The 144179-nt window shown below is 33.2% G+C and overlaps 3 protein-coding genes and 2 long non-coding RNA genes across 11 annotated transcripts in view; all 5 read left to right on the top strand.

Moving 5' to 3' along the window:
- The first annotated feature begins 19376 nt into the window (after positions 1–19376).
- LOC143239377 (adult-specific rigid cuticular protein 11.9-like) lies at positions 19377–29090 on the top strand. Its single transcript, XM_076480382.1, has 2 exons — positions 19377–20269; positions 28278–29090. Exons 1-2 carry the CDS (start codon positions 20261–20263, stop codon positions 28737–28739), a joined length of 471 nt encoding a protein of 156 aa, XP_076336497.1. The 5' UTR covers positions 19377–20260; the 3' UTR covers positions 28740–29090.
- Positions 29091–52962: 23872 nt separating this feature from the next.
- SrpRbeta (signal recognition particle receptor beta) lies at positions 52963–94992 on the top strand. 4 transcript variants are annotated; one of them, XM_076480948.1, is made up of 8 exons: positions 52963–53219; positions 65601–65695; positions 67139–67213; positions 68580–68659; positions 75480–75539; positions 82608–82684; positions 84543–84597; positions 93193–94992. In XM_076480948.1, the coding sequence occupies exons 1-8, from the start codon at positions 53120–53122 to the stop codon at positions 93401–93403; spliced, it is 753 nt and encodes a 250-aa protein (XP_076337063.1). In that variant the 5' UTR covers positions 52963–53119; the 3' UTR covers positions 93404–94992. The 4 variants fall into 4 exon arrangements, with proteins under 4 accessions (XP_076337063.1, XP_076337064.1, XP_076337066.1 ...); XM_076480949.1 differs by lacking the exon at positions 75480–75539 and having other exon boundaries at positions 52979–53219; XM_076480950.1 differs by lacking the exon at positions 67139–67213 and having other exon boundaries at positions 52980–53219.
- Positions 94993–98465: 3473 nt separating this feature from the next.
- On the top strand, positions 98466–102705 carry Abcd3 (ATP binding cassette subfamily D member Pmp70). The gene is made up of 2 exons (XM_076480947.1): positions 98466–100701; positions 101982–102705. Exons 1-2 carry the CDS (start codon positions 98836–98838, stop codon positions 101994–101996), a joined length of 1881 nt encoding a protein of 626 aa, XP_076337062.1. The 5' UTR covers positions 98466–98835; the 3' UTR covers positions 101997–102705.
- A 14665-nt stretch (positions 102706–117370) lies between these two features.
- Positions 117371–133905, top strand: LOC143238580 (uncharacterized). Of its 3 annotated transcripts, none has more exons than XR_013020652.1 (3): positions 117371–118074; positions 127378–127625; positions 131345–133905. It is a non-coding gene; the product is annotated as an uncharacterized LOC143238580 (long non-coding RNA). The 3 variants fall into 3 exon arrangements; XR_013020654.1 differs by lacking the exon at positions 117371–118074 and adding an exon at positions 120006–120477 and having other exon boundaries at positions 131345–131472; XR_013020653.1 differs by lacking the exons at positions 117371–118074; positions 127378–127625 and adding an exon at positions 120011–120477.
- A 6324-nt stretch (positions 133906–140229) lies between these two features.
- Positions 140230–144179, top strand: part of LOC143237892 (uncharacterized) — a 6983-nt gene continuing 3033 nt past the window's right edge. The window contains exons 1-3 of one of the 2 annotated variants that reach the window (XR_013020315.1): positions 140230–140646; positions 142432–142534; positions 143097–143224. This is a non-coding gene — a long non-coding RNA (uncharacterized LOC143237892). The remainder of the gene's footprint in view (positions 140647–142431; positions 142535–143096; positions 143225–144179) is intronic. The other variant, XR_013020314.1, reaches the window with a different exon arrangement.

The raw sequence follows: 144179 nt of genomic DNA, 5'->3' as shown, positions 1-144179 counted from the left end.
ATTAATAAAAAAGAAAATGTAACATTAATACATCATCATGTATTGATAAAGCGTCATGCTGACCATATAATACGTAAAAAGTCACTTTTTCTATTGTAAAAACTTTGCTGTGAAGATATTACTCAACTAGGTGAAAAGTAGTGTAATATATACTAATTTTAAGTATGATACTCTGTATAACAAGAATATCGTTGTTTATTAGTTGCTGTTTGGTTTGTTACATTATGATACTTTATGACCGAGAACATTCTTAGTGATACAAACTTATTTTATTTGGTTTCAAGCAGCAGCTATTAGAAATTCACATCTAGACATTTTATAGGAATGGGCAATTTTTTAAAAAATATTTCCAGGTTGATCAATATCTCAGCATATATTAGTATAAACACCAATAACAACTGGTAACTATTACAAATTTTAATAAATTTAATGGCATTGGTGTACTTGTAGTTCTCTCCTTTCAGATGCTGAATAATTAACATAATGGATATGCCTTAAGAAGAAACTTCCAATATTATTACTAAAAACTTCAAGAAACGAAGATGTGCCAGCTTAAAGAATAATGTCATACTATAGGTCAGAGTAAGACAAAACGCTGACCCCTGCTAACTAGCCTGGCATCCAGAGTGTAGTACATGCAGGAATAATTAGGTAAAATGTTAATGGGGATCTTAACAAGATAGTAATTTGGCAATACAAAGTTTATACATACATAAACACATAGAGTTATGTCAGAGTAGTGATTTTCAACGACAGGAGGTCCATGTATATTAACATAAAAACAACAACACAAAAATGAACCTGCCTGTGTGTAAATTGAAGCTGAGAAACAAACAGCAATCTCTATGGATACAAAAAAAAACGTTATCCAAAGTAACCAAATAATAACATGCACTTACAGATTGTTATGTCTGTATTGTTTATCAGAAAAAAAAATCTCCGCGAAATTCACACGCATGAGAAAATGATTTGTTCGCTGCTCAACAACGACAGGATGAGCATCGAGTTGTGGTGTACATTTGACTATTGCAGATGTAGTATGACACACAGACCAGCAAAAAGGTATCTTCTAGTAACTTATATAATAAATACGAAAATATTAAATCATCTGAATGAAGAAATGTATAACAATAAAAAGGAGCTTTTCCTACTAAATATTTGCCGAGATACAAGTCCTTAGTAGTGAATCGTATTAATACAGGAAAGGAGAGAAACGCAAGCCCACAAAGTTTAGAACCACTAGGGTGATGATACACATACCCAGAACGTGTCCTACATAGCTGTAAACAGCCAAATCAAATTGTGTGATGCTACAAGGATTAAAAATAAACATACTAATTACATTTTGAAGGTTACATTTAACCATTCATAAACAAAAATAATTCATATTAGTTTCCCTTAGTCTTATCAAGACACACAATAGTGTGCTGTGGAGCAGAAACAGCCAGCATGACAAACTAACGGGAACGATAGTTTAATAATTTTTCCACTTTCTGTATCTCGAACTGTGGTAATCCAACTTATCCAATATTCTAAATTGAGGTGCTCTACTGGATTCTTGTTTCATACATCAGGTTAAGGCAATCTATTAAGAGAAACATGAGATATAAAATTTCAAATTCCGATTAAATTTCTTCCTTTTGCTTGCACTGATCGCAACGAAAAAATTTGATAGACAAAGATACTTTGATCAGCTTTCTTCAAATTTGGTGCACTGATAAATGTTTATAGCCTAGAACTAGGTGTCAAATCTGGTCTCAATATAAGCCACATCTGCAACATTATTCAAAACGCTCAATTTTGAATAAAATATTTGTGCACACACACGAGTAAAGTAACTTGAATTATCGTCCTGAAATGTTTACCACAGTTTCACCTAATGTTAAGAGTGAACTGTTTTTGGTTTTTGTCGTTCTGATTAAAGCGGTTGATCTACAGTACAAAGTCTGTGACTGGATAAAAGGTAGTTCAAATGTTAGTTAAGCCAAGCAAATTAGATTAGTAGTTTCTAGTTCAATTTATAGAAATAATCATACTGCTGAGCAGTTATTGTTCATTATCCACTGCTAACTTTTACTCACGAATTTGCCAAGTTTTATGAAATTCTCTTAATTAAGGAGTGTTTACCGTCACGTGATATTAAACACGTTAATTTACACCAGATACACTTCTTTCGTAAATAATGTAAAGGCTCAGCAACTGTAATTTGTAGCAAATTTTGGAAAGAACTTGTTGTACCAGGCACACATACCTAAAAATGTGTTTACATCTTTGCAGTAGCTTACAACTGAGAAGTCTCATAGCTTTTACTTTGTGTATATTCCGTCAAAAGAGAGTATAACTTCTTCATATGACACTTCTAATTAACAAAATGTGCTATTAAAAACTTTTACAGTAAGATTAGTTGTACATACCTCTTAGAAAACTAAGTCAATATCTTTTAAATGTTGTTCAGGTGTGGGTGAAAACAATAAATCATCATCAATTGTAGACTTGGAGAACTCACTTTTTCCTGCTAAAGACTTAGCCACAAGTCCTTGGAAAGTTACAGGTGCATTTTTAAGACCTAAAGGCATCACGTTAAATTAATAAAGTCTATTATCAGTAACAAAGACAGTTTTTATGTAGATCCTTCGTCTTAACAGGTATTTGCTAACGTACACTGTATAAGTAATGTAATGATACAAAATGCTTCCCAAAAAGCATTCAAAATATCACTTATATGAGGAAGTAGATAGCAGACAGATTTTGAGACTTAATTTAACTTCTTGTAGTTAACACAGATTCTAAAATCAGTTTTCTTCTTGATAACAGCTACTAAAGAAGCCATAGAAGAAATTTAGGATTAAATTAAGCCATCATAAAGGAATTCGTCCACTTGTAGAATAATGGTAGAATTGGCTTTTCTGTTATAGTTACAAGTATTTTGTTTAGACCTATTGTAAGGCCAGGTATACTTCAAAACTAGTTGCTTTAATTGTTCACAGTATTTATTCTGTGAACATTGTACTTCTTCTATCAGTTTTTTTTCAGTCTAACAGATGACACATTTAATTAAAGAACATTTGTTAAGAAGTTAAGGGTTGCTTCGTTTTTCTGAATTAAGTAATATCAATAAGATAAGATACAGCTAAACCTTTGACGACAACAAAACAATGGTCCATAGTGATATTTGTTACTAATAGTTTTGCTTCAAAATATTCTAATGGTTGACATTTTATTGTTTTTTCTGCAAGACACATGTTACCAAATAATCCGACGCAGTATCTATACGACCTACTACTTTCATCACCATTAATTTTTAGGGTGAGATGTGGCAGAACCTTTTTAATTCTTTGATCCCTGTCCCCTGTGCTCATTTTTAATCACTTCACCATTAAAATTTTATTATTCTGTTTATGCTCGTATTGTTTAGTAAATTTAAATATATCAGAAGCAGATACAATGTGACACACCAAGTATTCTCGTGAAGAAACATGCAATTATGGTATTATACCCTACAAAACTACTTTTTCTGCAGCTTCAGAGTTCCATAATTTATAAATTTTCAGTTTTCCAAACAAATGTCTCAACCAATTCACATGTATTAGCGTGTCACTTCCTACTAAAGAGCAGTAGCGAATTTGATATTATCTAACACTGCTGGATATAAATTACTCAATGATTCCTAAAATCTCCTCCAATGTTGGAGAGCCATTTATGGTCCGAAGGCTATTCATTATTTTAGCATTCCTTTCATGAAGCCATAGTTTTCACCCCTTTATGCTCAGGTACTTAATGTATATACATATATAAAAAGTATTTAACTTTTAAGAAACACCAATATATTAAAATACGACTTACCATCGAATTTCAACAGACAGTGGCAATTGGTAAACGACGGCGACGCAAATAGATGAATTTTTCACAGATCTTAGGGTAGAATAGATTTTTGACATTTGTGGTTGAGGTTAATGGGACAGAGACTTTACTTACTAGTAGATAAATCAACCATGCGTGTTAGCATTTCCACCTGTTCTTTCAACACCGACACAGATTTCTTCTGGCTGCCATAGACTCACTAACTTCCATAGTAACACAGATATTTTCAAACACTAGTTAATTTATATTTAAATCACCCAATACCCAAACGAGAAACAAACAGCAAACAAAGTATCCAAAATTACAATTCAACTTTTATGAAAAGGTTCAGGGACCAATGTAACAATCTAAAATAAACATGCCGCTACAGTTAAGGTTTAACAACATAAACACAGTTTATTCACAATGACAACACTTAGAAATAAATTCAAAGGAGTTTGTAAACAAATGCTTAGCTCAAACTTTTCACCAATATTATTTATAAATTATAATTTGTTGTGATATATCAATAATAGTAGAACCAAGAAAAACAACCAGAAAGAAATAAAACAGTTAAAAAAAACAGTTTCAATATTGGTAGCAATATCGCGTGGCAAGCAGCAGTAGCTATACCCTTTAACCCTTAAACAGCGGCCATCATCAATTGATGCTGCTACCTACAACATTCATATTGTTTAAGGATTAATAACTATCTTATAACTTTCTTTGTCTCTTAATAAAGCTTATGGCAGGACATCTATTCACAGAATAGGTCACGAAAGTACAACCTCATATGGCTATAAATGTACATATTCTCCTGCTATATTAGCATCTGTACATCACTACTAGTGAAGCTGGTGTCAGTTTCATCATACATACATTATAATTATTCAAATATAAGTGATTATGTAGAAGGTAAGTTGGCGTTTTAATGCAACTACAAATTCATAGATAAACTAATTGATAAGATGAAATAATAAATGAACGTTAAAAACAACTAGTGGCACAGCGGTACGTCTGTGGACTCACACCGCTAAAAACCAAGTTTTGATACCCGTGGTGACCAGCGCACAGATGGTTAATTTTGTAGTTTTTGCTTAATTTCAAATAAGTAAACAAAAACATAATAATAAAAAAAAGAGTATGCTATCTCACAATCTGAATAATTTGATTTTTATGTGATAGTTTTTATTCAAATCTATAATGATTGAACTTACAACTGTTATGTGTAAAAGATATTGAAAGTTAGCAAAACTTGCAAAGAAAATACGTACGCGTATATGAATTGAAATTTGTTGATTGCTTAAGTATTCAGCATCCTAAGTCAGTACTTGGTTGAAGCACCTTTGGCATTAATTACTGCTATGAGTCTTTTGGATAGCTCTCTACCAGATTTGAACAATAGGATGATGTAAATTTTTCTCATTATTCCTGGCAAAATTACTCCAATTCTAACAAGTTCGTTAGAGAGCATTGGTGGACTGCAATCTTCAAGTTTTACCATAAATTTTTCCATTCGATTCAAATGAGGAGTTTGGCTGGACCACTCCAGGATATTCTCTTTAATTTTTTGAAACCACTCAAGTATAGCTTTGGCCTTGTGCTTCTGGTACTTTGCCTGCTGAAATGTGTATTTTCAATCCCACTCAAACAGATTTTCCTCCAGCATTCGCCTGCACTTTTCACCATCAATCCAAACTAGCTTCCCAGTCCCAACTAATAGAAAGTACCTACATAACATGATACTTCCACCACTATGCTTGACAGCTGGAATGTTTGTTGACTGGGTGATGTGCTGTGCTGGGCTTTCGCAACACGTAATGATTTGATTGTAGACCTCTACTTTTGCCTCGTCTGATCACATATTTGCAGTATCATTTATATGCTTTGTCGCAAACTCCATACAAGATTCAAGATGATTCATTTCCAATAATGTTTTTTTTCCTGCCACTCGCCCATACAGACCAGCTTTGTGTAGGCACCAAGATATTGTCAATGCATGAGCACTGACTCCCATCTCAAACATGGAACTTTACAAATCTTTCAAAGTCACTGTTGACTTCAAGATAATATCCCTAACTAGTTTCCAATTTGCCCATCTGATTAGTTTGAAAGAGCAGCCTGATGTGGGCAGTGACTGGTGGTATGAAGCCCATTCACTTCTTATTGAAGGACTTCACCATATTCAAAGGGACAATCAGCGACATTAAAATTTTCTTTTAACCTTCTTCAAATCAGTGTTTCTCAACCACTTTATCCCAAACTTATATGTAAATCTCCTCGGTCTTTATTGTTGATTTGTCGTTTCACTATGTTGAGGTATAGCTTAAACAGGTGTATCCACTCTGAAGTCAAGTTAAACTATTTTTATTACACACAAGCAGAGGCCATTACTTCAATTTTCTTATCTTTCAAATTCATCTTTTGTATCTAAACCGTAGAAAAGTGGTTGAATATCTATGCAGTTGAGAATATTCTAGTTTTCTTTGAAGATCCAACTTACTTATATGAAATTATTGTTTTTTTAGCTTTCTCAGTTTGTAGTAGATTGTTAGATTTTAAATATAAACTTTCATTTGAAAGTTTCATGATTGTAAGCACAGACGGCAACAAAATGTAAATGTTTGTAGTTTTTGAGTCCAGTTTAATTATTATTTTTTTATTTAATGGATCTTCATGAGCTTTAGACACATTTTATACAAATACATACTAACGTCCTGAAAAAGTATCGGCTACGATAACTTTACTACTGTTTCAGTTAGATTTTATAAACCTTGTCTTTCTTCATTTAAAAGTAGTGAATCTACTCATGATTGTGTCACAATGGAATCACTCATGTGTGGATGTGTTCGTGGACGTGTTCCAATATTAACATTTACGTGTGAATGTATCATAAAATAATAATTTACGTACGGAAGTATCAAAACATAACCAATGATAGTCAGAATAGATCATTCATAAAATATGGATATGTCAAAATAAAATCATTAATCTATAAATACATTAGCTTAAAATTAAATGTGCGTTAATGTACCAAAATGAAACTACTCATGTATGGACGTGTCTCAATAGAATAACTTCTTATGGTTGCGTCATAACATAAACACTTATATAGTTATATGATAATAAAACATTCATTTATGGATGTGTCGAAATAGAACAAGTCATGTGTACATGTACCAAAATAAAAACACTCATGTAGATATGTCAGAACAGGTTTGCTCACGTATGGATGTGCCACAATAGAGTCACATAATGATGTTTGAAAGTGCCTCAATTATGTATGAGTTTACTACATTAGAACCCCTCGTGTATTGATATACCACAACAAAAACCTTTTTGTATATTTGTATAAAAATAGAAGCGTTCACGCATGTTTGCATCAAATAGAACTATTTTTGTATGAATGCGTTACAAATGAGCCACTGACATATGGTTTGTCATAACATACAACATTTGTGTGATCATGTATATCAACATAATCGTTTATTTGAGAACATATAAACATCGAAACACTCATATGTGAAGATGTGTGTGTGTGTTTGCTTATAGCAAAGCCACCGAGGGGAATGGAACCCCTGATTTTAGCGCTGTAAATCCGTAGACTTACCGCTGTACTAGCGGGAAGCTATGTGAAGATTTGTCATAAGATATCACCGATTACGGATGTGTCACAATAAAACAGTTATGTATGCTTGTATCATAATAGAATTACGTATGCACGAGTATAATCACATTTATTTCATATAATGTGTCACAACAGAAAGAAAATCGTATGTATGAATGTATCACAACAAAGCAACTTACGCGTATTTGTTCCATTTGATATATTTTTACTTTTGTAATACAACTAAGCTGAACAAAAATAAAGCATGTTTTTCATTATACTGTAGTGAAGTACAAACATAGTAGTGCAGTACAGAAGGTCTACTTAAAAATTACTTCTATTCAATGCTGTCCATTTGTCATTAACAAACATTTAATAAAATTGTAATCTTCTTCCCGTTTACTAAGAAACCAACGAGAAAATTTGTACGCTTATCAAAACCCTCATCTGCAAGTTTTTAAACAACCTGGATTTTGTATGGCCATAGCCCATAGGTAGAAGATTCTCATGGAGTGTACGCCTTAAACTTGCTCTGTTGAAAGGCGATGGGTCGACTTCTTAAAACTTCGTGCAATTGCTGCAGGTATTGCAGCAATGTTTTTTTCGCTTCTCACACCTGTGAGAGTGGATGGACAAACACTTCCCTCTTCACGATTTTTTTTTTTACTAAAGAGAGAATGGTGTTAAGACAACGAGCATTTCTGGGTCTAAATTCTCAAAGCTCTCTGATTTGCAATAACAAAGGTGTAGTTAAAGTTGAGAACCACAAATTTAATTCGTGTTGGCATTATTGAAATCTTCAGGGGTCACAGACAAAAAACCATTATTCAAAGTTGTAGTTGCTTAGAATTATCAACAATCAGGTATAAATGGATCACCCTGTAGAATCATTCGTATATAAAAGTGTTACAGCATAAAATCATTTTAAGTGTGTTATAATGAATTTTCTCACGTATGCATCTGTCACTATGGAAGTATTCATGTATAAATGTGTCAGAATAGAAACATTTATGTGTAGACATTCCTCAATAGAATTGAATAGCTAAGAATAAGAACACTCAAGTTCTATGTGTCTAAATAGATGTTCTCAGCAATGATTGTGTCACAACAGAGTCACACCTTGATGTATCACAAATGAATTACTCATGTGTGGTTGTGTAAGAATTGGATCATTGCTAAAAATTAGATAACTTAATCAAAATTGTCTTCTTATAGAATCATCTCAATGACTTTTTCTGGTTTTGATATTAGCATATGGTTCTTGCTTTTACGACGAAGAGTGAGTAAGAAAGATTTAATATATGAAAAACATCCAAAAACATTAATATGATATTCACAAAAACATCAATAAACAAAATGGCATGCTTAAAACTTCATTAATACTGTTGTTAGTCGTCAGCGTTATTATCCTCCCTGCTATTACTAGTAAGCTTGAACACCTGAAGCTTCAACATTGACAGCATGCAGGAGAACATTTTAGGGTTTGTTGGATGTTTTGGCACATCTAACAATACTATACTCTGTAGAACAGTTACATAGAATTGTGTGTAACAGAACGTCAGGCACTGGAGGCTTGTTCGTTATAATGAGAAGAAGATTACTGCCACTTATCCTTTATCCACAGTTTAACACACTCAAGTGGGACATAACTATTTCTTGCTGTACTTGACAGTACACCTGCATACTTTGACAACTTGCTGTTGTGGACATAGGGGGATAAGATCTGTGGTTAGGTATGCAATTTATTTTCTACCACCTTTCATAAACTCGTTTGTAGTGCAAGAAATCAACATTGTCATCATATAAGCCATTATAAAGGCATGAAAATGCTATTTCTTCTGCAATTACAACCTAGTCTGTAGTCGACTTGGGTTTACTGAACTGTTGTGCTTGATATCGAAAGCAAATTTTTTAAGTGACATTCTTCTTTATAGTCCATATAAATGGTAAGCCATGTCCCATTCTAAAATTGCATGGATTAGAAGGTTTTCACATAGATAATGGTCAAGTTGGTGCTTAATGGCCTTCATGTTCCATATACTGTTCTTCTTTGTTTCACTCGACATGAATAACTGCATAAAATGATAGAAAGGCGATGAGATCCGAATTATCTCTTACCAAAAAGGTGTTTATGGTGATTGCAGATTGTACTGCTGTCTGCATAATCAACAAATCAACATTTCCTTGAGCATGTCGAGTCTAAAACGTACTTTGCTGCAAGTAATGGATTAGAATCTTGATGGATTTTTTTATTATTTACGTTTGCAGGAAATAATCCTTGTTTGTCATCATCTTTCTGTCATCAGTGAAAGTAGCTTCAGTTCTTTCTTTGCCTACTGCTCGCTACCAATGCGTTAGGTGAATAGATGATAATATTTAGAAAATACAATTGAATGATTACTAGACCAAACTTCTATTTCAGATAATCCCAATATAATATACATAATTGTCTATACGTATGGAATATACGTAGTCATGGGATGTAAATTATGCAGGTAAATGATTGCATAATTCCAAAAGAAACATCATTTACGTTTCATCAGATGACTTCTCTGCAATTATTAGATGCTGGAAAAGGAACTTTTAGTCAACTTGAACCTGATAAACACCAATTCTTATTGATGATTTTTAATCCAGTGTGATGGATTAGTCACTAAATTTAAACGTGTAGTGACCAACTGGTTCGATTGTCATATAATCAATGATATTCTTTCGAATGGCTTTGGCAATATTTATATCAACATTGCTACTTGCATTCACTTCGGCCATGATATTTCTGAGAGATAGGCTATTTTAAGTAGATTCATTTTAGATAGAGCAAGGAGGAAAGTGTGTGTAACTTTCAACTTGTGATGCTATCTCAGTGTAATTACTTCCTTTCTCTGTTTATCTGCGCTATGCTTGTTCACAGTAATTTCTTGTAAATTATCATGGACATAACCCATATTAATCTTTGCTATTCAGTCAGCACCTTCCCACTATCAAACCTCATTGGTTTCCATGCTTCTCATAAGAACCTATTAAACCACTAGGTCTACGGACAAGTCTACCCAAGGACAACTACTTCGCATGACAAAATAAAACCATTTTATAAAGTTATTATGTTCATCATGATTATCATTCTTCATGTTGAACGTAGACTGCAAGTAAATTCTGGGTGACTTTGCATAAAGAGATGGCCTGAGACAGCCAAACGAGGTAATATCTCTGATATGGCTTCATGAAGAAAAAATTCCCAACCACTGTGTTTTGGTAAAGCTCCAGAGAATTTACACTATATCTATGTGCTGTAACCATAATTGTGCTGTTCAATTACTTGATAGAGACCATATATGTGTAAAAAGAAGAAATTCGACTTTTTTAAAAAAAACATCTTTATATTACACACTCTATCTGCTGATGAGATTATCCTCAACTAAAATCCTGATGTTGACACTCGTAACACTAAATTGAGAAATTTAGGGTTCGTGACAATATAAGCCTCTTCAAATCTACATTCAGCATAAAATGCACGTGCATAGCCCTTAAAATAACCTACTCTGTAAGAATATGCACCACTGTTTTTGTTGCAACAAGAGCTCTAACAACGCTTTCAGGCAAGATCCAGTATTACGATGACTTATGCTACAAAAAAAGTTCATCTGCTTGTGAAAATAACCTAATCATGATATTAGTTGTCGCAATAGACTTTTCTTAGCTTGGGATAGAATAATTGATAATTCACTGCACAGCAATTTGTTTTGAAAAGTTTTGCTTCCTGAAAAGTTTTTGCTGATTGTGACAGGTACCTGGTGGGTATGCACAAATATTGCTTTTGTTCTGCTTCATCACGTAGGAACTCTGAGAAATAGACTGTTAACTGTTTACCGGCAATAACGTATTTAATTGCGTTTATGTTTTTAACACGCTATTAAGTTCAACATAATTAAAAGTGTTTTGCTCCTGATTTTCGTTTGTATTCGATGTCCGGTGCATCACATTTCAGTGTCCAATAGTAGTCAGCAAGCATTGACAGATTCCAGTTGCACTGATATTGTTTTTCTATTGTAGCAATGTCCTGGTAAAACCTTTCACTGTGTTCGTCACTGACAGCACCGAGATTTGCGGGAAAGAAGTCCAAGTGTAAGTGGAGAAAATGAATCTTGAGTGACATGTTGCACTTCATTGTTTTGTATGCTTTGAGAAGTTTGTCTACCAGCTGAATGTAATGTTGGGCTCTGTAATTGTCAGCAACATCTTTGAAGGCTTTCCAGGCAATCTTTTCCGGCCCAACTAACAGATCTTCGAACCGCTTGTCACTCATAACATGTCTGATCTGAGGGCCAACAAAAATGCTTTTTTTTTTATCTTGGCCTCAGTTATTCTTGGGAACATCTGTCTTAAATAACGGAAACCTTTGCCTTCTTTGTTCATTACTTTCACGAAATTCTTCATAAGTCCCAATTTTACGTGAAGAGGAGGCAAAAAAATCTTTGCCGGGTCAACAAGCGGTTCATGCGCCACATTTTTCTGACGTGGAACTAACTTTTTATGGAGTAGCCAGCTCTGTCTAGAATAATGTGACTCTTTAACACGACTGTCCCATTCACAGATGAAACAACAGTACTTTGTATAGCCGAGCTGCAGTCCCAGTAACACTTTCAGATCTCCACAGATATTCCAGTTGTACTGGATGCGCTTCAGCAACATTTCCCTGTTCTCGTAGGTTTCTTTTATTGTGCTGTATAGCCAACAAGTATTGAAGGGTGAACGTTGTCATTGTGTAACTGAACAGCTTTGAGATTTAACATTGATGAATCAATAAAGAGACGCCACTCTTGCGGGTCATGGTCACAACCCAAAGCAGAGAACAATCCTTCGATGTCAATACAGAAACAGATACTGTCAACTTGTGCAAATAATTTGGTTATATCATCTTGGCGACTTCGAAAAACAGAAATTTTCGTACCTGGTGACAGCAAACATCATTCCTGCAGTCTCGAACCCAACAATTTGGCTTTTGCTTTTGACAGACCCAAATCTCTAACCACATCGTTTAATTCTGATTGTGTTATGAGATGTGGATCGCCTGAGAAGCACGGTTCAAAATCCGAATCAATGTCACTGCCAGTTCCCTGCATTGCAGTTTCTTCATCTGGTTCGTCTAAGATCCATTTCTCTGGTGGTTTCGGAATTGGAAGACTGTCGTCATGTGACACGGGTCTCATTGCTGAAGGCAGATTAGAGTATTCAATTGACTTCTTGTTTTTGGCAGAGAAACCAGACACATTAGACAAACAGAAGTAACAGTCCGTCACACGGTCTTTCTGTTCTCGCCATATCATCGGGACAGCAAACGGCATTGTCTTTCGAGTGCCTCTGAGCCAAGCTCTCAGATAAACAGCACATGTCGCACAACAAATGTGAGGCGCCCATTCCTGGTCTTGATCACCAATTTTACAGCCGAAGTACAGATGATATGCTTTCTTCACAAGAGCAGTCATTGAACGTTTCTGATGAACAAGCGTATACTCGACACAAATATAGCAGAATGTATCGCGGCTGTTACGACATTGACAAGACAACCAACACCAATCGTCCTGTAAAACGTCTATAACATCTAACTTACTTGTTACAGTGATAATGAGGCAATGCTATATTCTGAAACAATACGTACACACTATAAGGTCTATATTAATCCAATGAGCAGCATCTGTGTATGCGAGCTACTTTTATAGCCTGCTGAGACAGTATCAAGCTGGCTCCGGCCTGCCCAGACATGCCCGGGCTGCAAACTTCCACAGAATAGCTTCCAACCTGGTCTGATTTCATGCCTGGACATGCCCAGACTGCACAAAACATTGTTCATAGGTCTCTTACAGAAACGAAAATTTTTGGACACAAATGTAAGAAAAAACATGACAAAACTGAAGATTTGGATGAAACTGTACGTGATGAGCAAGTTTGGATGTGATTTTCGTGATCAGCAGCCAAAAATCTATAAGGAACACCCAACAGTGTTCAATAAGCAAAAACTTTGTTGTGCAGTGTAATGTCTTCTCCTATAACGCTGATCAAAGATTATCACTAACCTTCATCTGGAAACTTTTTCCTGCTGATTTAGTTTCAAGACCTGCTTATAGTTAATTCGATGGCCCTGAAATCTGAAATGGCCTCCTTTTTTCTCTATCAGTTCTGAGTATTTCACAAATTATATTTACAAAATTCACTAGCATAGTAAATTTCCATCGTACCTGAATGGATGATGACTGATTACCACAGCTACAAACCGGTTAGAATATATGATTAAAATATGAAGAAATAAAGGTGAATATTTCTAAATGAAACCAAGTACAAAAAAATCTATCGACAATTTTAAAAATCTGTAATAAAATAAAAAGAACTTTATTGAAGTACTGAAAAATTTCAAGAAAACTAAAAAAGTTGAATTTCATATTAATAACGAAAATTATATTATATTGTTCATAGATGAACACCGAGATAATTAGAGTGTATATTTTCTCCTCTTAAATCTACGTGCGTAAAATGTTTTAGGGTTATCTTTTTGCAGACACCAGCGGCAATCTGCCATCATGTTGATGTTCCACCGCCATTGATATCGCTTCTCTATCGTTCTTATGTCTTGATGGAATATTTCACCCTATTTCTCTGAGACGACACTGAGATTTTCCGGAAATATTCCATATGACTATGCAGAAAATGGACTTTAACACTCATGTTACAGCCTACTTACTTAAAAGCGTTAAATAATTCCTCAACTAGACCTCTGTAGTTGTCAAATTTGAAGTTTCCTAAAAGTTCTTCATGACATTAACAAATGCTAACCATGCTCTTTTTGAATAGGATTCATTGACTCAATAAATCTTTAACAAACTTTTTTATTTGAGGACTGTCAAATATACCAACTTTAAGTTTCTCGTTGCTCAGTGTTGGAAATTTATTGCAGACATATTGAAAGCATGCACCATCTGTAGATAAGCCCTTCAGAAACTGCTTCATCAAACCTAATTTTATGTAAAGTGGCGGAAGCAATATTTTAAAAAGTTGTACTAGTGGTTCGTTTGTGACATTTTTTTCTCAAATAACAAATTTTTCTTATACTGGCAAGTTTTCTCTTATCCAATGTTCACTCCCGACCCCACTGTCCCATAAGCACAAGAAACAAGGGAATCTGATGTATTCAGACTGTTGACCTAGCGGTATAGAAAAAAACTTTTAGATTTCCACAGATTATCCATATGTGTTCTCCATTGCTTATTGTATTTAGAATCATTTCAGGTTTTCGTGACTCTATTCCTATCTTGTTACTATTATAAGGCAAAACGCATTTCAAACTAGTTTGTGAGCTATCAATAAATAGACTTCACTCAGTTTGCCTATATGGACAACCCATATGCTCAATCAAGCCCGGGATATATTAGAAAAATACGGAGCCGTCATGCATTTCAAAGCATTTCAACAAAGCACGTTCTTTGCACCTGTAAAACGAAAATTTTGTACCTGGATCTAGCAAGTTTTGTTTTTTTCTTAGTCTAGATCCCAGAAGTTCTGCAGATTATTTTATTATATCTAAGTCACAAACAAGTTCATTCAATTTTGCTTGTGTAAATAACTTGGGTGCCTTTGGATCAGCCGAAACATCTGGTGCAAAGTCAAGATCCTTTCCTGAGTCTTGTGGGTTGGGGTCAGTTGATTCTATGCATTCTGTGCAAATCATTGCACCTATTTGTATGAGCTGCAGAACAAACGATTACGAATAGAGTCCATAAAAAATCGCGAAGCAAAATAATGATGTAATTGTATTACTAATGCAATATGGAGTGGGCATAAAGGATCTAAGGTTTTGATGCCTGCATTATTACCTATCCAGTAGATGTTATTTTTATGCCGTCACTTTTTCCTACCAGAATCTTTTCTAGGAGTCTTTTCAGGTTAGTAAGAAGATAATTAATGCATTCTTCCATTGACTCACGTTAACTTAATGCTCGATGTGATTCATATGTTGTTTTACCTGTCTTAATGTGTTCTCATATTATAATACAGTGGATGGACAAAAGTGCTCCACATGAAAAAATCGTTAATTTGTTATATCTTTTATTAGCTAACAAAAAAATATGTAAAACTATATGTTTTTAAAACGCACTCAACGAGATCTGTTCAAATTTGACCTCAAATCCAAATTTCCTCATTTTGTAGACTAACTGGAATGAGAAGATATAAGAAACTTCAGCAGGTGCACAACACTTGTTATGAGAAAATGTAACTAAAATCATGAAAAGTTCAGGTATTTGCAAAAGCTACTGTTAACATTAGAATGTTATATTATATTTTAACATATCTCATCAAGTGCGTTCTGAAAGCATATAGTTTTATATATTTTTCTATTGTTAAATAAAGGATTAACAAATTGACATTTTCAAGGCTACCTTTCTGTCTAACCCCTGTGTGCTTTATTTACTCCTCTAGATCATTAGATTAACAGAAGAACACTTTTGGTAGTTTGTGGCATAGTTATCACATTTAATTTGCCATTTATTATAGTAATGATATCTTGTTTACCAAAGTGTTCCTTCAGTTCTATTTTCATATATTTTTATGAATATGGCTCAGCGTCAGATCCAGTCTGGTACTCAGCCATCTTCTCTATAAAACCTGAGAGGATTGTTAGCTCATCGTCATTATTTTGCAGAACTGTCTCAACTTTCTTATTACAAACAGAACTAGATAATGTTGATGTGCTTGGTTTCTCAATTGTCTCTTTTTTTTCTGGACAGTCACATAGTACACAAACAACTGAAGATCTTTTTGTCAGTACGGTTGTAGTGGATGCATCTTTGACAATATAATACATCAGTTGCAGACAAGTTATCAAAAGAAAGCAACCAAGTCTGGAGTGGATCCATTCAAGCATTTGTCTCGTATGGAATTGGAATTGTTTCTTTACTTTCTTTTAAGGTCACTGGGTACACTTCTCCTTATTTTCCTTTTTAGCAAAATCTACTTTTGTTTCACAAAAAAGGGAATGAATATGGTAGTTCCAGTTATGTTTTGCTGACTGCAGAAAAGAACTTCATGATATCAGAATACAGGATCATAATGTCTGTAATGTATTTCGTTATTCTGATCCGACTGAAGTATGTGCGACTTCTTGTTCAGGAACTATTTTTAAGGAATCTACACGTCGATTATAAGCATTGTAAATACTTTGGTTACCTCTATTTTGAAGACAAAGTGTTGCATTACCCTTGCTGAGAGACTTACGAAAAAGAACACAGGAACTTATCTTCGACATTTTGTACACTACAACGGGGCATCTGAAACGAAGTTAAACAAACACTAAAAGAACAAATTAACATGAACTTTATATCTACGTACAAAGACTAAAAAATTGTGGAGAATGAATTTAGAGGTATCACAAGAATTAAACTCCCTCACGATGGAGGGCCACTTTTCTTGTCATGAATATAAATGAAAAGTTTAATCATTGCATGGAAATTATGTTACAACAACAATGATATCAATCTACTATAATTCATTAACTACATGTGGAAGACGTGACTGTATTAAATTGATGTATAATCGTGTAAATTAAAATTGCTGAGCCAGCTATATTGAAAGTTTGGGATGTATGTGTGACTGCCACAAGGTGATGCGTTATTAAAATAAGTTTTACGGGCTTCAATAAATTCATAATTCGATTCAAGTACCAAGTTTTAGTTCTTATGAGATTGGTAAGATAACTATAATGAAAGTTTACAAAAATATTATTTATGCATCAGACGCCAATGCTGTTAACATGTTATTAATTGACACACTTTTATTCCACGATTTAAGTCATTTTTCCACTTTTTACAGCTTTATATTTTTAATATATTTAAAAAAAACACTTCAGTGTACCTAAAACAGTTGAAGTTGTTCCTCTTGCACTTTTTCCTCGTCAAATCATATACGTCCTCATTTGTGGATGTGTGACAACAGAAACGGTAGGGTCATACGTATGTATAGATGTATCGTATTTGAAATAGTCACGTGTTAATGTGCAGAAATATAACCACTTTTTGTGGAAACTTTACAGCATAAAACAATAGATAAGAAAATATCGGATTCACGATATCGGACGTGTTTTAAAACATATGGGCAAATAGACATAACATTCTCTATAAAAGGCAGCTTTTGTAGCTTTTAGAAGAAAACCATTCCTTAATTTACTCTAATTAAACATTTCTCTCTTTTAGTTTTATACTGAAACGATAACGTTGTAACGCCCTGCTTTTTGTGTTGAATTATGACTGTAACATTGGTAAGAAATCGTGACTGCAAAGAGAATTAAATATTTTCTCTTATTAACGTGACCATATGTCTCTTTATTGTTTGTCTTGTACCAGTTTAGTGAAAAGAAAGAGATAACTGAGATTTTTTTCTCTTAACAATTTCACAGAAGGGTGTGACCTTCCTATCAAGGAATCCATAAACAGGTTCTGCGTCAGACACGGATGTCATTGCACAAGTGAGCCTACTATAGTCATTATTATATTTTAAATGCAAAGAACAGAATAGTGAACATTATATTTGTAAAACGGCTCGTTTGGGTTGAGAAAAATTTTTACGTAGAGGAGCGAACAACGTTTCGACCTTCTTCGGTCATCGTCAAGTTCACAAAGAGAACAGTGAACATTATTAATATTACCTTATGTGGTGATTACACTGGTTTATCATAACAGTTACCAACACTGAATAAGTAAATTATAAAGATAAATCATCTCATATTTGTCATTAAAGCCCAACTTTTATAAATCTTGTCCGTTTTGGTTACAACACCGATTTTACAAACTTTATTACCGGACTAGCCTTATGGTTACAGTACTGATCCCGAATACTATTATAAGCCTAATCTTACAGCGACAGTACTGATTCCAAACATTGTATTAACAGCCTATCTTTATGATTACACTACTGATTTCAAACACTGTGTTACAACCTAAGCCCTATGTGTACAACACCAATCCTAATATACTATTACAAGACTAGACTTATTGTTCCAGTATTGATTTCAAACACTGCGTTATAAGCTAGCCTGTTTGTTACAATATCGATTCCAAACACTGTGTTATAAGTCTAGTTGTTTTTTGTGTTTTTTTTACAATACTGAAATGAAACATTGTTTTATAAGCCTAGCACTGTCCTACAGTTACGCTATAGGATCATGAAGAAACGTTGGAATCATACATGTGTTAATGTGCCACAACATAACCAACTATAAGTCATATCACCATTCTGATCCAGTTGAAGTATGTGCGACAGCATTCCTGATGAACTTCTTGTTCAAAAATGAACAAACTGAACAAAGTTTCACATAAAAATAAACTTAATACTTGAACAATATTTCTGTTAATGGGGATTAACGTAGAATTCAGATTAATTGACATACATCATTGTTTACTCAAAGTCATTTGTTATTAAATGGAAGTGTTCATTTAGAAGTTTTAGATATAAGCCATACTCATGCACACATGACGTCTGATTATATAACCTATGATGTACACGTTTAATTAAGGCATATGTTTTCTGGTTTGTAACTTTAGATGTACGTGTTTATTTAAGACTCGTGATTTCTGTTTTATAACATTTTAATGAATACGTTTGCTTATGTCACACGATGTCTAGTTTAATAACCTGTGTTGTAAACGTTTACTTAAGATAAAGCTATCAACTAGAAGGCTTATCGTGTAACTGGGTTAAAAAGGTGTTTATCAGATACATTACAGAAGATAAAAAAATTAGCTACCTCATATGTGTTAGTCATTAGCCAATTTATAATTCTATGTAAATAATTAGATAATCTTTGATAATTTACTAAACATTTATCATGTTTAACATCGTGATTGCACATTTAAACGCATGTTATCTGTGATACGATATGTGTAATAAATCAACTTGGTCTGAAACGAGCGTAGATCCTATACAAGACTTTTCAGTTGAAAACCGATGTTTTTATTTTTTGAATCGATTATCATCCATCACTCATAAATTTAAAAAAAAACCTGCAAATCACTAAGTGACAACTAGCACCGATACGCGATGAATTAAATCTAGAAAATATTTTTTAAGTTTTACTTTTCAGTACAAAAACCTTAAATTCAAGCAGGTGTATTTATTCTTTTAAAGACCTGTGTTCATTCCTTATATGGTAAAATAAATAGATTGGGCCGTGGGTGCTTTTGAAATCTGGCGGATATTCGTAAAGCTCACTATACATTTGTATATTAGTTTATGGATAAAATTTGAATTCTTTTTATCCTTAAGCACTATACTTTGGGTGGAGTGCCGTTGTCCTTTGGTCTTGGTGGACATTCAAAGTTAACTGCTTCACACCCTTTTTTTCTTTATCAGCTACCGATACGATCTATCAATAACAACCCACACTCCAATCACTCTTTACAATATCTCGGTTTACGTAGGCTTTGGCGCTTAGTGTTTTCTTTATCAACAAAGATCACCGTAAACGTCGAAATCCATGAGCATTAGTTAGGTTCTTAACCCCAGAAAATGAATAGGGTGTGATCCAGAAAGTACGCCCGTTGTCACGAAAGCTTCTGACACCGCTGGAATACTGATGTTACACTAATTACAAGTCCTCATGTTGTATTTAAAGCCGCCTCATCTTCTAGCCTTTGGTCATATCATTTTGCATATAAAGAAGTATACGTCAACACTGCCTGAGACAAACGAATTCTGAAAGGTGTATCAATCATAACGAGAGATTTAAGAACTATTTGTAGAAGCTACTTTGTTTCTTCGATTAAAACGTCTATAATGCAGTTGGTAAGTTTTGTCATTGTATTTATTTTGATATAGGAATATTGCAGTTTTAAGGAACACATAACAGTTCCAAGAGTTTTTTTTATTGCAATAAGAAATACCATTGCATCCCATTGTGTGATATCAATCAAGAAAAAACGACAAAACAATTGAATACGTTCCATAATAAATTAGTTATAGTTGGTTTTAGTACTTTATTGAATTTAGCAAACACTAAAAAATGTAATACTTTTCATGATCTACCTATAAATCGGTAATTACTAAAATAATAAAATCAGGGTCCCATGAAATTAATAATTTAAAAACTTTCTAAAGAGAGTTAATCTCTCAACTAAGAAACTCTGCTCTAAATAATTGCAATTGTATTAAGTCTTTATTTATATGTGTGTGTAACAATACAATAATACCTTTAAGATAGATATCACACTTTAAAACGTGGGAAAATTTATATCACATTGAAAGAGAGAATAATGTGCATCGGATTCAAAATGGAAGAGAAATAGATGGTACTTTTGAAATGTTTAAGGACAGATATCGTAGTTCAAAACATGGGAAAATAGTTTTCTTAGCTCAAACAATGGAGAATAAGTTTCAATTTTAAAACCTAGTCAAAATAAGTAACACACTCGAAATAAAAACTCAAAACATGCGAAAAATAAGTAACATGCTCGAAATGAATGAAAATAGGTATCGCATTCAAAGTGAATGAATTATAGGTATCACAATACCAGTGGGAATAAGATACAGTTTCCACTCTTATTAACATCAAACAAACAAAAAGGGCTCTTAGCGAAACGAATATTGGCCTTGTCACATTATAAGCCAAAACCATGTTTAATTTCGCGCATTACTTAGTTAAATAATAAGTTTTTTTGATATTCTTAACGTTAACAACTTATACACAACAAATTTGCAGTATACTTGTGCAAAACAGTGTACACTGAACTGGAATGTAAAAAGACGTACGATATGATACGATTTTTTAATTTTGGTTTTAAACACACACATGTATGTAAATAACCCTTACTCGACCATTAATAAAATAAATATCTCCTACTTTCTTTAGATCTAGAATTCAAGGTTCGCGTCACATTACTGCAAACGCTTTTGAATATAGAAGTGACGGTAAAATCTCATTATTCAAAGAGAAAAAAATTTATTCCAAGATTTACCGATAAACATATCTGTCTTTGTCTGTCATTTCAAAAACAGTCATATGTGAAGTTTTATGAGAGAACTTTAAAGATATCTCTTACATCTTTGTACGTACAGATCATTCATTTAAACAATGCTTAAAGATGTGTGTGTGTGTGTTTTAGCAGAGCCACATCTGGCTAGCTACTACTACTGAAGGGAATTAAGCCCTTGATTTTAGCGTTGTAAATCCGAAGACTTACCGCTGTCCCAAGCAAGGGACAATATTTAAAGGACTAATATAGAAATGGCCTTTTCGTCTACACATTGTTTAAAAGACTAATACAGAAATAGCCTGCTTACTTAGACACTGTTGAAAATATTTATATATACACAAATAATTGATTTTAGACACTTATTAAAGAACTAATACAGAAGTGAAGCATATGTTTAGACTGTATTAAATGAACAGAGAAACAGTCCATTCATTTAGATATATCTGATATAAACAATTTATATATATATATATATAAATGAACCGTTATTTAACACTGCTTAAGAACTAATACATGAACCATTTTTATTTATCATTATAATCGAAAATTTTTTGTCATACGTATTACATTTTGTGAAACAAACCCTTTGATTTTGTCGTAAGATAAATATTTCTTACAGTCATCTATGCTTATGTATTTTCACATGAGTGGCTACAGGATTTTTTTAAGAAAAAGGATCCAACTCTTAGTGCAAAATATAAGCTCAATGATATATAAGCATAGCTGTAGTGATATGTGCAATTCATTAATGATAAGATAAATGAGTTGATGGTTAAAGCAACGCACTGGCAGTCCTCGAATAGCAGGATTGAAACCGGTCACTGAACATGCTTATCTTTCAGCCAGTGGGAGCATTGTAATAATACGATGAATCACACTATTTGTTGGTAAAAGACTAGCTCAAGTCTTGGCGATGAGTGATGTTTACTATCTGCCTTTCTTCTAGTCTACCAATTACAATTAACGCGGATAGCAATCGAATACCTTTCTGCGGATTTTAACAAACGAACAATCAACTGGAATAGAATGATTTCTGCTTGTTTTGAGGATTCATAAACTGATTAGCAAAGTTTCTATACTTGCTTTATTTATAATGGAAAAAGAAAAAAGAATCCTGAACATCCTGGGCCCTTTCTTATATGCGTCCTTTTTTTCATTTAGTATCCAATAACACTACACAACAACGTTTTTGCTTCTTGAACACTGTTGGGTGTTTCTTATAGATTTTTGATTGCTTATCAAAATCACATCCAAATTTATCCATCACGTACCGTTTCATCGAAATCTTGGTTTCGCCAGGACATTGCTACAATGGAAAATCCCAATCTAAATAAAAACGTAGTGAATTAATCGAAAGGGTTTAGATGAGGATTACTAGTAGATTTTGTGAATTGGTTAATTATTTGAGCATAAGTGGCGGAACATATTTGAATACAAGAGGGAGAAAACGATTGGAGGCATCTTATTTGCTATGTTAACCATAACCATTGAATTTAAAATTGAAACAGCGGCTTTCCATGACAGTTATATGTATCAGTCCCTATTCCCCATTCAAAGAAGAACTTTTCTACGACGTTAAAATTGATTCCGCTTTTAGGAACAGGTTAAGTTTTTTTTTATTTTGGGGAACGGAACGTTAGATATCGTCTTAGTGGAATTTGGAAAATTGTTCTACCGATTGATAAGATAAATATCTCTAATTTATTTGTGTTGTGTTATGAAGATATGGTACGAGAGTACACAGTTTAAAATTTGAAAAAAAAAAGACTAGGCTTCATTTAATACAGTTTTATTATTATAACAATGTGATTGACTTGTGAAATAAATTTCTCTGGGCAGTAAGAAGAGGTTAGTGCTTTACAGTAGTTTGAGAAATGAATTGATGATTTTATGAAAAGAAAGAGTATATGTGTAGAAACAGTCTTGAAATATGTCAAATAGTCTCTTGTTCTCTAAAGTTAGTTATGTTAGATTTAAAACGACAGCTAACAGTATTATCGTGGAATGTTCAGCGAATCTTTTTTTATAATATGAACCCTGAAGAAAGTCGTTTAAAGTCCAGCTGTAGTGGATTAAATTGTAGTTCTGAAACATACCTAATTTGAACAAATTTGCCAATAAAACATTTATTAAGGTATGTGTTCTGCTGAAATAACTGTATATTGATATATATATATATATATTTTAAAATAATACAAGGATTTTCAAACTGTAGAGAACTTTACCTGCACATGACTAAACATATAAGCAAATTTTATATACTTGACTTGTGTTAAAAATGTTCTCCAGATTGTTACATGTAAATATATAATATTCTGTTTTGTTTGTTTTGAATTTCGCGCAAAGCTACTCGAGGGTTATTTGCGCTAGCCGTCCCTAATTTAGCAGTGTAAGACTAGAGGGAAGGCAGCTAGTCATCACCACCCACCGCGAACTCTTGGGCTACTCTTTTACCAACGAATAGTGGGATTGACCGTAACATTATAACGCTCTCACTGCTAAAAGGGCGAGCATGTTTGGGACGATGGGGATGCGAACCCGCAACCCTCGGATTACGAGTCGCACGCCTTAACCCACCTGGCCATGCCGGGCCTATAATATTCTGTGTGGTGAAGCACGCCGACACTTTGCTGTCATATGTAACTGTCTTTTTCTCTTCGTAGTGAGCTTCTGTGTTGAAACTAGTTTCCGTATAATCATTGGCTTTTGTTGCAGCGTAGGAAGCTCCAGTAATTTTTTATGTTGCAACTCAAAGAGATTACGTGCTACAAGACCGTGTGTTCGTAAACATGTATTCTCAAGGCGGATGGTATGGGTATTAAAACAATAATGAAAATAAGGTACAAAACAACGTTTTGACCTTCTTAGGCCATCTTCAGGTTAATAAAGAGAGTTTACATCTGACGGTTGCTGGGCACACGACTAAGGAACGAGAGTATAAACGGATACGGGATTGTAGGGGAAGTGGTAGTTAGATGTTATCAATTAGTATAGGTACAAAGGTGTTCCTTCATATTGGTTTAATTTTGGCTTTAGTTATTGTATAAGTAGGACTTCTATGATTTTATCTTTGTTTATATTTGTTTCCCTACTTAGTATCTGGATGTTTTTCTATGGCTGTGTTGTGTTTATTTGATTTGCAGTATTCAAAAACGTGTGAAGGCGATTTTTTGCGTTCTTTGAATCTGGTTTCCAGTGTAAGGTTTTGTAGTTTGTTGTTTCTTAGAATTTATTATTGTTTTGTTTTTTTGCTGTTGTTGATCAGGTGTGTGCGTATAACATTCTTGGAGGAAGTTTGTTGATATTGATGAATTGTTGTTTTAATTTGTTCATTTCATCGTTAATTTTTTGGGGTGAACATAGTTTTGTGGCTGTATTTATTTGGCTTCTTAATATATTGAGTTTTCTTGTTTTCTTTCATGTGCTGGGTTCCAGAGAACGTATAGTCCACTATGGGTGATTTTTTCTGTTGATTTTATTTTGAATTGTGTATCGGTTCTTGTCATCTTGAGGTTGAGAAATGCAATGTGGTTATTTTTTTCCTATTCACAGGTGAACTTAATGTTGGGGTATATGGAGTTAACGTGGTTGGAAAAAAAACTCAAATGCTATTCAAGCACAAATTCGTAGAAACCACCTGCTATTAACCGATTAGGTGACAAGAAAAGACAGCCTGCCATCTTAAAACATCTGGGGTGAAGAAGGACCAGCTTATAACCTGCAAGAGAAAACACCTAATAGCCAATTAGTGGATTTAAATATCATGTGCACAGAGATAAGGAACATTGAGTTAGCTGCTTGAGCAAATCTTTGCATTCAAACTGTTTGTTTACTTTTGAATTTTGAGCAAAACTACACGAGGGCTACCTGCGCCAATCTTCCCTAATTTAGCACTGCGAGACTAGAGGGAAGGCTGCTAGTCATCACCACCCGCCGTCATCTTGAAGACTCTTTTAGCTTTAAATCTGTTCTTAATCACCAAATCATAAAGCCTAATGGCCAGTTTTATTACAATCGCTCTCTTTACAGAAGTTCCAACTACCAAATAGATAGCAAGATAGCTTTAGATCTTTATATCCAAGACCCCTGGATTAGATTTTTTGAATTTATCTGACCAACAAACTACGCGACAGAAGTAACTAGCCAAATAATATGAGATGATTCAGAATATCTTGAATTATGTATGATAATCATTCCGGAATTTACAACTGAAACATAAACACAAACTCCACATCAATACAATAGTCAGTTCATACCAATAAAAGTTCACGATGCTGATAATGACAATAATTACCATCATTATCATCATGTATCAGCACTGGCACAAATAGCCGTCCGCTGGTAAAAATGTTCAGACTGTGCTCTTTAGACTGTGCAATTAGTAAATTGCATCAAAATGATTCACTGTACAAAATTAAAAACTTTCAAAAATGTGATTATATGAACTATACCATTTTTACATATTAGAAGTGTACCGTTTATTGAAATAATTATATTCTTGAAAAACTCTAGTTTTTCAATGGTGCATTTAAAAATTACATCAGTAAAGACATAATCAAACCCTCACTTACACTCCTAGTGAAAGTCGTGTTCTTGTTGTGAGGAAAATACTTGTACTTAAAATTGTGTTTTGTTTTGTAAAGTACTGGTTTTTGCACACACCGTAGTTATTTTGTTAATTCTCTGAATGTTAAATACCCAAGTGAGTAATTTTGTTCACTCAATAGATAGTTTTTATTAGCTACGTCTATTATAGTAAGATTATCTTCGTCGTTATTATTACTAGTGTTACTGCCTTCACTCTATTACTATACCATTTTTACATATTAGAAGTGTACCGTTTATTGAAATAATTATATTCTTGAAAAACTCTAGTTTTTCAATGGTGCATTTAAAAATTACATCAGTAAAGACATAATCAAACCCTCACTTACACTCCTAGTGAAAGTCGTGTTCTTGTTGTGAGGAAAATACTTGTACTTAAAATTGTGTTTTGTTTTGTAAAGTACTGGTTTTTGCACACACCGTAGTTATTTTGTTAATTCTCTGAATGTTAAATACCCAAGTGAGTAATTTTGTTCACTCAATAGATAGTTTTTATTAGCTACGTCTATTATAGTAAGATTATCTTCGTCGTTATTATTACTAGTGTTACTGCCTTCACTCTATTACGTTATTACGACGGTTTTGCAAAATTGATAAATATTTCATATTCTGGGACTCTTATAAATTTTGTACTAAAGTGTTGTCTCCCGCTGGTGCAGCGGCAGGTTTACGGATTTACAACGCTAAGATCAAGGGTTCGATTACCTTCGGTGGACTTAGCAGATAGCTCAATGTGGCTTTGCTATAAGAAAGCACAAGCACGCACGCACATTTACTAAAGTGTAATTTCTGGATATCTTATTTAAGTTTCTGTTTAGAAGCACAACTATCGAGATGATCCAATTTAGATAGTACTAGTCAGTGCATTAAATTCGCGTGTGACGTATTCATGACGTCATATCTGCACCATGAGAATGGAGAAAAATAATGTTCTCCCTGACGGGAAACGGAAAAATCGTGATTATTATTGCAAATCTACATTCACACAAGATAAAAATGTTGCGAAGTTGGGGATTGCAAAAATACAAAAATACAAAAGTTTTTCGAGTGCCATATAACGTTTGTTTTGTTTGTTTTTGAATTTCGCGCAAAGCTACTCGAAGGCTATCTGCGCTAGCTGTCCCTAATTTTGCAGCGTAAGACTAGAGGGAAGGCAGCTAGTCATCACCATCCACCGCCGACTCTTGGGCTACTCTTTTACCAACGAATAGTGGGATTGACCATCACGTTATAACGCCCGCACGGCTGAAAGGGCGAGCATATTTGGCGCGACCCTCAGATTACGAGTCGCACGCCTTAACCTACCTGGCCATGCCGGGCCGTCATATAACGAAGAGTTTCATCATTGTATGATGTTTAATCATTTCTCTTTCAAACAAATAACCTTTCGTTACCAGATCTTTCAGTCTAGATGTTTTCCTTTCGTTTCAATGAATAAAATGAACGACTGATAAATTGAACTAATTGTTGATTTATCTAATCAAAGTCGGCAACTTCATGTAATATTAAGTTAGTTAATCAGAACCAACAATTTTCAACTAACATTAATTTATCTAACTGAAAAATTGCAGTTGGTTTTCGTTGAAGCTAATATAACATTGATCATTAATATAGTTATAAATAACATTGTGCAAATCATGGTTACTTAATATATTTCACCTTACAGCGGCGCTAATTACGGCCACTTAATAAAACTGTGATAATCATGATCTGTTAATAAAGTTGAGGCTACAACTGTGTTAATTACTATTAATTAAGAGATGTGGTTAGAACTGTGGAAATTACGGTTAATTAATAAAAAGTTGTGAGTACAACTCTGTTAATAATAATACAGTCGATGTTACAACTGTGATAATTACTTTCGGTTAATAGAGTTGTGGCTATGGCTATGATAATAACAATTTACTAAAGTTTTGATTGGAATTGCATCAAAACTGGTACTTTATGGAGTTGTGGTTAGTACAGTGCTAATTACGTTTCTTTAGAAGAGTTGTGGTTCAAATTGTGCTAATCATGGTTAATTAAATCAATATATTTGTGGTTGTAATTGTTCTAATCTCGGTTAATTAGCAGAGTTGTGGTTAAAATTATGTTGATTAATTTAAAAAGCACTAATTGTATTAAAATATAGAAATTATTCGTTAGTTTTATACGATAAATACAGTTAAACTGTATAATCAAGCAACACTGTTTTATCTTTTCATTTTCTTTTTTAGTTGTTGTTGGTTCTCTTGGCTCCCATTGCTACCGCATTGTTCAGATTTCAGTCACCAAGTGGCTACCAATTTCGATACGACACAAGGGACAGTGGTGGCCCTGCAAAGATTTTCCGAGAAGAGAAGAGAGGGATGGATGGTACTGTAATCGGAAAGTATGGCTATGAAGATCCTTATGGTATTTTACAAGTAGTAAATTACCGAGTTGGGGAAGCAGGATATGAAATTATTAACCCAGCAGACGCTGATCAGGAGTTAGCAGTTAGGTCTGGCCAGTCGCCTGAAGACCAAAGCGTTATTGACTTCCCTGGACCTCGTTTCGGTCCAAATAGTCCTCTTCTATATCAGTCTCTTCCAGTCACCTATTTGACCTATCACCACCCAACACCAGCGAAATCATCTCTAATTTATCTTCCACCACATCATCCATTCTTCTTCTATAGAAAGCGTTATCATGTGTAAAAGGTTCACTCTGATTTTTTACCACTATACATACAAAAACGAGTTAATTTACTGAATAGTGTTTAACAAGTAATAATATATATTATTCATCTAATTAATTCTAACAAAGTCTAATTATTTATATTAAAAAAGGAATTTTTTATAAATTTTTCGGAAAGATCAATAAATCATCTATGAATGAATGTTGTTTCATGACAATGCCATATTATGTTTTCAGAAATATCGTGAATCTTCTTTTTTATGTTTTAATTCTGTTTTTAGCTGTTGTAATCAAATATCTTCTCATTTGTTTCACGATAAATATATTCTATGCTTGGGAACTTCACAATAAAGATATTTGTGTCTTTAAAAGTTTTGTTTTTTCTGTTTGTCGTGTTTTGTGAGTCACAATATTGAATTTAAGTATTTCCATGCTTACAGGTGAATAGCATTCAAACTTCATATCACCTATCCTATTATTTAAGTTTTCTCTGTTACTTATTTACATGAATTGCAAGTACACAGAAAAAGACATAAGTGATTCGAGAATGCTTTGCGAATAATACAAAATAAACAAACAACCTTTTAAAACAGTACATCAAAGTATTCCGCGCATAACTTTTGTAAGCTTAAATAAATAAAACTGAATAATAGATAATATGCACTGTGTTCACCACGTGGATTAAATCTCATATTTTAATTTTATACAAGTCTAAAGCAGTTATCTAAATTTTTGGTGTAGAAAAAATATACACAAGGAGTTCAAATTACGTCAATCACAATGACAAATCCGACGAGCAAGTGATTACAGACTGAGCTTGAAGTTACATATAATGCTGTTTTAATGTGCGTGTCGAAATGACGAAATTGGAATTTGTACTTTTAATGCTAAACATATATTTTAGTGGAGCGTAAGGAGAAACAAAGAAAGATTCACATTTTGGACCCTACCTCTTGGGCGATTCTCATTATAACGATTGAATAAAATTCCTGCCTAATTAGTCGATTTTGTATCTATCATTTACTTTAATATATATACTTTACAATGTTAGAGGTATTCCTTTGGTCAAAAGTTCAAATAAATGCTAAAAAAAGATTTATAAAGTTGTAACAAAATCCTATTTATTTTTCATTATGGTACCACAGGGCTGCCTGAATATGGTTAAATAAACTATAAGTATCCGAAGTCTGACATATTACTGAAATGTAATAAGTTTATGAACAGTTGTTGACATTCACATCATTTGTTTTTTGGTATATATATATATATATATTTGAATAAAATTAAGAGTGAAGACGATTGTTTGCTTTGCAGATCCAGAAAACACGTTAATTACGTCATGAACAGTTATTCTCTAAGTTGTGTGCAAGAAAGAAATATCTTATTTTTATATTTTTTTCATTTGTACTCACTTTATTTATTCCGACACACTACGATTGAACCAATCAAATTATAACTATGTTTTTGAATTATTTATAGTGTAACGAATTCACCATTATACGCTTATTTTAATACCTACCTTTGTTTCAGTATAGTTTTCTTTTTTGCATATGATGTTTATTCTTGACAGCGTATTGCTCAAGTCCCACCTGTCCTCGAATTTTGTAGGAGACTCTTAGGAGTAAGAATCAAGAATATTTATTTTTAAGAAAATGCGCTACAACAATGTTGAAACTTTCAAGAAATTTGGGTAGTGCTATATAAAACGGACGTGCCAGAAAAAAATTATTATTCTTATTATTAGTCAGCTAGTCAGTGTGTTATAGCCCTTGGAAGCTATAATTGTGAATAAAACCTATTACTTGGAATTCTACAAAACTTGACCAGGCATGTTTGTAAATTTCGAACATTACAAACCGTTCAACTTCATTGAATTAATTCGGACGTTATTATTTTACGAGGACATTAAATGTCTTCGCAGGGAATACAAGGGCTGTTCAAAAAATACGTGGACTGTTTGAATTGCGCGGCTCCAGTTAGTTCCAGGGGAATCCGCTTGGTGTCGCTAGGTTTGCACAGGTCAGCTGATTACGACGCCATTTTCCGATTGCAGATATCTTCATTTGTGTATTAGCTACGCGGTTTTACGTGAAGTACGATTTTTTCGTTTGGCGGATTTCAGAATGAATGACCTGAAGAAGCAATTTTGTGTTAAACTTGGAAAATCTGCGACTGAAACTTTTGCTATGCTTAACACGGCTTACGGTGATGTTGCTATGAAGCGTACGGCATGTTACAAGTGGCATGAACGTTTTAAGGATGGTCGATAGTCCATTGAGAATGATGAGCGTCCTGGACGTCCTTCCACGTCAACTGACGACCCACACGTCGACAAAATCAACACCCTGGTGCGGGCAAATCGACGTCTGACTGTCAGGGAGCTTGTTGAAGAGTGTGGGATATCAGTTGGATCTTGTTACGAGATTTTGACCGAAAAAACTGAAAATGCATCGCGTTGCTGCGAAATTCAGCTCTCAGAACTCGTGAGTTTTTGGCCAAACACTCGATCACTGTTCTTCCCCACCCCCTCTACTCACCTGACCTTGCTCCTTGCGATTTTTTTCTTCTTCCCCAAACTCAAAAGACCCTTGAAAGGAAAAAGATTTGAGACGATTCCCGAGATTAAGGCAAATGCGACGAAGGAGCTGGAGGACATTACAAAAGAAGCTTACCATGACTGTTTCAACAAGTGGAAACACCGTTGGGATAAGTGTGTGCGTTGGGGAGGAGAGTACTTTGAAGGGGTCCCAGACCTGTAACTTCTAAATAAAGTACATTTTGTTTTATGACATCAGTCCGCGTATTTTTTGAACAGACCTCGTAGTCAACTTGTAATGGTGCGAGGCTAAATATGAATAGAGCTAGCTAGCATTCCCGTCAAGTAAAGTATACCTGTTTCAACATAAATGTAATTTTCGCCTCGCTGATCTGTATCGTCAATAAAATATAAAGTTCTTTATCAGATATAAGACTCAGTATTGTTTGTAATTTTATTAAACTTTTGCAAATAAACCATCTTTTGTATAAATTTTACTTTTTTGTATATGAAATTATATTTGTTTTAAACAAGAAAACAGTGTGAATCAATATCGTTAGCAAATATCATAAACTGGATACATATTAACATTTAATTAACTTCTAAATTAAAATTAAAAGTTTAGACTCTTTGAAATATTAATACGTAACATAATAAATCGGAGTTTCGTCAGAAATAAATTATAATACGCAACAATAGTTACTTAAAAAAAAAGACTTTGGAAGCCAAACCAAATAGAAAATTCATATTTATAGGGTATACTAAATACAACATTTTTTATATTTTATTAGATATATTAAAATATTATAGGGTGTGTCAATGGGTCAGAAAATAAAAATTCAGTTAATGTACTTTCGCTAATAGAAATTGTTCTCTCGCAGCAAGATAATGTCAGCTTCTGTAATTAAGAAGTTCGTTACGACTATCATTCTGCGTCCGTTAAGTAGTTTTGATTTATCATCCGTCTTCATGGACAGTTTCTCGAAACAAGTGATACTGTTAAAGCAGCTCTGTGCTATTGGATTCTTAACGTTTACCAGGAGATCATTAAACAATATAATTTAGTTCAGGGAACAATATTCAGAAGTACTGTATGAATACTCAACATAGTGTGTGCTTTTTGTTGTAAAACGAGATGGTTAACCTCTGCAATCTCGGTTGTAAAAACGACATTTTTTCATAATGAACAATTCGTATTTATTTACAAATAACACTTGGTGGCCCAATTCAAATGCATAAATTATAACTTTTTAAAGTTTAAGAGGAAATACTTCTGGTTAAAAAATAAATCATGAGCCAAAAGTCAATTTTAATAATAACTCATACAAAATATAAGTAGTTAGTATGACAGATTACGAATCTGTGCATCTTGTGTTCATGTCCTTTAACCGCCAGAAAAAATCGTGCTTTGCAGAGTCGGGCTGTGAGCGGTGGGTGCTGATGACTAACTACCTTCCTTCTAATCTATAAATTCAAAGTTAGTGACGACTATCGCAAATAATCCTCGAGCAGATTTATGCAAGTATCAGATCTAGAATGCACTTTTTGTCTTACGTGTTTTTTTTTTTTTTGGATAGTTAAGTAAATTAGTGGCCTGGCATGGCCAAGCGCGTAAGGCGTGCGACTCATAATCCGAGGGTCGCGGGTTCGCGCCCGCGTCGCGCTAAATATGCTCGCCCTCCCATCCGTGGGGGTGTATAATGTTACCATCAATCCCCCTATTCGTTGGTAAAAGAGTAGCCCAAGAGTTGGCGGTGGGTGGTGATGACTAACTGCCTTCCCTCTAGTCTTACACTGCTAAATTAGGGACGGCTAGCACAGATAGCCCTCGAGTAGCTTTATGCGAAATTCCAAAACAAGTAAATTAGAGTCTTGGCTTTTCTTAAGTTAATTTTTGCTGGAGTTGTAAAAAGAGAATTTTGAATTTAAATAAGTAAAACGTTTGTCTACAAAATTTTGGAAAGAAAAAAGGCAGAGAGAAAGAAGAAAATACTATGAAAACAAAATCAAGAAGTCTCCCGCTGGTACAGTGGTAAGTCTAAGCAGTTACAACACTAAAATCAAGAGTTCAATTTCCTTAGGTGAACTCAACAGATAGTCTGATGTGGCTTTGCTATAAGGAAACACACAAACACACAAAATCAAGAAATACGGAATTCCACCTTGCATAACTCCGTGTACTGGTGATGTAAGGCGCAACTCCCAACAAGTGCGTTAACATTGCCTTTATGAACAAGTAACAGGACTTATTTCCTGACTAAATTTTTACTGCGTCAAGTAATTAAAGTTTTGACTTTACGAGTTTTTTAGCAACAAGCATCCTTTTATGAATAGTACAGAAATTGTTTTTGTTATATAAAAACAGATAATATTTTAGTCGAAGAAAGCAAACTGGTCCTAAATCGCAGAAATTATATTTTTATTGATACGTCATTTATTACGATTAAGTGGTTTAAAAAAATTGTAAGAATATTATTTTATAATAATTACTTGTTAATTTGTTTTCAAATCAGAAGATGCTTTTTCTAGAATCCAGTCTGTATTATGGAAAATATACTTTTGCTTTTCAGTTATGTAACGGTTTGTGCAAACTGGAAACAATATACATATGACAAATAGTAAAGTTAGATAAACGAAATTTACAACTATTTTAATTTACCGTTTTACATTTCAATAAGTTATTGTTATGCATCCGAAAATGTTTTAATACCTTACAAATTAAAATCATTATTTGAATAAGGTATGTCAAGTATTACACTTTTTAGAAACAATTTGCAGTTTTCCACTTCTTTCAGTTAATGCACTGCCCCATCAAATGATAGTCACTTTAAACCACTCGCAGGTTCTTTCTTTTAATTCATTTACTATACACTGTTTTCTACGAGATTGTATAATTAGGCCTATTTTTTCAAAATGTTGTGTATGTGTGTGTATGAAGTAATGAATATCTGCTATCTTCCATGACCTTTCTGGCTCACAATGGTCTCAAGACTTTTTTGGCACCATTTATTCTGTCAACAAGGTCTGGATTGTCTTATGTCACATATATTTATGTCAAGTTTCTTGTGAAGTAAGTTATTTGTTATACCTCTCTATTGTGAATTTTTATTTCAACGTCAGAGATAACAGAAACACATTTTTTTCTAACACAGGGATTACTTTAAGTTTTTGATTCTATACATTTGAGTTTTTATAGTACATATATATTATACTGCACAATTTCTCTAAAAAGACACTCCATATTTGTAATTAAATATTCCAAGAATTGGTATATTTTTAATTATTTCTCATCCATTCATGTACCACAGATCTACTAAATTAATGTAGATCCGTTTTACAACCACGCAATCTTCTCGACAATTTATTCAAATATTCTAACTAGTGCTAAATCCTGAACTATTTATGGTTTTAATCGTTTGTTGGGCCTGGCATGGCCAAGCGCGTAAGGCGTGCGACTCGTAATCCGAGGGTCGCGGGTTCGCGCCCGCGTCGCGCTAAATATGCTCGCCCTCCCAGCCGTGGGGGCGTATAATGTGACGGTCAATCCCCCCTATTCGTTGGTAAAAGAGTAGCCCAAGAGTTGGCGGTGGGTGGTGATGACTAGCTGCCTTCCCTCTAGTCTTACACTGCTAAATTAGGGACGGCTAGCACAGATAGCCCTTGAGTAGCTTTGTGCGAAATTCCAAAAACAAACAAACAAACAAACAATCGTTTGTTGATAGTTGTACTTCATGTGTCTTTTAGCTTGTATAATTTTATTGAATGCTATTCATTTATACACTCTCTGTTCATTTCTACTCATTTGATGTTGTTTTTCTACGTACACGCTGAACCACTATATATTGAAAGGGTAAATTAATTCTAATTATCGGCATAAAAGACATATTCTAATAACCTGTATTAAAGTTCTGTATATTTTAGCATTTGAATTAATTAGAATGTGATTCATTTCTTTTCTTCTTTTTTTTTTTCCAGGACCCAAATGAGCATCCAACGTAGATGAAGCAGTGGTAAGATATTCCTATATCTATCTATACTGATATTTTGAATTATAAGTTTTTATTTTTTTTCATATTTACTTATTATGTTTTCTTCATTTTGCAGGCATCTAATAAACATTCTCACTGTAATATTTTTAATGTTACGAAACGTTTGACATAATACGTAAAAATTATAATGCATTTTGACTTTCTATAGCCCCCCAGTGCACAGTGGTATGTCTGCGGACTTACACACTAAAAACCGGGTTTCGATACCCGTGGTGGGCAGAGCACCGATAGCCCATTGTGTAGCTTTGTGCTTAATTCAAAACAAACAAACAGACTTTCTATAATATCATGTTTAAAAGACCCATGTTGACAGCCTCTCATGAATATTCTGAATTCTGCTACCAGTAATTTAGAGGATATACTGAACGAGACTACTTCCCACCTAAAATCTTAAAACCTACTGATAGAGTTTGAGCATGTGTATTTATTCGGATACCTTAAACAAACCAGCTAGTACATGTTTACTTAACCTGATTATGTTTTTACCTGACATGATCTTGTAAAATACTGAAAACTTTAATTAAAGTGGAAAAAAAAACAAATTAGAACATTAAATGATTCATTCAAAATTGAGGTCACTGCTTTAGAAATGCCCGGAAATAGTAGTTGATGTAAGATCACAAATATTAATGTTCATCATTTAAAAAAAATTATTGGTTATATCTATAAAAAATAACAAAGATGACCTCTATTGTGCTAAAGCTATAGTTGTGGCCTTAGTGCATCTTAGAAATTATTCAGCTTATAAGAGTATTTAGAATGAGTAAAGACAATTACTTACACAACTGGTCAAAGGCTTCGTGCTTTATCTATTGTTTCCGAGGGATCTTATGGAATTAAATAAATAGCGAGATTTGAACGACATCTAAACGTTTAAATCAACATCATTTCTTCAATTAGTTTCAATAGAGGTCCTTCCCCACCCAAAAATATATTATTCTGGTTACACAATAGCTATTTGGAAGTTGTCATGTTAAGGAAGAGTTTCCTCGGGGCATCATATTACTGTTCTGTTTTGGATAAAAAAAAATTACGAATTTTAAATAAGTATCATTGTGCGAGTTACAGTAATTTTTGTTACAATAATAAATGCATAAACCATTAACCTCTGTTTTTTCCTGATTGTAAAAGATATTGTAAATCTGTCGACTGTTGCATATATGTGTACAAATCAACTAGTGTCAAACAGAAGATTTCTTCTTGTAACAATTTCTTTCAATGCCAAAAGTGTTTCATTATTATCAACAGAAAAAACAACAACATTGTTCTGATTTTCATAAATGTATCGAAGTACGCTGTTTAGGATGTAAATAATTTGTCATACCCTCTACACATCCATTCTAAAAAAATATATTTGTTTTTGAATTTTGAGACTTACCATAGAACAAGAATTCATGAAGTGACTTATTATGTGGTAAACGATTTTAACGGTAAATCAAGATTTACATGTATTTATACCAAAGTTATACCAAAATGTTTAGAAGTGAGTAGTTTTTCGAGATTTGCGACTGTAATGTAAATTACTTTCACGTATCAGTTCCCAAATATAGTCTCTCATCATGTTTTCGTTATACGCTACTTGGTTCAAAGTCCAGTATATCTTGGTGGAAGCGTTCACCTTGCTCCTCTGAGTACGCTCCCATGATCTTGAATTTATCAAGATGAGCGTCAAGGATAAGGACTTTCGGGGACATCCTGCAGCCAATCTTGCCGTAGTTCTTCACCAGAGCCTTAACCAGTTCCACATAATTTTCGGCCTTATGATTGCCTAAGACGTCCCGAACCACTGCGACAAAGCTGCCCCAAGCTTTTTTTTTTGCCTTCCTACTTACCTTCTTGTGGAATTCTGTGCACTCCAGGATCTTCTTTATTTGTGGTTCAACGGAGACACCGGCTTTGACCTTTACCTTAGACAACTTGAGGAAGAAGTCACGAAGGTACTTGAAGGCTGCAGACTCCTTATCAAGAGCTATGACAAATTGTTTCACAAGACACAACTTTATGTGCAATGGTGGGAACAACACCTTCTGGAGGTCCACTAATGGCGCACACTTGACATTATGTCTCTCCACAGTGAACTCGGTCCATTGTGGCCAGTGCTTCCTTTTGTAGTGCGCTGCAGTATCCCTGCTGTCCCAAACGCAAAGATAACAGAGAAACTTGGTAAAGCCTCCTTGGAAACCCATCAGGAATGCCACCATTTTGAAGTCTCCGATAACCTCCCAGCCATACTCATCATACTTCATACCTGTATATATATTACTATGGAAAGTTCTAGAAAATTCTTAAAAGTTTTCATAAGTTCTAAAACATTCTAAAAAATTCTTGTAAGCTCTACAACATTCTAGAAAGTTTTTGAAAATTCTTTATCAGCTACTCAGCACCAAATTTACCTGGAATGTTTTGGAAAATGGGTAAACTTGAAAATTTCATTATACAGGTCACAAAAGCAAAGTTTGAAGAGAAAAATTGGTCTTTTTAATTTACTTTAGGCAAAAACAATTGAGAAATGACATTTTCTGCCCAGGAACAAGAAAAAGTAAAACTTTTGTTACATAGTGTTATTGTACATATTTTAGTTCTATCTCTTTAGATGCTACCATTCAGATGTCGACATACTTTGCTTGTGCTGTCCACAGTTCGGGGAGAAATTTCTCAGAACTTGTGACATTGACCCTTTCAGATATACAGAGGTACAGTAAGTTTATGCTACCATGGTATATGGTTCTTGTACCTAATCACGGATACTTTACAATTAATAACCAGTCAGATAAGTACACAGTGGTTAGACTACCTGCAGGATATGAAGAAGTTAATACTCAACATGCCCTTAACGGTGGTGAAGTGTTAATAGCTTCTGTAAGGAGCACAACCTTATATATATATTTTACTATCACGAGTGTAAGTTATGTTGCAATTCTGTCACAGTGAATTTTGTTTTAAATAGACCTATGTGATACGTTAGTAAGCATATATTAGACAGACAGTACAAAGTAGAAGTTCTGGGATATATAGTCATTTGAATCTGGGAACATGATTTTAACTGTATAAAATTTATCGATACTAATTTAATTAGTTTTCTTAAGGACCATACAGTGGTACCTCATATTCATACATGGAATAGTTTCTATGGTGGTAGAGTCAATACTACAATACTTTTATATGATTTTAAGAAACGTGAAACGATTAAGTATGCTAACTTTATGTCTCTTGTATCATGGATAAATAAGCAGTGTGAGAATCCAATTGGTCATCCTATTATCATTACAACAATTTTTTTTCAAATGTATATAATTATTATAGTTTCATTAACTGCTAAACTATAGCTCTGAGGAACCTCTATTATCCTGTTCTACCTCTGATAAATAACATTTAATTAATTAAATGTATGTATGTTAATTTAAGAACATTGCCGCTATGTACTAGAGACGTTACGTTCATCAGTTTTGTACTATAATACTGATATCGTTTTTTACACTTTAGATGAAACTAACGATCCCTCTCAAAGCGATTATTTCAGAGAATTTACAGACAAGCTTTATGGACATTACATCACATTATAGTCAGTGGTGGTCTCAATTTTATCAATCATGAGAAGTTAACTTCTTGTCAACGAAGAGCAAGCCCCTCAGTGACACAGCACTATATCTTCAGACTTACAATGTAGAAACTGGGTTTCGATACCCACGGTGAGCAAAGTACACATAGCCCATTGTGTAGCTTTGTACTTAATTTCAAACAAACAGTAAAGAGCAAAATCCTAGATATTTTAAATTCTTCTCAGCATGCTATTACAATAATGAATGAAAAAAATGTGTTTGGATATGTTTGTGTGGAATTAAACACACAGCTACACAACAGGATATCTATGCTCTGGAGTATTGAAACTAGAAATCTGGTTTCTAGTGGTGGGAGGCCGGAGACATACCGCTTTGCCACTCGGGAGCTTATTGGAATATGAAAATGTTATCTATGATTAACAAATCAAGTTGTAAAAAAATACTACCATATTTACACCAAGACACATTTCATCAGATTTTAACATACTGGCATGTAAATATTAAACTTATTAATTTATTTTACTTAGTGAGAGGCTAATCTTGCGTATATAAAAAAAATTCATATTATGTGTAATATTATTGTAGTTTAAGATGGACTATATTTTACAACACACTTTTATTTGCATAGCGTCAGATCCAACTGAAAGTGGTAAAACTCACATAAGTATACATAACTCGTGTGGCTTTTCCAGTCTTGTGTAGTATTTCTTGATAATATTGAGTACAATTAAATGGGAGAAGTCGATGGATTTTCCACTGTCATTAGAGTTCGTGGATTTTTACCTGCTGCAATACACTTTTCTTATATGGCTGAGCTGAGACTTGTTCTAGGTTTCCTTTTGAATGGTCTTGGTATCTCAAGTTGATCTAGATTCTATTATTTTTGTTTGCTACGAAATTAAATGTAGCGTAACACTGAATTTGAGAGAGTGGTATGGAGAATACAAGACCGCTGTGTTTATGAAATGTTATTATCCAATATACAACAGAAAGGAGTTAAACAAAAAGAGAGTAATAAAGAAGATATTAGGATGTGTGAGAAAGTTAAAAGGAAGAGAATAATATTTTGCCAGTAAAAAAACAACAAAAACCTATTTTTAAGTCTATGTTGTTATTGATTACCTGAGATAAACAGCAGTTTGCATGTTTACAATGCTATGAGTCTGTTCCTAAGAGGAATAATTAGAACCCAAATAAATTTGATAGAAATAAGAAAGGAATGTGAAGTACGAGTGTTACACGACCATAACAGCTTCTCACGACATGTAGTCCAAGCGATTCCCCATCTAGGAAAATATACATCCTCGATCTGAATACATCTTCATGCTGTATACATATGAATATTTTGAGTTGGAATTGGATGTTACATATCCTTCTCAAAAGCAATTAATTTTCTGTAATATCATACCACTGTAGTTACTTGCAACGTAATAATTGTAGGCAAAGCATTTAATATTGGAAGCAACAAGGTTATTTATTGGATATAAACATCGAAAGCTTTGCTGAAAAGCCAGTTCTTATTTTATGTTACCATCTTGAGCTCAATTATTTGATTGTCTGTGCATTTCATATTTGTAAATGACACCCTATGACATAACCGTTAAGCTTGCAGAATCTAGTGAAGTCTCATTTTCCACGGCCCAGCTTGGTTAGGTGGTTAAGGCGCTCGATTTGTAAACTGAGGGTCGCGGGTACGAATCCCATTCACACCAAACATGCTTATCCTTTCAGTCGTGGGGGCGTTATAATGTTACAGTCAACCTCGCTATTTGTTGGTAAAAGAGTAGCTCTAGAATTGGCGGTGGGTGGTGATGACTAGCTGCCTCCCCTCTAGTCTTACACTGCTTAATTAGGGACGGCTAGCGCAGATAGCCCTTGTGTAGCTTTAGGCGAAATTCAAAAACAAACAAACAAATGCTCATTTGCATATAGAAAATGTTATGTATTCAAACTTCTGTATACTATGCTTTAGAATCAGACAAATAATGTTCAGTGTATAAGGTATGTTATTAGTAACGATGCGCAGTTCTTTCATGAATCTTATTTCGTCTGCTGCCCGTTTCAAGATTGATTTAGTTAATAAAATTTAACATATAAAGTAGGTTAAATAAGATCGAAGTTATAAACTAATTTTGATATAATACTTTGATTTTTTAAGTAGAATCGATGTATGAAATTTAAGAGAGAAATCTTAAGCCACTAATGTACTTCAGTTTTTGTTCATCATTGTAAAGATAATAATTTCCTATGAAACCCACATATGCCTCGAAATACCCATGTATTGTATTAGCTAGACAACAGACTCTTTCAGACATTTGGAACTGTCAAAAATAATTACTCGAAATTATCAATTTTGAAAGGGATATCTTTTCACATGAAGTTTTAGCACACATGATAGAACAAGAATGTGAAAGTTAGTAATAAAGAAATTTGTATATTTTACGTATTTTTTTATTATTACTTTATACAACAATTACTTTTTCGTTACGAAGAGGCAGCGAGGTGCGGTGGCTTGCGCTTGAGTTTTTCAATCAGAAAATACGGTACAGCAGATATAAGAAACGTGTATGTTAATAAACAATTGCATTTGTACATTAAATTTTTCAAATATTCTTATCTGTATCTTTTCCACTGGAGACAGAAAAAGAAAACTGATAGAGAATTTCACGTCAAATTTCGTTTATTTTATCAAAACTTACCAAACTTTAACATACGAATGCAATATCTGAAACCAATTAGTCCATTATCTCTGTCACTCATCGTTTTAATGAGTTCACAACTTAACTCTCTGCAGTGGAAAACGTGAATGCATCTCTACTTCCTGTGGCTATTACTCAACTTGTAGATAAACATTTGAAGTTGACTAGCGTTGAGGAATCAGAGTTTGTAGCTTTAAAACAAAAGCAAAAGCTACACTGCATCAGTGATTTAACATCACAGAAACTAAATCTGGTGAAACACCTTTGACGACTGCCACATATCTCGATAACGGTTTCAAAATCATTATTTATAAGAATCAACTTCCCTGAACTTTCCAAACGCAGTCACTGAAACGTAATAAATCCGACAATCGCTATCAGCATACCTGCTGAACAAAACGCCAAAGTCAAGGAACTGTTACACACTTTTTCTAGTGTCGCTTCAATGGTACTGGGGAGAAGAGTTTCAACAACCTCAGACCATGTCAATAGAGGATGAAATTTATTTTTATTTACATCGAACGGGTGAACCAATGATATTAAATTCCCTAGAGTGGTGAAGAATTCTGGTAAAAGAATTTCTAAAACATGTCTACCTTAGAAGGTAACTGAGATTTCCTCCTACCAGTATATCACCAGAGAATGTCTTCTTTAGTGCGAAAAATGACATTCATTGCCAAGCCAATAATTTTCACACTAACAGAAGTGGTCAGTTTCTAAAATCACAGCATTGAGCCTTTGAGACTCAAGAAGAAGGCACGATTGTAGAGCCTCGTTTTTTGTAAATTGGTTAATCTGAAATTAAACAACTGGTTAAAATGAGTAAAGAAATATGCATAGTAACATCTATCCCTGTCTGTCACCCAACAGAAGAACAAAGAGAGGCTGCTGACAAATGACTACTGAATATTGATCAGTTTATGAACAATTAAAAATATATCAACAATTTTATTTCATAGAGTTTTATTTATTTGGATTGTTTTGCAATTAACTAACTTATGTCCGTGTTAAAGAATGTTTGTTGTTCATTCACTGATTTATAAATTTATTTTTTATTTTTACGTCAGATTAGCTTATACTGTAATAATTTATTAATGTTTATAGTTAGTACGAGCACACTTTATCTGCTCAACAATGTTTTTATTTAACCTGAAACATAATATACAGTTTATAAGTGTTTTTTCTATTGCAATACAGTTTTATATACTTTTCTTTGTTAATCCAATAAAATAATGTTTTCAGTATAACTTCTGTTGTATATCACTCACCACATTTTATTTATTCGTTTATTTTTATTTAAATAAGGGATACTTATTTATTTATTTTTTTGGCAAGAAACTATAGCAGCGTAATAATTGAAGACAAAATATTCAATATTGGAAGCCACAAGGTTATTTATTGGATATAAACATCGAAAACTTTGCTGAAAAGCCAGTTCATGTTTTTTTTAATCGCAAGTTACTTTCTTGAACTCAATTATTTAATTGTCTGTGCCTTTTGTATTTGTAAATGACACCCTATGACATAACCGTTAAGCTTGCAGAATCTAGTGAAGTCTCATTTTCCACGGCCCAACTTGTCTAGGTGGTTAAGGCGCTCGATTTGTAAACTGAGGGTCGCGGGTACGAATCCCATTCACACCAAACATGCTCGCCCTTTCAGTCGTGGGGACGTTATAATGTGACGATCAATTTCACTATTCGTTGGTAAAAGAGTAGTCCAAGAGTTGGCGGTGGGTGGTGTTGGCTCGCTGCCTTTTCTCTAGTCTTACACTACTAAATTAGGGACGGCTAACGCAGATAGCTCTCGAGTAGATTTACGCGACATTCGAAACAAACCAAACCAAACTCATTTTCCAAACGAGGGTTAATCATTTGAATTCTGTTGTTCATTCTCTGAACTATTGAACAGAATGTATGTGGACAAGCTAAGTAATAACTGATACCTGAGTATTATTTATCCGACTGTTATATGAACTATTATTAATAATGCAAATCATAACCTATGAGAGATAACACGGAATGGTTAAAAACATTAATTACTAACAATTTGTTTTTCATCAAAATTTGGTAGTTGTATTGGTAAAGTTGAATGTAACTAACTATTTCCAGATTATGTTTATTAAATTCTGTACTTGAAAACTTTATTTTGTACTCATTTTGCTTACTAAAATTGTTGTAGTTCAGGGGTGTGCAACAGGCGGCCCGCGGGCCACAACCCGGCCCGCCAAGCCATTTAGTGTGGCCCTAGTTGTTGTAATCTAACCATGTGGCCTGATCTGTAATCCAACGCAAATGGAATATTTTTAAAAGCATCGATCCTACGGGATTCCCAGGCTTCGACTCGACAAACTTCTAAAATTATCTTTGCTAGAGAGGAGCAGGCCGAATTCTATTGGTCGGCCTCCTTAGGGCATGAATAGGTGACGTGCACTAGCACTATTGTCTACGACTCAACGTCATGTCCTGAGCCTCGCCTTCGCCCGCTGGCGACAATTTTCCCTAACCTCTGCTGTCCGTCATTCATTATTGGTGAAAATTTTATTACCTTTTACAGTTACTACAAGAGATTGAAGGTAAATTGATTATTATTTAGCATATTGTTGTGACTTTACTGAATTTATTAAAATTTTTGCTTTCAGATGCATCTGATTCTATGTACAGTGTGACCTCGTTATTCGCGGGGGTTACTTTCTTTACCCTCCCGCGAATAGCGAAAAACCGCGAATATTGGACGCAGTTTTAAAACGTATATGTATGCGATTATATACTATATGAAATGCTTCCCAAACACTAATGATACTTATACTCATTGATGCAGTAATAATGTAGCAATATTGCATACTGTTATGTATTTCACTAAATTGTACCGTGCGTTACCGGGCTGTGCTTTGCCGTTTGCGTTGTTGGGGAAGCTGAGGCAGTCAGCCAATAGCAGTCAATCTTGTTTGGTGAAGACGACAATTGATAAAACGGCTTGATTGAGTAAATACAACAGAAATCTCCTCGAAAAGCCCTTTCAGTCTCTGTGACCTACAAAACGCAGTTCGCGCATAACCCGCGAATATGCGGGGCCGCGAATGGCGAACCGCGAATAGGCGAGGTCACACTGTATTTTGCTATTCTCAATTAATTTAAGTACCGGAAGGCTATGATCGGGATGCCAATTTAAAAACATGTGTTTCTGTCCATAAGAGGTTCCATGTGTAAATAAATTCTATGTTTTTTTCTACTTTGCTATTTTCGTGAGAATAATTTTTGTTTTGATTTCAGGGCTAGTAAAATGTCAGCAGTTAAGAAACGAAAATTGATTATGAGGGAAGGTTATTCAACAGTGAATGGTGCACAAAATATCTTGTTGTCCCACATAATCAAGGTGTTGTCTGCCTCGTCTGTCAAACTACAATTGCAGTCATGAAAGAGTACAATATTAAGCGACATTACGCAACTAAGCACTCCTCCCACTTTGATGAAATTGTTGGTCAGGCACGAAAGGACAAAATTGAACATTTAAAACATCCATTGAAAAGCAACAAGGTGTTTTACCACTTTCAAGAAAAATTCAGAACTGGTGACAAAACTGAGTTTTAAGCTTTGTGAATGTATGGCAGAAAAGGGAAAGCCTTTCAGTGATGGAGAATTTATTAAAATTGTTTAACAATATTCACAGAATATGCATGTCCAGAGAAAAAATATTTGGTGGAGCAAACTAGCCTTTCCCGCTTTACTGTCTCACGCAGGACAAAAGATCTTTCAGAGGACATCAAAGAAACTTTGAAAGAGAGATTGAATTCGTGTGAAGCTTTCAGTCTGGCTTTGGATGAAAGCACTGATATCAATGACACATCCCAACTTGTCATTTTCATCAGAGCTGTTACTGCAGGCTTTGATGTTTTCGAAGAGTTTTTAGACATGGCAAGCCTTTCCTCCACAACCACAGGACAGGATATTTGTGAACAAGTGCTTAAGATTGTAGAAAAGTTTGAACTGAATCCTTATAAATTATGTGGTGTTACAACAGATGGTGCTCCTTCCATGACAGGTAAGACAAATGGATTCACCAAGAAATTTCTAACTGCAATTGGAGCACAAGACGTAGTTGTAAGCCATTGCATTATTCACCAAGAGAGCTTGTGCACCAAAGTTCTGGATTTTGCAGAAGTCATGAAAAATGTCGTCCAATGCGTAAATTATATTCGAACACGAGGATTAAATCATCGACAATTTAAAACTTTTTTAGATGAGCTGGACAGTGAGTATTCAGATGTTTTGTACTTCTCTGCTGTACGTTGGCTTAGTAGAGCTGCTACTTTGAAGAGATTCTGGAATCTGCGAGAGGAGATTAAGTTCTTCATGGAGAGCAAACGTCAGAATGTGGACTTCTTGAGCAATGAGAACTGGCTGAATGACTTAGCATTCCTCACAGACATTACACAGCATCTGTCTGATTTAAACTTAAAACTACAAGGGAAAAGTCAACTTGTGAATAAGTTGTTTGAGCATATTTGTGCTTTTGAGAAGAAATTGAAACTTTTCCAGGTTCAGTTGAGAAGAGCCATATTGACCCATTTTACATGTCTTGCAACCAGGAAACTGGAATTTCCTAATCTGGATTGCACCAAATATGGAACCAGTGTACAAAAGCTGCGTGATGAGTTTGCAAACAGATTTCCAGATTTCAGACAAACTGAAATTAGATTGAAATTGTTCGCTCAACCTTTTGATTTGGCAGTGGAAGACAGTCCTGGTGATTGCCAAATGGAACTCATTGAACTGCAGGCTGACATGGACACTAAAAGGAAATTCTCTGAAAACAGTTTGCTAGACTTTTACAAACTCTGTGTACGTGAAAAGTTTCCCAATTTGTCCCGTCATGCACAAAGAATTGCCTCCCTTTTTGGTAGCACCTACTGCTGTGAGCAATTTTTCTCCAAAATGAAGCTCATCAAAACCAAATGTAGAAGTCAGCTGACTGATGAACATTTGACCAGTCAGTTAAGAGTGGCAACCACTTCTGTCAAAGCTGATATTGACAAGCTCTGCAAGGACTCTAAATTTCAAGTGTCGCACTAAAATGATCACTCATGCAAAAATATAAAATATTATTGCTTGCATTTTGAGAATTTTTTTTAATTTATTGTGCATGAACACGAATAAGCTTGTTTTTTAAGTGGCCCCGCTTGATTGATGAAGTTGGTTATATGGTCCACCGACGAAAAATGTTGCACACCCCTGTTGTAGTTGATATACCTTTATGTTAGAAATATTACTTCATTGCTTTTTATTAAAACATAATTTCAATTAATTATTGAGTTAATTAATTGTGAGTTGTCGTTTCTGTAATAGACTGATCTGTAATAGACCAGCTAATTTCACAATTGGCTGGTTTGCTACTGACTACAGCTTCTGCAATGAAGTTTCGAGAAAGTTTATATGGCATTAATAAAATCAATGAAATTACTGCATGTAGTGAAGTAGCTATGTACAAAAGTATAAGTCGTATGTTTTATTAATAAATATAATTGAATACCCATCAATTCTCACTCATACTAGTGTCTGAGCGTGAGGTAGATATTAGTGTTTTGGATTACAGATTGAAACTTCAGTTGCAGTTGTGTTATAAAAGTGATTGGTAATTCCATTATTCAGTTCAAAGACCTGAGAAGAATCCTTGCAGTGGCAGGGGCTTTTGTCTTACTATTTTCCTCCTTATTAGTAGTTTAGAACTAAGTACAGATATATCTAAGCCATAGGTAGTGCCGGATTAAGGGCAACTGATGCCTTAAGCACAGCCCAACAATGGTGCCCCCTCCGCCCCTCCGCTGCTTAACTGACAAAACATTAAGACTCAATAAGTGCTGAGAGTGAAATAAAAGTTTGTAAACTTATAACCCTTCTTCAGTTTCCTTCCAAGCCAGACCTCACAACTATATTAAATAAAAACTTTTTTAGTTTATTTATTTAACAGATAGGTCATGGATCAAAGCCAAGCAATGACTGAGGTCTCTTATTTAGAAATGATGAGGGAGATCACTTTTTTGATTAATGATAGTTAAAAAGAATTATTTTTACTGTATGTTTGTTTTCACTCTGAGTTAACAATTCTCACTTTGATGTTCACAAATTCACACTTTGATGTTAAAAACTGCGAAGTCTTTGATTAAGTCCTCAACACTAATTTGGCGTAATAAATCTGCTTCTATACTTAACAGAGACAAGGAATCCAGCCTGTCTTGTCGCATACTTGTTCTATTGGGATTTTTAATATGCTTGAGTTGAGAAATTGAACGTTCAGCTGTGCAATTTGTGACCATTAATGTTAAAAATTACGCAATGCAATGTCTACGTTTGGAAACGCACACTCAATTTTCTTTTCTGAAATTATTTTACAAAGTTCAGTTTTTAAGTTGTATTGAACTTATGGCACATATATGAGTGAAACTGCTAAAGCTCGGCAGACAGATTAGTGTCCAAGTCCTCTGGGTAAACATCAATTAGCTTTTGGAAGCACTGAGAATGCCTTTCAGTTTCAGCAGATGAAGTGATATCATTTGACACATCACTTAGGAAAGAAAATCTCTTTGCTATTTCTTTGTACACCTCTCATCTTTTTCCCATCTGGGTTTCTAGTTCGTCAACAATTGTGTAGAAGGGGGTGATACGAAATTCACCTCTGACATTCAGATCTACTTCTTGCGCATTTCCGTCATTTTAACACACTTTCATTTCCAAGATAAGCTTTAAGAATTTTCCACCGGCTGGTTGAGGCTGAAATAAATGTCTAGAGCAAATACATTGTAGAGAAAAAATTAACTGCCATTTGACAGCAGTCAACAGCACTTCAGCCTACCAGATTTAGTGAATGGGTTGCACAGAGCACATATATGGCAAACTTGGTTTATTCTAAAATATTTTGCTGCATCCCCTTACAACACCCAGACATGTAAGCAGCAGTATTGAAGTACAACACTTAACTGATCTATATGTGATAGATCTGGTGTCGAGTCAACTGACAAGGTAAAATAACCAGAAGAATTTACATGATCAACAATGAATGTATGGACCTTCTGAGCTATTGGTTCAATGAGTTCTTTACAGATGGTTTTGGACAAGTAAGAAGGATTTCCTTTTCCATAATTTCCATATTTCGAAATGTGCCCTGCTAAAAATGGATCAAACTGTCTTATGAGCTCAAGCAGCCATAAAAAATTCCCATTCTGTAGTGAAACAAATTTTTCATCTGCTTCTCAAAAAGCCAGGCCACGTTCAGCTAACGTACAAATAACAGCTATTATACGCTCCAAGACATGTTCCCAGTTATTGCACTCTATTTTAATTTGTTTTTTCAACTTTTATCGCAAGCCTAAATCTCGTGTGCGAGTTAAGTATGTTAGCATAGAATCTTGGTGAGCAGTGCTTCTTTTTATTTACAAACAAAGCTGTAAACTGACTCTGTTGATGGTAAATACAATAACCTCTCTCTCTCGCATTGTTCACCATTGGCTTTTACCCCAAAGAAAAGTTTTTGCGAACAGTATCTCGTTGGTTTGCCACTATTGTGAGTCTGGCAAAATTTGACAAATGGTCCTTTGTGGTGTTGACAGTTAGTGGGCTCACAAGCAATTCGATAAGCCACATCATCAACAGAGAAATCGAGCCACAACCCTGAATCTTTTGTCAGTTCTTTACAGTATCTTTGTATGACCACGGTGCCATAATACTAGTAGTATGGTGTAAACATAACAATGATAAGAATCGTGTTATCGTACATGTCTAAGTACTACGCAATTTGAATTAAAAGGTTGAATTATCACCTTAGACTGCTCCAATCAGTCAATTGTTTTCCCAGTTTTTCAGAAATGTAACAAAACGCATACTGATTTGAATTTATAGTCACAAAATAGTTGAATTACACCTAAATGTTTCTCGTCGTTGTCTCTGTGTTTCTGTCTCGGATTGTTCTTTCGTCTCATAAAAAAATACTACCAGAGGGCCGGGCCAGGTCGGTGTATTATGACATCATGAAAGGATCAAGGAAGAAGTAAGAAGAATATAATTGTGGTCACCATTTTTGGGTTTAGAAACGGTATATTTGTCAAAATTTTGTTGGCTATTTATGAATGGAGATAAAAATAAGGGTGCCCGGTCTTAAATCACATTTAAAACCGGGTACCCCTGCATTTATACCCTAAGTAAATATAAGCTTCAGATCTGTTTATATTATTACATAATCACAAGGGAATACATACATGCCCAAATAATCTTACACAGGGTGTTCGGAAAGTCACTATGCAGTTTTGTCTATTAATAAATATATTACTGCACAATGACTTTCCAAACACCCTGTAGTTTACATGTAATCTTAAAACGGTGGCATTGCTACAGTAGCATAATTGGCATTCCTTTCTAACTTTTTCTTTGTGTGATAAATTTCAAAACATGTACTCACACACAAAGGAGGTTTTTTCTTCACAGCAAGTTGTTTGAAACCAAAAAAATACGGCTCAGAAAAGCTTCAGTGAGAAACACATTTATAAAACTATTAAAAAATACATATGAATAATTCAATACTAACGCAAATAAAACTAAAACAAACGAGACAATAACCCAAATATAACGCACGAAAACAGAAGCCGAGAAAAGCATAACACTAGCCACGTCTCTGTACATATTTGTCACCATTTCGTGGCATTATACTTTTATTTCAGACCCGGTATGGCAGATAGTTAGGGTGTTCGAGTCTTAATCCGATGATTGCGAGTTCGAACTTCTGTCGCACCAAACATGCTCGCCCTTTCAGCTGTGGGGACGTTATAAAGTGACGGTCAATCCACTATTCGTTGGTAAAAGAGTAGCCCAAGAGTTGGCGGTGGATGGTGATGACCAGCTGCCTTCCCTCTAGTCTTTCACCGCTAAAGTAGGGACGGCTAGCGCAGAGAGCTCTCATGTGGCTTTGCGCGAAATTCGAAAACAAACAAACATACTCTTACTTTTTTGTAAGTTTGCAGATGATGTGGCAGTCTGGAAAAGTGCCGCAACACCCACGATAGCAGCCACTGACATACAATAGCAACTAAATAGAATAATTGAATACTGTCAACAATATAGAATAAAAAAAAAACCAGCAAAAACACAACTCGCAGTCTTTACGAAATTGACAAAACACAAAAAACAACAGCCAGACTTCAGACTGTCCCATCGGCAAAATTTTTAGGTCTAACCTATGATTCAAAATTAACTTGGATTAATCACGTCAACGAAATTAAAAATAAAGTCTGGCGAAGAACTAACTATGCTAGGAGTCCAACTGGCAAAAACAGTGAAGCATCTACAGACAACATACAAAAAACTACAAAACATACATTAGACCAGTAATAGATTATGCAGCTCCAGCATGGATAACAGTAAGCAATAAAATAATTAAAAAACAAACTACAAACAATCCAAAACACACTCCTCACAACAGCATACAGAGTTCCAAGAACTACATCATCTCAATTCATACACACATATTCGAACATACCAACCGTACCAGATAGATTCCTACATAATACAATAATGTACTTCGGTAAGAATTGGATGAAAAACGAATTACTATACGAACTAAATAGGTACCTCATACATGATGATGCTAGCCCTAAATATCTCTTCCCAGTTAATTTATATTTTAAACATAAAAATAAATAAATACATAATAATAATAATAATAAATATTAAATAATAATAATAATAAAAGTGCCACCAACAAACTTAACATTCTGCTGATGGAGTAAAATAATAATTATATATGTGCCACAATACATGGACATTACCCTGAAAAGGATCAGAATAATATACAGTTCAACAAGTACAAATACCAATCCAGCAAGACCATAAGTACGGGGATGAGGAAGAGGTCATAGAGAACCTGACCCTCCAGGGTATCAACATTTCTTACCCAAACACCGAGAGAGAAGCAAACGACTTTTTTGTAGATGTGACTGAATAAAGCAGTAAAAGATAAAACAAAACAGTTTCATTGCCTATAATTTCTTATAAATAGCCACAACAAATGAAATGACCGGGAAAAATATTTCATCTTCAAGATCAGACATCATAACATATGATCATCGTTTACCTGAAGTTTTATCAACATTTTGCACTGCTCTTTACAGTAACCTTTCTCAAATCAATGACTTCTTACTTCAGATACACATACTAGTTTCTCGAAACATTAGACTCTCACCGAGCCAAATAAAACGTTTTTTTAACAATGCAGAGTAAACTCGAACACGGCAGATAAGAACAATTTAAAAAAATCGACTAAAGTTGAGTGTGGTAGTGAAAGAGTTAAGTGCATGATAGCTAGGGGAAAAACTCTGGGGTGCCCCCTTCCATTGGTGCACTAAGCACGTGTTTATTTTGCTTAATGGTTAATCCAGGGCTGGACATAGGGCTAATAACAATTTGTATCAAAGATAGAAAGAATTTGAGGCCCGCCATAGTTAGGTGGTTAATTCGCTCGACTCGTAATCTGAGGGTCGCTTTTTGTTTTTGTTTTGTTTTTTTTGGAATTTCGCACAAAGCTACTCGAGGGCTATCTGTGCTAGCCGTCCCTAATTTAGCAGTGTAAGACTAGAGGGAAGGCAGCTAGTCATCACCACCCACCGCCAACTCTTGGGCTACTCTTTTACCAACGAAAAGTGGGATTGACCGTCACATTATAACGCCCCCACGGCTGGGAGGGCGAGCATGTTTGGCACGACTCGGGCGCGAACCCGCGACCCTCAGATTACGAAGCGCACGCCTTAACGCGCTAGGCCATGCCAGGCCCTGAGGGTCGCGTGTACAAGTCTCCGTCACATCAAACATGCTCGCCCTTTTAGCTATGGGGGCATTGTAATGTTCGGTCAATCGTTGGTAAAAGAGTATCTCAAGATGCATGGTGATGACTTACTTGTCTTCTCTCTCGTCTTACTCTGCTAAATTAGGGACGGCTAGCGCAGATAACTTACGTGTTGCTTTATGTGAAAATTCAAAACAAACAATCAATGAATTTTATTAGAATTATACAAACCCATTTTAACGACTGGGTTGAACAGTTTAAAAATATTTTTAACTATTATGAATTTTTTATGGCACTACTGTGTATTAAAGACACTTAACTTTTCCCATGGTTTTTTGTGTGTTTTCTTATAGCAAAGCCACATCGGGCTATCTGCTGAGCCCACCGAGGGGAATCGAACCCCCTGATTTTAGCGTTGTAAGTCCGTAGACTTACCGCTGTACTAACGTGGGGGCATAGTTTTTAATAATTTAGAAAAAACTTTATACAGGGTTTCAGAAAATTTATCATAGAGTTAACACTGTATATTATTGAAATTGATTTCCCTTTTAAAAAAAATTAAAAGTAATTCAGTCATTGCGCTATCTATGTAGATCTTCGTTAAGCATTAGTACACCATATGGTTCATCAAACTGTGTGTAACTATCAGAAGTCTTAGCGTAGTATTTAAGTCTATTGAAAGAGTAGTTTACAAATATAAATAATATTACCAAATCGTCATAATTTAACTTAATGATGGATCTGATAGAAAGTGTTCGAAATGGATTTGAAAAGAAAGATCTTACACTCATTAGTATTGCAGTTGCTATTTTCGTTGTAATTATTACTGTAGGTACGTATTACTAGTATTAACCCGTATTACTTAGTGATTTTAAGAGATTGACAAGCATTGCAATTAACAAAATCAGCTTTCTGAGAACGTGTCAGTTTTGTGAATATATGTTATAAACTCATGATATAACACCTGTGTAAAGACTTTTTACACTAATAATATAACAATTTAAAGCAATTTTTTTTCAAGTTTCAGCCTTCCAAGGGATAAATTTCCAGGCTTCAGACAAAAGGACCATTTGACATATCTCAAACTGCACATAACATTTAATGGGCAGCAAGGGAACTGTTGGTCCACTGAGGCTGTTGTATTCAAATATGAAAAACAAGAAAAAGATATTCATCCACTATATTTGAATCAATGTACAGGGTGTTCAGAAAGTCACTGTTCACTTGTATATTTATTAACAGACAAAATTGCACAGTGATTTTCCGAACACCCTGTACTTTAAAGGCCAATTACCCTGTTACAAGCTCTTTGATAGAGATAGAGTATTAAAGAGGGGGGAGGAGTGGATTTATATTTAAAATGCAAGTTACATCCTCTTAAAGTTGAGGATTTTGAAGTTAATGGCAAAGAAATTAAATCCATTTGGGTTTCTGTTAGTGAATATAAAGGGAAAAAGATGTTTAGTGGGAATTTGTTACAGACTACCAAATGATGTTGATGAAATTAGTGAGAAACTTTATGATGAGATTAAGATTTCAGCTGTTAATGAAGTCATAATTATGGGTGATTTTAGTTTCAGGCATATAGGTTAGAAAATACAAGTCAAATCATGACTTCCAAAAACAGTTTTTGGAAACTGTTCAGGATGGCATTATAATTTAGATTTATTGTTAACCTCAAATATACAGGGTGTTTAGAAAGTCACTGTGCACTTACATATTTATTACCAGACAAAACTGCACAGTGACTTTCCAAGCATCCTGTAGAAGTGTGTGAGAGGGTGGAAGTTGGGCAACATATGGTTGCAAATAAAATGTTTGATGTTTTATAAACTCTTTGTTAACCTGAGGATGACCTATGAAGGTTGAAACGTTGTTCTGTACTTTATTTTAATTAAAGTTTTAATATCCATACCAGCCATTGTGAGAATATATTTTTACTTCAAGTGGGTTTCTAATCATCACAAATTGTGTTTGATTGTTATACTTGGTTATTAAATTCTGCTTTTTTATTTCAGTTTTACTAATGAAAAATTATGCATTATTTCATACCTTGAATGTATAATAGATTAAAAGAAGATAGAACAAGATGACTGTATTAATTGTGATCTAGTTAAGAAAAAAATTGAAAAATTTAAATTATGATAAGGCTCCTGGACCAGAAAATATTTGCTCAAGGTTTTTAAAGGAGATTAAAGATTGTATATGTGAGCCATTACTGTTTTTTGGCAGTTCTTGAATAGTGGGCAGGTATAAGAGGATTGAAAGTTGGCTAATATAATTGTTCTTTTCAAGGGAGGTGGTAAAATTGTCCCAGTATTTATAGACTCGTTAGTTTTATATCGGCTATGAGAAACATTATGGATAGTCTGTTAAAAGATGAATTGGACAGCCATTTAACAAAGTTTAGAATTTTATTGGATAGTCAACATGATATCACTAAGGGAAAACCTTGCCTTTCAAAGAATATCAAAATATTTGTAATGCAAGGTTTTCTCTTATGTAGATGAGGGTAAGGGTGTAGATTTGATGTATATGGATTTTCAGAAAACAATTTATGTAAGGTGCCACATAAAAAGTGTATAAAAGCAATTGTCTCTATAGGAATGGAGGATAAGTTAGCAAATTGGATAGAAGAGTAGCTGAGTGGAAGAGGGCAGAGGGATGTTACAAATGGATTTTAGTCAGATTGGGTTAATGTCGCAAGTGTGGTACTTCAAAACTCAGTTTTAGGGCCATTGCTGTTTTTGATTTACATCAATGACATAGATGAAGGAATAGTCAATAAATTACTTAAATTTGCAGGTGATAAGAAGATGCTGCTGATTTACAAAAGGATTTAAATGATTCAGTTAGTTGGGCAAATAAATGACACATGGATTTTACTCATAACAAATGCAAGAGAATGCATGCATAATAACATTTTTTTGAATTTGAATAATCTTAAGAGTATTATGAAAGGAAGGAATCTTGGTGTAGTAGTCGGTCAGTCTCTAAAGCCATCCAAGTAATGTGCTGTTGCTACTGGTAGGGCAAATAGGGTTTTAGGTTGTATGTACAGAAATAATGAATACAAGTGTAAAGAGGTTGTAATTTCATTGCATAGGTCACTGATTAGGCCACATTTGAAATATTGTGTTTGGTCTTGGGCTCCTTGCCATAGGAAATGCATGAAGTTGTCAGAAAGGATTCAGAGAAGGGTTACCAGAATGGTGCCTGGAATGGAGGGTTTGTCATATGAGTAGAAACTAAGATCCTTAGTATTGTGTTCCATTGAAAAAAGGAGAGATGTTGTGAGGGTCTGATTGAAGTGTTTAAGATTGTAAAGAAAATTGATAGTGTTCATGGATCATCTTTTTTTTAATTTAACTATGAGAGTAGTAGGACTAGGGAACACAAGTATAAATTTTGGCAGCTAAGACAGTTTTTACTTTATAACAGGATGGTTGGCCTTTGGAATGGGTTGCCTTCAGGTATTGTAGAAGCAGTAAATTTAAATTAGTTTGAGAAAAAGCTTGATAAGTATATGAATAATATGGGCTAGGCTTTAAGTTTTTTTATTTATTTAGTTTAGAGTGTAGAACAGCTGAGATGAACCAATAGGTCCCATGTTGTTCCAAAACATTATGTTAAAATTGGACTTGTATCCGTTTGCTCTACTATTCTCACCATTGACATGATTAAGTACAAAAAATATGATGTATCAATACTGTTAGTTCTCTTAATATTCATTAAACTTCAAACAGATGCACTCTAGCTTATTTTTCCAAGAGAAAACAGTTTCAGAGATCCTAACATTTTCATCCTAAGCGTCAACCTAGCAGCTGTCCTTTGAACCTTTCCTATAATTCCATTTCTTTCTTAAGGTAGAGACTGTAAAACTGAAGATAACAGTCCAAATGAAGCCAACCAGTAACCTATACAATAAAATAACATTTTTTTTTACTTACATTTAATATTTTTGAAGATACAACCCCAAATCTTGTTTACCTTGCATTGCTCGTATGGCTTAAGAGACTGTACATAGTGATCAGCTAAAACAACACTGTTATGGCTGTTCTCATCAAAATTATATTTATAATTTAAATTATGATAGCCCCCACATGTATCATCTTGCATTTATTATAATTAAAAGTCATCTGCCAGTTATTTTCTCAAATTAGTTCAGTATTCCAAGTGAGGCCTAATGTGTTATTTGTATTGTGATCAGTAATTATATACTATTAAGCCAAGCTAGAAAAAAATACAAAAAAATGTTAATATCTAGTTTTCAGAAAAAAAAAGGAAGGAGGAGGCTTTTTAAAAAATAATTTACAAGAAAGTTTGCATCATTTTTTTCATCATTCTTGCTTGTTTTTAAAGTGTCCATGCCAAACTTAAATCTTCTTTATTCTATTTTTCACCAAAATGACATAGAATGTATGACAAAGAAAAAGTGCAAAATGAATCAACTGTTTTCATCTAATTTTTAATTCGCAAGTCTTTTTTGGTTCTTTGTGTGTTTAAAAAATTACAATTCAAAAAAAGGGAATAAAATCACCAAAAAAAGAAGAAAAATGGGAGGAGGCAGTTTCAAAGAAGGAAGTGGGTAAAGTTGTGAAAGGTATTTTTCTTTACTTGGCTTTAGCCTTAATGTAATAACTACTATCAGCAGAGTATTGTTTCAATGATTGCAGTGACTATTCTGTCAGTATGATAAGAATCTTAAGCTATTTTAGTAACTGTGTTCCCATATGTTTTAATTTGTTTTTTAAAGCAAACTTTGAAAATTGCTTTACTTTATGAACTGCATAGCCCTCAAACTTTACAATAATGATGCGCCTTGCTAGTTCAGTAGTAAGTCTACAGATTTACAATGCTTAAATCAGAGGTTCAGTTCCCCTCGGTGGGCTCCATACATAGCTCGATGTGGCTTTGCTATAAGAAAACACACACATCCAGTAATGATACCATTTGAGTGATGCCTTTATAAAACAGTCACCTATATAGAAAATTCAACACTTTAAGTTTTTAAAATCAAAACATAGCTATGAGTAAAAGCATATACCATCTTAAATTCTACTTGCTGTGCTTGTAAAAAAACAACAAAAACACTGGATGAGAGTGTGACATGAAAAACTAATTTATGTCACTGAGGTGGCTTTATTCTAATTTTAAGATATATTGCAGTTATGTTATCTACAGGTAAACTGGTTGACCTTTAGTATTATTCATGTTAATAAATGGATATTAAGGTAGTAATGAGACTATAAATGGTGACAGAATCTTTTATTTTCAATGTTTGGACTACAAGTCTTCTTAAGAAGCTTATAACATCGTATGGCTTACAAAGGTTTTATACAAATTTTCAGGGATTAAGTTCCTGGTCTTGCTACATCTTGATTGCTCCACTATTGCTACCTGTTAACCACCACCTGACCAGTCAGAATCCTGCTCTCATTTCACCAGGCTTACAACCACTTTAACCCATATGTAGACTCTTGCAGTGATATTAGTTATTTTTAAGTAAGATGTAAGCAGCCTCTATTGCTTTCATGTGTCATGATGATTTTATTTTCTTTCCATTTAGGTGGGTGTTGTTTTTTGTGATGTTTATTTAGTCTTATCAGAACCTTGCCATTTCATCTATGAGTACTTTACTGCATCTTCTCCAAATCAAAGTGTCAAGGAATGGTATCTTCCCATTGTGCTGTTCTTCTACTGTGAACTGTATGTTTTCTAGTATTCCACTCAGTCTCATTAATGTCACCTGCATGTCTTGTCTTGGTATTATGGCTAAAACATAATACTTATATCATCAAGTGTTTGCTTATGATGCCTTTATAATGTTCTTCCAATGTCTCCAGTACTAGGGAATTTAGGACAGCACTTGATGGTGAGCCTATTGTGTAAGTGGTTTTCCTGTCTGTTGAATTCAAATAGGCAAAATCTTACAATTATAGGAGTTTGGTGTAATCTTCCCTTGGAAGGGGAAGACCATCTTCTCTTATCTCTGATGGCAGTCTTGATAGTAGCCCCTGTAGGTATCTTCATGAACAGTGACTTTGTCAAAGCTCATCATCTTCTTGTTCTTAAATCTTACTGCTTGTAGGCTTCAGATAAGATTTGTTGAGTTCTTCAGATGTGAGTCACTTGTTGGTTAGTATACCTTTGGCATCCCCTTCATGGGTGGAGTGCAAGAGTTCTCTTAGAAGATGTGCATTAATCTTTTCCCACTCTGGCTTTCTTAGGATATTCCATGTTTTCTGCTTGAATGTTCCAGCTTCCTTCTGTGTAAAACCTTTCTATTTCTTCGTGTATGTGAAGCAGTCAGCCAACAGTGCATCAATCTGCTCTATATGTTCACTCCTTACCATGATGACTACTACTTCACCTTTAACTACTTGAGATATGAAGGTGTTACCATTATTACTTGGGGTTTTTAGGGCTATAATGTTTTTGGAATAGTAGGAGATAAGTGCTCCTGGTTTTGAAACTTTTATCCATTGTCCATTTGTGATTGTGGATCATGCAGTCTAAGAAACTTCTTCCTCCTATTTCTCTGTCAAACTTTAATTCAAGTGATAAAACTTCCTTTTCATCATTTTCCAACCTTCTGTTAGACATGTTGATATGGTTGGTTTTTCCTGTGGTCTTCTATCCATATTTGCTTTAGTTTCTGGCATAATGTCTTATGCATTTTGCCTTCATGTTTTATTCTAGTCACTATGTTGTAAGGGAAAGGAACTGCCACTGTCTTGTCTCTCAGCTCAATAGTCTTGTCTGTCAAGCTCATGACTTCCTCTTCTAACTAAGATTTTGCACTTTTGCTAAAGGAGTGTCCATCTACAATGTTGAGCTGACCTGGGCTGATCTCGAGAGAACTTACACTGCTATGCATTCCTTCAGGAATTTCCTCCTGTTCACACAGCTGTTGATATTCTTCCTTTTGTAGAAAATTTGATCTTGTGGATTTATGGTACCATTACCATTATCAGAGAAGTAAGTATTATGTTGGCAAATGAGTACTAAGGTAGCAACAAGACTGAATTTTATGACAAGATCTTTTGTTTTCAATGTTTCAATTACACATCTTCTTCAGGATATTGACATTGTGATGCCTTACAAGAGCATTTATACACAATTTTTCAGGATTACTGTATAACCATGAAACATTATGGAAAGGAACAATGATAGCAGAAAAGATGAGAGAAACAAGAAGCATATAGTGGTCCCCAGTGCCTGGGATGCAAGTCACATCATCAAAGTTGATAACAAAAACAGAAATAAAAATAGGAGAGATTGTAAAGAACAGAAGACAAAAACACAAAAAAGACGGAAGCTGCTTTCAATGTAAAGGATGCAGTAAAGTCTATGTAGGTAAAACTAGCAGGGGGCTAACAAAACCAAATGAACATGAAGCAGTTGTTAGAAGGCACAATAAAACTGATGCAATAGCAGCACATGCAGAGGAAGAAGGGTACTTACCTAAATGGAAGGAAGCTAAAAATCATCAGCAAAGAAATGGAAAACCAACAGAGGAAAGCAATGGAGGCTGCTTACATTTTACTAGAAAACTACTTTCACACCACAATGTGAGTCTACAAATGAGTAGAAGCAGCTGAAAGCCTGGTGAAATGAGAGCAAAATTCTGATTGGCTATGTGGTGGTTGATAGATGGGGATAGTGGACCAATCAGTGTGCAGGCAAGATAAAGTGACCAGGAACTTAAACCATGAAAATCTATATAAAAACCCTTACGGTGTCATAATCTCCTGAAAAAAGAATTGTTGTTGATTCATTTAGAATAAAAGATTGTCATAGCATTCATAGTCCTATTACTACTTCAGTATTCAATGGTTTACCTCACCTTATCTTGCAAATAGACAGTAGTGTACCCATCTGGTGGTATAGCAAGCTTATCAAATTGCTTTAATTTTTCTGTTCAATTATTCTGTGTGATAATGTGTAGGATGTCTTCTTGTATCAATGGGTTATGAATGTAATAATAACATTAAATGAATGGATTGAGAAAATAAGAAAAGGCATAGTGTTTTTTACATATTGATGATAATAAAATATATAAATATTTTTAAAAATGTCTGCTGTATATTTTTTTCATACATTCTCTATCTATTGTTCTTAGAATTTAGTTTTTTAAAATTTTAGAAAAGAATTTTTTAACATGGGCTTATATCCATAGGTATCTTTAGTTTAAAGTTTTCATACTTATCAATACATTGCCTTTAGTTGCTCTGGTTTGTTTAGAATAGTGTATTTGGTGTAGTTTGCATCCATGCTCTTCATGTGTATTTGATTATGTAATGGTTTTTGATACTTAGTCATTAGAATTTTACAGCACAAAGTGTAAGTTACCTGATGCAAAATCTGAATTTTTTTTATAAAAATAGTAACAAAATATACATTGATGATTTAATGTCAGTTAGTAAATAATTCTGAATTTTAATCTTTTCAAAATTTATCCTGAACTTGAATTAGAATATAGTAACAGTTTCATTTACAAAACACATATTTTAGGGTTAAATATTAACTTTTTCAAAAATAAAGTGCAGTTGGACATATTTGATAAAAGAAGATAATTTCAGTTTCCCATTTTAGGACTGACCTCTGCAAATAGTGCCAAATATGCTGATAAAATGTATATAATCTCAAAATAAAAGATAGTTAAAAATCTCTAGCAAAAGTGCTGTTTTGCACATTTAGTGTAAAGCTATAAAAGATACTTTTATTTAATGGCTATAGTTATTTTAAAATTAGTAGTCATTAAATTATTTTATAATAAAATTTATGACTTATTAGAAAATAAATCATTTAGAAACAATTCCAGTGCAATTATTTGTAAATATAACTACTAATTTTTTTTTAGAGGATGCTAGTATATATAAGATCTTAATATAAAAAGTAGTGATGTTTATAACAAACATTTCAGTATGTATTGGTCAAAAAGGCTAATTTTAGGCAACTGGGCAAACATAATTTATCCAGGTTCTTGAGAGGATGAAGGTAGGGGTACCAGAACTGTAGAGATTGGTTTACAGCTTATAATATCATATATGCTATTACAGCCTTAAAATTACATCGTTGTCTTATAACTTTAAAAAAAAAAGGGTGGAGGTTGGGTAATATAATTTTTAATAGAAGCCGAAGGTGGTTAATGATATCAGATTTTTATTTTTGTGTCTTTAAAGGTAACTTTTATGTAGACAATGCAGTAGATGTCAAGCATTTGTGGTGGGGTCTGAGATGTTTTTGATTCTATACCAAGATCGTAACTTCCTAGTTTTGCACCTATTAATTTGGTTAGGTCTGATGAGCTGCAGATATTTTCACTTTAAAATTATACAATTTGTACTTTGGCATTAAGGGTGGCTGCAATTAAATAAGCAGGTTGGATCACAAAGGGTATAAGGGATGAAATTAAATAAAAGCATAACAAATTTAAAAAGATTTACATTTACTGGTTTGATGGGAAACTTGGACGAGTATAGAATATTACAAAAGTTGGTCATAAAGGAAATTAGACACCAAAGAGGAGATATGAAAACATTTTGGCCTAAAATGTAAGAATTAACAGTAATGACTTATTTAAATGCAATAAGTGTAAACAAACTGTTAGAATGGGGCATGATTTTGAGGGTTAATAAAGGAAAGCATGCATGAGTATGAGATAGATGAGTTGTTAAATTCTGCTTTTTCAGAACAGAGATTCTGCCATTGCTCCTTTTGGCCTTCGTATCCAGGTGCATTTGGATGAATTTGGTCTGTCCTTGGATAACATTGCTGTATCCACTGGTCAGCCCATCCCACAGTGGCTTCTTACAGTCCCTAATTGTAATGCATATTTAAGTCATCTGAGAACGGCAGACACTCCTGATTGGAAATACTGTCTGTTATTTGCTGAACATCTTTTGAACCATCCTTCCATTCCTCTTTATACAAATGGCTCAAAATCAGGTGACTGTGTGGGCTCTGCCATAGTTTGGTTGTGGTTCGGTGGTTGCGCGCAGAATCCCCTCTACAGCTTCTGTGTTCACTGCTGAACTGTATGCCATTTCTCTTGCCCTGGATCACATTGTAGCTAACCAGTATTTAAACTGCACTATTTATACTGGCTCTGTTAGTTCTCTACTGGCCCTGGAATCGCTTCACAATAGTTTACACCCTGTTCTCGCCGATATTCAAAGTAGACTGCCCATTTCTCTTTAACATGTACTTTTATTCAGTTTTTCTGGATATCGTACTACATTGGTATTTACAGGAATGAGCTTGCTGACACTGCAGCTAAATCTTTCTGCTTTGGCACTATCACTGCTGTGCCTGTTCCATACATGAACTATGGTCCTGTATTCAAGGCTTGGCTCCGTGCAAGCTGGCAGTTGACTTGGAATAAGCAATGCAAAAACAAGCTTTTCCAAATAAAACCCTATATTGGACTTTGGCCATCTTGCTTTCTTAAGGATCAGAAAGAGAAAATTGTTCTAACTAGACTACGTATTGGTCACAGTTTTTTAACACATTGTTTTCTTTTATCTGGAACTAATGCAACAGTGTGTAGTCTATGTAACACTCAGGTCACAATGAGCTACATTTTACTTTTTTGCTGTCATTATGACTCAACAACAACATAATTTTTAACATGTTCTGTCACAAGGTTTGTCCATAATGCTAGACTGTTATTGGTGATGGTGACATTGTTCACCTTGGTAATGTTTTTAGTTTTTTAAAGACCATTAATTTTTTAATGCCATTTAAGTTTTTTAATTTATACATTAGACCTTTCCTAATGTGATTCTCTTTTAAGAATCAAAGTCCATCTTGTTTGATTTGAAATTACAAAATAGCTATAACATTAAATAATATGAAACAAGGATTGGAAAGGCCAGCTTCAAGTGACTAATGCTGGTGTTTAAACTACCCATTAGTCATTCTGGTGAGTTATTATTAAAATTTTGCCATTAGTCTTTTAAAACTTTTATTACTTTACTTTTTGAAAATGGCCATAATGTGAAATAACTGAGAACCAAGACTGGAAAGGCCAACTTCAGGTGACTGACAGTGGTTTTTGTACTTACCTGTTAGTCTTCCTGGCAAGTTATGATAATTACAATTATGCTACAGAAAGTCCTTTACAACTTGTATTACTATAGTTTTTCTCTTAACATTGTAGACAAAATGTAAGCATTGGTTTTATGCTATTTATGGTTTTTTTTAAACTTTGTTTTGTTTTACCTTAATTTTCTTTTGTGAATTTTACTTTTTACTGGATGTTTGGCACATATAGCCTTGCTGCTTTGTGCCATAAAACACTAAATCAACCAACCAACCAACCTCTCAAACAACTGGTGTGCCCTCTTCCTGCAACAGAATGGGTTCATCACTCTCATCTATATCTGTTTAGGTAAGATGCACAAAGTATGTGTACAAGTGTTTGGCTAGTCATGCAAACATTTTTGCCCATCTTTGTGACATTTGGGAGTCTTTTGCATTTACCTTTTTTACTTACAAGCAGAGTATACCCTGGTTGAGATGAGATGTGATTGCATATGTTTCTCCATGGAGCCTCTGCCATCAGATATTACTCTTTGAGCCTTCTCTTTGGGCATTTTCTAAAGGAAGCTCATCCTAATGTAATGTTTACATTGTCTCCTTTATCATTTCAATGTGGGATTCTATCTAATTTGTGTGGAAGTGAGGTATCTTGGAGGCTAATGTTTTCCTTCCTTGTAATTATGATATATACCTTCACACACCTTCTCTCCACTTCTGATGTACTTTATTCTTGCTTCATCTAAGAATAGTTATTTTAAGCACAAGTGCTTAAGAGGAGTTACTGCACAAGGATGTTGTGCTGTCCTCCTATTGGTGGAGGGCTATTGTTGCTGCATAACAATGTTATTGTTCATTAGCATAGCTCACATTAAATGTGATTTTTAGGTACAAGCTAGCTCAAGTTTAGTGACATGCAAATTGCATAGGCAGATGCAAAGGGTTTTGGATGTTCTGTGTCATGAGGTGTCTGTTGCAAATACATTTCCAGGTAAGAAGAATGTTAACTTTCAAATCTGAGGAAGCTCCTAAAATATGCATCAAATTAGAAGATAAAGAATTGGAACAACTAAAGAAACTTATTTAGTTATGAATATCAGTCATGATTTGAAGTGTCAAAAAGAGATAAAGCATAGGATACAAATGACAGAAATAGCATTCATTAGTCTCAGTTTTACAAAAAAGATGTTGATCTGGAATAGAAGAATAGATTAAAATGTTATTTAGGTCAGTTATACTCTGTGGAATGGAAAGATTGATCATGTCTACCATAACAAAATGACAGTTGGAAGCATTTGATTACTGACTTGTGTTATAGGTTGGAAGATGCAAGATAATAAGGTAAGTGTTGGATAATGCATGTAGGAAATGGAAGCTATGCTACTCTGAGCATTGAATTAGATATGAGAAAAGATTAGCATGGATTTTGTTGGGCAAAGTTAAAGGAAGAAATATGAGAGGCAAGGAAATACTTGATAAAATTAAAACATGGATTGAAGTAAAGAAGATTGAAGTAGGAAAGTTGGTGCAGGTAGTGAGGAATAGAAAATAGTGTAGAACCATAATTTTCAACCATAAAAATTGGGGAAAATATGGTTAATTACCAAATTTGTTTGTAAAAAAATTTTCAACTACATTTATAATAAGCCTTATGTTTATTCCATTAAAATAGGTTAGATTAAAGTATGTCATGTACTTTGAACAGAGTTGGTGTAATCATCAGTTGCAGCTGATCATAGAATAAAAAGTAAATTTCACTATGCACATTATCTTTTTAATTCCTTATTATTAAATAATTAATTTATGAACCAAACCACATATTTTTAAATGATTTCATATGCTTATTGATTTATTATGACCATCAGTATAACTAAATATGCATTTTCAAATATCTAACATGGATATAAGGAGTTGAAGCTTGTTTTGTATTAGAAGCCACTGTATTTTGATGTAGGTGCATGCTGATCCTAATGAATGCTGATGTTGAAACAGTGATTATCTCTGGCCTAGTATCTAATGTAAAATTTTTAACTTAACTATCATGAAGTTAGCTTTCTGTGCCAAATATTGTAAACAGGATTAAGTAAGTTTTATAACAGTTTGAAAGTTCATTTCTTACATATAAATGTATATAACATACTAAAAGTATTTTTAAATTTATGTGTAGTATTATTTTGGATTGTTGGAAGACGGAAGAACCTGCAGAGAGGTGTTTTGATAGTGGGACTTTCTGGAGCTGGAAAGACTTTGCTTTTCTCAAGGGTAAACAATTCTGTTTGTAAACTGTTATAAAATATGCTTATTTCAAACAGGTAACAGCTAATTGTTTTAGTAGTAGCAAAATTAATAGAATTTTAGGATGATTTTATAGGCATATTAATTGTAAATCAAAAGAGATCATTGTTTCCTTACAAATAACTGGTTAGGCCTCACTTATAATACTTGTGTACAATTTTAGTTTCATTATCTAATAAAAGATATTGAATTACTGAGAAAGGTTCAGAGAAGAGCTGCAATTGTGTTCCTGGAATGGAAGGATTAAGTTATAGGTACAAGTTAAGATTTTCCATCTTATTTTTCCCTTCAAAAAAAGAAAGGTAAAATGTGATCTTATTAAAGTTTACAAAAGTTCCAAAAGATTGATATGGTAAAAGTCTCTGCTTTTGAGCTGAATTCTTTAAGACACCAAGATAAGTAGATACAACATTAAGACTTGTAAAAGAGAGACTAGGCTCCATTTAAAACAGTTTTATTTTTTGATTGGGTTATTCACTTAGGGAATGAGTAACTAGCTATCAGCAGTAATGGAATCCAACATTTTATAGGACTTAAAGAAGAGAATAGATTATTTCAAAAAGGTAGCTGGTTGGTTTGAAGTTTTGATATTCCCAACTTGACCACTTGAAGGACTATATAGTTTTTTGTTGTCTATAGGTTATGTGAGATCACAAAAAAATACAATTTCTGCATTGGATAGTAACGTTAATCATAGGCTCAGTGTTTAAATTCATTCTGACTTCTGTCCTGCGTTAGTTATAAATTGAAGGCATCAGTGCATTATAGAAGTTTAACTGTTGGTATCGTCAGTTTGCCAATGCCGAAAGAGTCAGATTCTATCAAACCAAAGAACTTAAATTTTTGTTTTTAAACCTTGTGTTTTGTAACATGGTTTTTAACTTGGTGCATGTAGTTTTAAGTTAAATTGATTTTCATTTTCTAGGAATTAATATATCATTGCATCCTATAGTTTGTCAGAGAGCTTGAACCAGGCATCAACTGTCTGCTAATGAAATAACATATTTAAACATTTCTTAATTTCACATTTATCATAATGAGTAAGGAGTATCTGGTAATGTGTGTTATATTTTATAAAACATGCTGGTTTATGAAGCTATAGTGACATGAAAAGAGTTAACAAATATTTATTGAAATTTAGTTATTTGGTATAAAAACTACTTTGAAAGTATGGATATCTATTTAAGTATTAGTTGTGCAAGAACATGTCGTAAACTTTGGCTGAAAAGTTTGTATAAGTATGAGACATCTCGTGGTATGCATATAAGTATATAATGTATATTCTCAAGGTGCATATATATGTATATATAAGTTGTGAATGTGTTTGTCAAATTTTATTTGACAGTTGAAAAAGTACATAACTTCTATTCATTTTAAGTAAATTTAATGTGATACTGTTTTGGTTGCTAGCTAGTAGCATCAAAAAATGTGGAAACATATACTTCAATGAAGGAAAACTCTTCCTCTTACAAGGTTCTGAATAAGGTAGGTTTTCATTAATTATTAATAAATAAGGTTCTAAACTGTTTGCCTCATAAGTACTGCTGTATAAGGAAGAGAAGAAATTGTGATGAAATTACATTATTTGGTTATAAAAGTAGTAAATTACAGAAATGTGATTTTGAATGAGTAAATAATCAGTAAAATCTGAGCTTTTGTCAAAATTTTGAAATGAATTAATTTCAAATACATTTTAGAGAAATTTGATAGTAGAATGATGAAAAATCAACTGTAACATTTAATTTCTAACTACTTTCAAACAAGATCACTTTACAATGAAGTTTTTAAATTTTAAAGCCACCAATCAGTTTTGTGACTCACAAATCTGTTGATCCTGGCAGTGTCATTATCTTCAAGAAGAAATAAAACTGTAATTGAACTTGTACTAAAAGATACAATTGATATTTTTTGTCCAGTAGATTAAAAATAATCATTTGGTGATTGTGAAAAGCAAACTGAAACTTTGCTAGTTTGTATCAATATAACCCATCACATAATGTTTAGGGACAGGGGACCTGTTGGTCTACCTTAGTTGTCCCATCTTCTAAGCTAAACTAAGCTAAAAAGAAAAAGAAATCAAAGCCAAGCTTTCTTTAAACTCACTCAACTTTGTTGCCTCCACAACATCTGAAAGAAACCCACTGCACAGACAAACTGTCCTATTTCAAAAACAAAATTCATAGCTGAAGTTGGCTTCTACCTTGCATAAATCTATATTTGTGTCCCCTAGTTCCATATTTCTTGCTTTTAAGCATGGAACATGTTGATGCATCAACATTATCAATTGTGTTTACAACCTTAAATACTTCAATCACATCCCCTCTAATTTTTTTTTTTTTTCAAGAGAAAACAATTATAAGAATCTTAATCTCTCCTTATGACAATACTTCCATCCCTGGTACTATTTTAGTAACCCTTTTTCAAATTCTTTCCAACAATTAAATATATTTTCTGAGGTAAAAGGCCCAAGAACTAAACACAGTACTCCAAATGTGGCCTAACCAGTGACTTATATAATGCAATTATAACCTCTTTAGACTTGTATTCAATATTTCTGTAGATACAACCTAAAATACTATTTGACCTACCACTAGCAACAGCTAGTTCTTCAATGAAATTTTCTCTCCTTTTCTTATTTCACTAATGAAGAAAAATTCATAAAAATTTAGTTTGGCCTTCAATGTTTTGAGGTGAAAAGTTAAAGCTCTTGTGTATTTCAGAATCATTTGTATGTTATTGAAAGGAATATTATTTGTATGGAATTTTGTAATTTTTATTAAGAGCAGCATATGATGTACAAATTTAAACTTCAATCAAAATTGTGGACTTTGAAAATTGTTTATCATACTAGGGTGTACTGAAGCTGATTGATGTGCCAGGAAATGAAAGATTAAGAAGCAAGTATCTAGATGAATTCAAAAGTTGTGCGAGGTTAGCTCATATTTTTATCTAAATTTTTTATTTATTTTTTTGTGTTCAATCTGAAAAGTTTACATGTTGGGAAGTAAAAATCTTTGCAGGAAAAAGAAATGTCATAAATGGGTAAGGTAGTTTCCATATATTCATAAAACATAATAGGCTCATTTCATGGGAATCAAAGTTTAATGATAAAGAGTAGAATGATGGCAACAACAATGAAAAATGTACATGTGTGTGTGTGGGTGGATGGGGGGTAACAAATATTTAATGCTGGAACATTTTGAATTGTGCATATTCCATCTTCAGCAAGTGATGTTGAACAAGCTAAAATATTAGATGCAAAATTTGTGTAGATTTCAAAGTGTTCAAGAATTGTTACTTTATGCACATGTTGCAAATGTTGTTTTATCTGTTATTATAAAACTTAATGTATTTATATTCTGTTATATGTGAACTATTTTTCATGTTTTTTATTAATTTATTTCATTGACTTGTAGATAAATTGTCAATGTTTGGATGTTTTGTACTTTAATGTTTTTGAAACATTGCAAATTGTAATACATGGTATAGAACTTGAATTTTTATATATTTCATAAAATTAAAATTTACCAAATTATTGGAAAATAATATGCTTAAGTCAATAACCTGACACTTCTGTAGCAGGATATTTGTGACCTACTTAAGTAATTTGAAATTTCTGTATTAGGATATCAAGCAAGTAATGACTAACTAAAATAAAGTTCTGTAGTCAGAATGTTAAGGATGATCTGCTTAAGTCAGTAACTATTTCTATGATCAAGATGTCAGTAATAACTTGCTTAACTCAGTGACTGTTCTTGAGTCAGGATGTTGCTATCAGCCTGTTGGTGTAAATAGTATCATTCAGGATAACAGTAATGATGCATAAGTCAATAACTCAACTGTCCTGTTGTGAAGATGCTAGCAGTTGTCTACTTAAGTCAGTAACTTGACATTTTTGAAGTTGTAATGTGATTCTTTTATAGCATTTTTCATTAGATGTTATTTTGAAAAACCCTTAGAGAGAGTTTTTTTCCCAATTTACATTTCTGAAAATTGAAATCCATTATATACAAAGGTGATTGTAATTTCTTCAAATCTTTATTTTTTAATTGCTTTGGAAATACTGATTTAAAATGTAAAGCAAACAGTACATTAAAATTTTTACATTTGAACTGAACACTGGACATTTTCTGGCCTCAGCCGTTTGCTTGATTTATATTTTGATGAGTGGAAGTTTCCTTATTCTTGCATTAACTCATGGATTCACACTTTTTCATAAGGTTCTTCAAGACCTGCAGTTGGTTACTGAATAAGAGTATCAACACTTTTGAATAGAGGCACCACCTGAGTGGATGAGGGATTGCTTAATATAATAATGGCAAAACTTAATCAGGAAATTTAATAATTACAAATGTACAGAGAAAAGAGAACTGCTGTGTTTGTCAAAGCAATAATATGCCTTCCCCCAAGAAAAAATGTGTGATGTAATATTTCAAGCAAAGATATTGCAGCATTAATTTGAAGTGGAAAGAAACTGAAAAAAACTAAAATTTGATCAAAGCATGTTTCACAAAATAATTATTTAAGGGTTATAGGAAAGTACTTTGTTAATTTATTCCTTTAGTATCAGACATCCTGAACATTGATTGATTAAAATTATATATTACTCGACATCAAATGTGTCAGAGGTTCTAATAAAGTGTATTAAAATAGTTTAAGAATTTTATACTGAATTTACTAAATTAAGTATTTCATAATTCAATCATACTTTACAGAAAAATACGTTAATCATTTTGAAATTCATATTCATACTGCTTTAACTCCTGATAATTCAGGGTGTCACTAATAAATTCATATATGGATGTCTGTGTGTGTGTGTGTGTGTGTGTGTGTGTGTGTGTGTGTGTGTGTGTAGTATTTAAAAAGTTTTAAAAAATGCCACCTTTCAATTTCTTCATCAGACAAGGTTGGAAAGCTGACATAGATACTTTATCAGTTTAACCAGTGTGGGTAATACACAGAAAATGGTTAGCACACCATAACTGCTATGGTAGCAGTAAAGACCATCATGGTTTACAGTGTAAATTTACCAATAAATTGAATTAACTTGCCAATTTCTTTCTTGAAAAGGAAGTTGATTATTGCTGTCTTAATTTATCATGTCAGTTTGTTTTATATACCAACTTAAAAAAGTGAAATCTGTGAAGACTACATTAGGCTACCACTATATGCTACTCTTAGTATGTATAAAACACAGGTAATTGCATGGTATTATACACATTTGCACATGTTAAGCACAATCATAACAATTTAAAGATTAAAACTACATTTCCAATAACTATTTTTACATACTGTTGTTTTATTTCCTAATATCTGGATTTTTTAAATATATTTAATGTTATCTTGTTTGTAGTTTGTCACTACAGTGATCTAGTTATGATTAATTGACAGCACAGTGAATACTGAATATTTGTGTTTAAAGCTAATTATTAAAACACCAATTTATTAAGAAAACATTCAATAATGCTCATCAAATTATATCAGAACTGTTTCATAATAAATATTTTGCTACCAGTAATTGATCATCAGTTAGTAATGCTTAACTAGTTACCAGACAACCTTTCACCAGTTTCCATCATTAGGCAATTACTGGAAAGTTTACACACTGGAGATAAAGAATTTTTTTCAGTTTTGATTTTGTAAGATGATAATTTTTTCAAAGAATATTTCATGCTCAAGAGATTTATTTATTAATAAATTATTATATAAAAATACTTTGTCAAGTATTTTTCAACAGTACTTGAGCTCAGCCATTGTGAGTTGTTAAATGTTGTGGCCATTTTTGTACATTCATATGCATATCAGAAGTTTCTAAAATAACTCCTCGGTGTGGATTCCCGTACATGGTGAGGGTACCTCCCAGGGAAGGTTCTGTTCTTACAGTTTACCTCCTCTGGGATCTAAACATTCACCCGTGTATTTGCCGTGCATGGCGACCTGTGAAGGGGAGGAGAGGATCCTGATGATTGAGGGGTCCAATCCTAACACACCACTTTGGCCTTGAATTCATGTTCAAAGGCGGCCTTTGGGTTGTCCGCCTTTGGTCAGTCAGCTGGTCCACTTGGGCTAGGGTCAACCAAGTATCAGTGTTGGAAGTTCTCAACAGGCGTTGTAGACATTGTATTTGATGCTGGTGTTTGGGTATAGTGCTCACGAAACCCTGGTGTTACTGCAGTGTCCTTGTTTGACATAATAGTGCATCCCCTCGTAGGGCTCCATGGTGGGTGGAGTCAGTGGGCAGTGAAATTTCCTTTTTTTCCTATGGATTCTTCAAATAAAAATGTAAATAAAATAGTGAAAAAAACAGTCAATAGGTAAACGACCACATCTTGAAGTTTCTGAGCAGCAATCTTCAACATCTGTACCACCTGTTGTACCTCATTTTCTTATCCTACATTCTCTTTCAGAGAAATCTTTAGGGCAAATGTCACCCTTTTTTATTCAGAAGGGACTGGAGGGACTTGCTGGCTCTCGAAAGTCAGTAAAAAAAGCTTCGATCTGGAGACATTGGTGGAAACATCCACATCTCAATATAGTGAACTCCTCTTGAATTCAAAGGCAATTGGGGATATACCTATTGAGGTTACACCTCATGTTACTTTGAATTCTTCACGAGGAGTTATTGTTGAGTGGGATTTGAAGAACATCCCGGAGTCAGAGATTCTTGCTGGTTTCTCCATTCAAGGAGTTTTTTGCAGTGAGGTGTATCTCCACTCACAAAGATGGAGTTACATTACTGACCAATATCCTTGTTCTGACATTTACATCACCACGTGCACATGCCACCATCATGGAAAGTTATCTTAATTGCAGGGTAGGGCCGTACATTCCAAACCCTTTCCGATGTTTCCAGTATCAGAGGTTCAGTCACTCAAAGACGTCATGTCGTGGTTCCCTGACATGTGCTCATTATGGTGGTAAGAACCAGGATGCCTTTGAGTGTGAAACAGACCCATATTGTGTCAGTTGCAATGGTTCTCACCCCTCCTACTTTCATTCTTGCCCTAATTGATTGGAAGAAAAAGAGGTGCAGCATTTGAAAACGATTCATAACATTACTTTTCCTGAGGCTCAAAAATTGCTGTCCACCACTTTATCTCAGACATATGCTGCTGCACTTCTTTCCACAACTACAGTGGGAGTGCAGACAGATCTCTCTGTGCCTCCAAGAGAATTGTTCTCAAAACAAATGAAAAGCCTTTTGACCTCCATGGTTAAAAAAGTTGATGAATCATCTTCTACATCCATCTCTGTCCCTTACATACATTCCAACAAACCCCAAGATCCACATTCTTTGGTTCCAGGTACAGGCATTTCTTTGGATACATCTTCTTCTCACATAGGATGGTCCGTTGCTTATGAGAGTTATTTGCCGGTAGATTACTACTGATTACTGATCTTCTTCCATCCCAAGATGCAAAACAATCATTTGTTCATGTCCACAGTCACTGGAATCCTTTTCCAACAACAAAGGCCTACCCGATAGACCCAGGGCAGAATCCATGGAGGTCGACAGACCTACCTCAAATAAGGATAGTAAGGAAAAAAGATGTGGTCATAAACAGAAGGGTTCTCCAGCCGATTTGTTTACATGACATTAATAATGGCCACCTTGATACAATAGAACTGTCAAGGTTTATGTTCTCATCTGGATGGCATCAAAACATTGATTGCTTCCTACCATCCTTTTTGTCTCTCCTTACAGGAAACATTTCTGAAACCTGCCAATACAGTCACCTTTTGGCAGTTTTCTTTGTACAGAAATGACAGGTTGTGTGATGGACGAGTGCATGGAGGGGTGGCACAGTTGGTTGATCAGCATGTGCTCACCCTGTCTTTGCCACTCAACACACCCTTTGAGGCAAGCTGTGTTTCCATGGGTCATACTATAACTGTTTGTTTTCTCTACCTGTTGCCTGGAATGACATATGATCAATTAGACCTTGATACTCTCATTGAACAGTTGCTGTCTTCCTTTTCAATCCTGGGGTACTTTAATTGACATTATCCCCTCTGGGGAAGTGCTGATATTGATGGGAGGGGTCGTTCTATAGAGCGTATGCTCTCTAATCACAACCTTTCTCTTTTTAACAGTGATTCTTATATTTATTTTCATACACCTAGTCAGTCCTTTACTGCTATTGATCTCTCAATTTGTTCCCCTTCAATATTCTCCCACTTGTCATACGAGACAAGATTTGAAAGGTCAGTGGGCAGTACAATTCTGTCCCCCTCTCAGTCTTACTCTCTTATGGCCAGGAAGTAGCTGATACCCAGAGCATTGCCAATACTCTAAGTGAAAGCTTTTGCCAGATACTTAGCACTTATGCTTCATCTTCCACCTTCTTAGCCATCAAGACTCAAGCAGAGCGATCACTTCTTTCCTTTCAAGCTGATTGTCTCTATGATTGTAATTGTCCCTTTACTCTGGTGGAAATCACACTGGCCCTTCTTCTGTCTGGCAGTACATCAGTCAGACCTGATGATGTACACTACAAAATGCTGCACCATCTATCTCCTGCTTCTCTTGCTATTCTTTTGATTGTTTTTAACTGGATCTGGCTGGAGAATGTTTTTCCTAATGCTTGGTGTCAGGCTGTTTTCCTTCCTTTCTCTAAACCTGGGAAGGATCTCAAGATTCCATCAAACTACTGTCCAATTGCTTTGATAAGCTGTCTCTGTAAGACCTTACAGGGTGGTTAATGCTTGTTTTGCTTGGTTCCTCAAATCAAACAACCTCCTCTCACCCACCCAGTGTGGGTTCAGATGACAGTGCTCCACTGTGGACCACTTGATTTGACTTGAAACGTCAATCAGAGAAGCCTTTCTCAAATAACATCTTGCATCAATATTGTTTGACATTGAAAATGCTTATGATACAACATGGAAGTATGGCATTTTGCGAGATCTCCATATATATGGGTTACGTGGCCATTTGCCCATTTTCTTTTTAAAAAATTTTTAATGCACAGGAGATTCCAAGTTCATGTAGGTTTGACACTTTCTCGTTCTTTTCTACTGGAACGTGGAGTCCCTCAAGGCTGTGTTCTGAGTGTCACACTTTTCAGTAAAAAAATTAATGCCATCACTGAACAACTCCCTCTCACTGTTGCAAACGGGCTCTATGTTGACGACTTTCACATCTCGTGTCAGCCGTTGAACATGAGGTATATTAAACACCAGCTACAGACTGCCCTCAATTATTTACTGAAGTGGACCACAACAAATGGCTTTAACTTCTGTTTCTCTAAAAGAATTTGCTTGCATTTTGTATCAGTGAAGTTATGCTGCCTGTGGTTTCTGAGACAAAGTTCTTGAGGCTTATCTTTGATTGTAAGCTGACCTTTATACAACACATGAAAGAACTACAGGTCAAATGTACAAGAGTACTGAACATCTTTCGTGTCCTCTCTTCCCCCACTTGGGGAGCGAATTGACGTTCTATGTCATTCATCGAATGTTAGTCATCCTAGCGAGTGCGAGTTACAGTAATTACTATTATGCTACAGAAAGTCCTTTACAACTTGTATTACTGTAGTTTTTCTTTTACTGCTGTAGAGTAGATATAAAAATTGGATTTAATGCTATTTATATTTTCAATTCAAAAATTTTTACCTTAATTTTCTTTTATAAATTTTAATAATTTTTACTCTAATTTTAATTTTTTACCAGATGTTTGGTGTAGATAGCCTAGTTGCTTTGCACCATAAAACAGCAAACTAACCAACTAAAGTAACTTTTTTTTTTTCAGGGGATTTATTTTTGTGATTGACAGTTTATCATTTTCAAGTGAAATAAGAGATGTTGCAGAGTAAGTAATAATAATAGTAAGTTGGTTTAAATTTTGTAGTTTTCTGCAAACATTTTTCATAGAATTTACACATTTGTTTACTGTATCTTTGCCATCTGTGCCTTCTTTTACAATATATTGTGAATCCAAATTAATCATAAAATACAAATGTAGATACGTAAAGCAGGTTTATACAAATGTTTAATAAGAATAACAAAATTCCATCATAAGTAATATACAGAAAGGAGATAAAGTATAGTTACAGAAAGATGTAAAGAGCTAAACATTCCCAAATATTCGTGTTTGTATGCATTGTTTCTTTTGAGATGGGTCACAGATGAAAGGCTACATCATTGCATTTGTTAACTCTTTCAAAATTTTATTTAACTACTATTGTATGAATTTGTCATTAAGTTTGTTGTCACACTATAGATTATAATTCAGATGTTTATATTATACATTATTTAATTTTTTAATTCAGAATTAAATATTAAAAAACACACCTAACATTGATTTTTGTGCTTCTTGTGGTATTTTGAATGCAGCACTAGTTCAGATTAGATGTTTGTGATGTCAAAATACCAAAACTCTAGTTTTGTATGAATTATGAACAAAATTAACAATATTGAGAAGCTAGAAGATAAAATAAAAACCTCCTATGTTGTTTTTTGTTGAGATATTGCTTATGTACTGAATCAAACAAAGTGGCCCCATTTGCTTCTCTCCATTTTTGGAGGCCAGGTGGTTAGGGTGTTCAACTTCCAATCTGACGGTTATGGGAGTTACCCTGTCAGCCATGTGGATGTTGTGATGTGAGAGTCAATCTCACTATTTATTGGTGAAGAGTGGCCCAAGTGTTGGTTGGTGGTGATGACTAGTGTGATGGGCAGAACCAAATCTTTGTTTGTTGGTTGCAGATAGTCAGTAAATCACCTGTTTTCTTACTTGTATCTATACACACACTTTTGAAATGGATACTACCTCAGTGTTCCAACTTACTTCCTTTCTTGTCCAAGATAATGTAAACATTTGCCATAGTGTTCTCACTGCTGTGGTGGTGCCAGACTGTAGATAAGTCTAATTTCCAGTCTCTCTAATGAGGCTTTCATAACCCTTTCTTGTGACCTTGATAGTGCCATTTGTAGTTAGCATAAATAGGAACATTTCTCAACATCTCTCTTTTCTTAGTAAAACATTATTTTATGATTACTTTTTATGCCTTTTTGAACATATATTACAATTCTCCTTACTTATATGAAATTTACCTATGTATATGCCATGTGAATAACCATTTTGAAAGTCCAGAATTGCCCCTTAATAATTTTCTCATCCATTTTCAAATATGACAGCATCATCTCTTTCTTTCAAGACAAACCTTTGTGCGGGTATGTTGAGTCTTTAGTCTATTCAAAACTTCATTTTTTTTAGGCACAAATACAGTTTATTTACTAAACTCAGGGTATTTTATTTGATACCCTACCCATAAAAATGGGTTTTCTTGAGGTACTCTCATTTCCCCCCACATCAAAATTATTGCCTTGAATCATTGGATCCTGTAATCCCTACCCTGAAAAGGTGCCTTCTCATTTAAAGTTAGACGAAGCTAGAGCCAAGTTAAAACCAATGTCTAATCAAATTTTAAATACAATGTCCTGTTCTAATCAGTCACAATTTGTTACCTCAAGTTATAATCCCTTAATGCAGGAGCTCGTTACTTTGCCAAGCTTTGGTCTCCATCACTTTCCAAGTAACACTTAACTACCACAGCCGATTAACCAATCCAACTCTCCTTCTCTACTTTCTATTTTGTTTTATAGCTTTCCTCATTCAGTTTTAATACTGATGTTAATTTAGACCCACTTCAAGCAGTACAGAATCTATCATACCCTCCAAGTAATGTCATTACTCTTTTCAAATAGAATCAAACCTTAATTCCATGAGTGGGGCTGAAAAGAAACAAATGCTTCTGAGCTCTCCTGGTTATTTCATAAGTCCTGAAAGGGATTGTGAATTATAAAGCAAAACACTGACAAGATATACTGAGTTACTGAACTTGATAAATTAAAATGGAAGTGTATGGTATCCAATACAGTAAATTATGATTTTTTTGGTCATTTAAATGTATATATAAAACCCAACAAAAATTGTATTGCTTCACATCCTCGACATGTGAAAGTTCTTTAAGCTTAACAAGCCATGACAAGCAACAACTGAGTACAAAAGTTGTAACAAGAAGAGATAATTGTTTGTTTTACTTTTTTTTTACTGTTCTGTGTTTTAAGAAAAATAAGTTTAAGAACTTATTTGTAAATAGTAATAATAATGTATAATAATTGAAATGTGACTGTATTTTACAAAATACTAGTCCACTCAAACACAACCAAGAGAGGTCACTTTGAAAAAACTAAAGGTCAGTTTTGAATTATTGGATATTTTAATATGAGTACACATGCACTGCATCATTGTAACTTCTGTGTTGTTAGCCAGGCATGGCTGAAAGGTCAATATAATAAAAATAATAAATATATATCTGTGTATAATGTTAAAGGATTTAAGCTATTTAGTTTAAAAATTTAGGTTTTTATTTTATAATTTTTAGTAATTCTAGAACAAAAAAGGAATAATTTATATCTATTTCCTAAGTTTTTATAGTGGTTCCAGATTTGTTAGTAAAAAGAACATACAATGTAAATTTTTTCTTAAGAAATATTTGATAAAAGTGTCTGGATATTATAAGAATTTTGTTTATGAAATTTGAAAATTTTCAGATGCACTAAAGTATTTTTGATCTTAAAATTAATTACTTTGCATGTTGTATGGGCAATGTGAAAAGAGAAAAGGCACGAAAACAACATAACAAACCATAGGACTTAATAAAAAAAAAGATATTTTTTTGTATGAAAGCATTGTAATGTTTACTGATAATATGCCAAATTTTGTGAACATATGCTTACTAATTTGAAAGTAGTAGAATGTAAACTATGACAAGCACAAATTGGTAATGAGGTTGGTCCCAGGGACCAAGCCTATATTGAAAGGGTTAATGAAACTTTAATTAAATACCACCACATAGTCATTATCACAGGCCTTTCAAATATGCAATAATTTTACACTGATCCTCTGTTAGTCAAATAAATAGATAATTAAATAAGGAAAAGTTATTTTTTGGGATGGGCAGAAAAATTAAGAAAAACATTAATAATTTCAAGTGGATTACTTTTTACAAGCAAAGCTCTTTGTAGCTGATTAAGAAGGAAAATATAAACTTTTTCTTTATTAATTATGTTAAATAAATATAATAAAATAAAATATGAATTCTAAAGTATTTCAGTTAAAGTAGTCTAAATAGAATTAATATTAACATATAAAATTGTCTTAAAAAGTTGTGGCAGAAATATATGAAATGTTATGGGAAATCCTGTTTACAGAAACAGTAACTTGGAAATATGATACTTTGTTAATTCTAAGCTTTCATACATGTAAAGTAGTACAAAACCTGTAATATCTGATAATACAATTAATATTTTACCATGGATTCCTTTCTATAAACTACCACTAGGTTGCTGTACTAAAACTAGTAATGTTTTGTTGATGATAACAAACATTACTTTCTGACATTTTCAAATGAGTTACCACATAAAGTTAAATTTTATTAACCTAAAAACATTATCAATAAAATATTTAAAGAAAAACATGACTAATTCCAACTGCCTACACTATGTGTTAGTTAAATACTTCTTTCATTGTTGGAAGTAAAAATATTTTTCAAATTACGTCTAAAAATGAAGACATAAGATTTGACAAATAATACAAATGTTACCCTATCTAATAGACTAAAAAAAAGTTCCCTATCTCTGTAGGTCATTCTGTGGTCATGGGTCAGAGACCATGTCATTGCATTTGTTGACTTGCATTCAAAATTTAATTGAACTGCTATTTACGAATCTAAGTTAAGTTTGGTATCAAGTGGTAGCTTATAATTCAAATTTTAGTATCACACATTTGTATTTAAAAGTAAATATGTAAAAAAAAATCTTAATATTAATTATTGTGACTATTTTACAAAGTACTTTAGAAGACAGCCATGACAGGTCACTTTGTAAAGACCAGTTTTATATTCTTGGGTACATTAACATAAATGCATATGTGCAGCTTCTGTAAGGCTAAGTTCAGAAAACCTAAAAAAAAAAATTATGGTAATTAATTAATAGACCAACTAAATAAAAAATACTGATATCATTTTGTTTTTATATTACCTGGTAGTTTAATAATCTGCACCTATTTGTACAACATTAAATGATGCAGTTGTTAATTTCTGGAAAATGGATGAGGTAATGGCCCCCTGGACTCCTTCATTAAACCTACTCCTGTAAAATTAATTTTAAGGCTTAAATGTTTAATACAGTTGGTGTCATAAATCATAAACTTGTTGGTTTTGTGTGCTTTGTATGCTTTTGACATTTAAATTTAATTTTTTTGGTTATGTGATGTAATTAGAGAAATATGCTCTGATACATGTGAAATTTCAATGAATTTATGAGATCTTTCATTTATCAAAAAGCCACTTGAGTAAAACAGGTTCATGAGAGGGAGGATTTACAAAATTCCAATCTGTCATTTCTTTACATGTTGGGCAAAGATAGTTAAATTATATTTACTCATCTTTAAAAAAATACTGGACTTCAAAATACCCTCGACCCCCTCCCCTAATACCATACCTGTTTATACAATGCTATATAATAGTTATTAATTTCTGGTGCTAAATTGGATGCAAGGTCTGGATCCCCTAAACTTCAAGATCTGCACTTTCTTATACAATTTGAAAGAGTATATTTATAAAGCTATACATTAGAAACATAACACAATGTGAAAGAAAATCAACAACAAATTTGTTTTAACTCTTTCACGATGGGTTTGGTGTAATATACATGAGTTCATTTACACATTTGCACTATAACTTTTGATGTGTATCTTCACAAAATTTGGTAGATGTTTAGTAAAGGTTACAAGTATTTTGTATATCAAAAATTTGATTTTTTTAATAAACTATTTTTACTAAATATGTGTTTCTTAAAGTAGAGCCTGTTTCATTACTAGTGCCAGTTGATTTCAGGTTATGATTAAAAAACTATTCTCTTTCCCAAATACCAAATACTATATGTGTAATCTCTAAAACCTCCTAAATACACTTTAAATATTTGTTTTTAGTAAGACTGTATATTTTGTTATTGTCTGTACTTGAACTGTGGGATCTGTTGCTTGACCAACCTCATAAACATAATAAAAAAAAATTAGGAAATATAAATTATCCTTTTTTCATGCTAGAATGACTACATATAATACAAAAACACAAATGTTCAGTCTAAGTAGCTTAAGTTTCATTACCCTGTATATTTACATATATATTTATTATTCTTTATTATATTGACCTTCCAGTCATATCGAGTTACCATTACATAATTTGCATTGATGCAGTGCATGTGCACTCATTATGTATCTAGTAATATAAAACTGACTGTAGTCTTCCCTGTCTTGGCTCTCTTTTAGTGGACTGGTACTTTGTAACGTACAGTCATATTTCAATTATTATATATATATATATATATATATATATATATACATGTAGATTATTACTATTTAAAACAAAATTATTTAACTTATTAATTTTTTAATGTAGAACAATCATTTAAGAATTAAAGCAAACAATTCTCTTCTCACTATGACCTTTGTGCTCGGTTGCTGCTGGACATAGGTTGCTAAGCATTTTAAAATTTCACAGGAGTACATATTTATTATAAGGGTTTTATATGTATAGTTGAACAACTAAACAATTATGAATAATTACATTTATACAACAGAATTCCACTATAATTTATTCAGTTTATTAACTAAGATGTATTTAGATTTAAAAAATATGAAACTGTGATCAGACTAAAGAAAGAACTTTGTAGTATTTTCAAAGATTAAAGGGAAACCCTTGTCTAAGAATATTCCAAGCTGTTGATTGGTTATTCATGTGTCATATACATTGGAGTAAGTGTATATAATTGTTTGTTTTACTTTTTTTTTACTGTTCTGTGTTTTAAGAAAAATAAGTTTAAGAACTTGTTTGTAAATAGTAATAATAATGTATAATAATTGAAATGTGACTGTATTTTACAAAATACTAGTCCATTAAAACACTAGTGGACTATCTAGTGTTTTACAAATCCTACAAAGTGATTTTGTGTGATTCATTACATAAGCCATATCTTACCAAAAGACAAAAGGTGCTAATTTTATATTCTTGCTTTATAATATTAGTAATTTGAAATCCTGATTTGTATGAAACTGTAGAATAGTATTTTAACATCATAAACATCTAATTTTAAGCAGTGCTGCATTCAACATACCGTGTTACTCACTAACATCTATATTTGGATGTCTTCTCTTAATATTTACTTTCAAAAGAAAGAAATTAACTCGTGTATAATAAAGTTTGAATTATAATATACAACTGGATTCCAAACTTCCTGACATAAATTTATAAAATAGTAATTCAATAAAATTTTAAATGCAAGTCAACAAACATGATGACATGGCCTTTGACCTGTGACCTCTCACAAAAGGATTAATTAAGAGTTGGTAATTTGTGGTGTCATTCAGTTATCTTCTCTCTGGGCAGCAGTTCAAAATTAATAGTGGTGGCAGATAGCCTTAGTAGCTTTGTAGTAACAAATACAGTACAAAAAGTTAATTGGCAGTGACAATCAAACCTGAGACTCTGAAATCACAAGACACCCCTCTCTCACACCTATTACATCACTTTGTGCTTAACCATTTACAAATACAGTGACAATATGTGGAATAATTGGAAACACTAATTCCATTTAGTTATTAATTTTATGATAATCAATTCAATCATAAGTCAAATGTATTTATTTTGTTCTGATTAATTGACAAACTTCTCTGGGATATAGCTAAAGACTAAGTGAGAAGTAATCCATTTAAAGCAGCTACGTGTTAGCTTAGTATTTTCTCTATCTGATTCATTTCAAAAGTGTAATATATTAAGAGGTAAATTTTATTTTTGTTACTTGTTTTCTGCAGGTTGTTGTACACTATTTTAGGTGATTCTGTGGTGTCATATAATTGTCCTCCTTTTCTGATCATTTGCAATAAGCAAGGTAAGATGTTGGTTTCTACACAAGTAAAGTATGTCAATCTATATGCATGATTATTAAAGACTTATAATAAATTAACAAGTATATGTAATTATTTGGGAGAAATTAAATGTCAACTCAATTTTAAGTAAATGTCAACTCATAATCTTCAGACAGTCAGTGTTTTACATGATCATTAGAGTAAGTAAATTATGTCATTGATTAACTGATTTGCTCGTATGTATATACATATTGTCATATTTAATTATTAAAAGTAATACATCATTTAAATTGCAGTTATTTTTTATTGCAAAAATAAGGTCAATTGGCTGCACTTGTTTGAAACACCATCATCAGAATGTGAATATGGTCATTTGAGTGGTTGAACATCAACATGCATAAAAATGTACATATTTCTGTTTGTGTTAAATATTTTTATCAAATTACAGTAAGCATGTTAGTCATAAAGAGATGCCAGTATAATAAATGTAATTTATTATTTGACTTATAGTTTAAACACACTCATGCATATGCACACACACACACACACAAACTTACAAGAGAAAATACATTAAACTCTTTTAAGTGTTAATAAAACTTGGTTCCATATTTTTATATGCAAGTTGTAAATGAATGTGAACTAAGCTAAAACATAGTCAAAGACTACACCTGAAAGTACAAATTTACATATGAAAAGAAATGTAACAAATTAGCTTAGCATCTCTAAAAATTGATACTTTCATGATGGGCTTAAAATATAGGACAATAAATTGAGAAGTAAAGCAAACAGTTATCTCTTCTTGCTATGACCTTTCTACTCAGTTGCTGCTGGATGTAGATTACTAAGCCTTTTAAAATTTTGTGCATGGAGGATATCAAACAAAAATTCTTTTTAGGTTATATATATATACATGTGAATAACTAAAAAAATCTTAAATAACTATACTGATACCATAGAATTCCTCTATTATTTATTAAACTTAGTAACTAAGATATATTTTGATTTTTACAAAATATGAAACTTTGAACAGACTAAAGATACAACCTACTCCCTTGAAATTTTGGTTTGGAAGAATGTATTAGCCTTTTCACAGATTAAAATGGCTGAGAAAACCATGAGGGGGACATTCTAAGATGTTGAATGGTTATTAACATCATATATTAAAGTAAGTGTGTATGAGGAACTATTTTCAAAAATGGAAAGAGGTGAATGGGGCCACTGTGTTTGATTTAGTACTTAAGCTACATCTTAGCCAAATAAAAATATGAGGTTTTTATTTTATATTATAGCTTGTTAATAGTAGTTTGAGTTAATTTGTACAAAACTAAAGACATAGTATTTTGACATTACAAATCTAATTTTAAATGGTGCATCATTTAGTATACCAAGTGGCTCACTAAAATCTATATTTAATTGTGTTCTTTTGATATTTACTTTTAAGTTAAGGAATTAACTTATATATAAATATCAAAGTATGAATTACTATCCACAATTTGATTCCAAACTTATTGACATTAATTTGTGAAATAGTACTTCAAAAAAATTTTGAATGCAAGTCAATGAGTGTAATGACAGGCCTTTGACCCATGGCTCATCACAAAACAGTTAAAGCAGTTTTCTTACAAAAGGTAGATTCCATCATCTCTATTTTCTTTTTGCCCTTTTGGTTATCTTAGCAGCATTATCTGTGATTGAAAAGAATGTCTTGAGTCATTGTTTTGTAGTTTAATAAGTCTACATAAATGATTAATTTGGTAAATTTTAAAATACCATAATAGGGGTGGTCTGATTTTGTTTATTTCAGTACATTTCATATGTTTTTATAATAGATTATAATGATCACTGATATTGGGCTTCATAAAAAGTTTTGTTGTTTTACAGATGAAACTATGGCAAAGTCTAGCAAAGTAATCCAGTCCCAGTTGGAGAAGGAAATGTAAGCATTTGTACCTTATTTAGTATTATAGTCAATATTTAACATGTAACTTGCACAAGTAGCTGTTCAGTAATTCTTGATGATGAGGAACCAACTTAAAAATGTATCTCAGAATGGCTGTGGGTATTAACACTCTTATTGATAAACAGAGAACAACGTTTTGGCCTAAGCTGTCCAGTTCCAGTTATATTTTTATTTCATAGAAACTAACTTATTTTATATTTGTTGTCATATATACAATAGATTGAATCATTAAAGGTTCTGCAGGTTTTTGAAAATAGTAACTCTTCACAATAAAAAAAAAAGAAGAAAGCACAACAGTCTGGATTCTCTTAATCATTTATCAGATGCTAGAACATTATGTTCCTCTCCTTGTTGTCAAAAGCATTAAATCTTAGATTTCTTAGCACTGTTTTTGCCTTGCACTAACATAGAATGTTGGAGCACTGGTCTTTTCAACATGTTTTGCTTGCTTGGTCATGTGTTGGTTCTTATTAACCCAAAAACTACCCTTTTTCCAACAACTATTTCAAACTCTTGTTAACCCAAAATCAGTAATAGATCTTTTTCTCAAAGAAACTCTTTTAAATTTTGCATATTTCTGTAGACAAATGGTTGTATTAAATTATACAATAAATTTTCTTAAATATTTTTTACAGTTCTTTTTTCCTGATTAACTTTCAACATGGAATCTGTTTGTTTCACTGAACATGTGACCTCTTTGTACTTGTTTAAAGTCTTTATTGATTTAATGCTTCTAACTTTCAATATAATATATATCTTCACAAAATTTGGCAGTCTTTCAGTTAACATAAGTCTTTCATGTACACAAAACATATTTTTAGTGAAGTGTTTTTAGTAAACTAAAATAATTGTCCATAAATATATTGATTATTTGTTTTGAATGGTCTGTGTGCAAAGTAATTTTCTTGTTAGGATTAAAAATACTTTTCCTCATCTCAAAATTCTTAAATTATCTTTGCTTAATCCTTTAAACCTCCTGAATATATTTCAATTTTTTTTTCAGAAAAATTTTATATTTGACCTGTTATTTTCTCTACTCTAATTCAAAATGAGATCAGTCAATTTGACTAACCTCATAACCACCAGAAAATAAAAACTGAAATAAATCTAAATTGTCCATTTTCTCTCTTTCTAGAATGACCAGGTAGTAACTTAACACAGCATTTGTTTATCTTAAGTAGCTATAAGCTCATAATGTTATACATCTATTTACAATTAAATTTTGTTTTATTCCATTTAAACCATGTCTAATAACTCTGTAGCATTATAAGCTGTAAATCATTCAGGGCATGTGCAGCTCATTTTATGCTATTAAATTACATCACCCATGTGCTACTTGGGTGTGTGCCACATGAAACATTTTTATTATATATCATAATTATTTTAGCTTCTCTAATTTTAACTTACTCAAAAAGATCCATATTTTTACATTTCAGTTCCTTTTACAATAACAAATAAAGTATAAACATGAAGAAAAAAGAAATAAAGTACTTACCCAATTTTTTGTCATCAATTATTGAGGACATTTGAATCTACTTTTTTATATTATTGGTAGCAATACATTAAATAGTTTTTATTTAGTTAAATAATGTACTAAAGAATATAGATTAATAATATGTAAAAAGTAAACAATTTTCCCTAACTATCACAACTTTTCAGGCTCTCTGACTTAAAATTCATTGAAATTAGTCATTAAGTTTTTCAGTGGAATGTTGCTTGTACTTTGAGTGAAACTGACTTTTATCTGTTCAGAACACAACATTATGCAAAACATCATTTGATAGATGAAAACCTTGAGTTTCTATTGGTTATAGGTAATATATAATTAAATGTAAGAGAGACCTGTTAACATATCCTGAAAGAGTATGTGAAAGGTAAGTGTGATAGGAAGCATCTGGTTTTCTATTGATAACTATAATCAAACAAAACTGAAGGCTATATAAATTATGGTTTGTCTGAGCAATGATAGTCCTATAGTGAATATTTTTTTTTAATTCTTACTCTTGCAAGGGGTGGTGGGAAAAAATAGAAAAAATACCTAAAGAAAATATCTCAAGAGTGTCATACTAGGGGGAAATTCGGTATTTTTTTAACATTTCTTTGTAGAATTAGGAAGTTAAAACTTGTATAAAGTATGGGTTATTATCTAAGATTTTATGCTATTCTCATTAGTATAACTTAAAGAAAAGGTAGTTTAATAAAATTTTGAATGTAAGACACTAAATCTTGCTGTTGGGTAGTAAAGGATACCTAGTGATAAAAAGTTAAACTGATTAAAATTCTTGAACTTTTAGTTGGAGGTATAACATGAACTCTTATACATTACTCAAGACTTGAAGATGTTATTTCAAGGTTTTGAAATTTTATAAGCAAATGTAACTAAGAACAGTATCCTTTATTCTATCTTTGGAGAAAATTAACAACCAGTAGAGCAGGAATTTAGAAATGTTTAGAAACATTTGTTTATTCTTCTGACAGTTTTTTGCAAGGTTCTGCATGAAATCAATATTTTTGTAATTATATTTTAAGCTTTCTTATATGTTGGTCAGTGTAAGCTTACTTGTAAATATTTAGATTGAAATGATGTTTTGTACTTGGGATGTGAAATAGTTTTATGTGACCTGAGAGCAAGTGTTTATATTATCAGAATTTCATTTTATGTAGAGTTTTGGTCTACCAATATTTCTTCATGTGTTGAGTTTTGTCAGGTTGCTTGTGATGTAATAGTATAGTTCACATTTTCATGAATGTTTCTACAATCTTGCAGAAAATTGTTCCAGTTAACCATCTTATTGTCAAGTTTCAAAATTAGTCCTGTTTAAGTTTGGAACAACATTAATGAAATATATAATCATATATATTAAATGTGACAGTACATTATAATAATTCAATATCACTAAACTTTAAAATGTGTTTATTTTTTATTATTGTTTCAATTAAATCATACTCACTAACACATGCATGTTTTGTATGTGTTTTTAAGCAACTTTTTTAGAAATCAAGATTAGATCCTCCTCTTTGGTCAAATAGTCATATTTTGTTTTCTAAGGTGTGCAATAGCATACAAATGCATGGTCTAGTGTTTAGTGCTTTGAATTGAAAACAGAAATGTTGCAAGAAATCTTTCTTGGCCATTGTTTCTATGAGCAAAATGCTTTATTCAAAACTTGCTTCAGCCCACCAAGCTGTAAAATGGGTACCAACTAAGAATTAGGGTTAATCTTGGATGGAATGACATTTCATCTAGCAGAAATGTAAGAACATTTTCATTTGTTTGTACCACAAGAAACCAAAGTTAATTTATTTGTATCTTTAAGACATGGAAAGAACTTAACTAACTGTTACATGCAGTATAACAAGTGTAACTTTAATTTATTCCACTCTGTTAGAACTTCTGTATAACAGTGATACATGGTGAATATTTTTTGACATGAAGCGTCTTTATCAGAGGAAAAATTCTGTAAATTTGTAATATTCCAATAATGTTAAAAGTTGTCAAAATTAAGGCTGTACTGATACAGTCAAAACAAGACTATGATACCAATACATGTTCTTATGAAGTGATATGATAACCAATATGCAATTGACCAAATTACAGCATCAAACACAGCAACAGTATTGCTGGAAATATTGAGTTTGAACAAATATTCTGAAGTAAATGATTATATGTAAATAAAAAAAATTGTGAAAATTAAGAATTGGGCTTAAAATATTAAATCTTAAATACTTCTACACTAAATGCTTAGTGATGTTAAAGTTTCTAATTGGACTTAAATTTTATTTGCAAAATTGAAGTTGTGGTATAGATTGTTGTATTTATTTTCTGTATTTTCTGTATATGTATTTTCTATAATATTTTTTAAAATTATTTTTCATAGATTGTTGTCCATTTGTCTTTTAAACTTCAGTTTGGATTTTATTTAATTTAGCCATTAAAGTCAGATTATTCAAACATGTTTGTATTATACTTTGAAACAAAATACAAAAGTAACATGAACAATTTGTAAAAAGTTTTAAAACAGATAATGGTTAAAAAAGTTATCAAAAGCTGATCTGTTTGTTAATGTGGTATTTATGGATGAAAATGGTTTCCCTATTGCAATAACAGCAGAGTTTGCTAAAGATTTTCTGAGGGCTTCTGTGAGAAAGATAATGGAACTGACTTTTCTCTAATGTGAAAATAATAAAGCTGGTCAAATTATAAACAAGTGAACACAATATTTATTTTTACAATTAAAGAAAAATCCAGTGTGTGTATCCATTTTTGACAAACAGTTCTCTACTAGATTGTGTTTATTTTTGTTATTTTCTTTCTCTCAGAATTGGTATTCACGGAATAACTATAGTGACCTTTGAAAATAAAGCAGGTCCTTTCCATAGTGTGACTAATGGAAAACTGATCTAAAAAAGTGCACTTGAATCTACAATGTAAATTCACTTTTCTTTGTCAAATAGATAGCATCACCTTGTGACTTTTGTTCTGTTAGAGCATAGGTTTTCTGGTACTTCCAGTTGTTGTGGTCATTAGCTACAAAAGGATATTCCACTGCTAACCTATTCAACCTAGATGCTTCATTTAACACACATATACCTATAGGCATAGAAGACATCTACGAAAGCAATATTAGAAACTTTTTGAACACATTTCTGCCACAGGGCAAAATTTAAATCACCAAACGTTTTGCAGATTTATATATCTCTATAGAAGTTAAAAATAGTCCTGCATATCACATTAATACCAAAACAATACAATAAGCTACTTTTGTGGTAGGAAAGATCTTGTTTTAATTTTTACAATGTTTCAACCCATAGTATCTGTGCTATGAGTATAAATGTTGTTATTATTAAAATAACTTTTTATTGTAAAAGTTGTTATTGTGTACTTGAATTAACTATTCAGCATAATATGTTTTTCACTGCACATTATTTCTTTTTTATTCTAGTTCTTTAGTGATTGAAGGGACTTATCAGAGGGTAATTACTCAAAAATGCTCATAGGAATGATCAGTTTATAGAAGTGCTAATCTATAAGCTTATCTTAATCATTAATTGAAATGCTTCATAAGTGTTATTGCATGCATACAATGAGCATGTAATTCTTTTTTAAGATTTTTATAATTTTATACTTTTTTTCTTCATTTATTTTTTGGTTTTTAAAAGTTGACCCATCTCTGTATTTGTGTTTTACATCTTTTCTTAATCAAATTTGTAACTTTTTTAATATTATCTCCCAACTATTATTAGTACTATATTGTTTAAATCTTGAGTGTTTTTTTTTTTATCTTGTATTGTATTTCATTCAGAATGTCCTGACATCATGGGCCAGTAACTGACATGCTAGTTTCTGCATTGAGAAAAAAAAAAATTTGCACAAAATTATTGTACAAAAATGAAAGAACATTTAAAATGTATTATTTCAAAAATTATGTCAATTTTAATATTTTCATATTTTCCTTTTTTCTTTATTTTCAGTTTACAAACTAGCATATACTGTTTGCATGCAACATCAAGTTTTCAAATAATTACTCCATAAAGAATGGTGGAGTGGCATATAGTTGTTGTTGGAGAGAAACATAGAAACACAAAGTCTCTATAAGGAAACCATTATTAGTATCAGTTATTTCATAGGCTACATTGATAATAAAACCAGAATAGTAGGCTAAAAGTTGTATCAAAATTCAGTGGTAATACATATTTAGCATATCAGTACAGCTATAATTAAAGAATGACTCTAATCATTTTCAGATTTTTTCATCATTTTTAATGTCATGCATGATACATCTTTTGTTTAACTAATACTACTGTATTGAATGAAAGTAATTTTAAGAATTATAATACTTTGATAATATCCTTATTCTTAGATATTACTACCCATATAATTTGTACATTAAATATACAGAGATGCTTATTAAAAAGAAAACATTCTCACCTGTTTTTGCTATTGCCCCCCAGTGATTCATTTGTAAGTCTAAACGCTTATAATGCTGAAACCCAATTTTCAGATTTCACATTTTTATAATTATTGTGTAGCGTGAAACAATATATATATAAAACTAAAATTTGACAAAAATTAATTAATTACATTTACATTAACAATTTTAATTAAAAAACTAAAGTATTTCAGTGTAAAACTGATATTGCATCTTTTAAAGATGATCCATGGTGTTTACTCTAGATATAAATGAGTAAAATAGTTTCATAGCAAAAAGATATCAAAGTTGGTTGGTATAAATGAGTACTAATTCTAGTATGCAATAAATAGTCTAGTAAAATATAATTTTATTTGAGAAACAGGAGAATTCATTTTGTATAACTGATAGTAGTAAAGAGTAATCTAGAAATGATTGTAGAGAGATTAATACTGTAATGTATTAAAAAAAAACACCATTTTAATTTTGTTCTTTAATGTTTCTGTTTCATTACACTAAGTGTTTTAGATACTGGTTAGGTTGTTCCTTGCACTTTTCATAAAGTGAGAAAACTGCAGTTTTCTTACTATAATGGATGTAATGTGTGTCAATATCTATGTATGTAATCAAAACTTCTGCACTGTTTATTGAATGGCACCACAAACAAAATTTTGTAGGAAAATAACTGTGGTATATACAACAACCATTTCTTTATAATAGGATGCTATTTTAAATAAAAATAATCTCCTCACAACAAGAACACAACTTTCATTAGGATTGTAAGTTGGCTTTGATTATATCTTTATTGATGTAATTTTTAAATATAGTACTGAAAAACTGAAGTTCTTCAAAAATTATTATTTTTTTAATAACTGGTACCACTTATATAAAAACATTACAACATATTTTAGTACATTTTATGAAATTTTAACTGTATGTTCAATCATTTTGATGTAGTAAGTTGTAAATGACTAAAGATCACAATCTAAACACTTCTTACACAGTACTTTCCAAAAAAAATCATTTTTTAGGGAAATATTCACTTTCTCTATTTTTTTCTCAATGAGGTATGAATACTACAGTTAGTAATTAGTAGTACAAACAACCACTAGAATGGCAGCACTTCTGATAGTATGGAATAATAGATTGTTCACATTAGTGACTGTGTCTTTTCCAGCATTAACTATATGTAGATTTTTTACAGAAATGAAAAATACTGCTCAATATACAATCAATAAAATTATATCCTCCTGGTGGATCATCTGTAACTTTATGTACTTGCAATGATAAAAATCTGTTGCATGATTCCCTGCAGTAGACACAGGAGATAACCCAATGGCTTTGCCCTTAAAATAAACTGTAAGATTATTAGTGACTGAATGAACATTCTTGGCCACAATTAACTTTTATTTTTTGTAAATACTCTGAATAAAAGTAGGGCCTGGCATGGCCTAGCGCATTAAGGCGTGCGCTTCGTAATCTGAGGGTCGCGGGTTCGCGCCCGAGTCGCGCCAAACATGCTTGCCCTCCCAGCCATGGGGGCGTATAATGTTACGGTCAATCCCACTATTCGTTGGTAAAAGAGTAGCCCAAGAGTTGGCGGTGGGTGGTGATGACTAGCTGCCTTCCCTCTAGTCTTACACTGCAAAATTAGGGACGGCTAGCACAGTTAGCCCTCGAGTAGCTTTGTGCGAAATTCAAAACAAACAAACAAACTGAATAAAAGCTGCTACAAAATTACTTAGGTTTGGTACCTTATGGGTAAAATATTTGTACAACATGAAATTTTTGTTTTAGTATTACATGAAAAAGCTGCTTTAACATGATATTTGGATTTGAGTACCTTAAGTGTACGTATTCACCATATTATGTATTAATTCATCTTGTAGACTTGTATGTTTGTATGTCCATCTAACTCATCCTAAAGTTTTGGAGCTGACAGGACCAAACTTGGCAGGTGGACTCAAGGTAGCCCAGGGAAGTTCCTTAGCTATATGACATTGCTTTCCTATGTAGGAAGGCTAAAATATCCTCAAAAGGCACTCCAAGCATTATTGGAATCTGTTAGTAGATTTTTAGGGCTGTTAACCCTGAAACTGGTATTACATTTTGTGTTTCTAATTTCCTTTGGAAATCCCATGGGTTGTCATGTTTACATTCCTCCTCCCAAGTTAACAGGACCAAACAAGTTGCACTTGTTCAGGTGTCATGGGTACCTGATTTGTTACAAGATGTTTTAGAGCACAGACCTACCTTAAGATAGTTATAAGTGTAATTTGGGATAGTTGAGGAGCATAATTTGTATGGTTCAGCCTCTGTGAATCATGAGATTACCTGTTAACCTGGCAATAGAGTGTGGGACTTTGAACTCCTTGTTATGTGTTCAGTTCTCTGGGAAGTACCTCTCAGTTTGTAAAGGGGTAAAGGTTTACATCAAACTGTGAGAAGCAGCAGTAAAAAAACATCATTGTAGTTGTCTCAACATTCAAAGAAAAAATTCACACACATACAGTGTGTTTGAAACATTGTCAAATAAACATGTATATCTGTATAACTATCACATGGATCTTGACAAATGTTAGTATGAACATTATGTTAAACAGAGTATGCAACAGAAACTTTTGTAAGAAATATATTTATTGTATGTTTTTTATTCTTCCAGAAACATGTTAAGGGTCACAAAGAATGCAAGGCTAGATTCTATAGATGATACTGGAAACAACAACACTTATCTGGGACAGCGAGGCAAAGACTTCCAATTTTCTGACCTTAAACCAGTAATTGTAGAGTTTACAGAAAGCATTGCTAGGGAATTGGAAAATAATGAAATCTCTGTTAAAGCTGTTTCAGAATGGCTTTATAAAATTGCTTAACTCATCATTGTATTGCTTTCTATAAACTTTCAATAAAGATAATTTTATTGTGAGCTAATTAAATCAAATCCTGAATGCTTGTTTTATTTTCCAGTAAAGTCCTATTTGAGCTTTACTTTCTGTCAAAAGTTTACTATATCTATTTTTTCATTTGCATAATTTGAACTAGAATTATTCACTTGAATATAAAGATCCTGTAAAAGGCTGAGAAAGATTAAATGTAGCATCTGCGTAAAAGGGACATGCAAATTTTCAATGTATGAAAAGTGCTGTCTTTTTCTATTAACTGTGTAATCTGGATGGTTCAGTTTCATTACTTACTACTCTATAGATAATTATGTTGTTTATGAACCAAGCCATTTTGCAGTAAAAATCTAATTTGAAACTCAAAAGTACAAGATAATTTTTATTTAATACTTATCTTGACATTTTCAAAATTTGTAAAACTTTTTCTGATGTCATAATCATATGATATATAAGAATTTAAGTGTTATTGAAAAAGTGATGAGAAATAAAGAAATCCAAAATAAGAGTAAAAAACAAAAATGAAGAGAAAAGTACAGTATTTGCATTTTAAATTTTTGAGTGAACTGGAATATAGTTAAAGAAAGCCCTTTGTGAGTTTTTGAACACATAGTAATTAAATAATTTTTTCATGTGAGCTTGTTTTACATTTGTCATGCCAATTAAAAGTGACATATGTAGCTGTATTTTAAAACAATCGAATATGATAGAATTTTTGTGAATTTGTACTATTTTATTATTTACTGTTATGTAACCAATGACTTAAACTCCTTAAGTGTTTTTTTTCCTCATATGTTTTACAATTTGGTAACAGGCTGAGCTGTTTGACAAGTGCAAGTGTTTTATCTTTCCTCTAGACATCTGAGGAAGGTAATGAACAGAACGAATACTGTCAGACGTTATAAAACTGAGAAAACATTACATATTAGGTTTTTCCCTATCAGGAAGAGACAGTAATTTTGGAAGAAGTTATGAATCCTTCTATTAATATAACTCCCAATTCTGGAGACCTTCCAGTAGCACAGCGATATGTCTACTGACTCACAACGCTAGAAACCGAGTATCGTTATCCATGGTGGATAGAGCACAGATAGCTTTTTGTGGATCCTTGTATTTAATTTGAAAACAAACAAAACAAAACTCAATTTTGGGAATATTTTCGTATATGACTATACATTTTTTTTTAATTTTTACTGAAATCGTGAACACCAAGTGTTTTTGAACTTTTGTCTTCTTTGATGTGGAATTTTTTTCTTTTTAAAAACTTGTTTCCGTTTAGAACAACAATCTGGATACTTGTCGGTAACAATAACGATTTTTTTTAATAAGCTTAAATTATTATTTTTTACTTGTTTTGTGTTTTTCGTTTCTTTACTATTTATCATCACTGGATGCTTAAAAAGCAGCTTTCTCAATACATCTAGTTAGCTTGTAAAACTAAATTTCTTCACAGTATGGTATGGTTCTTTATGTCGTAATTTTTTATTAATAATATTTCGCCAAATTTCCCATTCCTGTTTTTTTGTATAATAATAATAATAAATAAAAGTACATTTGTTCTGTAATATGTTTTATTGTGTTTCGACTTGTTCAAATATATAATTATAGGCCCTTAAGAATTGACAATTGACTAATCGTATTGCAGACTTTCTCTAAACTGTAAAATTTCAGTGAATATTGCATTTAATCTGGATAACTATATTGGATTTAACTCTTTATTTAAGATAAAGAATAAGCGATAATTTTTTTCTCAAATGTTTTTCCCACTTTTTTACGTTGAGTGTTCTGACAAGCAAAACCGTAAAATTGTTCAATATTTTACAATACGTGGATCCCATCGGGATTGAAAGGGTATGAATAAATCGTTTACTTCAGGGTTAAGTGGTTCTGGCTTTACGTACATTGACAGCATGTTTCTGAAAGGAAACTGTTTTTACAGATGGGTTTGCGGAGGCTGTTAAATGGTTAGTATGGCATTCTGTAAATCTGTTATTTTCATTTTCTCTGCAATTCGTATCGGTAAGAACGAGTAGCATGAATGAAAAATAAAGGATGAAATTTGGTCCAATTAAGTATTATTTAACTTAGCCATTTTAACATTATGTCTTATGTGACTTAGCTGTTTTTGTAGATTAAATTCATAAAGCTTTCCGTTTCGTGTAATTTTTGCTTCGTTTTAATAGATATTTATAGTGTAAAGAATAAGACTTGGACATGTAGATGTGACAATTTTGTGTGGCTCATTCTTTCGTCCTAACTTTGGTAATTTTTAGCTGCGACATAGAGGCTCATAGAATTGACTATATTTTGTTTTTTTTTTAAGACAATTTATCTTATTTCGTAGCTCTATCTCTTGACCTATTTAAGATTTTATTAATGTCTCCTTGTTTACAAACGTACTTTCGTCGTATGTAACTAAACAAAACTGTGCAAAAGTATTAGGACAAAGTCGAAAATTAGATCTCGGGCTACTTTAAAAGAATAATAGAAGTTAAGTCATAGGTGAAATATCAAAATTTTATTTATCTTCGTATTTAGTACAACAAACTTCATGGACGTGTTTGAGTTCAGCAAATAAGTTAATATTTTGTGTCCCCATTTTGCTTTAATAACTGCAAACAGACTTTCAGGCGGAGCTGCAACATATGTAATCAAAGTGCTCTTTGACAGTTTACTCCAAATGTGTCTAATACACTCCAATAAAGTTCCTTTAGAAGTGAATTTTGAATTTGCAAGTTTATGATATGTCAAATCCCAGATCTGGTCAGTTGGGTTCTGTGGAGAACATTGTATCGTTTGAATGATTCCAACAGCTTCTTTCTTACCTAAGTAATTTCTGCATAAGTTGAATGTGTGTTTCGGGTCATTATTTTCATGGTAATAGAATTATTTACTAAGAGTGCAAAACCGTTAGGTATACCATGACAGATCAGTATGAGCTGGTACTCTCGCTGATACATTATTTCATTCATTTTGCAAACATCTCCTGACACTCTCAAGAGCCCTTGCTGGACTCAGCAGATAGTCCGATGTGGCTTTGCTATAAGAAAACACACACGCTCTTAACAGAAAAACATCTCAAATTATTACACTTGCTTCGTGTCTTTCACTTTTCTTCCGACCAACGCTTTGAACTAAATATTCCAAACTTGGACTCTTCCATTAATAATATTCTGTATCAATCATTAGTAGTCCAGTTTTGTACTTTTCACCAAATTTTAGTCTCTTGACAATATTTGGAGATCGAAGTAAAGGTTTTTCAACGGCTATTGGACACTTGTCTGCCATTTGATACATGGTTATTTTATGCTCGAGATCAATGGCAGTCTACTTTCTCTCCCAGAGGCTGCATAAATGAAGATATTATATACCAGTATTATTGAGTGCAGGTATTCTGCTTCTTCCTTTCCTATTTTCAAATTTATCTGTCTCGGTCTCATGATCTAAAGCGTATTGGACAGTGTTTGGAGAACATTTCAAGTCTGCTGCAGTTTGTAGGAGAGTCCAACCAGCATCACGTAAGGCTTTTATGCGAACTCTCTGCTCTAGTTCCAATTATTTACTCGATATGACAACAAAATTTAGTATATAGTGTTAAAGACAGTTTTTATCAAGGTTTATTTGTGGAGTGCTATTAAACTGATATCTTCCTGCGCATGTCGGTACAATATGCTAGCTTCTTTCTATATTGTTAAGACAATACAAGGAGTACCATAAAAATTATTTCAGACCCTACGTTCGACCAATGTGTTAATTTAAGCAGGACTCTCATGATATGCCTTTGGTACAAGTTTATGGGAATTCTATTGTCAACAGGGATCAGTGAAACTTTAGCATAGTATTGAAATTTATATTCTGTGATGGCATGGAAGAATTAGCCCCATAAAATAGAAAGAATGATAAAATCTCTTATCCTAACATTTTTGCACAGTACTGTACGACGTCTATGTTTACGAATATGAAGTGAATAATTTACAGATATTGCTATAAAAACCTATTTTATCTTGGTGCTGAAAAGAGTGAAGTTAATAAATATTGTTTATTAGTGCTTTAATAATATATAATAATTTAAAGACTTGAAATAAGGTCATCCAGAATATGTAGTAGTTGAATATCATAAAAATTTATAAATCTTCGCTTATATAGCCATAATTTCCCAGTGTATCTATGAGTGAGGGGAGGTCATTAAATTCCATATGCTTTGGGCATGAGCAATATAACCTAAATAATTTCGCCGTCTTTTAATTTCTTTAACAGGCTTATTTATCGATTGCTAATGGCCTTATTTTCAAGTCGAAAAAGCTCAAAAAAGGAAGATGATTTTAACAATTGAAATAATATTGTAAACAGACTCTAATAATGTATAAGTGCACTTAAACTAATCTTTTTTTCTAGTTTCATGGATTTTAAATTTTATATAAAGTGTTGTTTCACGTAATAATGGTTAACAGATTCTATTTTATAAATATTCATTATTAGGGACATTTTATCGATATTAGTTTTCTATACGCTGTTTTACGACTTTCTAAAGAATTCTTAAGTATTCAGTTACGTATACTTACACGCCCGGCATATAATCGATTACCTGAGGGTCGCAGATTCGAATCCCCATCACACCAAACATGCTCGCCCTTTCAGCGAAGGGGACGTTATGATGTGACAGTCAATCTCACTATTCGTTGGTAAAAGAGTAGCCCAAGAGTTGACTAGCTGCCTTCCCTCTAGTCTTACACTGCTAAATTAGGGACGGCTGGCGCTAGCGTATATTTACTGGAAAACGGGAAACTCCAGAGAAACCCGTCTTCATGTTATGAGAATATATCATAATAGATTGTTAAACAAAGCAGTTTTTAATATTTAATTTTTATAGTTCTTCATATTATTTGCTATTAGTTTCCACTAATACGAAAATTATAGTTTGTTCTGTATAAATTAGTGTTCTCCTAATAAGATATTATGTTATTTATGTAATTTTAATGTAGCGATTCTTAAATTATTGTATTTTTAATTTTCCTAAGATATTATAAAATATACAGATGGCGTTCTTTCCATTGTGACAAGGATAATTAGTGTTCGAATGAGTGAAAATATAATTGTAAGGTGGACAAAAGTTCGAAGTAGAAATTTATATTCAGTTTTCATAGTAAGATTCTTGTATTGCTCCCAGAAAGGTGAACTACAGTTGGTATAGAAATGCATATATAAAATTTTGGTTAATAGTAAGTAAAGCAGTTGCATAAAGATTATCAGTATCACATGATTTTGTATTACCTTAATAGTAAAGGTGCTGTTAGCCTGTACCTACGATAGTTTGTAGAATTTATGCAGTATAATTTGATATATTATCGTGTGAAACATCTAATTTTACTGTAAAGTATTTTTACTACAAGTAAATTTATTTTATTGCAATGGCGCCAGTATTAAGTAAATTTCTTCAGTCTAGAAAAACATCAGCATTAACAGCTTCAGCAGTTTTAGTTTGTTGGATGTGGTATTTAAAAATAAAAAGAGGACGCAGGAAAGCTCAGCAAGTGGATGAAGTTGCAGTTGTATTTGAACAGAAAGATGCAAAAAAATCACGAGCTCATGTAGATGCAGAATTCTTCAGACAGCTGAGAAAAATATTAAGGATAATTGTTCCAGGATTCTTTACATCAGAATTTGGATTTCTAATTCTTGTTGCAAGTTCTCTTATTGGACGAACAATGTGTGACATTTGGATGATACAGAATGGAACAATAATTGAGAGAGCTATAATAAGTAAAGATAGAGAGTTATTTGTTAGAAATTTGATATCTTTTATATATGCAATGCCATTTATTTCACTGATGAATAATGTTCTTAAATATGGGCTTAGTGAATTAAAATTGAGGTTTCGTACAAAATTGTCTCAGCACTTGTACAACCAGTACATGCTTGGAATGACATACTATCGTATGAGTAACCTGGATACACGTATCTCAAATCCAGATCAACTTCTTACCCAAGATGTGGAAAAGTTTTGTAGCTGTTTAACTGCCTTGTATTCAAATATTAGTAAGCCAATTTTGGATATAATAATTTATATTCATCGTCTTACAGTAGCTGTTGGGGGTGAGGCTCCAATGGTTATGATGCTATATCTTGTTTTTGCTGGATTATTGTTAACTAGACTTAGACGTCCAATGGGAAAGATGACGGTGACAGAGCAGAAATTGGAGGGAGAACTAAGATATGTGAACTCTAGGATTATAACAAATAGCGAAGAAATTGCATTTTATCAAGGTAACACTCGAGAAAAGACAACTTTGCAGCATGCTTTTGAGAGGCTGTTTGATCATGTAAGAGATTTATTAGAGTTTCATTTCTGTATGGGAGTAATTGATAATATTGTGGCCAAGTATTTTGCAACTGTTGTTGGTTACATTCTCATTAGTCGCCCATTTTTTAGTTCAAGGACTCATGGAAGTAACAGCCCAGGAGAAAGACTTGAAGCATACTATAAAAGTGGACGTATGTTAGTGAAACTGGCTGAGGCCATTGGAAGACTTGTGTTAGCTGGACGAGAAATGACACGACTTGCTGGGTTTACCACACGAGTGTCACAGCTTATGAAAGTTTTAAGAGATCTGAACAAGGGCCATTATTCCAGGACAATGATTTCTGGTAGTAGCATCCAAATAGAGAACACAAGTAGTAATAAACCTAAACTAAAAGGATATCATTTGATTCCTGGGGCTGGACGCATTATCACACAAGATAATATTATTAAGTTTGACAGAGTTCCATTAGTCACACCTAGTGGAGATGTTCTTGTTGAAGAATTAAGTTTTGAAGTACCATCAGGTGTGAATGTGTTAGTCTGTGGCCCTAATGGTTGTGGTAAAAGCTCCTTGTTCAGAATTTTAGGAGAACTGTGGCCTACCTTTGGAGGAACTCTAATAAAGCCTGCCAAAGATAAACTCTTTTACATACCACAACGTCCTTATATGACACTAGGGACCTTTAGAGACCAGATTATTTATCCACATAGTATTAAAGATATGCAAAAAAAAGGAATTACAGATGAAGACCTTGTCTTATTTTTGGAAAAAGTTCACCTCACATATATTTTGGAAAGAGAAGGTGGGTGGGATGTCAGCAAAGACTGGATGGATATTCTTAGTGGGGGTGAGAAACAACGAGTAGCCATGGCTAGACTGTTCTATCATAAACCTCAATTTGCCATCCTTGATGAATGTACCAGTGCTGTCAGCGTGGATGTCGAGGGATCAATGTACCAATATTGCCGTCAGGTAGGAATAACACTTTTTACAGTCTCTCACAGGAAGTCATTATGGAAGTATCATGAGTGTTACCTTCAAATGGATGGACAGGGCAACTTTGAATTTGAGAAAATTCAAGACCATACCACAGAGTTTGGGTCTTAAAGACATTGTAAATTCATTTGTAATCATCAAACTTGCCAAAGTTATCATGAGGCATGTTAGTATACTATACAGTTAAAATTATATGATTTAAAATTGAGAATTAGCCATGGATGTAATTTTTGGCAGTTAACAAGTAAGAACACCATGTACCTATTTGGGTTTATATTTTATTATTAGTGTTATGCAAAGTATAAACAGACAAAGTTGTATGTTAGATTATAAACTTAATCTTTGGTAATTATGAACTTAACTGATGACACTTTAGAGATTATGTATCTGAAAATTTTTCACTTACTGGGACTAGAATAACATATATAACAAAACTTGGTGTAGTATGTATGGTGATGAATATTTGCTAGGAGGTAAATGAAAACCAACTGAAATAATTAAATATCCAGATGTGTAGGGTGAGAAAGAGAAAAAAGTGTATAACTGTAAGAAGAAATCCCCTTTTTTTAAGATGAACAAAGTATTGTTAAAATTTAAGTTGTAAAAAAATGTTTTTACTAATTCTTATTTCACAGCCTGTGAAATTTTAATTCTCATAAAATATATTTGAGCATACAATTTAGAGGATAAATCTTCATTGTTAATTGTTTCAGGTATTACTTAAAAGAGCACAACACATTTTTTTAAATTAAAATGAAGTATATATTACTGTAGTAGATGAAATGTCATTCATTGTAGTATCTATGTTGTGGTGAAGCTTTCATAAAATGCATCACATAATTTCATACCCAATCATATTGCTATATTTAACATGTATAGGAAAGTTGATTATATAATGTATAATGTTGTTTGTGCAGTTTGTAGTCATTTTGGGCTCTGATGTAATTATATTAATGATATTTGATTATTGATCTATAGTGAAATTTGACTGCAATATGTACTTTTGTTTTAGTATCATGTATTTTAGTTTTAATTTGTGACCTATATTAAATAAGAAATCAGAAAATGGTATCTCAAATTTAATAAAGAAGGAACTCTGTTTTGCTGAGTTAACTTAGTGTTTTCACATGCAAGTTTTAACAATTAAATCCTGAGTTCCTTCCATTTTTTGACTTCTAGTTCAAGTAAGTCTCAGTACTTTAGTTACTGTATTTAGAATTTTCTATGTCAAATTAATATTTGTGTATTTACTTTAGATGAGGAGAAAATGAAACTAGAAAAACCTAGCTTTAAACAGAACATAAAAAGCTTATGTTTTTGTACTACAAACATGGATTTTGTTTGGTGAAAATATTTGCAGGCTTTCAAGGGAAAAATAACAGAAAAGACTTGCCAATTAGAACTTTGGATGATTTTCATTATCATCATCCATATTTTACCAACAGTTTATTTCACTATAATATTGAAATTACACTTGAAATTAATGTTAATTGTTTTGTGATGAAAAATGAAACTATTGTTTTTTTTACAGAAAACTGCTTTAACCTAAGTTCTACATTTTGCTTTTCAATGGGGCAAAATTTAATTTTGTCTGTTTTTTTTAGGTATTAATTGTATATTACTTGTTAAGCAAAGTGAAAAGATGTTTTTAGTTTCACAAATATATTCTTTTTGTTGTAACTTTAAGATAAAAGTAAAGGATAAATGTTTGAGTTCATTTATTAATCAAAACTTGTTAATTTTAAATTATCTTGGTGTGTCTGCCTGTGATTTGAATTAGTTTCTAATATATTAGTGACCAATGTAACTATGGTTTCAATAATTTTTTTTTTGAAGAGTTTATTTATTTCAAGGTTTGTTTTCTCTTTTATCATCATACACCTCTATTAGTACTATTATACCCATAAATCTTGTAAGTTGTATGTGATTACGTAGAGGTATTGTAGACAGTGAGTAAATAAAGTTTATTATCCATTTTAATCTGTTGAAAAAATTGTTGTATTATTTTACTGTTATTAAAGTTTAGAATAATTATTTTAGTTACATTATTTATGATCATTCACAAAATTAGGTTTTACTACTGTTACATATAATTTATTCTGAACAATCCTCTAATTTATTATGCTATGTATTATTATTTCAAATAGCCTAATATTTTAATTTAGAAACTAATTGAATGTTAATATGCATTAAATTTATGATATGTGCCAATAAGATTAATACAATTTTCTTTCTTAATACTAATATATTTTAATATACAAATAATAATACAATTTATAATAATGGTTATTAAAGTAATGATTTACATACCTATAAACAATATATTGAGTCTTCTATCTGGTCAGGAACTGATTATTTTATCAGTGGCCCATGATGAGCAAACTATTTCCAAGTTGATATTGGTACAGTTCACTTAATGATTAGTTTTTCACTGCTAAAGCTATTTAACATTTTCATAGAAGTATTAACATTTGATGCTAATTCTCTGAAGTTCAGCAGTTTGTAATGTTTGAAATCTATAAATGTTCCTGATCAATCATCTGTTGTTTCCAGATTGATAAGTGTTTATCACAGTTACAGCTTTTGAGGTTTATAGTATACTACCTAATATGAAAACTGTCTCTTGGTTCATTGACTTGTAAACTTTAGGTGAGATTCTCAAAATTCAGCTGGCAACAATATTTTACTTACATACTAAGTTGATGGTTCTTACACTCAAGAACCTACAAATTTAGAAAATAGGCAGGAATTTCACAACACATTTAATTATAAGTTGCATGCATTTGTAAATATATATTTAAATAAAACAAACATTTACCGTTACATATTTATTTTAATATCAATCTGTTACATTACTGAGAAGCCTTATTTAAAACATAAAGCTTAGTACTAGATCATTAGATTCACATACTATGATGTTACTATATATAAATGATGAGGAATTATCACCTAGTTAAGTAAAATGGAAAATTTATCTTCAGAAGTTGAAATTATTTCTATTAATTGGTAGCCCCTCGGTGTGGATTTCTGTACATAGTGAGGGGACCTCCCAGGGAAGGTTCTGTTCTATCTGGTTACGTTCTCTGGGATCTAAACATCCACCCACGTGTTTGCCGTGCGTGGCGACCCGTGAAGGGGAGGAGAGGATCCTGGTGATTGAGGGGTCCAACCCTAACACACCACTTTGGCCTCAAATTCCTGTACGCGGGCAGCCTTTGGGTGGCCCCCCTTGGGTCAATCGGCTGGTCCACTTGGGCTACAGTCAACCAAGTACCAGTGTTGGATGTTCTCAACGGGTGTTTGGGTATAGTGCTCACGAAACCCTGGCGTTGCTGCATTGTCCTTTCACGACTTTGTAGTGCGTCCCCTTGTAGAGCTCAAAGGTGGGTGGGGGTCAGTGGGTACCGAAATTTTTTCCTTTTCCTATGGATCCTCCAAAAAATTTAAATAAAATTGTAAAAAAACAGTCAATGGGTAAGCGACCACATCTTGAATACTCAGAACAGCAATCTTCAACATCAGTAACACACGTACCTCATTTTCTTATATTACATTATCTTTCGGAAAAACCTTTGGGGCAAATGTCCCCGTTTTTTATTCTAAAGGGACTAGAGGGACTTGCTGGCTCTCCAAAGTCAGTAAAGAAACTTCGATCTGGTGACATATTGGTTGAAACATCCACATCCCAACACAGTGAACTCCTCTTGAATTCAAAGGCAATTGGGGATATACCTATTGAGGTTACACCCCATGCTACCTTGAATTCTTCACGAGGAGTTATTGTTGAAAGGGATTTGAAGAATGTTCCCGAGTCAGAGATTCTCGCTGGTCTCTCCACTCAAGGAGTTTCTGCAGTGAGGCGCATCTCCACTCGCAAAGATGGAGTTACGCTGCCAACAAATACCCTCGTTTTAACATTTACTTCACCACGTGCACCTGCCACCATCAAGGCAGGTTATCTCATTTGCAGGGTTCGGTCCATACATACCAAACCCTCTTCAATGTTTCCAATGTCAGAGATTCGGCCACTCAAAGACATCTTGTTGTGGTTCCCTGATATGTGCTCGTTGTGGAGGCAAGGACCACGATGCCTATGACTGTGACATGAACCCACATTGCATAAACTGCAATGGTTCACACCTCTTTTACTTTCATTCTTGCCCAAAATGGTTGGAGGAAAAAGAGGTGCAGCATTTGAAAACGACACATAACATTAGTTATTCTGAGGCTTGGAAATTGCTGTCCACAACTCCATCTCGGACATATGCTGCTGCACTTCATTCCACAACTACAGTGGGAGTGCAGACAGATCACTCTGTGCCTCCAAGAGAATCGTTTTCAAAACAAATGAAAAGCCTTTTGACCTCCATGGTTAAAAAGGTTGATGAATCGACTTCCACACCCATCTCTGTTTCTCCCATACCTTCCAACAGACCTCAAGATCCACGTCCTTCAGTTTCAAATACAGGCATTTCTTCTGATACATCTTTTTCTCCCACCACAAGAGACAAAACAATTATTCGTTCGCGTCCTCAGTCACTAGATTCCCCTTCCAATAACAAAAACCTGCCCACTCGACCCAGAGCAGGATCCATGGAGGTTGATAGACCTCCTTCGACTAAAGACAGTAAAGAAAAAAGAAGTGGTCGTAAACGGAAGGGTTCTCCAGCCACTTCACCTACCCGTTCTTAAAAATGGCCACCTTGATACAATGGAACTGTCGAGGTTTACGTTCTAATCTGGATGATATCAAAACGCTGATTGCTTCCTACCATCCTGTTTGTCTTTCTTTACAATAAACATTTCTCAAAACTGCTGATACTGTCTCCATTCGGCAGTTTTCTCTGTACAGAAATGGCAGGTTGTGTGATGGTCGAGTACATGGAGGGGTGGCACTGTTGGTTGATCAACACGTGCCCACCCTGTCTTTGTCACTCAACACACCCTTGGAGGCTGTAGCCATCCGTGTTTCCTTGGGTCATACCATCACTGTTTGTTCTCTGTACCTGTCCCCTGGAGAGACATACGATCAATCAGATCTTGATGCTCTTGTTGAACAGTTGCCATCTCCATTTCTAATCCTAGGGGATTTTAATGGACATCATCCCCTCTGGGGAAGTGCTATTATTGATGGGAGGGGCCAATCTGTAGAGCGGATGCTCTCTGATCATAATCTTTCTCTTTTCAGTACTGGTTCTTCCACTTACTTTCATGCACCTAGTCAGTCCTTTACCGCTATTGATCTCTCAGTTTGCTCCCCTTCATTATTCTCCCATTTTTCATGGAGGGTTGACAGTAATCCACTAGGCAGTGATCATTTTCCGATCCTTTTGAGAGAGACTGGCCGTGGTCGATGCCACCCTACCCTCGTGCCCCCATGGAAGCTGGATCAGGCAGACTGGTCCACTTTCACTGCTCTCGCAGAACTTGATCCTGCCATCATAAATCAGCCATCAATAGACGACTGTGTAGCAGCGGTAACTGACTGTATTACACATGCAGCTGCTCAGTGTATTCCTAAAACCTCGACACGTTTTCCACGATATCCTCGTCCGTGGTGGAATCCTGCTTGCCACTTAGCACGGAAGGCTCAAAAGCGGGCCTGGGATACTTTTCCGTAGATATCCCACACTTTCAAACCGGGTTGCTTTTCAACGGGCCCGTGCACATGCTAGGTGGGTAAGACGTCAAAGCCAGAAGGAATCTTGGATTAAGTTCACAACTAGCATATCTTCTACCACCAGTTCCAAGATCATATGAGACAGGATTTGAAAGGTTAATGGGCACTACAATTCTGTCCACCTCTCGATCTTACTCTCTGATGGTCAGGAGGTGACTGATGTTCGGAACATCGCTAACACTCTAGGTGAAAGCTTTTGCCGGGTATCTAGCACTTCTGCTTGTTCCTCCACCTTCCTGGCCATCAAGACTCAGGCAGAGCGATCACCTCTTTCCTTTTGAACTGACTGTTTCTTTGACTATAATTGCCCCTTTACCCTGGTGGAACTAAAAAATGGCCCTTCATCAGTCTGCCAGTACGTCTATTGGACCTGATGATATTCATTATGACATGCTGTACCATCTATCTCCTGCTTCTCTTGATGTCCTTCTGATTGTTTTCAACTGGATCTGGCAGGAGAATGTTTTTCCTGATGCCTGGCGCCAGGCTATTATTTTACCTTTCTCTAAGCCAGGGAAAGATCCCAAGATTCCTTCAAACTACCATCCAATTGCTTTGACGAGCTGTCTCTGTAAGACATTAGAAAGCACTCCACCACAGACCACCTAATTCGTCTTGAAACATCTATCAGAGAAGCCTTTCTCAACCGCCAACATCTTGTATCAATATTCTTTGACATAGAGAAGGCTTACGACACAACATGGAGGTATGGCGTTTTGCGAGACCTCCATACATATGGGTTATGTGGCCATCTACCCATGTTTATTAAAAAATTTTAATGGACAGGAGATTCCAAGTTCGTGTGGGTTTGACACTTTCCCCGTTCTTTTGTACAGGAACTTGGAGTCCCTCAAGGCTGTGTATTGAGTGTTACACTCTTCAGTATAAAGATAAATACCATCACTGAACAACTCCCTCTCACTGTTGCGAATGGGCTGTATGTCGACGACTTTCACATCTCGTCAGTCGTCAAACATGAGATATATTGAGCGGCAACTACAAACCGCCCTCAATTGTGTATGGAAGTGGACTCTGGCGAACGGCTTTAATTTCTCTCTCTCCAAAACTGTATGCATGCACTTTTGCCGTCGACGGGGTATTCACCCTGATCCTGAACTTCATATCGGTGAAGTTTTGCTGCCAGTGGTCCCGGAGACCAAGTTCTTGGGGCTTATCTTTGATCATAAACTGACCTTTATACCACACTTAAAGCAGCTTCGGGTCAAATGCACAAGAGCACTGAACATCCTCCGTGTTCTCTCTTCTACCAGTTGGGGGGCAGATCGCTGTTCAATGTTAAAGGTATATCGTGCTCTTATTAGATCGAAACTCGATTATGGATCAATGGTCTATGGCTCTGCCAGACCTCGCCTTAAAGATGCTGGACCCCATTCATCACCAAGGACTTCGACTCTGCACTGGGGTTTTCCATACCTCTCCAGTTCAAAGTATATACATTGAATCTCATGAACCTTCTCTACACCTTCGCCGTTTGCAACTATCTTTACAATATACTTTGAAACTTCATTCCTTACCAAAGCATCCCACCTGGAAATGTGTTTTCCTTCCTCGGTGGGCAGTACTTTTTCAGAACAGACGATCTGTCATTGCTCCATTTGGCCTTCGCATCCGGGCGCAATTGGATGAATTGGGTCTGTGCATTCAGTTCCCATTTATACAGATGGTTCCAAATCAGGTAATTCAGTGGGCTCTGCTATGGTTTGCTATGGGTCAGTAGTTGCGTACAGAATCCCTTCTACAGCTTCTGTGTTCACTGCTGAACTGTATGCCATATCTCTTGCCCTGGATCATATTGCAGCTGAGCAGTACTCCAACTGCACTATTTATACTGATTCACTTAGTTCCATACTTGCCTTGGAATCGCTACACGTTAGCTCACATCCTATTCTCGCTGATATTCGAAACCGACTGGCCCATTTCTCATTCGCAGCTACTTCAATCCAGTTTTTCTGGATACCAGGCCATGTTGGTATTCGCAGGAACGAGCTTGCAGACATGGCAGCTAAATATGTCTGCTTCAGCACCATCACTCCTATGCCTATTCCGTACATGGACTATGGTGTTGTCTTCAAGGCTCGGCTCCGTGCCAGCTGGCAGTCCACTTGGAGTGAGCAACGCGACAACAAACTTTTTCAAATCAAACCCAAAATTGGACTTTGGCCATCTAGCTTCCATAAAGTTCGGAAGGAGGAAGTTGTTCTCACTAGGCGACGCATTGATCACAATTTTTTAAATCATCATTTTCTTTTATCTGGAACTGATGCACCAATGGGTAGTTTGTGTAACACTCAAATCACTATCAGCCACGTTTTACTTTCTTGCCATCGTTACAATTCTCAACGACGGTAATATTTTAAACATATTTTTTCCCAGGGTCAGTCTGTAACATTGGACAGAGTTATTGGTGATGATGACTCTATCCACCTTGATAATGTTTTTAATTTTTTAATGGCCATTAATCTTTTTAATCTCATTTAAGTGTTGCATATTTATTCATTACACCTTTTTAATTGTGGTTCCTTTTTTACAGTTTTAATCTCTCTCATTCAATTTGACATTGGACAATGGCCAGAACATTAAATAAATCGACACCAGGACTGGAAAGGCCAACTTCAGGTGACTAACGCTACTGTTTGAACTACTCGTTAGTCGTTCTGGCGAGTTGTTATTATACTTTTGCTGCATATCATTTCACACTTTTACTACTTTACTTTTTAGTACTGGCCATATTGACTCATAACTCAGAACCAGGACTGGAAATACCAACTTCAGGTGACTGACGGTGGTTTTTATACTTACCTGTTTGTCTTCCTGGCGGGTTATGATCATTACCATTCTGCTACAGGTAGTCCTTTACAACTTTGTTGACTGGATGTCAACATTGGTTTTTACGCCATTTTCTGTTTTAATTGCCGTTTTGCTTTTATCTTCAATTACTTTTACAAATTTTACTCCATTTACTTGACTTTTATCTTTTTACTGGACATTTGGCTACTCATTATTATGAATTTGTGGAGTGTCTTTTAAAACTTTTATTCTTTTACATTTTGATAATAGCTGCTATGACACATAACCCGGAACCGGGACTGGAAAGGCCAACTTCAGGTGATTGACGGTGGTTCTTGAACTTACCTGTTAGTCTTCCTGGCGGGTTATGATCATTACCATTTTGCTAGAGTAAATATTTTACAACTTTGAAGACTGGATGTCACCATTGGTTTTACACCATTTTCTGTTTTAATTGCTGTTTTGTTTTTTACCTTCATTTACTTTTACAAATTTTACTCCATTTACTTGACTTTATCTTTTTACTGGACATTTGGCTACTCATTGTTACAATTTTGCTATGTATCATTTAAAACTTCTATTCTTTTACATTTTGATACTGGTTGCTATGACACACAACCCAGAACCAGGACTGGAAAGACCAACTTCAGGTGACTGACGGTGGTTCTTGAACTTACCTGTTAGTCTTCCTGGCAGGTTATGATCATTACCTTTTTGCTAGAGTAAATACCTTACAACTTCTTATACTCTGCCTTCTATCTTAACATTGTAGACTAGGTGTCAACATTGGTTTTATACTTTTTTGTTTTACCTTCATTTCCATTTATGTCTATCACTACATTTATTTATTTTTTTTTTTTTTTTACATTTTTACCGAATGTCTGGAGCAGATAGCCTCGCTGCTTTGTGCCATAAAACACTAAATCAATCAATCAATCAATCAATCAATTAATTGGTAGCTGCTATAATAAGAGTAATATTATCATACCTTAGATAATTGGGAACTACCATCCAGAAGTTTAATGCATGTTTTTGATGACTAATTTTCAGCTCACTAATTGAGAAATTAAATAATATTTTTATAGTTTTAACCCACTTGCACCTCTTGTTCTCTGAGAATAATGGATGATCTTTAATATAAGATCATCACTTTCTCTTGTAAATAAAATTAAAAATATTTGAGAAGCAAAAAGTAATGATTAAAATGAAAAATAATTTCATGAATGACTAACAGAAAATATTTATGGTCATTAATCTGTAACTTAGATGTTTTTAAATCTCACTAAAAACTTTGAACTATGTATATGCATAAACTGTAACATAAAAGATTAAGCCAGCCCTTAAATGTTCAAAGTGGAATATACATACTTAATATCAGGTCATAGTTTTGTTACCAGCGACACAGATGAATACAGAACATTATCAAAGGACAACAGGTTTCTACATACAACAGTTACATACTTGAAATTTTTATGTATTCTACAGTAATTTCTATACAATGAATCTACAAACATCCATATGTCTACTTCATGTACAGATTTTTCACAAAACATCATACATGCTTTTACATAAGTGAAATTGGCCTAGCATGGCAAAGGTGGTTAGGGTACTTGACTTGCAATCTGAGAATCATGGATTCAAATCCCCATCACACCAAAACATGCTTGTCCTTTAAGCTATGGGGGTGTTATAATGTGAGGGCTAATCCCACTATTCATTGGTAAAAAAATTGCTGTAGAAGTTTCTCTGACTTGTTGCTACTATTTTGCAAATTGCATCACAATGAAAAATGTACTTTCAGTTACAAAAACAAGTAAGTGAACTCTATTCCTCTATGTCTTAGAAAGACATTAGAAATCCATTGGGATCATGAGTATTCTGCAAATACAATTAATAATATTAATTAATGACCAAAACTAATAATGTTTATTTTAACTCTGCTACTTAATTACCTTTTTTTTTGTTAATGAATATTATGTGCAAAATAACACCATACTTACATAAGTAAAGACTTTATACACTATGATTATTTTAACATTCTGCATGACACTAATGATATATTATAAATTATTGTAGTATGGTCTTCAGCAGTGAAGAGACTATTATCATTATTGTTTTACTAAGGTAAAAGACATTAACATTGTTGGGAAAAAAAATTTAACCCTCTCGCTAAGGATATCCTTTTCTCATCATGGTATTCTTTTATGCTTGGTATAAAAATGTTGCTGATAATTCAAATCTAAATATTTGGTTACAGAGTCGTAAAATTAAAAAATCAAAATCCCACTTGCAGCACCCAAATGCCCTCCTCTTTTTCAAAAATTGCCAATAGTTCTACTTGAGATTTAATATTATATTATTTATAATCAATAGAAAAGTCAAAGTTCTTTTGGTACTAGCATCGGTTCTATTAACCATACGTCATATAATGCAGAAAATTCTAATATATTAAATAATCTTCTCTAGAAAATATAATTTATGTGTACCTAGAAGTCTTTGAATATTAGCATTCTAATCAGTTATGCGTATTAAGTCGGTGAAAATTCATGAATAGCTAGGAACTCACCATTAGGTGGACTACATTTCCTTTCCACAATTATACTGAAAAAACAGAGAAACAAACTTCTATCCTTAGATTATATTCCCTTGACATAATTATCTGGACAAAACATACTCAATGTTGTATATAACTGAAGTAACAGCTTAGAATATATCATATACCCTTGACGGGTAAAATTATACTGATAAAAAAATCATACCTTATGATGCATGTACCTAAGAAGTTTGCTTATGGTAGATTTAGTTGATAGTATTACATTGGCAAACATCATATTTTATGCTGTATACAATTATGAAATCAATTCAGAGTAGCAACTTGTACCTTAGCCAGTACTTTGTAGTATGTCACTGGAAACCGTTCAAAAACATACTGGTTGCGGGCAAGCCAGATCACGTACTTAAACACTGTTACTGTATAATGGAAAGTAAAAGCCAGGGAACAGGGACCGGCAAGTGATACAATATGGTCCTAGCTGAGATCGAAGGAACACGGAAACGGCGAGTCATCTTTTTCCATATCTCATCCGACATTGGGCAGAGGACCAACATGTGTGGAGACAGATTCCACCCAAATATGACACAATGGACGTGACTCCGTCCATTAATTAATCCACCACCTCCTTCAGCGAGGAGGGAGACATTGAGTCTCCACACTCCTGGACCCCGAAAAACAGGGGTAAAATATTTAAATGTGGAAAAAATGGCTCGATGGTCAGACACGTGAAATGAAACATCCATCACCTACCCAACAGACTGCAGCTCTGGCTAGACACTGCTCCAGGCCAGCCGTTACATAGAAACCAACCAACAAGACTTGGAATTCTCCAAGCATTATTGGGGATAGATATTAACATAAACTTAATTGTTGTTTGCTATAGATTCAAGGATTAATGGCTTGCTCTTCATTATTGGACCGTTGGAAGGTTATAAAAGGAAATATTAAGTTCCACTGTTCTATCAGACGAAAGTAACTCTAGAGTTGAGGGTGAGTATTGTTGACTAGGTGGTTTTTCGTTTAATAATATTGTTAAGGTAGCCTTCTGACACTACAAATTTTATTTTATTAAAGATTTACTTATTTTTATCGGGGACTAGCCCATTCCAAGTTTAAAAAATGACAAATTTCTGTTTATTACTGTATCAATAATACAAACATTTTGGTTTACATGTAGTTTTATTCTTATTGGTGACATGTTTTCTTTTGATCTTTCTCTATGTATACGTTTATTCGTCGGGTCTCTCTTTGTTTTTATTGGTTGCTTTTCTCTGATCTCCTTGTCTTGTATAATATCTTGTCCCAAACCATATACGACTGTATATATTTATAGTTTAAAGATTTAGTTATTATTCTTATATTTGTTTTACGTAAACTAGAGTTCCACATGAAAAGTTTCTATAATTTTAAGTTAAATCACGACCTATATCTCCAAAATGTAACTTTATTAGCTCAGTATCTTACTATTACAGCTCGTCAGATATCCTACAAGTTCACTAATTCAGTTAATTATAACCTGGAACACTGTCATTCGTAAATCGAACATTGATTGCTCTCCAGTGGCATAGCAGTATATTTGCGGATTTACAACGCTATGAACTTGGTTTTCATAGCCGTGGTGGGCAGAGAACAGATATCTCAGGATGTAACTTTGTGCTTAACAACAAATCTAATATGCTACCATTAAAAGAAATCGCAAACTTAAGTATCACCCATGCTGAAACGTTTCTTAACAAAACTTCAAGATATACTAATATAATATTTACGAAAGCTTAGTTTATAAAATACTGACCTACATTCCAATGTAATAATACCTGCAGCATATACGTATCGTTAGTCAAATAAAATAATTCACCATAAAAAAAGAAGGGATTTCTCCAAAGTATTTCGAACTAATATGATAAAAATGTCTTTATTTTAGAAAACCTATAATAGATATCATTCACTTTAAATCTGTAACTGAGCATTACCTCGTCCTCACTACTTAAAACCGACGTGATTTACCACAGCCTAATATGCCATCATCATTACACGTAAGTAAACACTTGTCAAATAATGAAGATAAAGACGGTTGACAAAATCATAAAACATTTTATTTACAGGTTCGAATGTCTCAGAATAACTTATTCCATCATCAACGACATCTAAAAATAATTTTGCAAATATTATAATGTAATAACATAATCATTAGGTTTTTAGTTATTAAGAACAGCGGTAAATGGATGAATAAAACAATGTTTATGTATGTATTACACAGCAGTTGCATTAAGTATGGAAATTTAAAACAGTTTTAGATCTCATGTGAATTACTAAGAGTCAGGAGATGTTTAGCTATGAGATCTTATTTAATGTAATGTTCCAGGACTGAATATCCTGTGGTAATGATAGATAAATCGTTAAACGAGATATTGTGATCTTTGTTTTCAGAATGTGCACGAATGGATGAGTGGTTGTTGTTTTTTTTTTAAGTAGTAGAAAGCTGGTTCTGTTAGATACTGTTGTACATTTAATTTAGTGCTTACGTTTGTTTCAGTGAAGTTTTCATTTTGTATGTGACTTATATTCTTGATTGTGTATTGTGCAAGTCCCTCCTGTTCTTGGAATTTGCAGAAGGTTCTTGAAAGTAAGAATCAATAATATTTATTTTGGAAAAGCGCGCTAGAACATTATTGACATTTCTACAAGCTCGCGTGATTTGTATAAAAAGCGACTAGCTAGCCAAAAAACAGTGTATTATTATTATTGGACAGCTACAGTCAGTGTGTCATAGGCATAGGAAGCTATAATTATGATTGATACCCACGAATTAGGAAACTGCAGAATTGGATCAGGAACGTTTATAGATTTCGAACATTACAAACCGTATAACTTCAATGAATTACTTTAGACGTTAGAATTCTACGAAGACATTAAATATCTCCAACGGTAAAAGTCAGAGGTGTGACACCAATCAAGGTAGCTAGCTTAAGCGGGGTGTGTGACAATATCAACTCAGAAATAATTTGTTTGCCATGAATTATATTTTTTAAGTGGTATTTCGTTCTGCTAATTTACGTGAACTTACAATCACTATACAAATCATGGACGTAGAAGTTTAAGTACTTGACCTTTGCACTGAAATAGTTGTCTAATGCAGAAGCTAGGTTTGTACATTATTCTAAACTGAATTTGAGGTAAAATGTGTTTATTAGTGAAGAGAGCTGTTTATTTGGTAAGGATTATGAAACCATGTATTGAAGGGTGAGGGTATATTTGGGGACGATGTACTGTTACGTATTATAATGTATTTTAAATAGTCTGAAACTGAGTTAAATTTTAATGTTTAAGGTAATTAAATAAAGATATGTATTAATTTCATGCTATTTGCCAAGAAGATTGATACAGACACTTTTCTTTCTTAATACAAATATATTTTAGTATACAAACAATAATACAATTTGTAATAATGGTTAATGTACAAAAAGTTAACAAACTTTCAAACAATACTGAGTCTTATATGTGGTACGGGATTGAATATTTTGTCGATGGTTTACAGTGAGTGAATTAATTCTGAGTTGATATAGACACAATTCACTTAAAAGGAGCTAGCTAGCTCTTCGCTGATCCCACGTAAGTTTTTACCACTGAAGTTATATAATGTATTGGTAAAAATACTAACGTCCAATGCTAATCTGCTGAAATTAAACGGTCTGTAATGTTCGAAATCTGTAAACGTTCCTGGTCAAATATCTGAAGTTCCCAACTAATAAATGTTAATCACAGTTATAGCTTCCGAAGTTTATAGTGTACAAACTGTAGCAAACCAACAATATATACTGTTTTTTTTTTTTGTGTTGCATTGGTTACCTTTTATAAGCTTGCGAGGAGAGTTTCTAGAAATAAATATCAACTAAGATAACAATACTGACAATCACTAGTACTTACATATACAAGTAGTTCACTGTTGATTCTATACTCGAGAATCTTATAAAGCTTTAGTGAATAGGCAGAAATTTCGCAATACAGATTTAACAATATAAGTTACATGCATTTCTGACAAATTTGAACTAAAACAAATGTTGATATTAAAATAAATGTATAATAGTAAATCTGTCACAGTGTACATTGGCTTGTGGTTGTGGTTATTTAGAAAATTGCGTTTAATCTTGGTTTGAAAATCAGCCAGATAGCCATTATTTAACATATGTTAATGTAGTAGGCAATTTTTTCCTGTAAAAGAAAATGATTAGAACGAATATTAAAAATTCTGTTTAGGAATGATATAACCAGATTACGTTTGACGAAGCTGGGGATAAAACTATTGAAATTGGTATAGAGACCAGTAAAAATTATTTTATGATAAACAGAGGTAGAACCATATTTACACCTTCTTTGCTAATCCTGACGTCTAAGAATGGTAAAGAATCATTTTCTTAAAGTTCAGATATGAAATTGATGTTGGGATGTTGAGGATTAAGGTAAGAAAGGAACTTGGAAACGTAGATTGATGGGCGAAACAGAAACAAAATATCTTCAATATAGGGTTTGTAAATGACAGGTTCGAGTTCACGTAGATAGTTTTAGTAGGTTTCAGTTAGCATACAATTGTTATATACTCAGCTAGATAGACTCTCCTATTCATATTTGTTCATTAGTCACATAGTTGTTAGTGATGTCAACTTGAGATCAACATGTTTTATTGTATAAATTACACTCCACGGATATAAGTTTCAAACAAGTATGTTTGAACAAGTAATGCAAGTTTTTATTTATATTTCTTATATAAAATTCGTTTTTCATCATAGACCTATATGTTATCATTAATATACATAAGTAAAATCAAAGACTTAACAGTATTACACATACTAAAACATATTAATAAAATTTCAATAATTATATAAAGTAAATTGCTATTTACGAAAACATCTTACTTCATTAAATACTTACCCATAGCCTTATGCAATAATATCTGCATCATATATTTGTTCTGACATGTTATTAGTCTAATAGAATAAACTATCACAAACGTAATACAAGGGACATTCTTTAAAGTGATTCAAGCTAAGATGGTTATAGAAAGTTTCTTCATTTAGAAATTCTACAAAACATATGATGCATTTGAAACTCATAACTAATTTGACTGTCTGTTTGTTTGTTTCTGAATTTCGCGCAAAGCTACATGAGGGCTATCTGCAATAACCGTCCATAATTTAGCAGTGTAAAACTAGAGAGAATGCAATAGTTATCACCACTCACCGTCAACTCTTGGACTATTTTACCAACGAATAATGGGACTAATCGTCCCACGGTTGAAAGGGAGAGGATACTTGATGTGACGGGGATTCGAATCCGTGACCCTGATGCTGAACCCAGGGCGTGTAGAAGTGGGAAAAAACATTAATTACGATATATTAAAGCTATTTCACTGAATAAGCTGAATTCATATCTTTGCTTTAACCTTGTAGGAGAGTACTGAAATGGGCTGAAATATGGCAAGCGAAGTTTGATAAATATTACCAATATTAACAAAGGAATAAAGCCTTTTGTGAAATCAAAGAGTAACATGATATACTTTATTTAAACAACTAACCATAAAATCGTATGTTTCAGGTGAGTTTCTCCTCTACCAGTATGGAACTCAGCAACAAACAATGTTTCGAGTATTTTTGTAGAACTCTGCTTTTTGACACCAACCAGGCCCAAGTTATAGTGGAACTTATTAAACAACTATCCTGGACATACATCTATATTTTATATGAAAAATAAACTTACGGAATTAAAGTGAGAACAGACTGAAAAAAACTATAATGAATCAAACTCATTTGTTGTAAATAACATTATTCTAATACTATTATTAGCGAAGTTATATTGTGGTTATTTGATATTCTCCTCTTGACCTTTTGAGTTTGTCCTTGCGATTCATCCTGCATTTCATTTTTAAAAGTGATCGAAATGCTCTACTGAGAGTGCCTCATAGATAAAGGGAGGAAACAAAAACACCTTTGAAGAAAAGGTTCTATACTTTTTTATCTGTCATTTGCAGGTAATTTAAAAATACAAACAAAAACAACAATAAAAAACTAGCAGTTTCGATGTTACTGAAAGGTTTGAAGTAGTAACAGCCCCAATTTAGCATCAAAGGATGCCGTCCCACACTGACTGGGGAAGGGATTGATGACGAGCTCATAATTCCAACTTTTGGTGCCGGAGAGAACTTCACGTGTATATGTGGCGTCATCGAAGACTATGAAGTCATAGCACACAATAGTTTCACCAGAGGGCAAGGTTTCTCGGCTGACAGGCAACAAAGTAGACAACGTGTTTCTAGGTAACCATACAATACAGATTAATAATTAATCATTAATTAAATCATCTTTAAAAAGACTCTTAAAACTAATTAATTAAATCATTTATCATTGACTGGTTAAATTTTTTTACAATTAAATCACCTAATTATCTTATAAAAAAACAGTAACTGCTAATTCGCTAGTTAATTAATTAATAATTAAATCATTCTACCCGCAAAGTAAAAAAATGTTTCTACGCAGCCACGACTCATACAAAACATGTTTCAAGAAGAATACAGTTAATCACTAATTCGATAGTTAATAAAATCATTTATAATTAATTCACCATAAAAAGGATGCTTAACATTAATTAAAACATTTATGATTAATTTATTTATAATTAAATCATCACAGAAAAGACGCTTAACACTAATTCATTAGTTAATTAAATAGCCACACAAAAAAGCTAAACGCTAATATATCAGTTAATTAACTTTCCTGTTCTTAAAGGACGATAACTTAATTAAAACTTACTCTTTTAATCATCAACCAAGTGTTTAAATTTTTTCAATGCTATAATAGGTTGTCAAAAACATTATTTAATGTAACATGCTTGAATGAGATTATAAGTCATGTAGAAAATAATATGTGTATAACAAACATATATATTTTGCAATACTACATAATTAGTACAATACCAAGTGATTAAAGTTTTGATTACAGCTCAGTGTTTGTCACAAAAGGCATTGGTTAATACAATATTATTTCAGGAGAGTTTATCTTTACTAGTTCGAAAGTAAGCAACAAGTAATGATTGGAGTATATTTTGAGGAGTGTGATAATAAACTGTAATTAATATTCACTTTACACAAATAATAAAACGTTTCTTTGTTTTACATTCACTTTGTTATTTCGAAACCATTTCAATGTGATATTAACCCTGTGCTTCGGATAAGTGTCATATCAATCTGCATGACTTGACAGATTATTTATTTTGTAGATGAACAGAAAAAAGGTGAATTTGATATTGAAAGATGTACGAAAGTTTTCGATAAAATTAGAAATGTCTTGGTAAATAACGATAAAAACATATAGAATCATGCCTGGTTACTTGTTGACTGTGTGTGGGATTAATTAACTTGGTCAATAAGACATTTTGATTATTTTTCTCAATTAATGTCGGGTTCGTGTGTCAGAATGGCAATGTTCTTTTAGAACTTTTTTTCACTTATTTGTTCATGTATACGAAGTCTGTTCAAAAAATACGCGGACTGACGTCATAAAACAAAATGTACTTTATTTAGAAGTTACAGGTCTGGGACCTCTTCAAAGTACTCTCCTCCCCAACGCACACACTTATCCCAACGGTGTTTCCACTTGTTGAAACAGTCCTGGTACGCTTCTTTTGTAATGTCCTCCAGCTCCTTCGTCGCATTTGCCTTAATCTCGGGAATCGTCTCAAATCTTTTTCCTTTCAAGGGTCTTTTGAGTTTGGGGAACAAGAAAAAATCGCAAGAAGCAAGGTCAGGTGAGTAGGGGGGAGTGGGGAAGAACAGTGATCGAGTGTTTGGCCAAAAACTCACGTGTTCTGAGGGCTGAATTTCGCAGCAACGCGGTGCATCTTCAATTTTTCGGTCAAAATCTCGTAACAAGATCCAACTGATATCCCACACTCTTCAGCAAGCTCCCTGACAGTCAGACGTCGATTTGCCCGCACCAGGGTGTTGATTTTGTCGACGTGTGGGTCGTTAGTTGAAGTGGAAGGACGTCCAGGACGCTCATCATCTTCAATGGACTGTCGACCATCCTTAAAACGTTCATGTTACTTGAAACATGCCGTACGCTTCATAGCAACATCACCTTAAGCCGTGTAAAGCATAGCAAAAGTTTCAGTCGCAGATTTTCCAAGTTTAACACAAAATTTCACAGCAAGTTGTTGCTCCTTCAGGTCATTCATTCTGAAATCCGCCAAACGAAACAATCGCACTTCATTTAAAACCGCGTAGCTAATACACAAATGAAGATATCTGCAATCGGGAAATGGCGTTGTAATCAGCTGATCTGTGCGAACCTAGCGACACCAAGCGAATTCCCCTGGAACCAACTGGAGCCGCGCAATTCAAACAGTCCGCGTATTTTTTTAACAGCCCTCGTAGGAGATTCTGCGCTTGGACAGGGTAAAGGAAGGACATACCTCTGAAAGTCTCTAGATTTCTACGTGTTATATTTTGCTTCATATTTTGTTAGTGTTTTTACTTTTCACTTCGAATTTTAGTTTTACGCCAGTAGACAGAAGACCTTATTACCATTTGAATTAGCCCAAGACAGGAAATACCCCTTCGCTAAACAACGAGGCGACATGCCGGTCGGGGAGTCGGAGACCAGGGAAAGCGATGTAGCGTCTGAGACTGAGGGAGCAAGCCCGTCTGTTTCAGGGACAAAAAGTAAGTCTAGTGACTGTGGCCAAACAGATAATGATAATTTAAAATTACAATCTTTAATGTTCATAGCCGAAAAAGAACTAAAAGCTAAGTTAACGCCGGTTGAAGAAAATACTGTAAGGACTTGAAAAAAAAGAAAACTAGTAAAAGATATTATGATTTCAGCATGTGAAGACAATGTACCTAAGACTACGGTTATAGACTTTAATATGCCAAAAACTAGCAGTACTAGCAACCCAAACCCCACCCTGGATATTCAAAAACAAACATGTTCAGACAAAGACGAAGTTCTTTCTGACGACGAAGGCTTCACGCTTGTGGAGACTCGAAGTCAGAAAAAACAAATTAAACAAAAAACAACCACCACAGACACACATACACAAATCGCACCAAAATCACCTAAGCACGCAGTTATAATCCAAGGAGTTCCTGGTAGTTTCAACCAACCACAATTGGCCAAAGAAATATACAGGTGCAAACCTAACACAAAGATTACTAATATTAAGCGTCTGCCCAGAGGCGGTGTTTTGGTTCAAGGACAGGAACCCGCTGACTTAAACAGTCTACTAAAAGCTTGGCCTGCAGACGCATTCAAAACAGGAAGCATTACAATACACCTACCAGGAACTAAACCAACACCGAAATCTTTTGTGATACGAGGTGTACATAATTCAATAGACATAGAAGACATTAAGGAAGAGTTAAGTACACAAAACATAAAACACATTTCAGTTGAGCGTATAATTTCAAATATTACTAAAAGACCCACAAACCTAATCAAAGTAGTCACAGACAACAGCCAGGATATTACACAATTCATTAATAATGGTATCACTATGTGGTATCAAAAGTACACAGTAGAACAAACAAAAACACCAGCAGTGGTTGTCACACAGTGCTACCAATGCCAAAGGTTTGGACATGTAGCAGCAGCATGCCAAGCAAATGCGCGTTGTGTGGGCTGTGGGGGAGAATCACCACATTACACAGTGTACAAAACAGAACCCCAAACCCAAATGCTGCAATTGTGGGGAAGAACACACTGCAAATTATAAAGGTTGTCAGAAATATAAATCAATTAAAACACACTTATACGAAATTAAAAATCCCAACATGAACAAGCCGCCACCACCACGAACCATTAAGGAACCCACACCTACCACAAAGTACAACTACACAAACAAACACTTACGCTGCAGTGGTTAAAAATTCATCATCCCGACAGGAAAAAACCATTACCAAGTGAAGAGGAAATACCAAAACCACCACAAAATACACAACCAACAACAATTGAAACAACACTGACATCTGCCATAACTTCCACTTTCTCGGAAATAATGGCAGAATATACAAATCCCACAAACACCAACAGTCTCACAGACATAATTGTTAAAATCATATTGAAAAACATACACAAGTTCTTGCCGCAAATTTTAACCTCCATCATAAACTCTACTAAACATGGATAACTTCACAGTTTTACACATCAATATCCAGGGTGCTCTTGCTTTCAAGAAACATGAGATTGAAGATACAACAAGCTCCATAAAACCTGATGTAATCATAATTAGTGAAACTCTTCTATATAACTACCATAGATTTAAATTAAACGGCTACTCTACTATTAGACATGACAGGAAGGATAATAGAGATCCAAACAGAGGTCTTTTATTATTGTATAAGACTGAACTTATAGTTCAGGAACTTACTATCCCTTCCAGTAATGAATCTATAGTTATTAATGTAAAAACGCAAAATCAGACAGACGTTACTGTGGCGGGCATCTACTGCTCGCCTAGTACAGTGTTAGATGTAAATCTATTGAATATATTGTATAATAGCAACTGTAATCTTATTATTATCGGCGACCTAAACAGTAAACATATAGCATTCAACTGTCGTTGTTCAAACGCAAATGGCAACTTACTTTATCAATTTCTGGACGAATCAAACATGACGTTATTAAACGATGCAACACCGACACATATCTCGTACGCACACGGCACCAGTGAAATACTGGACCTATGCCTGTGTTCGTCAAATATGAGTCGCAAATTCGTAAATTTTCATGTTGGTCACGATATAGATAGTGACCACCTCCCAGTTTGGTGTATCTTCAATCTCACCCCCCACTTAAATAAAATCATAGTGAGAGACCAACTGAACTCCAAAAAAGCTAATTGGCCAGTTTTCCAAACTATATTAAATGAAACCTTACCTCCAGAAGTACTACACATTGCCGCGGACGCATCAGATATAGATGCATACTGTCATATCATCTCTGAGTGTCTAAAACATGCAGCCAACAGTTCGATACCGAAACAAAAACACTTCACAACAACTCATTCATGGCAACCACATAAAGACATAATACACTTAATTAAAGACAGACGTATACTCCGCAGACAGTACATTCAAAATCGCAACCCCACACTTAAAACTCAGATAAACACAATAAGGAATAAAATACGAAACTTAATCAGACAACAGAAACAAGAAAACTGGGACACCTTCTGTTCCGATCTAAATCACAAAACTGATCCTAAACAATTCTGGACACATTTGAAAAGATTTACAAACACAGGAACAACAAACACAGTATATCCACCACTGGAACTGGATGGAGAAACAGCATACACTAACACAGAAAAAGCCGAGATATTTAAAAAACACCTGGAAAACACGTTCAAAACACATCATGAACCAGACATGAACAGATACTTTTATAATACAGTCACAAACTATATTGATCAAAACAGAAGCATTTTTACACCTAAATTTCCAGTCAACACTATTACACACCAAGAAAAAACAAAAGACTGGAGCACTCATCAACTGGTAAAACATATCACTGTAACAGAAGTCGTAACTGCTATTAACAACACAAAAAACAAAGCCCCTGGAGAAGATGGTATTCAAGCTATCCTCCTAAAACAAGGCACTCAGAGATTATATGAACACCTAACAGCGTTATTTAATCTCTCACTATCAGCTGGATATATCCCCGTTTCTTGGAAGGAAGCAATAATATTAATGTTCCAGAAAGAAGGAAAGCCAGCGAATAAACCAAACAACTACCGTCCGATTAGCTTAACCAGTTGTATTGGCAAAGTATTAGAGAGGATAATTAGTAATCGTCTGTCAGTTTACTTAGAAGAAAATTCAAAATTACCAGAAATTCAAAACGGATTTCGAAAAAACCGCCAAACTACAGACCACCTGATTCGACTTACAGAATCAATTACCGACAGCTTCAACAAAAAAGAATGCACTGTAGCTTGCTTTCTCGACATTGAGAAAGCATTTGACACAGTGTGGCATAACGGCTTACGACATAGATTGCTTGAAATGGCATTACCCCAGGAAACTATTCGCTGGCTGTCCAACTTCCTGGATAACAGAATGTGTAAAGTAAATGTAAATGGGGCCCACTCAGGGTCCTTTTCACCCGAAGCAGGAGTCCCGCAGGAGGGGTTGTTAGCCCTATATTATTTATCATGTACGTGAGTAATATGCCTCTGTCGGACCTAAATTTAGGTTATGCATCACAGTTCGCTGACGATGTAGCAGTCTGGAAAAGTGCCCCACTCCGTCAATAGCAGCAACGAACCTACAACCAGTCCTAAATAACATCGAAGAATACTGCCAGAAATACAGAATCAAAATTAATATTCCAAAAACCCAAGTCATAGTATTCAGCAGACTGAATAAGCTGAAAAAAGATCCACCAAAACTCTATATGAATGGATCACTTTTACTGACTGCTACTTCTGCTAAATTTCTAGGTCTAACCTATGACTCAAAATTAACGTGGCTACCACATATTAAAAATGTACTGATACGAATCTGGAAAAGAGCAAACTATGCAAGAAGTCTTTCAGGTAAAATCCAAGGAACATCACCAGACAACATACTTAAAATCTACAAAACGTACATTAGACCAACAATAGAATATGCATCACCTGCCTGGATTAACATAGCACCCACACATGTACAGAAACTTCAACGTATACAAAATTCTGTACTAACTTCAGCATACAAAGTACCACGTAGCACCTCAACCACATTCATGCACAAGTATGCAAACATAGATACAATAGCTGAAAGACTCTTGCATAATTTTCTAAAATATTTCAATAAGAATTGGCATAAAAATGACTTAATGTGTGATCTCGACAGATATCACGTACATGATGTAAATGGTCCTAAATACCTCTCCCCTTTTAACATATATTTAAGAAATGTAACACAAGCTGGCCACTATGCACTAGACACTTAGTCCTTGTTTCTTTTAATTTTTATAATTATTATTTTCTTTTTTAATCATTATTATTATTTTTTTTATTATTATTACTTTCTTTTCTGCGTGAGTGTTTGTGTTACTACAAGTAGTAGTAGCATTCTCTCAATCGAGAAAAAGTAGAAAAATACAAAAAAAAATATATATATATATGAAAATACAAAAAAAAAATTAAATGAAAAAACAAAACAAAAAACTTCTTGTTCGTCCATGCATGGACTGAGCCCTGAAATGGACCTGAGTATGATGTTATACTTTTACTCTGGCCCAAAGCTTTAAAAAAAAAACAAAAAAAAAAAAACCCTAAAGACAGACGCTATAATCGTTCGGGAGGGAGGAAGAGGTCAAATGTATCTGACCCTCCTGGGTATTTAACAACATCAATACCCAAATACCCACACAGTCAAACAGCCCTCGTATATGGGTAGGAGTTACGGATGTTCCTTTAACTTCCGTTCAGTTTATGTCCTGATTCATCTATTTGAAAGTCTGGACAATTGCCACACTGCATTTTGTAAACGTCTCCTTGTGGAGTAGGTTCATTACATAATTTTCTTAAAACGTGTTTACTTTTAATTTAAGATGACCGTCCACCCAGTATTCCAAAGTTCCAATAGTCACAAAGTTTTGGTTTTTGCAGTATAACTCAAACTTGAATATCTAAACAAATTCTTAGGTCCATAATAGATATATGCAATTTCATCTGAATGTATAAAGGCTAAACCTTGGCAAGGGTTTAGGAGACTGATCAGCCCCGATAGCTTGTCCCTGTTTTAAATATCAACAACAAAAATATATCAATCAATATTCTAGTGTCTTGATATCGAGATAATTTTATTAACAGGAATCTCTGGGCATGTTTAATGAGTCTGTAATATAACATTTGTTGCCACAGCACTATGTAATAAAAATTTAGAATGTTCACTCTATCAGAAGAACTATATTCTCAAATCCAATTCTGATGTATAAATATACAGGCTTTGCCTCTAATGATATATGTGCATGCAAGAAAATAACATCAGGGAATTATGCTAAATATTATTCATCTATTCGTGAGAAATTGAAACTTCTTGGTTTTCTCCTAGGGTGTTTTTGTCATAAATTTTCGCAAGTTTAACAAAACACTTTAACATTTTAAATGATAAAAATAACAGAAAGAAACGTTTCGAACTCTTAGGTTTTCCTATTAATGGACCCTAAAAGTAGCAAACCGTTACCTATTTCAAGGTGCGAAAATGAATCTAGTCTTTATGTCAAAATTATATTATGTTATTCTTTTCTAAGTTCCTGTAAGGAGTACAATATTGTTTTATATAGAGCTAATGATTAAGCTTCCCATGTTTAGTGAAGTGTCTTTGTTTGCTTGTTAAACATGTCTTTGTTGTTTTTCTCATTTCCTTTATAGATTTTATGTAACTATTGTGATAAGGATTGGACTTGCATTAGTGAGGCTAAATATGTAGTTTCGTCATCAATGTATTTGTGGTGCGTATAATATATGCTGTATTTAGGAAGTTTTCAAGAGTGTCTAATTTCTGGTGAATTACATTATTAGAAGACCTGTTTATGAATTTTAGTGGTAAGGCCTTGGTGGAGTTCGTGTGATGTTAACGTTTAAAATGTATCGTGAACTTATTTTCATTTTCAACTGAGAACGGTATATTTACGTGCGTACTTTTCATTTGCTGGAGGAAATTTGTTTCTTTATTTTCACAAATAAAATGCAGAAATCAACAGATATCAAGGCACAATTCTATGTGATTTTTATCGTTATTTCCTAAAGTCTTGCTAATATTATCGAATTCTTTTAACCAAAATCTTGTATACATTCAATTTTATCTGCTTATTCTTTGTTGCTGTTTTTTTCAGCCAGAAATAATGTTATTCTATCTGCTCTTATATTTGTAGGTAACTGGTGTCTATTCATCTGATGTTCATTGCTTTTTAAATGTTGGTTTAAATACAGAAATATCTTTATTACCGTTAAAACCTTGAAAAATATTGCGCCATTGATAGAAACGTCATACTTGTCAAAAAAATGTAATGCTGAAAACAGGGTTTCGATACAAATTTTGGGTACAATACAGATAGCTCATTTTGTAGCTTTGAGCTTAACTACAAAAACAACAGCAACAAAACATACTTGTGAAGGCTAATTAAACTTAATAGAAATGTTTTAAAAAAATTTAAACTTGTGTGTGACATGTTTCATTTCTGACGAATTTACGATAACAGTAAAACCTATCTAAGCTGGAAACTGTACAGAGCGGAAACCTATACAAGTCGGAAATATCACTTGAAGCATTATCTTAAGATTTCTTTTATAAAACGCCCTCAGTATGGTAGAACCCGCGTAAAGCGGACGGAAAACCATCTTTCACCTACCTCATATATTAACAAGTAGGATTAGAACCTGAGTGAGGCGGAAAAAGTGTTTTTGATTAAATATTAATTTCTTATTTAATGAATCATTTCTTTGAATATTAATGAATTCTTGTTTAATTGATAATTTGTTTAAATATGAATACATTCTCGGGCATGTTATTGCAATAAGTATTGGTCAAATATATTCTGTTGTTTTTTTTCTACCGTCTTTATTCCAGAAGTCGCTATTCGAAAGAACGATTGACTGTACTTTTGGTCGCATTTACTGATGGAAAATTAGAGAAACCATACGTAATAGGTAAAAGTGAAACTTGGTGTTGTTTCAAAAATTTAAGGAAGAATCAATTTCCTGTGGAATGGAAAACGAATAATAAAGCGTGGATGACAACTGCTATATTCGAGGAATTTTTGAACAAATTAAACAAAAGACTGGAACAAGAAAATAAAAATATTCTAATTTTCCTAGGTAATGCAACTTTTCATCAAAAAGCTGAACTTTTAAGTGCTTGTTTAGTCTTTCTACTTCCATGTACAAAATCAATTCTACAGCCACTAGATAATAGAATTATACAGTGTACAAAATTAAAATAGGAAAAAAATTGATGCTACAGCATTTTATTGCAAACATGAACGACTGTAAGAGAGCATCTGAAATGACCGTGAAAATTGACGTGTTAGATGCATTTGCATTTTTAAGTCATTTAATCAAATGTGTAATAAAGTGCTTTCGAAACTGTGAATTTATTCTTGATAACGGCGGAGATTGTGGAGAAGTTGTTTGTTATTACGATTCTAATGAAATTCTGATTGAGAAAGTTGATGCAAATGATTCTGTGAACGTTGACAAGAATGTTTTAACAGAAACCGATGAAATTGATTTAAAATCTATAATAGAATCACAATATGGTAACAGTGTGTGAGAATCAAAAGATGAACAAAATGTGAAAGATAGTGAGGAAATAGAAATTCCTATTTCATTACATGTGTTAAGTTATATTAACGTTATCAAATTGTATCCAAAAATTAAGGGGGCAAATGAACTTTATGAAAAGGCTGTAGAATTGACGTTCTCTTTTAACCACATGAGAAAGCCCATTAAAAAACGAAACAGTTGAAATTGAACACTTTCTTCAAATATATTTGATCAATATTTTGCATACTTATGTATATTTTGAATGTCTGTTTTTGTTCTTATTCTAATAAATATAGCATAAGCAATATAATAACTTTATTCACAAAAGTCTTACTTCTCTTGAGTCAAGCAAGTATAACGTTCCGCTAAAACATTATATATAATTAAGGAAATACATGTTCACTGTCTAAGCCGGAAATTTTACTCGGTCCCACCGTGCGATTCCGACTAAGATAGATTTTACTGTATATTTTTATTTTAATATGAGCAAAATGTTTTTTTAGTTTTGTAAAACTTATCATACCTGTTAATTGGTTGCAAAATCTAATCAGAACATTCCTATTTCTCCTTTAAAACCTATCCAACCTATCCTTCAGTTGTTTGATTGAGTTGAACCTTTACCGAAAATACAACATTTGCGTTGGTGCACTTTCATGTGCTATATAATTTTATTATTACAAGGTTATTTGAGTTGATTGTGTTATATACTCTCATGATTATTAAAGATATTAATCATTTGATAATGTATTATATTTAATTTACTGTTATGAGTTTATATATATAAAATATCTTAGTTATTTGTCTAACGCCAATTTTTAATTCTCTAAAGAGGGAGGTGCGACGGATCTACTATTATATATTTATTATTATATTATATATTTATTTTAATTTCAGTTAAATTTATATTTAGAAAATGCACATAATTTATACTGTTAGATCTGTATTACGAAATTCTCGTCTATTTACTATAGTTTAGAAGATTCTCGAATAAACAAAGTAATAAATATTAGTATTGAAGTACAAGCTGAAATTTTTAGAGTCTCGCCAAATGTTTATAAAAGGTAATCAATACAGCCTTCCAAGAGACAGTATAATACTGAATGTATTAAACAAAATCCGGAATGGTGTGGATTACAATGTGTAATAAATTTACAGTTGTACATTTATTTATCATGCTTATTTCTGTATAGTTTTCTTTTTTTGTCTATGACATATATTGCTGGCTCTGTATTGCGCAAGTCCCGCCTGTCCTCGAAATTTGTAGAAGGTTCCTGAAAGTGAGAATCAAGAATATTTGTTTTACGAAAGCGCGATAGAATATTGTTGAAACGTCGAGAAACTCGACTTAATGTAAGTTTCTTGTGTTACGAATGTTAACTTATTACGATTTCAAATAACCGGAAATTTGCATTGGAATTAATATGTGTCAAATTTATGGTATTTACCAACAAGATTGATACACAAAACGTTTTTAAAATAGAAATATAGCCCTCAGTATATCCGTGCACTTATACTGCTAGAAACCAGGTTTTTCTACACCCGTGGTGGGTAGAGAACAGACAGCTTTTTGTGTAGCTTCGTGCATAGCAAAACAAACACAAATATATTTTAACATACAAATAACAAACAATACAATTTACAAACGATGGTTTATGTACAACAGTTTTACAAACTTACAGATAATACTGAATCTTATATTTGGTCTAGAACTGAATATCTTATCGATGATCTAAGTCCATGAAGGGTAAATTAATACTGAATTGATATTTTTGCATCTCGCTTAAGCTAGCTAGCTTGATTGACCTCACGCTGCTAACTTTTACCAATGATGATATGTAATGTCCTCATAGACATCCTGAGTTAAACTGTTTGTAATGTTCGAAATTTATAAACGTTCTTGGTTAAATTCTGTAGTTTTCCTATTAAAAGACGTTAACCATCTGGCCATACCAGGCCCCACATAAGAGAAAAGATTAAACACCAGCAAAGGGAGAAAGGATTGTTGACTCATCCACAATGGGTACGGGTACTTGTTTTCTTTTCATTGTTTCAACAAATATTCTATTTAATTGTTCAGAACATGCTCAGCTTTGTTATTTATACACTGAAGAAAAATATTAAACTAATTGTCTTTATCACAAAAAGAAACCTTCGTAAATTTATTGGGAAACTGTGCTTTTACTACGAAATACTCTATTTGATCCTTCTTTGGCTCCAAGGATAATTCCAGGTTTGAGAGATAATAATATGATTGACATATCTTGACATATTTTCGATTGGTAAGGGCACGATAGTGTTTATTCAAATTGTTCAAAATTATAAACCATGGACCGAGATGGCCATGTTTATTTACATTCAACGTGCTGGCGTTGGCGGTTTGTTTGGCAACTATTACGTCACAGTACTTTTCCTAGCGGCAAACGTAAAAACTAAAACGTTCGGATTGCCGCTCGGAAAGGGCTCTTTCTGCACCAAGATCTATGGTTCATTTATTAGCACATATGTTTTATAAAAAAATTTGAACATGCAAAATTAATCAGTATGAGTAGTTCTTTTGACTGCAAAGTTTTCTTTTTTCTGTAAAATTTACCTTTAACTAAGTCTTTGTGTTAAACTTTTTCAAAAACGTTTAAAAATCTAAGAATGCCAAGTCCACACCCTTTCCAGCTTCCTGATAACAAGTAATATAATTGCAAACTGTTAAATTAGTATTAACAAATCACTAATGAGCAAAAATGAAATTTGCATATCTGATGTTTGAGCTTATAAATGTTCTCTTTTCTTTTAAAATGCTAGCAATACGCCTGACTTTGTAAACTCTGTAGGTAATTTTCAGATATTGAGATTGTACTAAATTATATAAATATTAACTCCTTGGTAATGAAAAGAAAGAGTTCAAAGAGAGATAGAACACCAAAGCCAGACAGTGTTTTACTGCATGGTTCCTAAATATGCTTCTTTTTATATTTTTTGTATTATCAATAGATGAGAGATCAGTGCTAAAAGGATGTATAGGTCAAAGCATCATACATTATGAAAACGTATAGTTTTAACATATTAGCAAAAACAGCTGTGTAATCACTCATTGACATATTGCTAAATTTAAAAAATTATATGGGGTTACTGTAATGTTGAAGTGTTAGGTTTCTAAGTAAACACTTAGAATTGTTGAATAAAAATTGCCAAAATACAGTGACACATAGATTATGTATGAACGCTCTCTGAATTGGTTTTTCGTTAAAATAAGTTTCGTATTACTTTATTTTATCCAGTTCTCAAGATGGGATTAATGGGAAGCAAAATGTGGGATGAGCTGTCAGAAGAAAGTAAGCCTTCAACTCCAATATCACAGAAACCTCTCAGGGTTCTTAAAAATGATCCTCGTTCTCCATCAAGTGGGATTAGTCGCACATCTATCCAGGTACCTTCAAGTTTCCTTTACACAAAGTAAAGAGAAAAGAAACCAGTTAAAACACAGAATGTGGTTAGTTCTATGCCACTCTTGTGATGCTAAAAAGAGAGGGAGAAAAAAAAAGAATAAATTTGTGGAAGAAAACAAATCATATCTTACAAAACTGAAAGCAAGAATCTTTTCCTTATACTTGTATTTTAAAGTAATAATAATGTGTTTTATGAATGGAGCACATCCATATATAACTTGCATAAAATGGTTTAATTATTTTATCTGAGTAAGCAGCAGAGGCAGAGACAGATTGGAAATATATGGTTATATGGATTTTTAGAGATGATTTAAAATGGTTGATTTAATTTTTAATATGACAACTTAAATGATTTAATATATTTTAATGTACATTTTAGTATTGCTATTTTCTTTAATAGTTAATAATATTATTCATTTGGCTACATTGATTATAAATTATTGGACATCTAGAAGCCTCTTGGCTTCTCAAAAATGCCACAACTTATGACCTTTCTCAACAGATGGTAACTAAATTATTAGATCCAGCCCTATTCTTCCATTCCAAAGTTATGCTAAAGTTGTGACTGTATTAGACTATATGGTGAATTTATCTCACATTTATCAAGACAAGTGGGTATATTTGATATACATTATACGCACACACATAGACAAAAAGCAAAATCAACCAACTAAAATAAATATACCCCACGATTTAAAAAATCACGAAACCATATACTGCTGCATCCCATATATTCCCGACATGAGCAGAAAAATAACCAACATTTGACAAAAACTAGTAAAAAATATGATATTCCAGTTAATACCAAATTTATTCAAAACCAGGCACAAAACTAAGGTCTATGCTGTGAAAAAACTATACTGACAACCACAACACCAACATTATTTATAAAATACAATGTGATAACTGCCACGATTTCTATATTAAAAAAACAAGTAGAAAAATGGAAACCAGATTCACAGAACCCAAAAAGAACCTTCATACGTTTTCGAACGCCGCAAATCAAATAAACACAACATAACCATAGAAAAGGCCCAAATACTAAATAAAGAAACAAACATAAACAAACGCAAAATTAAAGAAGCCTTACTTATACAACAACTCAAACCCAAAATAAACTAATACAAAGAAACACCTTTACGCATACCTATATTAATAAATATAATTCAACATCTAAGCACGCCCTCTACATTCTTACACCCAATTACACAACCGCCTTCAAACATGTGGTCAGCTATCGGTGAGTTACCTCTTTCTTTCTTTGTGAACTTGACGATGACCGAAGAATGTCGAAACGTTGTTCGCTCCTTTACAAAGAGCTTTCTTTATTCACACAAGACGTTTCTTTATATATAATAAAATATATAGTTTACCATAAACACGAGGAATATAGTTTACCTATATTATAGTGTATAATTTACATAGAATACAGTTCATGTTAACAAAAATAATAAATAGGCAGATGTAACAGTAGGCTAGAAGTCTGCTCACAATACTTACACTTTGTCTTGATGTGATCAGATCTATCTATTAGTAGAAAGTATGAAATGTTTATATACCACTGAAGACAGTTTAGTAGCCATCTAAAATTCTTTCGGGTGACTTACGTGGATTAATAACCATATAATAAAATAACTTTTAAGGTGGTTAGAGAGTACTGACCTGATTAAACCAGCTCTAGATGTAGTATCGACGGTCTTTAAATTGGATTAGTACAAAAATTGATATTTACTCATATAGTATTAAATATTCAATAAATCATTCAGCGGATATTCCACTATATTTGAGTGTAAATAGTATAATTTTTCCTTTTTAAATATTCAAATACTTTCAAAACTGCATTCGAATGCATTCTAATAGGAATACTCCACGTCTGAAAGCTACAGATAACATGTAATGCATTGGGAATTCGTAACTACAACTGTCCCCGTCGTACTGAATTTTAGATCTTTACCCTCGCAATACTTCTTCCACACAGCTTAAAACTGACGTGTTTCACCATACCATGAGGTACTATATTCAATATATGTTGGTATATACCTGTCAACAAGTATCACACATTTTCATTTATATATTACATGTGTTTCTATAGAAGAACAGTGTTACAAATACATGAAACTTACTGCTAAAAGGTTTTATCGCATCTAATATTTTCATAAGTATTGTATTTTTGTGATTTAATATTCTGATTATAGTTTTTGCTTTCTTATCTAATTATACTTTTGTGTTTCGTGATGTTTCATATGTAAAACGCTTTCATTTCTATAATTAATATACAACATCTGTTTGTCCTGAAAAGGATGCTTAAATAAATATCATATTTAGCTTTATAAGTTGATAACTAAAATCTAAAGAGTTATTATTGTGTAAAATGTTACTTTCTCTATGTATCTTCACTTTGAACATAAATAAAATACTACATATGGATGTTATTTCCTTTTATGTCTGAGGTCGTTAATATTGAAATCAAACCTTTTTTTGACTAGTGGTTAATTGTATGCCGACCTTTTACAAAGATTAGAGAAAGTTGATAGAATTAAAAGTTCAATATGTTAGGAAATAAAATTTTATGGAAAGAAAAGTTGAACAAGTCAATTATAATACATAGTACAAGTCGTCAATTATGATTATATATTCATTATTAAGATGCAAATATTATATTTAATATTGAAAATAAATTGTTCAAACTCTACATAATGATATATTTCCTACCCAAATTATAAAAATAGTAGATTATACATTCAAATGTTCATCATACTTTAACTTAAGTAGTGACGATCAGTTTTTGTATGCCACTGAATTTAAAAGCCACTAACCTTAGATTATTGACTCTTTCACTATTCTTAATAATACAAAACAATAAATATGTATCTATGATATTCTATTTTTGAATAATCGACAGGATATGTACATTTCAGTTATTATAACATTATTATATACTTTAAATTCAATTAAATTCTATGAACTGACTATTAATGTTTTTAACATATGTTTTATCAATCTAATACAATATTCTGTATATACTATCATCAATGCATGAAGTAAAATAACAAACTCTGAACAAGAATTGATGTTACACATACTGAAACATTTATTAGGCAAAAGATGAAAGTAATACGCTGTCAAAACTAAACAAAACTTACTTCTAATTTTATGCTGTAGTGAATACTAGTAATAAACAACAATTTCTTATGTTACATTGGTATCACTTAATTCCTGATAGGAACAAGTACATAAGAACATACGAAAAGAAACTTATGTGCGAGTATAACATGATCATGGTATATATCGATATAAATAACAGAAAATGAATACTCAGTTAATTTTAAACAATAGCTATCATGACCATAGCAACACGATCCTGGAACAACAGTACAGAAATTTCTTATTCCTGTTGTTTCCCTAAACATGAAAAGAAAGGCTGTGCTAATAGAAACAAATAAAGTTTCCAGTTTATTTATTTACTATAAAGAAATATCAGGAAGGAAAGAGAATTCATGTTTTATGTAAAACATATGTTTCAGCTGTTCTTTTTTTCTTGTCTATCGTGAGGTAAAATTACCTCTAAACAGTTTAGAGATTTTTTTTGTCACAATAGTGAAGCATTTTTGTGGCCATGAAGTTATTGTTAAAAAAAATATAATGATAATAAAAAGCCAATACCACAGTTACCCATTATACACAATATTAATATCAAAACACTCGAGCAAAGAGAGGCAATCTAACTGTTATCAAACATTACTGAGAAACTTCTGTTGCTGTCACAAAACTCACCAAACGCGAGGTAGTATCATAAGGAATAAAACATTGGTAAAAATACAAACTTTTTTGTCACACAACTTCCAAAATATAAGGAAATATCAATGTTGATCATAAGCCCGCTGATATTGTCAAAACATGTTTTGCTCTTGAGTAAAACATTGTTATTGTGGATAATTTTCGCCTACAGTTAAGCATATATTTACCTTAAATTTTGCTCCGAAGTGAGATAATAGGATTTAAACAACTACCTTAGTTAGGCAGTGTCCTTCTCATGATCAGATACAAACTAAAGTATATACTACATAAAACTAGTTGTGTATACTTTCTGAGAAAACAAAATTAGGGTAGGCTCGGAAAGCTTCTCATCTCTATATGAAAAAATTCGGGTCTAGAAAACAGAATTTTGTTTTTGATGCAAATGACAACCTTGAGCTTTTAAGGAATTATTATACAACATCTGATAAGATCAATCTAACTTTTATATTTGTTTCTAGTGAACAATAATAATGATTCGGGTGTCTTCAATCCATTATACTTAGTGAAACCGTCTGCTAATAGAACCTCAGTAATACAATCAATCGGGTAACTCCATCCGCCTTTATAAAACATATGTGAGTTAAAACTAAAAGTAACATGTGTAAAATGTATCTACCTATGATGTTAGTGTGAATAGTAATCTGTCACTGAGTGTATTAAAAGTACAATGTTTATTTCAAGATACAAATTTGGATAAATAGGTGGTTTAGACTGAAGAGCAGGAAACATAAATAGCTACAATAATTACTTGTTAGAACCTCCGTAAGTCTATTAAACTGTCATTTAAATCTATATGATTTACTTATAAAAGCAAATCCATCAGACATTTTGAGTTTAGAAGGCGTAAGAATGAATAAACTCAATGCTAGTGTAGAAAGAAGAGCTTTATATACCGTAATAAGTAAGAAAATTTTAAAATTGTTACAACTTGATTCATGGTGATGAATAAGTATATTAGAAAATTATTAGAACTTGATTCATAGTAATGAATAAGAACATTCTAGAATTATTAGAACTTGATTCATAGTAGTGAATAAGAACATTCCAGAATTATTAAAACTTGATTCATAGTAATGAATAAGAACATTCTAGAATTATTAAAACTTGATTCATAGTAATGAATAAGAACATTCTAGAATTATTAAAACTTGATTCACAGTAATGAATAAGAATATTCCAGTTACTCGTAAAATAAATAATCGTCAGACATAGTAGAAGCTTTACGCTTCATAGAACCAATATTTAGTAAACTAGGTATATTACCAAACTCTTGTAAATGAAAGAATAATATTTTAAAGGTGGTTAGTTCATGTAATTTCTAAATTAAGAAATTTCTTTTTGTTTAAACGAACTTTTATTATCGCTTTCTACTGTTTGATCATAAAATTTGTGAATAATTCAGTTCTCTTAATGCTTTCCTCTGTAAGGTTTCCTTCACAAACATCTCATAATAATGCTGTATATGCGAGCAAATTCTGAAATAGTTCTTCATCTAGTATGTTTCAAAGTTTTGTAAATTGAAATTTTAGCTTCTTTGCTTTTCCCGCCATCATCCTTTCTGTACACTTTCATTAATAGTTCGTATACGAAAAAGCAACAGTAATAGAACATCAGCATCTTTTGCTGAGACAACAATATTAATGCATTCCATACTCTGCATTAAAATGTATTGAATAAAGAATTATTCTAGTATTGAGTCTCCGTCTTTGCCTACAATCAAGCTATTCAAATTTAGTTCATTGTTATTGTTCTCAGCTGCTTCTACCCTAAAGCCAACTACTCAAACAACTTTTTGTCTTGTTACACTAAAACAGATTACTCTGTCGATTAACATATTATCTTCTGAACATTGAATTACAAGATATTTTGAGAAGAAACATACTAAATATGTTTTATTTTCTGATAATGCGAAACAAATTTGACCAGTATGTTATATTAACATTATTAACAGTATGTTGTATTCTATCTTCAATTACTCTCTTAATTGGTTTCCACGACTTTATATCGTTTTTTTCTTCTTCTGTTAGATTTGATGAAATGATATTTGTCTCAAACAAACATTATATCTATTATGTTATGTTTCTGTTCATTTTCCATAGCACTTTCAACATAGCAATCAGTAAACCCATCAAATGTTTTGTCTCTTCTGGCATCAACCAAATACCGATGCTTGATCATTAATGATCAATACAGCTTTTTCTCTATAATTTTTACGTGATATTTGCAATCACTTCCCATTTTACAATTGTATCTGAAAATACTGGTTTATTACTTGATTTAAGACTTTCATTTGTTTCAGAATTAGTAGTAGGTACCGCAAGTAATTCATATTTCATGATATTTTTCACAACTGACTCTTTTCCTGCTTTGTATGATGTCTTCATATTATATAATATATTTCTATTGGTCTTTAATAGTTTGTCTCTTCAGTTAATATTCATGTACAAAGATGCCGAGATAAGTCGATTTTTTTCCTTCACACATAGGCGTAATGGATTTTTAGGTATTCTCTTATTGTCGTTTACATGTAATCAGTCACATGCAAAAATTTCTAACTGCTTTTGTTCTACCTTTACATCGAAACGAAAGGGCACCTGAATATCAGCGGATGATACATCTTTTGTAAGGAAATTTAACATTACGACCCAGAGTTTATGACTTCACTTAGGCAAATTGGGGCAATTTAAGGATAGCCACGGACTTACTTTTACCAGTGTTAAAAGCTCAGCCAGTAGTTGTCAAGGTGTAGACATTTACACCGCAAAAATTCTAAACGCCATAGCAAAACCTCCCTGAAATAATGTACCAATCGGACAGAAAAATCTAAACATTAATAGTTGGCAGTTGATTCCACAAATTAATAAAAACATAAAAACGGAATAAATTTACGTAGATAGTTTATTCAGTCAAGAGACACAAACCTTAAAACGACCGTAATTATAACACAAAGAACAATGTTAAAAGAATATTCAAAACAAAAGAAGAGTAAAACTAACAGTGCTTTTGTCAGTCAATAGACAATAATAAACAAGATCCAGCTCTTTGTTTTGAAAATGTTCAATATTATTTGGAACGATAAATCCATTCAAACAAATCACATCATAAAATATAATAATAATACAGAAAATACAGGGAAGAATAAAACTAAACTATTTAGTGATTACTTCACTACACCACATATCAACACTTTCAATAATGATCAATACATCAATGTAAATAATTATATGCAGGAAAACAACATTTTCACTCTCACATTCCCAGTTCAACTCTGCCCAGACAACCCACTCACTCTTATATAAGCATCTAAAGATATTTTACTAAAGTTGACATCAGAATTCACATAAAAATTAAAAACTTCGTCCCGTGTATGGATAGCATCAGAAACATTATCTTAAAAACGATTCTAACTTATTCACTACACATGTCACAATCTTGTTTAATCTATCATTAAAATCAAGATATCTTTCAACAGCGTGGACATCTATTATCATAAGCATCATCCATAAATTGCATAGGCAAACTAATGGAAGAAATAATAACTACAAGACTGCTTTTCCATATCAAATCTAACAAGCTCCTTTCTGACATACAAAACGCAACACGTAAACAACGTCAAACAATGAATCATTTAGTAAGATTAATAGTGCCCATTCACAAAAGTTTTAACCATAACCAAACAACAAACAGTGCATTTTTACATGCCAACAAACTTTTGATGCTGTCTGACACAATGGCCTCAGATATAAATTATGAAATTACAATATGTGTAGTCTACTTATCAAATGGATTTCAGATTTCCTAACCGACAGAGCTACGAAGGTAAAGATAAATAATAACATTTCTTCCTCATTCAAGCTACAACCTGACATACTGCATGGCTCAATTTTAAGCTCACTATTGTACGTATTATTTATCAATCATACGTACTTTCTGGTACTTCCTGAAACACAAATCTCGCAATAAACAAATTACGTCGCCGTCACGTAATCCACTTCTGGCAGCTGAACTGGGAAGCCACACTCGGCCCATATAGTCACGTAATGCAACATGTAGTGCATTCCACTAAACTTAAAACACAATCTATTATCTTTTATCACAGGTTAAACAATATAACAAAAAAGTTAGAACAGATAAGCTAAAGCTTCATGACACACAAATCACCTTCACGAATAAAATGAAATATTTTGGATTATCCTTCAACAAAAATAGCCTGAAACACACATTTCGAAGAAATCATAAACAAAACGAAACAGACATATTAGCGGTTACGCCATAGCTTGCAACGAGAGCACAATCATGATAATACATAATGCATATATAAGACCAGTTTTTGAATAAGGCTGCCTTGTCACGTAAATCAGAAGACGTAAGCTAAACGGCAATACGTTTAGCTTACTGTCTTCCAGTTTACATCCCTGGCACATACCTTCACAAAGTAACTAAGTCAAAAACAATCCAAAGACGCTTCACAACCCTCATTACAAAAATACAAGACTAGGAATAACCTTTATACGAAATTCACCAAAATCGCAAAACACCAGCCTCTGGAAAAAATTTATTTCTCATTTGAACTACATCATTGCCAAACTCCCTTCAACAACCGCCTTAAGCGTTTTGTGTTGTCCTTCTCGTGCCCCTTCTTTATTTTTTCAGGTTACCTAATGGAATAACAGCAGATTACAAGTGTAGTTGCATATATGTTGCATAGAAATGTGAAATTGTTATATATAACATGCTTAAATTGTTCGAGTTTGTCAGCCTTGTGTCTTTTATTGAATACAGTTTATTGTTACTGGAATTGAAATTATAGTTTATGTTATAAAATATCATCTGTTCTGTATAAATGTTAATAGCAAGCAATAAACTACGATTCTGTTCTTGTGTCGTTTCTGGGATGAGGTGCGTCGGTCCTCGGGGGAGGGGGGCGGGCGGGCGTTGGTTTGTTTTTTTCTGTTCGCTGCCCACTGATTTCGTGTGTCAGTTTACTTTCTTGAAGTTGCACAAAGCTACACAATGGGCTATCTGTGCTCTGTCCACCACTGGTATCGAAACAAGGTTTTTAGAGTTGTAAGTCCTCAGACAAATCGCTGTGCCACTGGGGCTCGTGAACAGAACTCAAAGCTTTAGTCCTTTCTTACCACATCAACAGGATAGTGAAAGCAATTATAGTATTCTTATCAGTCTCTCCTTTCGCTTGACCACAACAACTTATTTCCTTGAACTTTAACTACAACGACCTCTAAATTATCACATTAGTCAAGAAATAATTATATTTACTGACCACCCCTGGGTTATTAAACCCAACTACGTACCACGATCGGCCAGAAATCAACAAAGTAAGTTCTGCTTACAAGTTACTTTTTGGTTTTGGAACAGAATATATGAATGGATAACTACTTTTAAATTCAACTGTAATTTGTTGTTCAGTTTCAAATAAGTGATAAACTCATTGAAATTAAATTTCCAAACTTGAAAATATATGTAAAAAATTAATAAAGCCGTATTTTTACATTGTAAGTGATTAGTGATACCGAAATGTAAATATTTATATTTATACAATACTTAAGTGTTTCAAGTAAAAATTATAACTATATGAGAATTATACTACTCCTGTGGGATCTGACTATGCATTATAAACTCTTATTAAAGTAACACTGACCAGAAAGCACCATGCTATGCCATAAATATTAACCAGAAATTACACATATCACAAACATTGGATCTCTATGGTAATTTAAAAGTCATTTTCAAAGATGTCGTTATCAAATACGAATAGTGATGTCAAACAACCTTTGATGTGACCTTCTTCTTTAAGGTGTCACTTTGTCATGATGTGTGCAGTGACTCAGAGAAGGTTCTTTTTAGTCATGACTGATTTAGCCATAAATTGTTCATTATATTAATGATTAGTAGTTATTAGAACCTACGAGAAATAGAACGTTATTTGTCGAATTAGAAGTTACGATTGTATGTTTTAGTTCCAATGTTTTTCATGATAATGTTTAGTAATTCTTAATAAATTACGCGAGTAGTAAGTCTGGGACTATCATCATAGTTCCAAACATTGTTACAAGAGGGCGGGTCGACAGGTACCCGTTGCTACGCGAAATTACAGGCGTCCATTATGGCATAGTTCTACAAAGTTGCACTAGAAGGAGCAACTAATCTTATTGCGGGCTGAAATCATAGTTCGATTCCAGACAAGCGGTCATGACGGTTGATTACATCACAAAGTAGGCCGCTATGTCGATAATTAGTTAGTTAACTCGTCCTAAAAAGGTGCTTAACACTAATTGATTTATAATTAGTTAATTAAATCATTTATAATTAATCGTCTAAATAGAACACTTAACACTAATAAATTAAATAACTTATAATCAAATTGTCATAAAAAACACTTAGGACTAATTAATTCATCTTAAACGCGACGATACAATAATTAAAACTTATTGGTTGAAACTTTTCATTACTAAATTACTCGTCCTTCCCTCGTGACACAGAGATATGTCTGTGGATTTATAACACAAGAATCCGGGTTTTGATACTCGTGGTTGGCAAAGTACAAACAACCCATTGTGTAGCTTTGTGCTTAATTTCAGACAAAAATAAACAAATTACACTATTAATTAATTAAAACAATTTTAATTAATTTGTCACACAAAGGATGATACAATAATTAAAACTTAAACAATCAGGTACTTTGAATGACATAAACTACTATTTATTGTAATATGATCACAACACACATCATACCAAACACAAAATATATGTCTGTAGGTATAAATCGATATCATGCGGTAATTACAATTTATATTTTATAGCACAATTTAAGAAGAACAATTCTTAATTATAATAATGGCCAACATCGCTGTAAGGTAATGGGATTAAGGTCAATCACTGGGTAAGCGACTCCATCGATAATTTCTTTTTTGATCAAAAGTTAAACTTGTTATACTACAATTTTCCTTGGAACATTTTAAAATAATTTGTTTCAAATTTTTCATGATTATCTGAAATCTTAACCATTTATTCCAGAGAATCACAAATGAATGAAATTTAAATATTCAAAGTTCGTTATGCTTGTAATAACGATTAAATATATTTGCATTTTCTACTTACAGGAAAACTACTAAAGCTGTTTACTGCCGTCTCAAATGCTGAGTTTCTGACCAAAGAGAAGGCAGCCAGTTAGCATAACCCTATCATAGGAACAATGTAAATGAGGTTAATAGATTATGAAATTAATTTTACTAATGCTGTTTTATTAATATTAAATAAGATTATTTTAATGTCGTTGAACTGGTAAAAGACATTCATTTAATATATATTTATCAACTTCTGATGCCACCTTCTAAATTGAGCAAACAAACTTGGTCGCTTATATGAGTTAACTCTATGCATTCCAATAGTAATGTATCGTACTACTCTGTTATAACTTCACAACTATACAGATTTTGTAAAATTTATAATAAATTACAATTTCTAATTATTAATGTTGATACAAAAATTAATATATAATGAATTTAATAAAAGACTGTAAATAAAGTTATTAAAATATTCTGTAATAAATATTAAAATATATTAAATAAATATAAATAATTAAAACTTAAGGAACTTTTACTGAACGTTTTTGATAACTGTTTTTAGTTGTTAATAAGGTTATTTAAACAATTTAGCACTACATTATGTGGATGTACACTTTATTGCATATATAGGCTTGTTTAGAGCTTGAGAATTGGTAGTTACAGTAGACTTGTATTCTCAAGACGAATTACATGAATTACAGTGAACTTAATGAGTGGTGGCTGGGAGTTATACTAGTTAGTACAGACAACTGGTTTGGACCCTTTATGCTGGTATAATTTGTCTACTGGGCTACTACCCTAATGAGGGCTGGAATGCCAACTTCAGGAGGTAAGTATATTTAACTTCTTACATACAAGTGGTAATACGTTATTATTTTTTTTCCATTTATTTTGAAGAGCAGTCACCTGCCCAAAATTGTCAATAGGTAGTAAGGGGTGATATGGGACGTGATGGGCTTGAGCACCCACACCTCGTTCTCCTAACTTCCGTTTCTATTAGTTTAATTATTTTATTACTTTTCATGTGAGACTGGGGATCGGAGGTTAAGACTGATAGATGGTGTATTCCCACTGCAATATGGGTCCTACTTTTCATTCACCTCTAAAATCTAGAGTAAATTTTATTTCCCACATTATAGCCTGTACCCTGGGCATCTTTTCGATTAGTGCAAGGTTTTTGATTTTTGTTTATAACAAGTTATCATCAGTTACAGATTTGGATTTGCTGCTTTTAACGCAGTCCTTTTTTATTTTGTTTTATTTCACTTAACTGTTTAGTATTCACATTTTATATATACCTTTTTTATGAAATCTCTAAAGATGACTTCTTCTCGGTGTTATGATTACACACAGTATAAAGAGTCTACCTCAAGATTTTACCAGATACATAAAGCATATTGGAAATATTCTGTAAGGATGTTTCATGACCACTACTTCAAAATGTGTGAGGTACAAGGGAAGACTCGAAAAAAAAAACTTAGATGAATTTTTTTTTAATGTAACTAGTTGTGTTACATAAGCTACTCTCCACAAGTTAATGTTACGTGATACGTAAATATGTGTTTTAGAGAACAATCAACTACGTTATTTTAAGATACCTTTACAAACATATTTGTAAATTGCATGACAAGTTGATTTCTGCTGACAAAAAAAAAACTTATTATGCAACCTCCATAACGTTTACGATCACTGCTCTTTGTAAAAAAAAAATCAATAAACTATCAGTTTGAAAACAAACAAAAGTAAACATTTATTAAAGTAAGCAAATGTATTTATTCCTCCAG

The sequence above is a fragment of the Tachypleus tridentatus genome, chromosome 13, assembly GCF_004210375.1.
Source record: "Tachypleus tridentatus isolate NWPU-2018 chromosome 13, ASM421037v1, whole genome shotgun sequence".
Taxonomy (NCBI): domain Eukaryota; kingdom Metazoa; phylum Arthropoda; class Merostomata; order Xiphosura; family Limulidae; genus Tachypleus; species Tachypleus tridentatus.
Note: the sequence above shows the minus strand (reverse complement) of the source record. Positions and strands in the feature narration are given on the sequence as shown.

Coding starts and splice junctions, on each gene's coding strand:
- SrpRbeta (XM_076480948.1), top strand. CDS start 53,120: ATGATGGATCTGATAGAAAGTGTTCGAAATGGATTTGAAAAGAAAGAT. Junction 67,214..68,579: donor CTTACAAGGTTCTGAATAAG/GTAGGTTTTCAT, acceptor TTATCATACTAG/GGTGTACTGAAGCTGATTGA. Junction 84,598..93,192: donor TCCCAGTTGGAGAAGGAAAT/GTAAGCATTTGT, acceptor TTATTCTTCCAG/AAACATGTTAAGGGTCACAA.
- Abcd3 (XM_076480947.1), top strand. CDS start 98,836: ATGGCGCCAGTATTAAGTAAATTTCTTCAGTCTAGAAAAACATCAGCA.